Here is a 144179-nt window from a genome sequence, read left to right as displayed (position 1 = left end):
GTTGGCTGTTTGAAGTGAACTCTTAATATACCTCTGCCTAACTGATTTTAGTTTGAAATCTACTTTGTCACCTATTAGTATAAGGATAACTGCCTGATTTCTGGTTCTGTTTGCTGGCTGGAATTATTTTTCCGTTGTTTCTCCCCAAGACTATGTTTGTCTTTACCAGTAAAGAACACTTCTTAGAGGCAAAAGCCAGTTAGATCTCAGTTTTAAATATTATATATTAGTGTGTCTTTCTTTTGTACTTGTTATTATTTTTCTGACACATATAATGATACTAAAGAATCATTATCTAATATCAAAACCTTTTCCATTTTCAGTTATTCTAAATTCTTATTTGTATATTTGCTTATTTTTCTTTTAAAGTTTAAGTTTTGATTCCCTTACAAAAATACAGATAATCCTGTAATTATTTTGAATGTAGATACTACTTACTTTGAAATATGCATACTTTTGAATTTTAAGTTATTTGCTCATGTATATCAGACTGGCATGTATGTTTAAACATATTATTGCTATAAAAGTGTGATAGTCACCTTGGCCAGAACCTGTCATTGCCTCATTTTGCTTTGCTTCCTCTTTTATGGTTTTTCTTTCCTTATTTCTTAATTTCCTCCCACCTTCCCTTGTCTGTTGGTTTATCTCATTCTTTTGGTCTCTCTCTCTCATCCTCCATCTCCCTTCTTTTCCATCTCTTTCTCTCCCTTTCCTTCTCTTTCCCCGGCTCACTAACTCTCTTTCTTTCTCTTCATTTTTTTTTAAGCAAGCTGTAAATTATAGAAACAATTACTCAATTTCACCTGATATCTTTACTTTGGAGAATTATATTCTTGCTTCTCTATTTTTGGCAGATTTTTAATTATTTGCTTAAATGGTAGCTGTATTACCTGCCAGTCAATTTAAGCTATGATTGACATTATTTTTGAAAAATTAGTAGGCTTGGAATTTTAAATTTAGCTTTACTCTTTTTTTCTTTTGTAACTGAATGTGTCAAGCAGTTTTTTTTTTTGTCAAGCAGTTTTTATTCTTTTATTTTGTTCTTATTCATACTTCTTTTATACAGCCCCATTCTATCCCACTATCCCCTTTAAGTATTCCACTTTTTTCTTTCAAATATTTCCACTTCAACTTTCATGTTCCATAAGTCCTATTTGTTCTTGACTCTTTTCTCTGTCCTCACTGTTCCTTAAGATCTGTGCCTTCCTGTAGCCCCATATACCTCTCTCTCTCTCTCTCTCTCTCTCACACACACACACACACACACACACACCTACACACACCTCACATTTACATGCATGTATAAATTTGAATCCAGAGGATCTGCATATGAACAGAAACTTCTTGTTTTTTTCTTTTAATTTTCTTGCTTATTTCACTTAACAAACTATTTCAGTTGCAACCCTTTTGTTATAAATATGATTTTTATTTTCCTTATGGGTAGATAAAATTTCATGTGTTTGCAACCCTTTATTTATTATATGACACTTTATTTGCTCACTTCTTAATAAACAGAAATGATTCTCTTTCTTATCAATTGTGAAAAGTATCACAACAAAGATGACTGTACAGGTTTCTCTGTGGTATGTTGACAAAGGTTTCCTGGTATTTACCCTGCAGTAATGTAGGTAGGCAGATGGTGGTTTGTTCTCTAGTTGTTTGGTGAATCTCTGCCCTGACTTCCACACTTGATGGGAATTTCTTAAGCTCCCCTCTGCTTAGCATAATACAGAATGTGTCTTCTTTTTATTCTGACTTTTGCTCAGCATACCAGATAGATGTATCTTCAAGTCTGCCATCTCACTCAGATTATTCTTATGTCTTTTGACTTGAAAATTAAATCAAGATTCAGAGATATTTTTTACAGGTATGTATTTGCTATTCGTGTCATTTTGTTATTATAATTTTAGTTACTCTGAACCTTAATTTATTTAACTTTTTTTCTAGTGTATTATTTTATTTTTCTGGTTACCTCATGGGTGAAATTCATCGTTCTCTCCAGTATGCAAAGTTCCTTCAAGTACTTACTGCAGTAGTTGGATAATAGTCAAGAATTCCTTCTTAAATTATGAAGGATCGATTATGAATCATAAAAGCTATGGTAAAGAGGTCTGGCTAGGCTGTGGAGACCTACAAAGATTTCCTAGTGAGATCTGAGCTTGTTTTACCCAGCAGAGCTGCCTTAGAGGATTGCTTGACCATGTGCATGGTTTCTAGGTGACTGGAAGGGTCTACATTTGGCTGAGGTAGAGGGAGGTCTTTTGCTCTACCCCTTGGCATTCCTATAAATAGCCCTTTAGAAGAGACAGAAGGGGCATGTGGATAATGATCCAGGCATCTGTTGGCTTAGGATCCAGGCCCTCCCGATGCTATCCTGTGTTTCTATCTGCTTTTCTCCTCTTTATCTTTCTATCTATATCTCTTATCCCTCTCTCCTCAAGAGTACCCTGGGGTAAAATGTGGGAGCTGGTCTCCCAGTTGGTGTCCCACAGTAGGCGACTGTTGCCATTCAGAGCTTGAAATGCATGATTCCACGCTGCCCTGACTTTTAGACTCTCTGTTGAGCTGGTTGCTCTTTCTCTAGAGTGTGCTTCCACTGGTGACTTGGTGTTTGTGTCTTGTAGCTTTCAGCATTGTTTATTTGTTTTCTATACTCAGAATTTTAGTTACACTAGGATGTAAGGAGATTCTTTTCTCTTCCTGTCTGTAAGGCCTTCTACATACCTTCTGTATCTTAGTGGCTTTCTCCTTAGTTACATTTGTGAGATTTTTCTGTTACTATTTTATTTATACATTTCTATTCCTTTAAAGCTTACACTTCTTGTAGCTCCTATATGCCTATGATGTATAGATTTGATCTTTCAATTGTGTCCCGTTAGTCTCTTATAGCCTGTTCATACTCTAAAAATAATTTATCTTTATTGTCGAAATTATTGATTCTCAACCTTCCTAATGCTGTTTCCATTTAATACAGCTCCTCCTGTTGTGGTGATCACGAACTATAAAATTATTTTTGTTCTCCACTTCACAACTGTAATTTTCCCAAAGTCATCCATCATAATGTTAATATCTGTGTTTTCCAATGGTCTTTAGCAAGCCCTGTGAAAGGGTCCTTTGATGCCAAATGGATTCATGACCCACAGGTTGATAGCTATTAGTTTAAATGCTCCAATTCATCTATCTTGTCATCTGAATCTTCTATTTTATATTTAACTTGACTCGTTACATTGATGAAGTTTTTCCATTGAGTATTTATTTGACTTATTCAGCCTTTAATATTTTAAAAAACTGACTTTTTTGAAATATTTCTGTTATTTCTTCAGTATTAACAATTATTAAAGTAGAACTAAGTTGTTACAGAGCTGAGATGTGGTTGCAGCTCTTTGGACTGAGTACATATCTCAGCAGCTAAGGCTTTGTCTCATGTGCTTAGCCCATTGAGTATAAACTCTAGTACCACTCTAAGTAGAATTGTAGCTACTGAAGCAAGAGGAACTGATCAGAAGGAATGCTGTGAAAATATAATAATAGTCATCAAGAAACTATAGCCCCTCAACCCTAATAACTTGGGAAGGATAAAGAAACCAGGATAGTAGAGTGACTCAGAATACTACTAAAGACAAGAAGGGAAAGAAAGCCAGGTGTTCAAGGCAATAGATTACTATTATAGTATGTGGCTGAGCAGTTTCCTCCAACTTGAAATAGTCCCTTCATAGGGGAGGGGCCATAAGTCCCATTACTGAAAACAATGGACACTTGTAAGATTATTGAAAGTCCCTCCCAAGTCCCATTTATAGATGGAATAACTGACTACTGGGTGTGGATATGCTGATGATCCAAGCTGCTGAGAGGAGATCTCTCAATGATTGAGCTGCCTGCAATTTGAGCAGAACTCTATGGTTGTAGCTCTCATGAGCTGTCATCCATGTTGTGGTGGGCTTCTCAGTGATGCAGCTGCCCTGAAGTCATTCCCATCTCTGTAAATAATTTCTTTAATATTCCAAATAAAACTTATAGGTTCATCAAGTTGGACTTTGGTGCAGTCATTACTTAGGCCTGTCATGGCTTCCCATTCGTGTGTCATGGGCTAAGTAGATATGTGTGTATTGTGTCTTTCTAGTAAATGTCTGTCACACAACAAAATGATAGAGAAAAATATTGGATGAGAGCAAAGTAAATCTCAAGATGGAGTGTTGGGGTATTGTTAGGGTAAACTGAGTACAAACATTATTAAAGCTATGGCAAATTATAATTTGAAAATAAAGAGCTAACAAGATTGTCCAAAGAGGAAGACAGGATGAAGGGAAAGTGAATGGGTGGCAAACAAGAGAAATGATTAGGGCTGAATTAGAATAAGTACAGAAACTATAGAACAAACGCAAAGAATGCAGTAGAACTAGAAGAAAATAAATGAGCAACACTTATGTACCAGGAACGATTTTAAAAGAAGAACAGTTAAGATGAAATAAAATATAAAAATATTCCCTTGTTAACTGGGATGCATGTTGATTCCCTCCACTTCCTGAATTGTCTTCTAGGGCCCAAACTGCTAGTAGGAGAGTCCTTGCTTGTGTTCCTAGTTAAAACATGTTAGACCACATTGGTCCCTTTGGAGTGCTCCTGTAGAATTTAAACAGTTTCCCTTTCTGGTTGGGTTTTGGAGCCAGACACACTCATTGGGTTTTCTACTTTCACTGTAATGTGCTGTCCTAGAATAAGCCCCACTCACTAGCTGCTGTCTTCCTTCCATCACTTATACCATAACATAATTATGGTAAAGAGCACAGTGCACTCCACGGTGGACACAGCCCTACTTTTTTATTCTCATATTTCATAGCTTGCTCAAACATTTTGCTAAATTTAAGGTAAAATTTAATACAACTTTTCCTCCAAATTTATTTGAACAGTCAGTATATAAGTGTAGAGCTGCTCCTGTATTTATAGACAATGACTCAAAATAACTGTTTAGAATGTTTAACATGGTGCTATACACTCAAGTGTGTGTAACTTTTAATAATAGTTGTTAATCTTACATATTTTGTGTAAATGTTGCTGAAGTGCCCATCCATGGACAGGTTCACATGATGAAGAGAGAGTGCTCAGATTTCCTCCTGCTCAAATATTAGTTCAAAAATCTGGTACTGTTTTCTCATTCTGCATTTCCCTTCAATTAGCTAAAATCCCAGGAATGGTCTTCCGTCATCCAAGCTCTTAATTCAAATGGTAAAGTCACCTTCAAAATAATTCTGGAGCCATCTTCCTCTCATCAGCCTGAGGCTTATTGTGACAATGTTTCAGCTCTGCCTTTGACTTCTAAATTGGCGATCTTGTCTAAAAGAACATTATCTGTCTTTCTGTATATGAATTGGAGTCCAATTATTAAGATTTCAGGTACTGTGCTAAAGGCTGCCTCAGTGGCTATTGTGTGAGACAAGGAAGGTTTATCTTAGAAGTGGGTTTTGTGGTTAAAGACTGATTGTTGGCATGTAATAGTGTTGAGTTGTTCTGACCATAGACACCCATGAGGAAGATTTGTGCTTGATTCTGACCATATTTCTCATATCCCAACTGTAGAAAACTTTACTGTGATGAAGTGCATTGAAAGTATAAAGGATTACTTGTCACTCATGTGAAATCTATTAGAGACTAAAAAAAAAAAGAGTTTCTAATTATCTGACAGTACCCTCTGCAGTGCATGGAATGTTCATGTTCATAAGTTCTACTGTACTATGCCTTTACTATTTAGGCACAGTCAAGTATGTAAAATGGAAAGCCATGGCTGTATGCCTCATGGGGAGTTAAATTTATCTACAAAAATAAATTACATATAAGGCAAAATTGAAATCTTTAGACAGTGCCATAGTTTAGATCTTGAATATCCACTCAAAGACCCAAGTAAAAAAGTTTGATCCATAGCTTAACACCATAGATGGCAGTGGAGTCAGTGGGAAGGGGGGCTAGGGAGCCATCTTTGAGTCTTCGAGGGTGCATCCTTTTGAGGGTTTTGTACAGTCTCAGAACACTCCTCGTTACTCTGTGCTCCTTGACTATGATCTAAACTGCTTCTCTCATTATATACTTCTATCATGGTGTGATAGCTAACCTTGTTGGTCAGCTTGACATCATCTGGATTTAACTAAAATCCAAGCAGCTGGGCACATCTGTGAGGGATTTTTCTTGGTTGGAATATTTGATGTGGAATACTTACATTAAATCCAGACCATTTTGGGTGAGAAGGCCTTGGGCCCAACTTCTAGTGGCAGTCCAGAAAAAAGAACATCGGAAAGGGAAGCCTTTGTTCCTGACCTCCTTGCCCTCAGTCTCCTTGGCAAGTTCATCTATCCTGTTCTTGAAGTATTACTTCACTGGTGTTAGAACCTACTTCTTTGGGATTCCAGTGTAGCTCTCTAGAACTTCCCTAGGTCTTCAGCACCAGATTGGGACTGCTGAGTTATCCTCAATCTCTTGGACTGAACAACTACCAAATCCTTGACCTTTCTTTATAAGACAACCATTATTACACTGCAGACCATAGACTGCAAGGCACACTAATAAATCACCTTTTAATATATATGCTCACATAATTATATTATATTATATTTTAGTTCTGTTCCTTTAGAGAATCCTGATTAATATACATGATATGCTGCTTCTCCACAGTCTCAAGACTCTGCAATTAATCACGGACTGAGTCCTTCAAGCCTTGAGACAAAACAAATCTTTTTTTTTTTTTAAATATAAGTTATCTGTCATGGATATTTCATTATCCTAATGGACAATTAGCTAACACATAGAGGTCTGGGTGTTTAGAAGTCAAAGCCAAGAATGAAAGAACACACATAGTAGATGAGAAGAAAACTTAAGGGATATGTCATGCTAAATTAATGTATATTTTGTACTGAAGCCCATTACTTCCCTTTTCCATGTGTTGCCCTTAGAAACATCTTTCTCGTGTGTGACTCATGAGAGGATTTTTTCATGTGTGAGTGATGCACTCTGTGGATACCTATGCTGTCTATGGCCAGGTACATGAAGCCCCTTTGCACTCAACTGTGTGCTTCCCACCTCTCAGCAGGTTTGTACTGTTCATGTTCTTGCCTAATCTTTTTTAATGTGGTTTATCTCTTCTCCTATTTTTATAGCATTCTTTCAACACTAGGTGTTTATTCTTGATCAGCATAGCAGAGTAAAGAGAACATCGTTTACATATCTGATGTACTTGTCAAAGTTCAGTCTCCTAAAAATAAAATAAAAATAATCAATTACCCTGGTATGATTCTAGGTTCAAAAGATCAGCAATATATAAAATCTCCTTTTTATAGGTTTCCAGAACATTCCAAAGCTTACTTCTTGTGATGAATCATTCCGTTGTGAATAGCTTACTTCTCTACTAGGGTGGTCAGACAGTTTACATCTCTCACACCTTCAAACAAACATGGCAATCCTCCTTCATTCTCAGATTCTTATTCTGCCATCCACAGTTCTTTGATCTTCCCTTACTTTTAATTCTAAGTGGTTATATGTTCTAAGCAACATCAGACACTTTAAAGTTGTCATACCTGAAGGACACTTACATGTTTTAATTTTATTTGTCAATCTCTTATGTTATATTTAATGTCAAAAGACCTCTTTGTTTTATTTCAATTATTTTGATCAGAGTTTCTAAACTTCTGTGATGGTTGGGTTTTGAAATATGCAGCGTCACCTGACAGACTCAATGAGTTATTTTTTATATTAGATTGACTTATGGACACATATCTGATAAATTATCTTGATTATGTTATTTAAGACAAAAGACCCACCCACTGTGGAGGTACCATTCTCTAGGCAGGGAAGCTTGAAATGTACGGGAGGAGAAAATGAACGGAGTGCAAGCGTTCATTCTTTCATCTCTCTTATATGGACACGTTATGGCCAGATGTGTTGAACCCTAGTTATTGTGACTTCCTGGCAATGGATGACTGTAATATAATCTATATCTTTCTTCCCCTGAGTTACCTTTGTCACGGTATTTTATCATCTTAACAGAAATGAAGCTAATTCTCCTTTTTGGGCTCTTAATTATTAAATTTTGTCAAAAGTATCAAACCTGTGTCTTCCTTACCATCTGTCCTCTATTATTATCTATCCTATATGATTAGATGATTTTATTATGGTTAATGACCAAAACAGGAGACTCCAGAGTTTTATCTAGGTCATATTGAATCTTTGAATCCCATGGGCTCTACTTACTACAGGCAGCTCTGATTCCCACCTATCCTTGAATGGTAGCTGGACTCCTCACCTTTATGTGCACAGTTCCTTACACGAGTTTCATTTCTCTCCAAACTTTCTTCCTCTTAAGTCCTTATGCTTCATCAAGTGTTAGAACCATGAGCTGATTTCTATAATTAGTAAGTAAATAAATGCACATTATATTACAAAAACAGAAAACAAAGAAAAAACAAATGTGTCATTCTTTACCAGAGCTATATAGACTCCACTTGGTTATCTTTCCTTTCAATTTATTCATTTCTCATCCTTCAATTGTTTCCCTGTCCTTACCACAACACAACAAAAAGGAAGAATTGTTCTGGTCTTTCAATTAATTAAAATTATTTTAAAATAATATGAAACCATAAAATATAAACAAGGACATCTGTACTCCTACATTTATTGCAATACTTTTCACAATAATGAAGAGACCGAGTCATGGTGATGTTAACTCTAAAATGGTTTTCAAATTTGATTATTTCTATCTCTTGATAACTGAACTTTATACATGTTCTCCTAAGTTTTCTTTCTCCCTTTTTCTAAATATTCTAAGTTCAAAAACAAAAAAAAAATTATTGTATCATAGAAGGAAGAAAGTCAAAGCTTATCATTCCCTTGATTAAAACCCTTCTATTTTTTCTATGTCACTTGATATTAAATCAAATTTCTTCTCCATAGTCTTCATGCCCTTTTATTATTAAGGGCATATATAATTGAAACTAACTTTTCTGTCTTGTGCTGGGAATGAACAAGTGACTTAATTATGCCAAACAAATTTTATAACTGAGCTGTGCTTCCAATCTCCAGTAAGTCCTGTCAATAACACTTTCATACTTTCTTGAACTTGAACACACATTTCTAGCTTTTATAATTTTACCATTTATATTAGCTACTATTTTTCTTGATGTGACAAAACACTATGACCAAGGAAACTTATAAAAAGAATGATATATTCCAGTTTATGGTTTTTGAGATCCATGATGTCAGAGTGGAAGCATGATGTCTGAAACAGGGAGCAGAGAGCTCACATCTTTGAACTGTAAGCATAAAGCAGAGGGAATGGACTGGGAATGTCATCTCACCTTTTAAACTTTGAAGCCCACCCCCAATGACATACATCCTCCAGCAAAGCTGTACGTCCTGAACCTTCCAATAGCTCTACCCACTGGGGACCAAGTATTCAAACAACTGAGACCATGGGGGCATTTTATTGAAATCACTATATTCTACATCTTCAATATGTATTGAACATTTTCTTTTAGGTTTTGGCAAAGCTCAAGTTATTGCTCTTCAGTAGGCATTTTAATATTCTTCCTGAATAACAGTACTCCAGTTCCTTTCTTATATTGTTTATTTTCTTTCTTAGAATTGTTTTGTTCTCATTTTATTTTTTACTTGCTTATTTTCCCTTATCATTCCTCTGATTTATACTTCGAGGGAAGGAAATCTCACTTGTCCTATTTATTGCTGAAGGCTCTTGGTAGGTCATGATACATTAATATGTGTTTGTTAAAATAAGAAATGAACAGAAACATAAGTAGACCAAGATGTCATTTTGTCTCAAGTCTGCACAGCCATTCATAGCTGTATTAGTACTTTGAAAATCTAAAACTAATCTATGTAGTTTACATATGGTTGAAGATTTTAAGTTTTTAAAATATTTTTCCCAAAACATTTTAACAAATCAAATGGTAGAATAGCCTTCTGATATCTGCTTTTTAATCATAAAAATTATACTTCAATAGTATAAGCATATTTTAATTTTCTATATTTGTTTATATATAGGTCTTATATAAGTGATACAAATACACACACATTAATGAAGAGACAGACAAGCATCCCTGTTTGTCCTGGTGACATTATTTAGGAATAGTTTTATAGGATGCTTCCAAGACAAATTTTCTTAGAAGATTAGGCCTTGCATGCCTTTGGGATAGAGATATACTTTGATACCCAAATGGATAAATATGAAAATATTTTACTTAATAATTTGATTCATTTATTAGATGGCTTGATTGCTGAGACTAACTTATCTTAAATGCTGATTTGCATGAAATATAATCTATGTTTCACTAACACATGAGAATAAGAGAACCTGAAAAGTCCATTATATATATATATATATATATATATATATATATATATATATATATATATATATATATATATAAATTTGGATATCTATGTATAGCTGAAGTTATCCTGGTCCTGCCTGGCTCACAGTCAGGACAAATCTCTCTCACCTGCTAGTCCCTCACTGGCTCAGACCCATAAAAACACACAAGGATTAATTAATTAAAATTGCTTGGCTATTAGCTCAGGTTTACTACTTACTAGCTCTTACACTTAAACTCAGCCCATTTTTGTTAATCTATATATCATCATGTGTGCCATTACATGCTGCTGCCCTTCTTCTTCCCAGAATTCTCCTTGTCTGCTTTATCTTGCCTATACTTCCTGCCTGCCTACGGGCCAATCAGTGTTTTATTAAATCAGTGTACAAAAACATTATCCCACAGCATCTATGTATGTATGTATGAAGGTATCTATGTATGTGTGTATCTATCTATCATCTGTCTGTCTATCTATGTCTGTCCATCTGTCTGTCTGTTTATTTACCTATCTGTCTACAGATAAAAATATAGGCATACAATTTCCTTATAGAATATCTGTCTAGAGTCATCTAGAATTCAAGAAAAACTAATAAAATTTCTACACATAGTGATAGTAACAAACAGGCTAAATTCTAGTAAGTTCTACTATTGCTTAATATTATGTAAAGAAATGTAGTCTCTTAATCCTGAGATCAAAAAATGGATACTTTCAAGATATATTTAAATTTTCTTCAGCTAAAAAAGAAAAAAATATGAAATATGCAAGTAAATGGATAGAACTGGAAAACATTATACTGAAAACAGAAGACAAATGCTACAAATTTTCTCTTATGCAGAACTTAGCTTTGAATTTTCAGATTTTTGTGTTTAACTTGGAGTACATATGGAGAGATCAGGGAGCTAGGAAGAGGCCATGGAGTGAACAGTGAAGAGGGCTTATAAGAATTGAGACTAGAAGAACTCCTGTGACATGAAAGTAGAGGAGGTATATTGGAAGTAGAAAGATGTTTTTCTTTTCTTTTTTTTTTTTGTTTTTTTGAGACAGGGTTTCTCTGTGTAGCTTTGCACCTTTCCTGGGACTCACTTGGTAGCCCAGGCTGGCCTTGAACTCACAGAGATCCACCTGGCTCTGCCTCCCGAGTGCGGGGATTAAAGGTGTGCGCCACCACCGCCCAGTGAAAGATGTTTTTCTTTCTACTACTTTTTTATTTTTTTTAAAGAATTTTTTATTCATTTTACACACCAATTACAGATCCCCCTCTTCCTTCCTCCTGCCCCTCCAGCCTCCTCCATGCCCCCCCAGCAATCCCCCCCCCCCCGCTGAAAGACATTTATGGATTTCTCAACATCCTTAGTCGTAAGTGAAATGAAAATCAAAACAAATCTGAGATACCATCTTACACCTGTCAGAATGGTTAAGATCAAAAACACTGAACACAGCTTATGTTGGAGAGGATGTGGAGCAAGGGGAGCACTCCAACACTGTTGGTGAGAATGCAAACTTGTACAGCCACTTTGGAAATCAGTATGGCGGTTTCTCAGAAATTTGGGAATCAATCTTCCTCAAGGCCCATCTATACCACTCTTGGACATATACCCAAGGAATGCTCAAGCATACCACAAGGACACATGCTCAACTATGTTCATAGTAGCATTATTTGTAATAATCAGAACCTGGAAACAACCTAGATGCCCCTCAACCAAAGAACGGATTAAAAAAATGTGGTACATATACACAATGGAGTACTACTTGGCAGTAAAAAACAATGACATCAAGTAATTTGCAGACAAATGGATGGAACTAGAAGATATCAAACTGAGTGAGTAACTCAGATTCAGAAGGACAAACATGGTATGTACTTGCTCATAAGTGGATACTAGATAAAGCAAAGGATAATCAGACTACAACCCACAGCTCCAGAGAAGCTAGCTAACAAGGAGGACCTTAACAGAGATACATGGATTGCCCTGGGAGAGAGTAAAATGGGGATGGGATGGAATGAAGGGTAGGGGATGGGGGATGAGAATATAAGGGAATGAAATGGTTGAGCTGGAACAGGGATGGAGTGGGAGAACAATAAAAGAGATGTTAGAGGGAAACTTCATGGGGATAGGGAGACTTAATAGAATAGGGAGAACCTGGGTGCTAGGGAAGTTCCCCGGAATCCACAAGGATGGCCCCTGCTTAGACTACTAGCAATAGTGGAGAGGGTGCCTGAACTAGCTTACCACAGTAATCAGATTGGTGAATACCTTGTCATCATAGAGCTTTTCTCCAGTAACTGATGGAAGCAGATGCAGTGATCCACAGCCAAACACCAGGCCGAGTTTCAGGAGTCCAATCAAAGAGAGAGAAGAGGGATTCTATGAGGAAGGGGAATCAAGATCATGATGGGGAAACCTACAATGACAAGAAAACCAAACTAGTGGAACTCATGAATTTAGAACAACACCTGTGGAGCCTCCACAGGACTGTACTAAGCCCTCAGCATAAGTGAGTCAGTTGTGTGAATTGATCTGCTTAAGGGGATCCCTGGCAGTAGGATCAGGATCCATCTGGTGCACGAGCTGGCTTTTTGGAGCCCACTACCTATTGTGGGATACCTTGCACAGCCTTGAGGCAGTGGGAGGGGTTTGGACCTACCTCTACTGAATGTACCAGGCTCTGCTGACTCCCCATGGGAGGCCGTACTTTCTTGTAGGAGGAAGTAGAAAGTTTTAAGTGAGGATGCAGAGGGAGGAATGAGGGTTGGTGCGGGGGACAGGGTTAATGAAATTAAGATGTTTGAGAAGCCATATGGGTTTCTGCTTCATCTGTTAGTTGAAAATACAATAAAAACAGTTTGAAGTGTAATTCCCTGCATGGGTGAATAATGCTACTTCCTGAAGTCATAGGTTATTAAATAAAAATTCCAGTTGTTATTCAGGAGACTTTAGAATCTCCACCAAAAATACAGGCTGTTGCCATTGCTTTGGGTTTCACACTAGAATAGATGATTGAACCCCATTGCTTAAGACAATATATACCTTGGTTGCAGGACATACAAAAATCAAGTTGGAACTAAGCTGGAAGCAGCCTTCCTGCTAGCTAGCTTTCATAGTGAGGAAAGTGTGTTTGTTGCTGGGGGAAAAAGCCATGGATAGTTCTATCTTGCTGTGAGCTCTGCAAGCTCTAAAGTTAACCTGTGACATAAGATGTACCCCCTGGCACAATAGTGGTTTGACTGTTGGGGAACTAACAAACTGCTTTCTGATTGGATTGAGGCCCACTCCACAGGAGAAATTCATGCCTGGTTCAGTACACTTGGACAAAAACGCTCATAACTGGGAAATCCATAGGTCCTAAGGGGACACTACTGCTGTTTTTAATAAACTGACATGTTGTCCAATGCCTTTGAAAGTATTTATATCTATACCACTAGATTAGTGTTGCTCTTAGACATTTTAGAAAAGTTTATCTTTAGCTTCCACTAGTGGGCCTGGGTTGTGTTCAATTGAGTTGTTGGCCAAGGGGATCCCGTGGAAATCCCCAAATAATATAGGCTAACACTAAGACAATGTATTGCTCTCTGCTTACTGACAATGAGGCAACTTTGCAGAAGAAAATACCCTGGTGTCTACATGGAGCCTTCATCCCAATGTTCTAGTGTCTTTGTGTGGGAAGATAGTCTACAGGCTAACAAAGGAGAAATGTAATCAGTAGCCCAGCCACAAAATCTTTGACCTACAATCTGCCCTCCCTATAAGATATGCTAAAGCAATGGTTGGGCAGAACTTGTGGGAGTTGCCAATCAATGTTTGATTTAACTTAAGGCCCACTTCACAAGACAGACCCATAACATAATGCATGGATGACCAAGAACCAGAGAGACTTAGGGTAAAACCAAACACTACTGGTCAAAAAAAAAAAAAAACCCAAAACAAAAAACAAACAAACAACAACAACAAAACATTGAAGTGACTCCTAATGCTGTTCCGCCATACTAGTAGATCAGTAGCTTATTCAGTCATCATCAGAGACTATCCCATCTGTTCCTACAGATGCAGAGATCCACAGCTAGACATTATTGAGAGAGAGAGAGAGAGAGAGAGAGAGAGAGAGAGAGAGAGAGAGAGAGAGAAGAGTCAGTCCTTGGAACATACAGCTCTAAATGGGATGTCTCCATCAAATTTTTCCTCTAGTAACCCTGCCTAATATGTGGCAAAAAGAGTGTAAGAGCCAGAGGGGATGGAGGACACTGGGAGAATAAGCCCCTATAAATCAATTCAACAAGGCTGATGTGAACTCACAGAGACTGAAGCAGAAAGCAGGGGTCTTACATGTGTCTGTATCAGGTCCTCTACATATATATTATAGCTTTCAGCTTAGTGTTTTTGTGGGACTCCTGACTGTGATAATGAATGGTTGTGTGCTCTCTGGGGCTCTTTTCCTTCTGTTGGATTGCCTTGCCTAGCCTGGATGTGATGGTTTTGTTTTATCTTATTATTTTTTTTATGTTGTCATGGTTGGTTGTTATCTCTTAGAAGCCTGTTCTTTTCTAATGCGGGACATAAAGGGAGTGGATGTGGAGGGCAAGGGAGGGGAGGAGTAGAGGGAGGGGAACTGTAATCAGGATATTAGAAAATAATCTATTTTCAATGAAAAGAAAAGCTTCTCTTTGCAGTGGGTAATGGTTAACACAGACTCATAACTGGTGAAAGTACTTAATGAGACATCTATATCAACCCATCCAAAGCTAAGAAGACACCACCAAAGAGCGAGTGAAAAGAATGTAAAAGCTGGGTCAGGAAAGTGTTCCATGAAAAGCTGTCCTCTGCCTAAGACAGGGTTGCTGTACCCATGAACTCACAGCAGCAGTTACTACCAGCAAAAGACCTGCATAACATTTGCTTAACAACATTCTGTATTAAAATACAGGTTAGAATCCTAAATCACCACCCTTCCCTGAGTAGTCACAGGCAATTAATTGTTGCTGATGAAAAAGGGGTCATATTGGTATTACCACCAACTCTCTATTTTAGTAAGAACACAAGTTACATGCTATATACTAGATCTTTAATTTTTAAACAAACTTTTATATTGTATGTCAGTTTGCTTTGTCTTATATGTACTATGCTTCAATTTTGTTGTACAGCATAATCACCTGTCAGCTCTTAAAGATTCACTGTTTTGAATCTCCACTTCTTATGATTCTAGGATGAGACTAATGCATTTCTTCCTCTGTCCTCTAAAGATTATTCTGACATATAGTCATGTTTGAGGATGATTGATCTCAAATATATGACAGTTGGAAAAGTACTATTTTATAAAATCTTCATTTCAGTTATTAGGTCATGCTCTTTTTAAGTATCATTTTTTATGCCAATCTCAAAATAATTGAAAGTCTATTTGGAATAAATTAGGGCATGTGATAGTCACAGAATCTATAATCTACAGCTCTAAGTAACAGTGGTCATACTATTATCACACTCAATGTCCAGGTGCTTATCTACAAATTTCAATTTTAGAAGTCATATTCGATTTTCTGATAAGACATCTACTCTTATAGGAGAATATGCAAGCTTGCTTGCACCCAGAGTTAATAATTTTTTTGAGGTTCTGTTTTATATAGATTGGATGAATCACAAGATGGGCCTGTCATCCTCACTATAAAAGGCAGGTAGGATTACACAATAATCTGGAAAGGGACCAAGCAACTGCTGAAGTGGGTATCAGTTAACTGGTCAATAAAGCCCCAGAGGCAGAAACACATCAATGACTTCTAACAAAATCAACAGAAACAGAGGTGATGCACAGTACACATCTATTTAAAAAAAAGAAAAGAAAACAGACTAAGACATAAATTTCCACTAACTTAATTAAAACAGTAAATAATGATCTGCTTCCTTGAAATGTGATTTGACTTTTGTAACAGGCTTGAACTAAATGTTTTTTTTTCTATCATCAGTGTATATAAAACAGAGGTAGTAGGAAAATGTGTATCTTCAACAATAACAAAACCCTAACATCAGAAAACAAAACCCAGTGTCTTCTAATTGTTTAATTAAAATTTAAATTTCTTTTTATTGTGTGAGGGGCAGTGCGAGTACATGAGAGCATGCTTAGAGGTCAGAGGGGAACTTTTGGGAGTAAGTTCTTTTCTTTCACTATGTGAGTCCCAAGGAAAATTCAGGTCACCAGGCTCAGTGGCAGGTACCTTTATTGGCTGGTGCATCTCACTGGTTCCAGAGTAGTTTCTACAGCTATTTATTGCTCTATAAGAGCATTTCAGTTGACTGTTCCTCAACACAAAGCATTGACTGCCAGAAAGGCCGACCTGATCATTCCTTTTGGATGACAGATTTCGTTGAAGGAGCGATGGTTGGTTCACCACTGGTGCTGTGGCCAAAGGAGCTACATAAGATCCATTTGGTAGGTTTGAGCATCTCGTGCAAGGAATAATTGCAGCATGGTCAGGAGCCCCCATGTTTTTTTTATGTATGTCCAATGCTACATTCTTCATTTTGCCAACTTAGATGTTGATAAAATGTACAGAAAATTCCATCTGGTATCAGAACTCCAAGCTGACATCCTCTCTCAGGCACTGTCTAGCCAGTATGGTCTCCAAGCTTCAGCTCAGTGTTCCTCTTTCATTCTGAAACGGCACAGTTGTTGAGCACATCACCTTTCTGTTTTAGAAAAGCACATAGAACATTTGAATGTAAATTCTAGGAATTTGATAGGAAGATTGTGCCAATCAAATCTTAGTAACCATGCTCAAGGTTTTGGTTAGGAGAATGAATTTTGAGTTATGGTGAATCCAATTTTAGTCTTTATATTTACTTGCATGTTTTTCTTTTGGGCTGGGTTGGTGGAATTTTCATTGACATTGGTGTAAATATAAGGTATTAATGGGACTTTTCTCATCTAACAGCCTTGAGAATTTGATTTAAGCACAAATACAACTTACAAACAAACTGCTCTTGGCTCGTCATACACACACGGAAAAGGAGCTTTCTTTTTCTCTTTTCCTCCATTCACCTTTTCTTCAAACTTAAGTTACTTAAGACAATGGTGCATTGTTACACCCAAAACAAAGTTAAATACTGAAATGTTGAGTAGTATGGTTTCTTTTGTTATGTTTAAACCAATAAAGGCTATTTTGAACAACAATAAATAAAGCACCAGGGTATGTAGCTGATTCTGCCTATATAGGAAGAGTTCCTTAAAGACTCTGGGGCCAATAATCTTGGAAATAAAAATAAAAACAAGCCGGGCGGTGGTGGCGCACGCCTTTAATCCCAGCACTCGGGAGGCAGAGCCAGGCGGATCTCTGTGAGTTCGAGGCCAGCCTGGGCTACCAAGTGAGTCCCAGGAAAGGCGCAAAGCTACACAGAGAAACCCTGTCTCGAAAAACCAAAAAAAAATAAATAAATAAATAAATAAATAAAAACACAGCACTGAGTGGGACAAAGGGACCCACATGCACGTCTATTTCAGTCTTCCCAGGGCTCTGAGGAGAAAACATGGGCCTGTTGAGGCACTGGGCAGATGGGCACTATTGCGGTGAACAAATGTATGGTGTGGTAGGGAGAGAGAAAGAGAGATAGAAATGGTTCATTTCCTGTGGACAGAGGCTTATCTGAAGAGGCAAAAGTAGTGAGGAGTGGTCTGAGGTAGGTGGCTTCATTGCCACCCAGAGCCATGGTGGTGTCTGGGCCTGGGCTGTTGCTGGGGCCCATGTCTGGGTTTATGGCCCACACACAGCTGTAGTCTGTGTTGATGTCCATGGTTCCTGATACCACTGAAGGCAAGAGAATACAACTACACAGAGTTGGCTCCACCCCACACTGGCTGCAACACTAGGGAAAACTAGTCCTGCCCCTGAGTGGCTGGAGCACTCAGGGGAGAAGGTTCTATTCCTCACCTGGGAAGCACAATAGAGCTGACCCTGTTCACAGGGGCTGGGTGAGCTGGCCCTGACGGCATGAGAATAGGAGAGCAGGTCGCTCCCCTCTAGTCTACCATGTCGTGGCATGCAGGAGGGAAAGATGTCCTCTTCCCCTGTCTCCTTGACACCTGCAGCAAGTGGGGGACATCACCCAATCCCTCACCAGCTGCAGCACTCTAGAGAATGGGCTCTGTGCCTCCCTTGGGCAGCACAGTAGAGTTGACATGTAGACAGGGACACTGGTGAGCCAGCCCTGATGACGTGAGAAGGGCATAGCTGTTACCATTTTTCTCATCTCTGGTGTGTATGGAGGGGCAAGGGAAAGATGCCCTGCCCCCAGCCCCTACCACGCTAGTGACAAAGTTGACCCTCCCCTTTACTAGCTGCAACACTTGGGAAAGTGGACCCTGCACCTCATCTGGGCAGAATAGCAGAGCTGATCCTATTGACATGGGCACAGGTAAGCTGTCCCTCAGAATGTGAATGTGGGAGATCTGGCCTCACCCTTCATCTGCCATATGACAGCATGTATGGGAGAGAGATGACCTCCCCTCCCATCCCTCTATGACTGAGACAGGTGGAAAAGCTGGCCCTGAGGTCCTAAGAGCAGGGGAGCTGCTCCTGCTCCGCACCAGATGCAGCACTCAGGAGAACAGGCACTGCACCTTGCCTTGGCAGCACAGCATAATAGAGTTGACCCAGCTGGCAGAGATGTGAGTAAGCCAGCCTCGAAATTGTGAGCATGGAAGAGCTGTTCCCACTACTTGTCCATCATTCGGGAATGTGGGCAGGGGAGAGATACCCCCCTTCCACCTGTGGCAAGTAGGAGAGCTGGCCCTGAGGTCATAAGAGCAGAAGAGCTGTCTGTGCTCCTCATCAATTGCAGCACTCTGGATAGTAGCCCGTGCACCTGGCCTGGGCAATACAGGAGAGTTGACTTTTGTAGCTAGAGTTTTTCTGGTCCTGCCTGGCCCATGGTTAGGACAAATCTCTCTCACCCGCCAGTCCCACAGCTGCTTAGACCCAAACAAGTAACAAGACTTATATTGCTTACAAACTGTATGGCTGTGGCAGGCTTCTTGCTAACTGTTCTTATATCTTTTTTTATCTTTTTTATTTTATAATTTAATTTAATTTTACATATCAGCCACGGATTCCCTTGTTCTCTCCCCTCCCGTCCTCCCCCGCCTTCCCCTCACCCCACCCCCCATTCCCATCTCCTCCAGGGTAAAGACTCCCCTGAGGATTGAGTTCAACCTGGTAGATTCAGTCCAGGCAGGTCCAGTCCCGTCCTCCCAGGCTGAGCCAAGTGTCCCTGTATAAGCCCCAGGTTTCAAACAGCCAACTTATGCACTGAGTACAGGACCCAGTCCCACTGCCTGGATGCCTCCCAAACAGATCAAGCTAATCAACTGTCTCACTTATCCAGAGGGCCTGATCAAGTTGGGGGCCCCGCAGCTACTGGTTCATAGTTCATGTGTTTCCATTCGTTTGGCTATTTGTCCCTGTGCTTTATCCAACCTTGGTCTCAACAATTCTCGCTTATACAAACCCTCCTTTTTCTCGCCAATTGGACTCCTGGAGCCCCACCTGGGGCCTGGCTGTGGATCTCTGCATCTGGTTCCCTTAGTCATTGGATGGAGTTTTGAAGACCACATGAAAATAGGAAGAAGCAAAGTGCTAGAGAGGCCCACAGAAATCCACAAAGATACTCCCACAATAGACTACTGGCAATGGTTGAGAGACAGCCCGAACTGACCTACTCTGGTGATAGGATGGCCAAACACCCTAATTTGCCGTGCTGGAAACCCCATCCAATAACTGTTCTTATATCTTAAATTAACCCATTTCTATTAATCTGTAAGTTGCCACGTGGCTTGTGGCTTACCGGTATCTTAACATCTGCTTCTCATCGTGGCAGCTGGCAACGTCTCTCTGCCTCAGCCTTCTACTTCCCAGAATTCTCCTCTCTCTTTGTCCCACCTATACTTCCTGCCTGGCTACTGGCCAATCAGTGTTTTTTTTTTACCCAATCAGAGCAACACATTTAACATACAGAACATCCCACAGCAGACTTTGCAGGTGTAGGTGTGGGAGAACCTACCCCAAGGACATGTAAACAGAACTGGCTCTGCCCCTTGCTCATCACTGCAAGGGGTGAACAAGCCCAGGCATTGCTGGAGACTGGAGAGAGCTGGCAGGCTGACCAACCCTGCAACTACCCAGGCCTTAAACCAGGGTTATGAGTTGGCCCACCTCAATATGCAACCTATCTATGAGCTGCTGGAGCACATGAAGGGGCCAGTCCTGCAGACCCAAAGCTGCAGGATATCCATGACATAGGGTAATGACAGGATATCCAAGCAGAGTCCCCGTGAAAGCCCAGTATCAACCAGTATCAATAGTGAAGCAGAAACCAGAGGCCTTGTACCAAACCAATGACTCTTTGCAATAAACACTTGCAAGTAAAGATATACATATAAAAGGGTTTATTGTGTGACTCACTGTTAAACTACAGCTTCCATGATGAAGTTTTTTTTTCTCTTAAATTTTATTTTATTTTACTTTGTGGGGTAGGTTGCAACAACAAAGGGCAGATATGAAGGGACTGAAAATAAATGGGATCAAGATGCATGATGTGAAAGACATAACGAATAAATAAAAAGAAAGTTAAAAAAGTCAAAACACACATATTACAATCCTTCTTAGGACAGTACATATCAGAAATAAAATACTAAAAATGATTACATCGAAAGGCAAAAAGAAAAAGAAAATAAAAAGTCAATGAAATGATTCCTAATGCTATTCTGCTAAACTCATAGACCAGTGCTTTATCCAGTCCTCACCAGAGAGGGTTTCTCTGGCAGCAGGTCAGAGAGGGTGCAGACACACACAGCAAGACACTGTGCAGAGAGAGTATAAATTGGAGGTCTTCATTGTGTCCTCTCCTCAGAGATTGGGGAATGATCCCCAAGGAAGAAGGGAAGAAAGGACTTTAGGAATCAGGGGGCTCCAGGACACAAGGAAGTACTGTTCACCGAATCAACAAAGCAGAGCTCATATGGGCTCACAGAGACTGAAGCAGCAAGCACAGGGCCTGCATGGGTCTGCACCAGGTCCTCTGTGTATATGTTACAGCTATTAGCTTGGTATTTTTTATTTATTTATTTATTTATTTATTTATTTATTTATCTATTTATTTATTTAATGAATTGCCTGCTGCTTTCCAATGCTTTTCAGCAACTGATATGTTATGCTCTTTCAAAATTTCAAACTTTAAAGTATAGAGTTTTCATAACTTCATCACAAAGGGAAGCTGGAGGAACTGTTCATATTTTAATAGAAACCATCAAAGGTGTGATTTTGATATTTCCCAACAGCTTAAAAAGTTGAGTTATAAGAACTGTTTTATATTATATGCCATAAGCAGCAAAAAATAAAAAAAGTGTTGCAAAGGCAATGAAAGGTAAGTGGAGGTGTTGTCAGTTTTAATTTCCACCAGAATACCTAAAATTACAAAACACAGAAATAAATGAGTAATTACATAATTAACCTTCTTCCCAGAGTGTAGAAGCCCATAAGAATGCAGAGATGGAGGAGAGAGAGAGAGAGAGAGAGAGAGAGAGAGAGAGAGAGAGAGAGAGAGAATCAACAGTGACATGTACTTATTTAAGGCAATTGAAGAGATAAGAGGAATAGCCATTGGTCAGAGTCTAATGGGCCCATTTTCTCAGATGTTTAGCTTTATATTTTTGTGAAACTCCTAAAGTAGGAGTGAATGTGTCTGCAACTCTTTTGTCTGTTCTTGGAACTCTTTTTCTCCAATTGGATAGCCTTGCCCAGCCTTGATATGAGGGCCTTTGCCTTGTCTTATTTTTATCATGTTTTGTCCTGTTTGGCCTCTGTCTCTCAGAGGCCTGCTCTTTTCTAAAGAAAAAATGGAGTGAGGGAGCATGGCTCTGGGAGAGAGGGAAGACGGGGGGAGGGAACTGTGAGGGGTTGAGGGAGCAGAAACTGTGGTCAGGATTACCATGTGAGAGAAGAATCTATTTTCAATTGTGTGAGAGAAGAATCTACTTTCAAACAAACAAACAAATAGATATCACTTATCTATTGAGGAGTATAAGTTAATCTATTATACAAGATAATATAATGATGAAAAGGAAAAAAAAACTAGGAAACCTGCTAGCAAAGATAATTAAGAAGTTGCATAGTGCATTACAATTTTATACTGTGTATTCTTCTGTAATAATCATGTTGAGTTATTGTATGTGTTGAAATTTGACTGCCTCTCCCCTGTAAGAGTAGACTGGCCTTCAGCAGGGATGAAGGCTTCATTTGCAACTCTGGTTCTGCTATTTAATGGTGGTATTGCTTGGGCAGAGCTTCTCCTCTTTCTGCACCTCAGTCAAGACTTAAGTGACTGTCTACTATCCTTACTTCATGTCTTCATTCCTGAAAACAAATAACATGCTTGAAGAGGTAAGGCTGTTTATACTCATGTCATGTATAGTGATGTGTGCTACTAATTAGAAGCTTTCCAGTTTCTAGAACTCAGTTTCCCAATTTGATTTTTCTTGACAGGACTAGTTAGCCAATATGTTTTGACTTTGGGCCACATCACCTTTCTCATAAGGAGCAGCTCTGTTGCAGTGTCGGGGAAGCAGCTGTAGAAAGATGTAGGTAACGAATGTGGCTGTGTTCCAGTAAAATGTTATTTACAAAACTCAAGCAGCAGGACAGATACTGCCCTCTTTTCTGCAGGGACATGACCAGAGCAGAGGATACAAGATTGCGGAAGAGTTTTCAGAAGTGAATTTTAGATGAGGGACTCAGGGTGGAAATTTACTGGTCAGACAGACTTTGGGCACTGTTGCCTATTTTTTGTTGCCTGAAATTTGTGAAATTATTTGTTAGAATTGGGAAGGCAAAATGGTGAACTGTTGGTTATATATTCTGATATGAAACTGCCCAACTATACAAAAGAAACATTTGTTATTTTTCTTAATCAAGTTAAAATATAAATACTTTAGAATTTCCATTTAATTTTATATTCTTTTGATAATATCAATCAGTTAAACAATTACTTTTTCTTGAATATAAAATATGTTTTTTCAAGAACTTGCCTTTGCCCTTTGTTTCAGGGATTTTTATTTGTATGCTCTTTTCAGTATTTAGTGAATCTGTAGGGATTACAAAGAAGAAACCCTTATATTACAGGCTTGTTCAAAGACTATTTAATAAAGCTTCAAGATTCTGATAATTATTTAAAATATATGTGATTATAGTACTTTAATGTTGTTTTGTTTTTACATTAAAATGTATTATGTTACTGGAAATTTGTATTCACGGAGACAAGTAAGAAAGATGCATACAAAATGATACAAATTATTTTAAGGAAGTCTTCGAGATAAGATGCTAATTACTATTGATAATCATTTTTGACAATTATTTTAAAATAATGTTTCATGAAATGAACACAGGCATTGAGAACTTGGTGAATATCACATTATAATTTTAAATAAACCAAATTTTATGGCATGAGATTTTTCATAGCAAATTTTGCTATTAAAGCATTCTTCTAGAACAATCCTTAAGTGGAAGTATATTTAAGTTTTTATAATATGCCCTCATTTTCCACATCTAACAGTAATTTTACAGTAAATTTATGGCTAGAAGAAGGTTTTGTTTCACTAGCATTATTCTAGTTATCTAAGAAAATATGTTTTTACACTAAAGGAATTTTTCTGATTATCACATTAATTACCTCCAATATAATTCAGATCATTATATATACAATGATAGAAAAATTTCTAATCTATACATTTAAAATTTTAATTCTTACAAAATGCCATTAAATATTACTTTTCAGAGCACTGGGACTTTAGTAATATAAATTATGTTGAAGTTATTACTTAGTATTTGGCCTGCTTTCACTGGCATTAAACTTCATTAACTTTCCTATTACATTCATTTTGTATTTGTTATGATGGGTATTTGCATAATATCTGTCAACATGAATTTGTAATGAATGACACATCAATACATTGTCCAATATTCCTCTGGTTATACATAGTTAAAATCTTGTGTGAGAAAGTGAAGGTATAGAAATTGACAGTCAACAAGTAATCACTTACTAAAGGACTTTTTCTTTATAATTTCATATCTATATATAAATTACCATATTACTTCAGTGATTATATGGTGAAATGGTTCTGCGTTATTGTTACTTTAAGGATTATTCATATTATTATGGTGTATGTTCACCATAATTTATTACTTAACTGTACATACTACATTTAACAAGGCATTTAACTCAATGCAGAAGTGACATACACATCCATAACATTTCTGAAGGGTGATTTGAAAAATGAGCATTTGTGTCTCAGCAGAATCAAATTTGGATAATAAATTTGATAAGGCTCAATTGAAACTAGATTCTCTCTTATTAATGCTACATCTTGAACAGTACTGAAACCAGGGCTGTACTTTGACAAAGGCATCAATATCTGTGCTGCTATGAGTGATAGCTCAATATCATACGTTACATAAAGGAGGGTATTCCCAAATGTCTGGCTAGAGCTTTCCTTCTTTCCTGTCTTTACATAACTGATTTTGTCCACTTTCCTTTCTCTTTTGGTACTTGTATTAAAAGGAGGAAATGCTAAGAAATATCTTCTTTAAAGCCAGGTGGAACCCAACTGTCCTTCTCTTTCTTGTGTTTTTCCAACCCTCCAGAATGTCTGCCCCAGGCCTCTCTCCCCTATTTCAGTGCTCCACTCTGTATGGGCTCTTCTGATTGCTGCTGCATGGACACATCTATGAAATTCTGCAACAGGTTTATCTGCATTTGGTTATAATATTACATTTTCTGACAGTTTTGGCATAAAACAGTCTCTAAATCGTTATTTACTGAATAAATTGAAATATTTTCAGAATGAATGGACTCTTGCAAAGGTCACACAATTCCAAAAGAAATGAACAAAATCAGTACTGTGTATATGCCCCTCATACTGTCCCTAATCATACATCATGAAACTCACAACTTTCTTCTGTTTCTGTGTTGTTTTTGATCTTCTTAGACAATACTGAACTCTCAGTGTGCTTTGCTCCGCAGGACTCGACCTTATTACTGTCTACTGTGTTTTGTCCCTGTTTCTCTGAAAGTGTTAGATTTATCTATTCCCAACTGTTTGAATTTCTTTTATATTTCATTTTCTTCCTCTGTATTTTTTTTCTGAACAAGTCTTACATGTTCTCATCATTAAATCTTCCACCCCTAGAATAATAACCATGAGTGATATTCATTAACTCTTTTGTGGTTCAAGTATATGAATTTGCATCTCTGTCTTCATCACCAGATTCAGCACTGTTTATGTTCTCTTTTTGTTTTCCTGTCACAAAAAGTGAAATACTACATTTGCATACTGGTGCACTGACAGGTAATTGCACTGGATTCAGGTTATAAGTGCAGGTTGCCATAATACTCTAGTAATACTAAATATTATCTTTTAGATTTCTAATCTTCTCCTGGACAATGTTCCAACTGTTTAAACATATTCATTTAGAGTTCTTTCAGATAGATGGAATTCAGCTTTGGAAAGATGTGCATCACGAGTGTTTCTATTACAGTTGCTGGCATCATCTGTCAGTGGCATCTATTCAGTTGCCCAAATGAGAAACACCAGAAGCTCCTTAGTTTTCTCATTTTTTTCAGACTATTGTCTTTAATTCCCAGTCTTTTTCCTACTTCGGAAAGACTCTTGGCATGAATCCTTTTTACTCCTTTTCCAAATACTTGTTGGTTCTTTCTTATTAACTAAACTGGTGTAATGGTTTTCTCCTTAAGTTTATTTTCAATGGTGCAAATTATTAATTTAGTGAAATATGAATTTAAATTAATTTGTAAGTGAAACCTTAATTGCTTCTCATTTACATACTTAATGTGCTCCCACTTTTAATGAATATGGGGAATTTCAGTCTCTCCTTTAAAATGTGTCACCTAAGTTTTTCCTTAAGATCACACCTGGCAAGCTTGGATTGTAGAACCCGAAGAATTCCAACACTGTTACATATGTTCAAAGTTCCATAAACCTGGGTTTCATGGCAGAGTAGGGATGTTATAGACTGAGGCACAAGTTATCTTGGCTTCTTGTGTCCTGTAGATAGATATTCATTGTAGTTTCTTTTGTGTCTAACATATTTTCCTTTCAGCTACCAGCTAAAAACTTTTAGAGCATTGGTCCCCAACCTGTGGGTTGCAACCCCTTTGGTAAACCTCTGTCTTTCAAAATATCATGATTCATAACAGTAGTAAAGTCATAGTTACAAAGTAGCAATGAAAGTAATCTTATGGTTTGAGGTTACCACAGCACAAGGAACTGTGTTAAAAGATCAAAGCATTAGAAAGATTGAGTTAACTTATCAGACTAATAGTTTTGAACAACTCAAACCAAGAGCATTATCAAATAAGACCTAGAACACAAGTTAGAGTTTTCCCCTCTTTGTTTAAACTGATATAGCTCTTTCTCTATCGTGTATGTTATCAATACCTAGATTTATTACTTTCTTTTGTTCTGTAACCATAAAAGCATCCATCAAACTGCTTCTATAATGAAACATGTTATTCAGGACAACTTGAATCCATGTTCTCAGGCCATGGTCACTCATTTCTTATTCAGAATAAACCTTATTCTATTTCCAATGTGAGCTGTGTTTCGCACAGGTGAAATAAACAAGCCATTCTTTCTGGTTCCTCTGGGCTTCTGTTCATGTTGTTCATTCCGTCTAAAATTTTATTTCCCTCTTTTCAACCCAGTGGAGTTCAGCTATCCTTCAAGGCATAGTTCAAATTACATCTTCTCTCTCAGGTCTTTCTGGTACGATCTAAATACTTTCCTATTGTGGGAAGAACCCATTAGTCTTTCTTTTGGACTCAAGAACTCTCTTTGCACTCATCCTCTCTATAGAACTTATTACAGAATATTTCATTTGGTTTTTTGCACCCAAGGCATGGCTTTGTGTTCCCTTGACATTTAAAAAAGTTTTCTATAATCAGCTTTCTGTTGTAATCCTGAATATGAATTTAAAAGGTCAGCATAAGGAATGGAACAAAAATGGTTGACTTTTCTTTTACATATTACAAATAAAAATGCATAAGATCTTTTCGTTTTCATGTTTTGCTTCATTATGCCATGGTTACCAAGTTTCACAGACATGAGAATATTATCATAGTAAAATATTTGTACTTAGAAGGAAAAATATGCAAGCTGTTATATAACTTTGTTCCTACTCTTGGTATATATGGCCACTTGTTAATAATAATTGATATTGTGAAATCTAACTGATCAGGATCTTTAGCCCTGTTTAATACATACAAATCAAATAATTTCATTATCATTATTAAATCTATAGCCATCTAGACATTTATAATGCTTCAAAATTTATGTTGAAAGATGTACATGTGTCAGTTTACACAAATAATTGTCAGCAAGATTATTTTCTTTACACTTAGCATTTTTACTAATCATTATTGTGTTACAAAGTACCCTCATGAGAGCAAAATTGATGTAGTTTAAGGAATAAGAGCTTGGATGTAAAAATGGACTCATCATTCATGTTCAATTTTTACTTCTTACTTCAATATATGTTTATATTTAATCTTTTCAACTATATATTCACTATTGCAAATCTGCTTTGAGCATTAAATGAGTTATCCATATAGCTATGTATGGTAGCACAGCCCCATACCCCAGCATTTGAGATGCTCAGGCGAAGTATTAGGAAGTTAAGGCTAATCTGGTCTACATAGAGTTTCAGGCCAGCTTATGGTTCAGAAGAAGAAAACGCATATCAGAAACACAGTAGTGCTGATGCCATGCACACCCACTCTCATGTTGGAGATCAGCATCGCTATTACTCAAATCACCTTGTGAGCAGAGTTGTTTTTTTTTTTTTTCTCTACTCTTTCTGAAGTGGTTTTCATTATCCCGGATGTCATCATGAATCCTTTAGTGCCATAGATTACTGAAGGACTTCTTCAATGTTGGATTGAATCATGTCTAATGTGTCAGAAAGGAAGCTACAAGATGAATGTGTGAGAAGCCCTATCTCACACATGGTTGATTTCTGTGTGCCATCTTTGAATCATGGGTATAGTCTCAGTGACAAAACTGCCAGGCTTTTGAGTCACATTCCCAGTATGCCTCATTTTTGACAAGAGATTGAACCTTGGAATGACATCTAATTTACTTTTTTCAAGCTCTGTAGAATTTAGTGACTACTGTTTACCTCTAATCATCTGTATTGTGTTTTCTTTAAAAGAAGGTCCATATTCTTAAAACACAGGAGCAAAACACTACCATAGATCATTGTATCTAACTTCATGTTTTAAAGAAAAAAAATATGTGAAGTGACTGTTCTATTTTACTCAAAGTCATAATCTGTAGACGAATTTCTAAATGGTCTTATTAAATAAAACACACAGAGCCAAATATAGGGGTGAAAGCCTTAGAGAGATCGGGGAATAGGAAAAGCCACCAGCCAACCTTACCTCACCAACTCTGCAGCTTCCAAATGCAAGTTACTTCCTGTCTACCCACATCTATATGCCTTGCTGTTCTACCATCTCATCTCATCTTTGCTCTCTCTGTTCAGCTACATCACTTCATCTTCCTGCACATATTCTGTCACTTCCTGTCTGTCTGCACAGACCTCCAGGCCTCCATTAATAACTAGTTTTGCAATTTAAGGCTGTGCCACCACATCTGGCTCTGTTTCCAGTGTGGCCTTGAACACACAGAGATCCTGCCTGCCAAGTGATAGGACTAAGGGTGTGTGCTACTGTTGCCCGACATCTTTGTTTATTTATAATGGCTGGCTATTTCCTCTGATCTCCAGGAAAGCTTTATTTATTAAAGAACAAATAAAATATCACCACAATAATCTTTTGAAACTTTCCATAGAGTATATTTATTCTACAAATAACAGATACCACTATGATGTTTTCATATATATACATAATGAAGTAGTTATTTTCTTTAAGTTCGAAAGCTGGTAAAGTAGAATGTACTTATGGTTCTTGAAATTTATGTTAATTACTTACTGATGTAAAAGCAGACTATACAGACTAGCATACTCAAATGAAAGAAAACAGTTTTCACACTTAGGTAGCTAAAATTATCATGGTAAGAAATAAGATATGACTAGGAGAATGAGTTGAGATGGCAGCTAGGAAATAAATCAGCAGAGAAAACTGGGGAACTGATATACATTATTCCGTAGACTGGATATGGATGCTCACACCTATAGTCTCAGCCACACTGAGGCTGAGACAGGAGTATCACAAATTCAAAAACAGCTGAATTACACACTGAGGCTCTGTCTAGACACACACATGCACACACACATATGCACACATATATAAATATGCATATATATATTATATATAGATATATATAATCTAATAGATTAACTCATATTTAGTTTTTTTTTGTTTCTGTATTACAGACACCAATTAAGTAGATAGTTATTTCTGTAAGTTAAGTGATAAATTATGGTGAATTTACGAATATCACTGGGGAACTTAAAGGATTGAATTCTGAATATATTCGAGGTAAAGTAACTATTATTGCTAACATTCTATAAAGTGGAGAACGAGGAATAGGAATGACCAGAGATGAGCCCAGAGTTCAATATAGGAGCAATGTAAAGAGTAGGTTGTGTTTTATTGGTAAGCGGAAGATTAAATAGCTGAAGAGGTCACTGTGGAAATAGAGGCAGGAAAAGTGTAAGGACCAGAGGGGATGGAGGACAAGGAAATAAGGCCTTCTAAACACAGCTGGACCAATGGCCACAAGAATTCAGAGACTGTGTGTGGCAAAACGCATAGGGCTTGAACACAATGGCAACATGAACCAAACTAAATGGCATCCTGGAGGTTTTTTTCTCATGATGCTGAGTCACAGATTTTCTTTTCCTTACAAGTTCTTTGGGTGTGTATCATGGCTGCCTGTTTTGTGTTTTTATGGAATTCCTGTATGTATGTGTATGTACACATGTGTGCATCTGTGTCTAAATATATCTGTGTTGCTTTTTCTTTAGCCCTTTTCTTTGTGTTTGTTTGTTTTGTCCTATTATGACTTGTTTTTATTTTATTTTATTTTATTTTATTTTATTTTATTTTATTTTATAATTCTTATTATTCGTTGGATGCCTACTTGTTTTCTAATGAGAAACAGAGATGGTGTGGATATATATTGGAAAGGAGGTGTAGAGGAACTAGGGGTAAAGGGAGCAGAAATGGTAACTAGGGTATATTGTATGAAAAAAATCTATTTTCCATGAAAGGAAAATAAAATTTAAAACAGTAACAACCACACATAAGAGAATACATGTGATGTGTTTCTTTGGGGATCTGAGTTACCTTACTCAGTTTGGCTATTTTCTAGCTCCATTCACTTATCTTCAAGTATCATAATTTTATTTTTCTTAACAACTGAATAGTATTGCATTGTGTAAATGTGTAAATGTTTCATATTTTCATGATTCAACAGTTAAGGATATCTAGGCTGTCTCCAATTTCAGCCTACTGTAAATAGAATACAACAGCACTGCTATAAGACCTGGGACCCACAATAGAGACCTGCCTGCAAGATATCCTGGTGCACAGCCATTTGGTGTGCTATTCCCTGTGAAGGCTGCCATTCTTATTCTCAGATTTCATCAGTGCCTAACTGTCAGCCCTAAAGACATACATGCAGGTAACTTTATACATATTGAAAAGGTTATAATTTGGAATGAATATATACATATATACATGTACATATATGTATGCAATGAAATTTAGTGCAAAAAGAAGCCATGAATTTGTAAGTGATTGGGATGGAGTATATGGGAAAGTTTGAAGGGAATAAAGAAAGGAAAAATTGTTCTTATTAATTTATAATCTCAAAAATAAAAACTAAAATAAGATTTACTGATGCAATATTGATACAAATATTACAGAAGTAACAAACCACTTTTTGCTTGGATTTAAGGCCCACTTCATGAGATAGAACTGATGCATGACCCTGTTAAAGAGGCCCAGAACCTGAAATTAGATAGGTCATAGGACTAGTATTAGTATTATTATTCTGCTAAAGAGACATAGCAATAAAATGATTCTTAATGGTGTACTGCTATATCCATAGATCAGAGCATCACGCAACCCTCAGTGGTGTATGATGATAAGGAAATAGTATCTTACAGACACAACAGGACTGATACTCAGATGAAATCACAGAGACTGTGATAGCACACTGAAGACCTATGTAGGGTCAAACCAGACAACATTCTAGCGCTGAGAAGGGAAAGAGGACACAAAGCCCCACTCCTAACCAGTAAGTTATTTGCAATTGATATCTGCTGAGAAAGGAAAAAAATCAGTTTTCTCCAATAAAGTATTACTGGGTATAGCAGCCACACTGCAGGGCAGGCCAACACAGAAAGGACTTCTTGTTTTGTTGCTGCATTGCTTTGATTTTGTACACACACACACACACAGACACACACACACATTATGTTTTTTTTTTGGATATTTATTGCTTTATGGCTTTTCCTTTTTTTGTTTGTTATTTGTGCTTTGGTTTTCATGTTTTGATTTTTTTCTTGGTTATTTTTTTTCTGATTATTTTTCTAAGAGAAATAACATGAAATTTTGTGGACTGGAAGAAGGTAGGAAGGTTCTGGTAGAAATTGAGGAAGGAAAAGTATATGACCAAATATATATAAAATATTTTTCAACAAAAAATACTCTAATGAGAGACAGTTTTATTGTTATGAAAAATAATATTATTTTGCAAACATTAATGAAATAATCTAATGATAATTAAATAACTGCTCTTCATATGCAAGCCAAATATTAATATATATATATATATATATATAATAAAATGACAACTATTTTTGAAAGCAAATCATTTAGTTTATTACAGATCTCACTGCCTTCTATCTATTACTCATTTCTCCACCAATTTATTTATAAAATAAAACTGTGCAACTGGACTTATTGTATCAATTTTGTGACTCATAGTTCTAAACTAATTCTACTGCTAGAACTTGCAAGAAGTATTCATACACAGGGGTTTAGAAAATATTGATGATATTTACACTTATAATGAAATGCACTGAAGATACGTATGAGAAATTTTCAGTTTTAGCTCTGCAACATCTATGAGATTTGATATATTCATTAAAATCCCTCATAATCATCATCTGTTTACATGTCTGACTCCTGCCTACTCTGAATCTGACCCATGGTTGGCTTTTATGTAAATGTTCTTTGCTATATACTGTTTTAAGAATTTAGGATGCTTTTATTGAAATTGCTTAGTAAGTCTTTCTATAATCAATTCTTTTTATCACTGATATAACATCTTTGAAAAATATTACTGTTGCTTCTTATTTAAATTTTATGTTTTAGATCTTATGAATATTATCATACAAGACCATATTTGATCATTTAAGAATATTGGTGAATTTTAAATTTTTAAAAGAGTGCTACCATTTGGTTTACAAAGGTCCATTTTGAGTTTGGTTTCTGTATACCATGGAGGCAAAAATGTATGGTGTCCTCATAAATAAGAAATTACTATGTAGTTTTGCGGGTAATAGGAGTAATGGTATCAGCCTGTGTTGTTTTAGAGATCTTTGGTATCTCTGTGATCAATAATTCATAGGGAGTTATCATGCCTTTTACTGTGATTTTCATTTGATTATCCTGGTATTCTGATAGTAACGTTGCCCACCCATGCAGGATAATTTTGCCTGAAATTTTCTATAAAGCTTTTATAATGCATTTTCATACATTCTTAATTTTGACTAATGCATTCACTACCCTATCCTCTCTCTCTGCTGGCTGGCTTTCATGGTGCTGGAAAAGTGATATGCAAGCTGCTGGAGAGAAAAGACATCAATGTTTCTGCTCAATGCTGGATTCTAAATGTTGTAATACCAACTTGCCAGGCAAGATATGCCCATAGATGCAATAGTGAGAAAACTGTGATGGGGTAACTAATTACTTTCTGATTAGATTTCAGGCCTGCTCCACAGGAGAGCATTTCATGCCCAGTAATGTAATGCTGGCCTAAAGTCCATGGCTGGGGAGAATATAGGCCCTAGGATAGATCCTGCTATTGCTATTTTGTGAAATGGTCATGTTGTCAAATAGCCTTCTAAATATTTATGCTTATACCCATAGACCTGGAATACTCTTGATTTTGGACAGAGAAGCTTCATTGCAGGGGCCTTATCCAACAGAGAGATGAACTGTTTGAAGTGCTGAGAATCAGAAATTAAATTCGCAGCCTGTCAGCATTTTTCCCATCCAAGTTCAAGGAATACAATGGAAGACAAAGCAGAGAGAATGCAAGAACAGAAGATGAGGAAGATGACTTCGAAATGCTCTCAGGTGGGTGGACTATCGCTATTGCAATCATGAGCTGTGGTTACCTGCATAAGACCAGTACAAGTTCAAACCAGTCAAAATTCTAATATAAACATGGAAGATAATCTCCAGTCCACCTCTTATTTGAAAACACTCAAGAATGGCAACAGATTCAAGCCATAGGAAAAAAATTTCAACTCAATGAAGAATGACCACAGTAAAAATCAAAAGAGCAAGACATAAGAGATACCGTCAGAGATGTGAAGAGAAAAGAATCCTTAAGTCTGCTCTTGAGAATGTAAATTCTTAGAGGAATGCACTATAGTATAGTGTTTGGATGATCTGAAGAAAATCAAAACAAAATAGAAGAATATCATGTAGTAATTTCAATATCAAATCCATATTCAAAGGGAGAGAAATAAGTCCATCAAAGAAATACATGCATTCTTGTGTCCATTGTAACACTATTCTCAGTCACTAACATAGGAAAATTAAGGCAGTCATTGATGAGAGAATGGATAAAATGAAGGCAGTGAAAGATTATTTGTCCACCAAAAGAAACCCTGTCATTTCTAGCAACCTGGGAAAGATCTTAGAGGACAGGGTTAAGTAAGCCAGGTACAGAAAAGCATGTACCATGTATTAGAGCAGCGGAGACTAAGGTGGTCTCACCAGTGGAAATAAAGGTTGGGAGACAGGTTCAGAGACAGCTGTGCAACTACTTAGAAAACCTGAGCTTTAATGCTGTAGAGCATCGTACATGGGCAAATCCATAACAAATTATTATGTATTTTATAAAAAACTAAAAGACAGAAACTTAGTTTCCCAACCCAAAGAAATGATAAATGTACAAGGGAAAGAAAATACCAAGTTACCTGATTTAATAATGAAATAGTATATGTTTATAATAAATGAGTACACTTTATGTCATAAATACATAAAATTACTAATCATCAATTAAATGAAAATAAAAGATAATGCTACTGTAAAAACCAATTTAGAGCATGTACAAAGGAGCCAGAGTACACAAAAGGTAAAAACTGGACATAATAAAATTTGCTTTCATTTTATCATGTAGTGCACTAGCCCTTGTTATAAGCATTTTAACTGTATCCACCAAGAAATTCTTGTAACAATCCTAGAAGATGGGAAAGAGTCTGATCATTACCAGACTTTGTTCTCCAGATGAGGTAACTACATCAGAAGAGCCTATAATTTTTTTAAGGGGCAAACAACCACAACTCACAACTGGGGATTGGACTATAGAGATTGTGTCTTAAAAAAAAATAAGTTATTTATTTATTTTACATCCCTACTGTATTTTCCCCTCCCTCCTCTCCTCCCAGTTCTTCTCTTTCCAAAGCCCCCTCTGTCACCATTCACCAATCCACTCCTCCTCTGTTTCTATTTAGGAAAGGGCAGGTCTCCCATGAGTATCAACAGAACATGGCATATCAAGTTGCAGTAAGACTAATACACTCCCCATGTATTAAAATTGGGCAAGGTGACCCAGTATGAGGCATAGGATCCCAAAAGCCAGTAAGAGTCTGAGACAGCCCCTGTTCCCACTGTTAGAAGTCCCGCAATTGGACTAAGCTACACAACTGTAACACACATACAGAGTGCCTAGGTCAGTCCCATGCAGGCTGCCTGGTGTCTGTTTAGTCTCTGTGAGCCCCTGTAAGCGCTGGTTAGTTGATTGTGTGAGTTTTTGTGTGGTGTCCTTGACCCCTCTGGCTCCTACAACCCTTTCTCCCCCTCTTCTGCAGGATTCCCCGACTCTGCATCTGTTTGCATCTGTTATTGGATAAAGCCTCTGATGACAATTGGGCAAGATACCACTATGATCACAGGAGATGGCCAGTTTAGGCTACATATCCACTATTGCTAAGCATCTTATCTGGGATCATCCTTGCAGATTCTTGAGAGATTCCCTTGCACTAGGTTTTAATCTGAGCCCAAATGACCCCCCTTCCAGTAGTCTCTTTCAGTTACCCCCCACCCTGCACAGACACAATCTGATCTTCTCCTCACCTGCCCACAGCCCACTCATGAAATCTCTTCTATTCCCCTTCTCAGGGAGATCTGGGTGCTCCTCCTTGAACCCTCATTGTTATCTAGTATCTCTGTTTCTGTGGATGGAACATAGTTATCCTTCACTTTACACCCAATATCTCATGAGTGAGTACACACCATATTTGTTTTTCTCAGTCTGGGTCACCTCACTCAGGATGATTTTTTTTTCTAGTTCCATCCATTTGCCTTCAAATTTCATTATGTCATTGTTTTAACACCTGAGTAATATTCCATTGTGTAAATGTACCACATTTACTTTATCCAATTCTCAGTTGAGGGACATCTAGGTTGTTTTCAGGTTCTGGTTATTATGAATAAAGTTGCCATGAGCATAGATGAGCACAGAGTCTGCAAGACATCAGTCCTTCTGGATTTTACAGTCTCTGCTGTGCAGCTATCTGGATATGATTCTAATAAGTCTGCCTTTGTACATTACATGGCCTTTTCCCCTTGCAGCTTTTATATTCTTTCTTTGTTCTCTATGTTTAGTGCTTTGATTATTATGTGGCAAGGAGATTTTCTTTTCTGGTCTAATCTATTTGGTGTTCTGTAAGGTTCTAGTACCTATAATAAGCATCTTCTTTAGGTTGGGAAAATTTTCTGCTATGACTTTATTAAATATATTCTCTGCATTTTTGAGATGGGTTTCTTCTCTTTATTCTATTCCTATTATTCTTAGATTTGGTCTTTTCATAGTTTCCAAGGTTTCCTGGATTTTTGTGTTAGGAATTTTTTAGATTTAACCTTTTGTTTGACTGTTGAATCTGTTTCCTCTACTGTGTCTTCAATGCCTGAGATTCTGTCTTCCATCTCTTATACTGTGTTGGTGATGCTTGCATCTGTATTTCCTATTCACTTACCCAGATTTTCCATTTCCAGGGTTTCTTCTGTTTGTGCTTTATTGCTTTTATTTCCATTTTCTGGTCTTGAACAGTTTTCCTTCATCTGTTTCTCCCCCTGCACCCCTTGGCTTTCTTTCCAGGTTTTTTGTTTGTTTTTTCCTCAATTTTTTTAAGGGATTTTTTTCATATTCTCTTTAAGGACCTCCTTCATCTTTATAAAGTCATTTTAAGGTCATTTTCTCATGCTTCAACTGTGTTGGAATACACAGGTCTTTGCTGTTGTAGCATAGCTGGGCCCTCATCATGCCATATTACCTTTTCTGTTATTGATTGGGTTCTTATACTGACATTTATGCATCTGGATTTGGGATGATTATGGGTCTAGGTATTGATTCCTGCATTTGTCTTTGTTGGGTAGGTGTTTTCTTCCTTGGTTTTTCTTTCCTCTCTGGTCTTCTGGCCTGGAGTCCCTAGATCTGGTCTGACCTCTGGTAAAGTGGAAGTCATCTTCCAAAGTTGTCGATCAGGATATGGAATATGGAGCCTGGGGAAGGAGGTGCTGTCTGGATTGTTAGGGAAGTCTAGAGGGGTTTTGTGGCCCATAGATAGTGTCTTACCTAGGGTTCCTAGGACCAAACTGGCCTTCTGTTAAGACTGCGGGGGCTGTGGGCCCTAGTACTGAGCCCAGGGGAGAGGAGACAGTCTTGGGTTATTGGATGTGTTTTAAGGAGTATAGCTAGCAGTGGGTGATGTTCTGTCTGAGGTTCCTAGACCTTGGCATCTGGTAAAATCAAAGACTTCTTCCAAAGTAGTAGGCAGGGATATGGAGCCCAGGGTTGGGAGTACACACCGTGTTTGTTTTTCTCAGTCTGGGTCACCTCACTCAGGATGATTTTTTTTCTAGTTCCATCCATTTGCCTTCAAATTTCATTATGTCATTGTTTTAACACCTGAGTAATATTCCATTGTGTAAATGTACCACATTTACTTTATCCAATTCTCAGTTGAGGGACATCTAGGTTGTTTCCAGGTTCTGGTTATTATGAATAAAGTTGCCATAAGCATAGATGAGCACATCTATGCTTATGGCAACTTTATCTGAGGTTGTTTTGCATGCTTAAAGAGGTTTAGTGGGTGGTGGGTGGTATCTTCCCTGCTGTTTATAGTACCACTCTGGTCTTCAGGAAAGCTGCCAGGCTGTGGCCCTTGGGAAGGGGTACGTTTTGGGGTTGCTGGGTGGGCTTTAAGGAGTGTTAGCAGACACTGGGAGGTATCTTACCTGGGGTCTCTACACCAGGCCTGGCCTCTGGTAAAACAGAAATCTTCTTCCAAAGCTGTAGACCAGGATATGGGTATGTGTGGGGATGCAGTCTGAGGTTGTTAGGCAGACTTAAAGGTGTTTGGTGGGTGGTGGGAAATGTCTTACCTGGGATTCTTAGGACCAGTCTTGCCTCTCGTAAGACTGATTGGGCTGTGGGCCCTAGTATGGAGCTCAGGGGAGGGGTATAGTATTGGGTTATTATGCATGTTTTAAGGAGTGTTAGCTGGCAGTGGGTGATATTCTACCTAGGGTTCCTAGATTCTGCCTGGCATCTGGTAAAGCCAATGACTTCTTCCAAAGTAGTAGGCAGGGATATAGAGCCCAGAGGTGGGGATGCAGTCTGGGGTCCCTAGATTCAACCTGGCCTCTGGAGTGACTAGGACCAGACTGGCCTCCCAAAAGGCTGCCATAACTCAGGGCCCTAGTATTGAGATTGTGTCTTAATACTACACAGCTTCTAGATAAAACAGCTTTAACACATAATAAATACCTATAATATGTTTTTAAAAGACACAGCATAGTTCTTTTTACATCTCTATAGACATACATTTTACTCTGGGTACCAAACACAGGGCCTTATGCATGCCAAGCACATGTGCTGCTACTGGAATAGATTCTATAGTTTCTATTTAATACGATTACTTTAAATATAGAGCTTTAAAATAATATACCCATTTATTTATATTTTACAAAGGACTTTATTTAGAGAGTTTATAGCTATACATTTTGGCTCAAAGTTATACTACTTTTCAAAATTTTATTCTAAGAAAGATTGTTTAGTGAAAACTTTCACATTTCCAAAGAAGAATGGGAAGAGGCTTCTAAGCAAATCTCATTTCCAGGAATGCCCTGTTCATGAGCATCACGCACAGTCCTCACCTGATTATCTTTTAGCAATCCTGCTGAATTGTTTCACAATACTTTTACTTAATCCCTAATGAGTCTGACATAATAGCCTGCAAAGTGTTGCAGTTTTCTATAGCTCTTTTACTTAATGAGGTATCATGGGCTTACTAAGTGAATGCATCAATAAAACAAGGTCTATTTCACTATGTGTTGGTAGAGAAATGGTTCATCTTCCTTACTGCTGAATTTAGGGAATATGTTTTACATATCATAACTTCTATCAATGAGAGAAGTATAGTGTCAGCTGACATGATCTATGATTCAAGTATAACAAAGTAGATGCATCCATCTTTTGAAGTCTATTTTGCTGAAAGAATCATAAACACTTGTATTTCTGCTTCTATTAGATTTAAGTGGGAAAAAACAAAGGGGCCCCATTGTTCTTTTTCTGATTTAATTCAGTGTGGCTGAGAAACTCTCTGGCAGCTGCGCTGTTCTTGCAGTTTTAGTACACAGACTGCTCTTGATTTATTAGCTTTCAGATAGGAGCTCTGCTGTGCTGCTGCGATCTTTGGCTTACACAGCACCTGTGTAGACCTCCATGATACATTTTATTTATTATTTATTCAGCATTAAAGGATAAATAGGAGACAAACTGGTTCAGAGGTCACCTGAACTTTTGACTTCTGAAGTCTCTGAAAACATGCATTCTGATTTACTTAAAATGAGGGCAGTCCAATCAGCTAAAATGTTATGGAAAATGGCATGGCATGTGTAAAGGACCTAAATGAAGAGACATTTACTTAGGATACTGCATTGCTGTTCATTTTAGTCGTAGTCTTAAGGAGGTTCTCTGTCCGTAGGCACACTGAGCTGGCGTCATCAATCCCCAGGAAGAACATCCAGAGAAAGGGCTTCTGCCAGGTTGAACTTGACCATTTGTTATCATTAGAGAGCTGTTTGTAAAAAACAGAATTTTCTTCTTAGCTGACAAGGCACAAATCTCAAGAACTAAATAACCCAGGACCAGAAAAGAATCTTGGCCTCATCCATCATTGGGTGGGTGCGAGGGGGGAAGCAATGCTTCTGTTCTCCTTAACAGCACAAGGGAGTTACGCATTACACTTCCAACATTTTCTGCACACCTGTGATGGGAGACAGGTGCTTTGAAAAGTCAGTGAATCTGGAAGTTACTATTCATAATCTTTTTTTTTTTCTATTTTAAAGGTGAGATCATCATTGGAGCTGCTGTGAAAAATGTTATATTTGAAGAAATGAACCTTTTTGTATTCCTAAAAGTCTGTTAAATAATTTGAAGTTTTATATTTTTGTCTAATTTCTGTACAGATGTCAGTGGTGATGCACAGATAATCTCACTGTATAAGTATTCTAGTATCTGTTTGACCACCTCTCCCAACTTGAGTGTTATTATGCCTCTTGTTCCTTCAGCTCTATGCCCTCAACTCCAGCTTTAGGCTGCTTCCTGGTTGTGAAAAACAGAGGTTCTTTCATAGCCCCAATTTTTTTTTTTGCCTTGCTTCCTGACTTCATCTACTTTCTGTGCTCAAACATTTATCCTTGGTTCTCTCTGCCTGTGCCACTAGCCTAGTGCATGACCCTGTCTCTTGCTACCTGGTTATTTTTGTATGGTTTTGTAGCATATTTCTGATTTTGCCTTTGCTTCTGGGGAACTCTTCCCCTATAAAGCCGCCAAAGGCATCATTTTACATACGAAAGCCACAATGAATCACTTCTGTGGTTAGAACTATTTTCCCATTCCAGGTACAGGTCATTCTCAGCTCCTGTCAGCCTCTTTAAGTGTCTGTCTGACTTGGCATCAGCTTATACCTTATCCTAGGCTGTCCTTCCTAAGAACTGTTCCATGCTGATTGTTATTAGAACATATGATGGATTATAAAACTATAAACAGCTGGGAGTAAGGTTCTCTAAGCATCAACATTAAGAGGAAGTCCATACTGCAGACATCAGAGGAAACAACTCCTTACTTCATTTTCAGACCTGGGTAGAGATTTATCATGTGATACCACGTGACATGAGGGTGTCGAGTTATTGTAAATGTTAATGAAGTCCATATGAAAGGTTCAAAGATAATTTCCCCACCTTCTACAAACAGATATTTCTAAATTTAAAACAAATCTTGATGGGAAAGTAGGTTAGGTCCATGTTCTCAAATGATCCTCTTTGTGCCAATTTCTGACTTTTGAATTCAGGAAAGGAAAATGAATTCTCATGTAAAGCAAAAAAAAAGCAGCACTATTAGACTGGAAGCCATTGGAGGGTTAAGATGCATTAAGAGGAGCACTGTGTAGGAAACATTGTACTTACATAGATGTTTCAGAACGGACTGGAGAACATCTTGCCGAACATCTCTTGAATTCTGCTAAAATGTCACGTCTCCTGATACATCTTCACATATGTCACTTCTGCACTTTGGAGGCCTGCGCATCACAAGCTGAAAGCACATTTTGTACTATTTTTAAGATTCAAGTGTCAGACTGTCACCTTGGCTCACAGTAGCTGTGGTAACATGGGCGACTGGGTTAGTTACTTTTCTCAACGCTGTGACAAATGTCTCGCAGAGGCAACTGTGTGTTTATTTTGGCTCACAATTTACAGGGGTCAGTGCATTATTGAAATGGCATGATGTGAGGCTAAGGAGCTTACATTGTGGTGTGTTCACATTGTGTATCACATTTAGTGTTGAAATCCTTGTCATTTTTCCCTAATGACTTAAATCACCCACCTAGGCCTTATGACTTAGGTTCTATATTCTCTCAAATGACCATGACTATCTGGGAAGCAAGGGTTCAAACACATGAGCCTGTGGGACTCATTTTAACATTACATATCTCACTTGGTTCTGCTTCACTTTCTTTGTAAAACAGACGTTGGGATCTTGTGTGTCTCTTCATTGGTAATAAATGCAAATTGGTTTAGATGTTGGCTAGTTTTATGTCAACTTGACACAGCTATAGTTTTACATGAGGAAGGAGCCTAAACTGAGAAAATGTCTCTATAAGACTGCGCTGTAGGTAAGACTGTAGAGTCTTTTAATTATCTTAATTAGCAATTGATTGGGGAGGGTGGGAGGGTCCACCCCACTGTAGGTGGTACCACTCTGGGTTGATGATCCTGTGTTCTATAAGGAAGCAGGCTGACCAAGCCATGAGGAGCAAGCCAGCAAGCAGCACCCCTCTACAGCCTCTGCATCAGCTCCTGCCTCCAGGTCCTAATTGATTTAGATTATAAACTGTTACTTGTAAGTGTGAGTGAAATACACTCCTTCTTCTACAGGTTGTTTTGGGCATGGTGTTTCATCACAGCAATAGTCACCCTACTTAAAACAATTTATATATGTGAAAAACTTAAAGAGGTGTCTGGTATGCTGCAGTCTCTAGATAAATTTTATTTTCATAGCTTTGGAATACCTGTGTTTTTGTGCATCATTTAACTATGTGCATTTTCTAGGTTCCTTTCATCTATGAGATTATGAACATCTTGGAAAGGATTTTGATAATTACTTCTATAAGTCATTATCAGTTGGTCCATGTGGAGTGAATGTATATCTGTTATCATTGCCTCTCTTCAACAAAATTGCTTAGTAATCACCATCTAGAAGTAATTAAGAATGTGCCTTTTTCTAAAAGGAAAGTCTTGGTGTCAGCTGACTGCTGTAGACAATGACAGCCTTCCTCAAATTAGACACCAATGTCACCTATTAGTAGCATGACTAAGGTAAAAACTAGTGTTTCTTAGGTGAGTGAATATTAGGATATCCTCGTAGAAAAATGCAGTTAGGTTTTCAGCTCCACTTTGTTTCTTAGTACTTCATTCATTCTCCTTCTCGTCTTCATCTTTATCTTTCTTTTCTACTTCTTCCTCCATTTCTTCTTGTCTTTCTAGATTTCCTCTCACCTTGGACTTCTGCTAGAGAAACCACAGAACAGTGGAGAATTTTGGAAAGTGCTTGCCTACCTCCATTCTGGATAGGATGCTGCATTGGAGCTGGCGTGTTAGGCAGTATATGTGCTTTAATGACTTACAGGCTCCCTGGCTTTGGTTATAGGGTGCCTCTATGTTCATTTGCTTAAAACACTGACAGCAATGCACTTAGTAATTTCATTGAACACTGTAGGAGTTATAGATATAATGCCATAAAAATAATAACCTAGAGTATGCAAAGTTCTTCCTAGCGAAACGTTGCACCTTACAGTCAATTTTTCTGTACTGCTGTTGTCAAAAGAATGTGTAGCAGCCTGATTAAAAACCTACATTAGGTACACTGAAGAGAGATAGATAAGCTTGGGCAAGTCACCTAGATAAAATTCTTCAAGGACAGACAGAAATGTGTGCCTTGCTGCTGGGGTTTAGGACAACACCTCCTCCAATAGCATCCCAATCCTGAGAAATAGTTTTTCTCTCTGACTAACAGAACTTGGAACTGAGCTACAACTATATACAGCTTGACTCAATTTTCAGGTGTAGAATTTGTTCTCAAGGAGTGGAAAAGACGGATTGGATCGCACTGTCATGTTCTCCTAGAGGAGACATAGGCAGGTGATGTAAAGCCAGAACATGTGGACAAACAGTGTGGAAAGGACCATGCATCACGGACTGCTTGCCTGGGCAGATGGAAATATCAAGGGCATAATCTCTGGGAAGGAGAGACTGCTGCCCTGGGTCCATACATATCATTCATCCTTGTGGCCATATTGAGAACACAGGGCACATCTATTTTCTGAAATTGGTAACTAGTCCTGCTCCTGCCTTGGCAGGACCTGGAGAAGCTACTCAATAAGTTGGAATTATCTAAATACTCCTAAACTCATTTCCCCAATCCAATTGTAGATAGAAGAGATTTGAAGAGACTAATGCGCGCGCCGCGCGCACATACACACACACACACACACACACACACACACACACACACACACCCTAATAAATAGGGTAAGAAGTTGAACTCCCTCAGTGATGTATGCACGTTTCCAGGAAATGGTGTAGCACAACATAGCAGTAGTGATTAAATGCCCCAGTGGTAATGCAAAGCAGAGATGCAGCCTGCTCCCTGGGGACTTGTTGCAGCAAAACCACCTAATCAAATCTTCTAACAAGGCTCTTGCTGTGGAGTACAGTCAGTTGGCAGGCCTGTTAGGTCCACTTTCCTTTTTCACAGACATCGTTATCTGTCATCCCCTTATTCCTTTTAATTGCTCTGAGCAAGGATTTTGTTATCCACTTAGCAATGGGGACCAAACTCATCAATACTCAATTTAAGCCGAACTCTCATAAAGACGGCAGTGAAATCTCTGCTGCTTTTCTGAATATCATGATGGCTGTACTTCTGCAAGCAGGCCTTCCTCTTCATGTCTCTACGGCTCTTCTGGTCCACTGTGTTTCTAGCCAGCTACACTCAAATCTGGAGAGACATTTTGCTTTTGTTTTATTGTTTAAATAAAATTGCTGCCCCTTTATTTTTGTATGACTTCCAGATAATTTGGATCCACTGAATCATGATACTATGAAAATATGTGCATGGCGTTGCTCAAAACATGCTGACTCAGCTCCAATTTTATGTGACAGTAACCCTTATCATGCACTTATGAAAAATTAGAATTAGAAAAGTAATAGATTTTAATAAATGTATTTAGAATAATTTAATGATAAAATAATAAAATAGAAACAAAATAAATTAGTTTAAATGCAAACCATGCTAGTTTTTCATTTTGATATCTACCATGAGAGCTTCTTACATGTATGTGCTATTAGTAATCTCATATTTAAAGCCAATAAACAAATAACTCCTGAGTTTAGTGGCATGTATGTGCAATCCTAGACAGAGGATTATTGTAAGGTCAGCTACTTGTTGAGATCTAAACTATCCAGAGCCACATACGAAGATTCTGTCTTAATTCCCTGCCATCCAGAAAAGAATTTCATAGGTTGATTTCTGTGATAATGTATAAATTCTCAACATTTAAAATCATTATTTCTACAAAATGGCAGAAAATAAAAACAAAATTTCCAAAAGATTTTATTATTTTTAAAATATACTTTATTATAAAATAACTTGCAAATAAATAAAGACATCACACAGGCAAACTAACCAGACCCAAAGTATGTACAACTTAATGAACTTACATATAGTTAGAACTGTAATTAGAAACAGAAGCTGTGAAGCTTCAGATTACATTCTAAATTTCATTGTCAAATATGCTTTATACAATTATCCACCACCAAAAGAAAACAAAACAAAAATTTATGACCAAATTTGAACTAGAAAAACAATTAATCTTATATCTTCTTTCATAACATGTGTCCATTGCCTGAATTCAGTGCTTTCTCATCCATTTATATTTAACTTTATATTTTTTGTACATTCATACATATATTATTGGTTCTGCATGTATGAAAAGAGAATGAATGGACTTAGAATGCAAATATTAAGCAGCTTGAGGCATGTCACACAATCTCAGAAAGAAATATTTTGTGTATGTGAAATAAAGACATCAAATACTATTTGATTTCATGATTATATTCTATGCTAAATTATCATGTTATTTCTCAAAGTTTAATAAATCACATTTGCACTTGAACTAATCATTAACTAAATTGATAAAGTACAGCACAAATGTTAAAAAAAAGGCTGAATCATAAATATGCAGTATGGTAAACCTGTTTGTAGCTGATAAAATTTTCAATACATTTCCTCCTTTCTCTCATTTTCACCACAGGGTGCAGAAGAGTGGTGTGAAAGAAAATGAAATTTCCTACAAATTCCCAGTGAGTTTCACCTATGAAACAGATTCATTGACTATTTGCTTATGCTTGTATGAAGGGACAATCTAGGCCCTTCAGAAAGAGAAACTGGGGGCAGAAAGAGAAAAACTATATACAGATGACAGCAGGATGGTTTTTTAAGGAAATCACACAAGAAACCTGGTGAAACCTCAGGTTTGGTCATGGCTTATAAAATAATCACTCAGAGGCTTAATATTATTTACAAACTGTATGGCCTATGGCAGGCTTCTTGCTAGCTAGCTCTTACAGTTTAACTCAACTCATAACTATTAATCTATGTATCACCACATGTTCCGTGGCTTTACCTGTGTCCCATTACATGTTGTTCTTTGAACAGTGGGTTGGTGTCTCCTTCCACTCTCCTTTCTCCTCTCTCTCTCTTGGATTTTCCCACTTGGCTCCATCCTGCCTTGCCATAGGCCAGTGCAGCTTTATTTATCAACCAATCAAAGCAATACATATTCACAGCATACAGAAAGACATCCCACAGCAAATGTGGCTAAAACTGTGAATATATTTTATAACTTTATCAGTGAAGACTCAGTGTGTTATACCTAAAACTTTTAGTTCCTGACAGTACATAGTATTAGGGAATCTTGTGAAGCATCATAACACCAATAAAAACTCCTACTAATTGAACAACAATGAAGATACAAAGTTAACACAGGACACCTATTCTCTGGTGATGGGTCTTGGGAGAAATGACATATTCCTACAATGAATAGAACCATGATACTAGAAGTGGCAAATCTGAGTGTTGAATTTTAGCTTATCTCTCAAATAAAATATTCATATTTGTGATTTTTAGTGACTCTTGGTATAGCCATGTAACCATTCAATTTTCCTAAAGAATATATTCTCTAAGATAGAGAAATATTGATAATATTTTTAAACATGAGCTTTATTTGATTCTTCAGGTTTAAAATGGATTATCTAAAGCACTCACAGCAGTTGTGTGAAAAAAATGTTAACTCTCCCTAGGTAAATTTCTATTGATTGTTAATGCTCAGAATTGACTATCAGAATTACTCTGCTGCTTGCAAATTTAATAATATGCAAATATTGTCAATTTGTGTTAATGTTGCCATCTCTCTACTTGGCCCCAGTAGTCCGAGACTGTTGTGAGCCTAAAGCTACAATAATGGCTTATTTTAATACAGTTTATACAATATGAAATATGTATTCTGTTACAGGACTAACTAAATAAATGTAAAAATGGCTCATAGGTAGGATTTGATGCAGCATGAAAATATGTATTCCAGTGTAGGACAAATTAAATAAATGCAAAATCTTTGCTTTCATACATGTTTATGAGTAAGATGAATACCATTCCAATCAATTTGTTTAGCTATGTTTCTAAATCAGATAAGAAGGTAGATTTAGAGACCCCAGAATGTATTCCCTTTTACAATTAAACATCTTGATGTGAATATTTTCCTTGAAAATCACTTCTGCACAGATCAGGAGGTTTCAAACCCTCCTTCACTGCACAGTCTCAGAATGATAGTTCAACTTCCCTTTGATCTCTCTATCACTGAGACTGAAAATAACAGGGAAGCTCTCACAAAGGTGAGCATAATAAGCAGAACTCCTGAATTTGAGTTGGGAAAGGCGGGCTAGTGTGTGGTGGATGCAGCGCTCACATGAAGTTATGAAAAAGACTGGGGGAAGAAACAAACACTTTGAAACACCACTTTCTGTGGTAATAATTCCTTTCTCTGAAACCTCCTGTTTGGCCCAGCAATGTTGATGCCTCAGGGTTTGTGGAAACTCTCACTTACACTAACGATTTATTAAAGCCTTTGAAGCTAAACTTCAGCTTTTGTCAGCTAAAGGTTATTATTTCTTCAAAGAAAATATTAGAACACATGTTAATGCAAATTTACACCCATCCTATTTAAATGCAAGAACAAAGAACGAGGACAGTACTCCTGAATTTAGAGTTGCTGCAGCTGAGAGGATGGCATGTCTGGGAAGTGCTGTTTGTTCATTTATCCATTTACCCAGGAATTCAAATGTTTCCTGGGGTTCTCAGACTTTGGTAATATTGCTCTTAATTGTTTTGCGTTGGGGCGTGTAGAGAAGAGATATGTCATTTCTCAACTTAATGATCTAATTTTGGAAGGAAATAAGCACAAATCCATTCAGAGAGTGCAAAAACAAAAACAATGAATGAAATGAAAAATGAACAGAACAGCAATGTGTTAAGGGAAAGATACTCAGTAAACACTTAGTCAGACACAGTGCCTGTGAGATAATGTTGTCAGCACTCAGGGCATGTCATCAGTTACTAACATTGCTGCCCTGTGGAACTTATGTTCCAGGGAGGGAGGCAACACAAAATAAACTCATGAACAGATTATACTGCTATACCATGTTAAAAAGATGACAAACCATTTTTGAAAAACAATGTTGGGATGAGGGCACTGTAAATGCAGCATGAAGGGGACAGCAGGGTATCTTCAGGTGACAGATTTACTACAGGTACTTGCATTGGCAGAGGATAAAGGAGGACTGACACTAGGCAGGTTTTTGACATGTACAAAAAAGAGACAGGGCTTTCTAGAATAGAAATAACAAGGAACATTATAAATAAGAATCATTCTAACTTTTCCCTTGGAGCTTTAATAAAGCAGAGATTGTCAAATAAATTGTTTAAAGTTCACTTACTTGTAACAGGGCTCATGACTTATAAATGAGGTTTAAAGTAGGGGAGTGTTTAGTTTAATTTAACTAATGTCTTAGGCTTTGCACAGAACATCTTCACTTGGGAGGGAGTATCTTATCTTTCCAGGAAACCATCACTACTGTACCTGTTTGTGTGTGTTGCTGCTGATGTTCATTAAGATACCAGGGTAAAGCAGGAGGCATAGATCAATACAACTGACCGTTGAATACCATTCTCAGATGTGTGTCCATGCATCTATACATGATCTTAAGACAAAGGAAAATGAAGCTACTTTTGACCTATAGTCTTGATATTTGCTGTGAATTATTCTTCATTGAGTAACCATTATGTTGTCAAATAAAGACAGCTGTTTGGGTAAGTGAATGGGCCACAAATATAACTATTGGTACATTTGGTAGGAAACTCTTGCCCTTAGTCTATTGTCCAACATCATTCTAATATCAACATCAATTTAATATAAAACTGTCAAAGTCCAAAATTCTCTTGATTCATTTATTCCCTCAAAAATATTATTGAAGGTATGTTTTATATGAGGAAATATTGGGCAATTTAACACTGAATAAAACAGAGAATGCTGCTATCACCGTGCTTGGCAAATTAGAGGAAGTGAAAGATCTCACAGGGTTTTAAAACCTAAGTGTCAGTAGTAAGGAAAAAGTCATGAGATGAGATTGAGAACAATGGCAGTACCTGTTGACTGGATCTATTCTTGAGTCAAGTATCATTACACTACTTGTATATGTTCTATATAATTCAACCTTAAACATAACCTGATACAGAAAGTATGATCCACATTTTGGATCAAGGCACAAAGTACCTAAGGTAGCACAGGCTGTGATCATTAGGGCCAGAATAGGCATTTAAGCAAGTAGCATTCATAATAAGCTCCTTAGCTAATGGCCTCTAACTCTCATAACTTATGAGTGGGTTATGTCCCAACAAACCCCAAATAAATGAAAAACCCCACGATGTGAATATGCATTCCATCTCGCTAACCTACAAGTAGTACAGCTTGGCCCACTGCATTGTGAATCAACAGTGCCTCCCTTTGTGCTTGCCAGGCTGGCTGACGGCTTTGGCTTTCTGCCACCATCCATCATTAAGGAAGAGTCTCATACCACTTATGGTTAGCCCAAGCAAAGATCAAAAATTTAGACTCAGAATATGGTTGCTTCTGAATGTGTACCAACTTTGCAACATCTTAAGTCAACAAATGAGAAATCAAGCCATCCCCAGTTACTGACCATCTGTTTGCCTTTCACCGTGAGTACATACTTGAGCCAAGAGCTGACTAAAGTTGAGGTCAGCAAAGTCTACTCCAGCCAACTATCCTTGTAAACAAAGTATTTAGGGAATACAGCCAAACACAATCATTCATATATTGTACATTATATATTACAGGTTGGGATATGCTTTGGCATTAGGATGTAATTGTGAGATATTTAGACAAACACCGTATGTCCCACAATTTATAAATATTTGCCAATGTTTTTTTGTATGGGGAAAAATACTGTACTTAAGTAAGGGTCCAACTTATTTAATATACAGATTAAGCATATTGTCCCAGGTAGAAAAATAAGTCTGAGCAAGCACAGATGTGCAGAAAATCAGCTGTCAGCTCTGAAATTTACAGACACACATACATACACACACACACACACACACACACACACACACACACACACACACACACGGTGATATTTTGTTCCCCAATATATTGTGCACCCTAATAAACTTATCTGGGGTCAGAGAACAGAACAGCCACCAGACAGACATAGAGGCCAGAAAATGGTGGCACACACGCCTTTAATCTTAGAATTCAGGAGGCAGAGATCCCATCTGGATATCTGTGAGTTCAAAGCCACACTGGAAACAGCCAGACATGGTGACATATGCCTTTAATCCCAGGAAGTGATGGCAGGAAGCAGAAAGGTGTATAAGGCAAGGCGTGAGGACCAGGAACTAGAGCCTGGTTAAGCTTTTAGGTTTTTGAGCAGCAGTTCAGCTGAGATCCATTTGGATGAGGACTCAGAAGCTTCCATTCTGAGGAAACAGGATCAGCTGAGGTATTGGCAAGGTGAGGTGGCTGTGGCCTGTTCTGTTTTCTCTGATCATTCAGCGTTCATCCCAATACCTGGCACTGGGTTTATTTTTATTAATAAGACCCTTTAAGATTCATGTTGCACACACACACACACACACACACACACACACACACACACACACACATGCTGCTAGACTGACACAAAGCAAATGATGTTGGCATTGTGGAAAAAATGATGTCCAAAAGTCAGTTGCCAGATCATTAAGTGGTGGAAAGGTATGCAAACCTGTCCACAAGTTGGAAGGGATGGCAGTGGAATTTTTTCTACAAGGCATGATGTGATATGACTCAGTGTCTGGACCCTACTATGTACTTTCTTTATCCTCTTCATGGCTGAAGACCTTATTCCTGATGCATTGGAAATGCTTGTTGTTAGTGTTCCTGTTTTTTATTGTTGTAAGTGAAAAAATGCCTTGCCCTAAGCAGAGCCTCATTCCTGTGTCCGGCTGCAACCATGCTGCAGAATATGTTGCACCTTTCTCAATGATCCATGAGCCTTAGGTGTGAGAATTGTATTGTAGATGCATTTCTTGGGACTGGAGCCACAACTATGTATTTTGAATGGTTGTGGTTTCTTGTACTCAGTACCCCTACTTAAAATTCAAAAAGGTGCTCATGACCATGGTCAGTCTCAGAGTGAACTCTCCAGGTTGTTAGCTCAAGCTTTAGATGCCACTGCACTGAAGTTCATCTCGCTGCATTCGTCTCTTGCATAAGTAACTGTCCCCAGGCCATTCACTAATAAGTTTCCTCAGATTTATCTCTGTAACAGTGTCTGCTATGCTTGCCAATGACTAGGCAGTGTTTAACATGCCTATGAACAACTGCTGCAGGTAAAGAATCTAGAATTACAAAAGATGAACAGAAAAATATAGTTCGCATAAAACAGGATGCTGGATAGATCAAATAATGTACTAAGATCCTGAGAACATGAGTTTATTTTGGGTTTTTCTTCAGCTGAAGTTGTAGGTAAATTGGAGATAAAATGTGGGTAAGAAAGAGAAGTTCCCAGGAAAACTATCCAACTCAAGTTAAGTAGCTGTGAATTGATGAGAGTTATCCTATTTCTTAAGAATTTACCTCTATTGCTGATTAACAGCTAGATTATCACTGTTAATGTTATTGAAACTTTCACGAGGAAAGTAAATGTTTATTATCTGTGACATATAATCCCTTATGAATATTTAAATTGGGTAATTCTAAATATCTGCAATAGGTATTTAGTAAAAATTGTGATGAAGATCACCTCATGGCTTTAGGATGACCCCATTGCTCTGCCAGTTGGCAGAGCTTCAAAGTACCTAGGTTTCCTCCTTCCAGCTCCAGGACGATGACAACCTCCATGAATACTGTTATACAGACAAAGTAAACCAGGTCACTTAGCAATACATGAGGAGGGTTACTAGGAAATACACTTTCTCACTGGGTGCTGCTTACTCATCAGCCCTATAGTATGGGATAAAGAGCTGATATTTGTCTGTCATCAAATCATCTCGACTTCATCCATGTTGAATCTGACTTCTTGTTATACATTCAAGTAGAATTGTAAGAAGGCTATTGGATACATTGAGCATTAATTCAAGGATAATATCTACATGAATATATGATATTTAAAGTCCCTGAGATGACTTCATTCCTAGGGGTTGGGCATAAGTTAAAGAGAGTATAGATATCAGATTAGTTCTGGGCATACTGTTATACCCTCTCTTCCCTTTTTCCAATCCATGGCCTCTTTTTAAATTAATTGTTGTCACATACACAGACACACACATACACACACATATACACACATAGTGTATATATAATATACACACATATGTGTGTACACTTATGTCTCTCTCTCTCTCTCTCTCTCTCTCTCTCTCTCTCTCTCTCTCTCTCTCTCTCTCTCTCTCTCTCTGTGTGTGTGTGTGTGTGTGTGTTTGTATTCCTAAATGTATAAGTTTAATCTGCTTGGTCTGTATAGTGTTATACATATGTATTTTATAAGTGCTTACTGTTAGGTATTAGATAATCAATTGGTGTGCTTTTTCTTGGGAAATACTTTCTTCTACAATTAGTATTCCTTAATTGCTGTAATTCTTTGGGTGGGGTTAAGGCTGCATGGGTTTCCTCTGTTGTCATTAGCATGTCTGTTGTTGCCCATGCTCTACTAATGTTTAGACTGTCATATTAGTAGGAATTTATGGGTTTAGCGTCTGTCATTTTTAGGATACATAGTTTTGGATGAATACCCTATTCCAATGGCTCCTACAGCCTTTCCACCATCTCTTTCTCAATGATCCATGAGCCTTAGAAGTGGGAGTTGTATTGTAGATGCATTTTTGGGACAGGATCCACAATTATGCATTTCGATTGGTTGTGGTTTTGTGTAATGGCCTCCATTAGCTGCAAAGAGACCTTTGTGTGAGTTTAAGGGTGAGTATTTATAATGCAGTTAGGGATTATGCTGATTTAGTCTATTGGTGTTGTAGGTTCTTCTCCAAGACCAAGGACTTCATTAGCCCTGTGCAGTTGGCTAGATTTCTGATACCAGGTATAATTTCCCTCTTTTAAGCAGGATTTTATTTCAATTAGAGAGCTATTAGTTACTACCACATTATGAGTGCCACTACTGCATGCTCAGTTTTATCATGCTGTGCTGTATATTATTGTGGTTCATAGGCATCATAGCTAGCTACGTCTTTTGGTTGTTTCCCTCCTTTGGAAGTTTTGGTGCCTTCTGGTATCATGAAATCTAATACTCAGGAAGAAGGCTTTCAAGTCAGTTCTGGCTCAAGGGCTCTGGGCCCTGTTTCTGAAGTGCATGGGGTCTTCAGCAATAGAGATTTACTTTCTACCTCTGGGGGTCAAAGAAAGGCAAAAACAATAAACTGTGATACTTTAGCAGTCCCTTAGTTAAAACTGAGGAACAACTTAAAAGAAGGTCTCTAATGTCTAGTGTTGAAGTTTTTGTTAGATGGTCTTTGACTCTTAGAGGAAGCATTGTCAGCCTAGAGGGGAAAATTTTATTTAGTGTGTGTATGTGTGTGTGTGTGTGTGTGTGTGCACAGTTATACCACAATTTGTGTACATTATAGGTATATTATGTGTATTTTAGGAAGATAGTTAATAGTGTGATTCTTTATGACTTTTCAGACATCCGTATTATTACTTTTATGTATTGATATCCCCTTTTCTGCACTATTCAGGGCCCTTCCCCCATTTTCACATTTACCTAATCAGATCATTTTATAATTTCCATCAATCTTATGCTCCCATTTCTTTCTTGAATTCTGTCTTCAAGTCCTGGATTGCCTTTATAATTTCTATCAGCCTTGTAGTTGTGTTTTCTTGGATGTCACTCATTTATTCTCATTAAGTTATTTCTCCTTAATTTCATTGAGCTGTTTCTTCGTGTCTTCTTTAAACTCCTTGAATTCTTCTATGAAGTTTATGATTGTTATTTTAAACTCTGTGTCCTCAGATCCACCTAGATAATTCTCTTGGACAACCATTTCTACAGGACTGATAGGTTTTGGAGAAAAGAGACTAGATTGATCTTTCATATTGTTAGTATTTTTGTGAAAAGATCAGGGAATATAGACTTTTTTTTGTTACTCCTATGTCTTGTATGGACAGAGCAGGTTCGAGCAGAAGAAAGTATGTGAGAGTAGGTTGAACCTAGAGGTTAGAAATGACTTAGGTGGAATGAATTCAGGTGGACAGAAGAGACTGAACTGATATGAAGGATGCCTGTACGGTTCCAAACCTGTAGTTTAGAGGTGGATCTGGTTTGGTAGGGAGATTGTATGGGTGTGAGAGGGGCCTGTCATTCAGGGACAGGCATGGTGGGTCATTTCAGAAGCCTGGATATTGGTTGCACTGCAAGAAGTAGAGGAAAGACTAGGCAGGAGCTCTGGATGTCAGACCCTGACTAGATCCGGCAGCTGGGAAGGGTATGTGGAAGTTAGGGTCAAGAAGTCACCAGAGAAAGTTGTACCAGATCTGGTTGGGTGGAGAAGCTGGATATGGTCCCTATTGGTGATTATAGATTGAGTAGATAGAGCAGAACAGCAAAGAAAACTGAGATGTAAGAAAGTAAGGATAAGGTATAGACTAGAATTGTTTCCTAAAGATAAACAATTCATTTTGGGATCAAGGCACAAAAAATCTCAATCGCTGCTAGTAAGTAGAATCAACTGAATGAAGAGAGTTGAGTATTGGGCCTGCAGTGTGATTGTAATAAGAATAGTTTTATGAGGTAGGTAGTCACATCTCACTCAAGGTATGTTTTAGAGAGAGGGGCAGAAATGAGATAGAGACAACAAATGTAAAAATTCTATTTGATAGTTGAAGATAAATAACACCAGCTTTGCCTTTTACAAGAAGGAATAGAGTCAAAATTCATAGCAAAACACCCAATAATATACCTAAGTATTACTATAGTCAACTAATTATTAAAATATCATTGATGGATTATTTTAGTAGCATCTAGACAACTGGATATAAAAAAGAGCAAAAATAAATACTTGGAGGAATCTACATTAATATTCATTTTTATCTCTCTATCCTCGAGAATTTAATCTTGTGGTCAGTTGAATTGAGAAGCTCCTAGGAGATTCCTCAAGAGTGACACTGGCTATGTCTGTGAAAGTGTTTCCAGAGTAATGAGGTGAAAACCTGTTGGATTTGGTTTGCACTATCCAATGGGCTGAAGCCCAGCATAGTTAAAAGGGTTTGAGCCAGAATGACCACGTTAGTGCGAGCATGTGCTCCCCACACCCCCCTCTTGTCCCTTTTCCACTCTGGCAATATTAGTTGCTGTGTTCCACCGTGTTCTTCAGCAACAATGGACTCAAACTTCTGAAAACATGAGCAGAAATAAGAAATAAATCTTTCCTCCCTTAAACCATCCCTGACAGGTTCTTTGTCACAGGGACAAAAAGTCTGCCTAACATAATCTCCTATTTCTATTGATTTTTGCATCATCTGTGACCTTTTTTAAGGATTTGTGGTTGTGTTTGTTTGGGAACATTTCTTGAACATGATAGATCTTGTATCAGTCTTCCTTAAATCATCCAAACCTGAATAAAGAGAAATTGAATACTAAAATTCTTTGAAAGGAATCTTTATTTATGTACTTTATAGCAAGAGAGAAAAACATACACACACATGCACTCAAGCTCATATGTGTGTGTGGGGGTGGGTGGGTGTGTATATATGTATAGGTTTAGGGTTCATATTTTGTAAAATATGGCATGTTCTTGTATGATTATTTTTCTTCCCCATTCAATTACATATAGTCTTAACTCAGGGAAACAAAAAACAAATCAATTATCTCTTCTTTTAAAATGCCCAGAATAGCTATAGCTGTGATTGAAATTGCTTGACCCAGAGAAATGGAAAAGAGACCAGAAAACATCTGGAAACAGAAAAATACTGATTTCCTTTAGTTGGAAATATTGCTTTAACAACTAGCAATTTGACTGTGTGTGTGAACATGCATGTGTGCGTGTGTGTGTGCGTGTGCGTGCGTGTGTGTGTGTGTGTGTGTGTGTGTGTGTGTGTGTGTGTATGTGTGTGTGATGAGATGCACTTTCCTGGGAGGGCAGTTTGGATGATACAGACCTTCATGACTGTCTCTTTGTGTAAATTTCTATCCTTTAAACAAAAATGGTGATTTTCATCTTAAAGGAAGGTTTAGCTATCTACAGTAGTATGCAGTTACCTTGTGAGCACTGAAGGAATTACCGGCAGCATAAGAGAGAAAAACATATGACATTAATTGTCTAATGAAAGTGGAGCAAATAAAAATGACAACAGGAAGCTGTAGATGGGACGGTGTAGTTGATAGGAAATGGACTTTCTCAGATGCCTGTAGGCAATTTTCTTGCTAGAAATTCTTTGTTGGTCTCTCCCTTTTTACCACATTTTCTCCTTCCCTACTGAAGTAATTCCTATAATTTATTTTAAATTAGAAATAGAAATGGCTGTCATCAGTGGACTGCTTCTAAAAGGTCTGCCTGAAATTAAATAATTATATTATGGAAAGGACAAGAAAGATACAAAACTAACAGCAAAAGAGACATTTTTACTTCTGCTCCGTTTCATTACAAGTCATGTAGACAACGGAAATGGAGTAGAGAAAAGGATATTTAGGAATGAATAACCTCAGTACTTGAGAACTGAATTTTGTGCAGGAGGAAAGTGTTCTGTGATTGAAAGTGTGCCTGGCACTTTTTCTTTGATGGTCTGTGGCAGTGTGAGCTCTCGGGTAAAAATTATTGCAAGGGAATTTTGGTTCATTAGCACTCAGTCTAGATGAAGTGTCAATATGATGATTACTGGAGATTTTTCTGAAATGGGGCTTATTTGAACTAGATGAAGAAGGAATTACAACAAATTGAAAGTGGCATGGATTTTCTGTTGTAAATCCTTGTGCTTTTCGATTGTTACGGTTGGAGGATGCTACTCAGATGACATCTCCTTATCACCCTTCATTCTTTCCTTCACTTGCGAGCTCTTTGTGACCCCTTCTCTGCATTCTGAGTGACTGCAATACACATTTTCCTTCCTTGCTTCATTTCTTTTTTCAATACTGTTACAAGTGCTTACAGATGGAATTGTTTATGGTGTGCAGTGGATATTGTGTTTAGATTTCCAGAGAAGCATTACACTCTCTATTGAGTACGCCATCTGTCCTTTTGGCATTGTATTTTTAAAACCTGGATAATAATAAAAAAAAAATCTTCTGAACAAGGGTTTTCCCCCATTTGGGTGACTTCCAGCACCAAGAACAGTGGGGACCAGGCTCAAAATGGCTGTGTAATTCAAAGGTGCAAAATTGAATCAGGACTTAGATTTTAAAATAAACTTATTCAGATTTTCTAATTGAAAACACATTCAGAAAGCATGGCTATGAATGGGAGGTAACAGCAAGTGTTCTGTTCAAAATCCTCACTCACATGACAGCATTCTGAAGAAAATGGAATTTGTAACTGCAGATTTTCTGAAATAAAATCACATCCAAACAGCGGGAGCTCTCAACAGAAGGTACCTGATAACTATTTTCTAAAATTAAACCTCATTTAAACTACATTCATTCTAAATGAAAAATGCACTGGAGTTGTTTTCTACATTAAAGTCAAATTCAAATCATTGTTATTCTGAGAGGTAAGGAGCTTGAATAAGTTCTGCCACGTAATGAAGATTAGTGTTTACTTCCTATTAAGATTGCAGACTAATTTGGGGGAAAATGTTTTCTTCTTGGCACTTGTTTCAAAAACACGGTGATGTGACTGAAAAGTTTCATTATTTGGGGAAAAATTACTTATCTGGAAGATTTGGTGCTTTTATCACATTTTAATCTAGTAAAAGAATAAACTATATGTGACATGTTATTGATCAACCTGTTTCTCAGAGAGAGAAACAACTTTGGGAAGTCACTGTCTTGTTCTTGGTCAGAGAGCTCATAATATAGAAATCAACATTGAATGCACACTTTTCTCTGTGGGGAAAAATCAAGATCATTTTGAGAAGACAAGAGTCTCTAGTATTTGGCTGTCTCAGACCATTTTCTGTTGTTGTAACAGAAGGCTACAGGCTGCAAAGGTTGATATCAATAAACTCTGTAGGTGTTTGTATATTTATATAGGCCATTGTTGGAAAGCATAGGAAAGCTAAGAGCTTTATGCTTCACAAAGAATGACAGAAGAGCAAACAAGACCAGGAGAGATGTGGAGACAGGTCACTCAGTCACTCCTTTAGGGATGGCAGTAATATGTCCATGAGGGCAGGTACCTCAGACATAAGCACCTTCAGAAAGTCCCACCTTTTGGATTAGAACAGTGGCATAATGGTTGATTTTCCATGTGTATGTTCCATTCTCAGCAAATGACCCTTAGCATAACAATAGCAATTTAATTTAATATGTGTTCTCCAATGGGACCTATAAATTGTAAAGTTCTGCCTCTGGCTCCTGAAAACCCATGTGCTTCAGACATGACACATAAATATAATCATTTCATCTCCAAACCTCAAAAGCCTTAATTTATTCCAAGCCTGCTCAAAAGCCTAATGTGCAAATTCTCATTTAAATCAAGGAATAATTTTACCCTGAGGCAGATTTCCTCCAGCTGTGATTCTGTGCAATCAAAACAACTTGTATATTACCAAAACAATTGGTAGGAAAAGCATAAGACAGACATTACAATATGTTAAAGACAGAAATAGGGCTTGGTGAGACGCCTCAGCAAGTAAAGGTACTTGCCACCAAGACTGATGATTGAGTTCTGTCTTCAGCACTCAAATGGTGGAAGGAGAAAGCTGGCACTGGAAAGTTATCCTCTGACCTCCACATGGACACACCAACATATATATGAACACTATATATAAACACCTCACACAAAAGAAATGAAAGCAGAGAAGTATATGGTTCCAAATAATTCCCAAACACAAGACATAAATCTTAAGACATAAGAAAACCTTCCTTGACATCATAGCCTACGTTTTGGATACTTTTATGTGGGGTGAGCAATTCAGGGCCCATAGGAGGACCCTCCTACAGCTTTCCTGTGCTCATGGCAGATGGCAGCTCTCAGGGCTAGAGGGCAGGCTTCCAGCTCTCCTAGGCTGAATTGCAGCTGGGAGCTCCACAGTTCTTGGGTCACAGGGACAGCCCCATTCTGATTGCCCTAGCTAGGACTCTTTGCTCATGCTCCAACTATACCATCTTGTGCTAGTAGGACTTCTCTGATGTTCCTCCATCTCTGTGACAAGTGTCTGACAGATTCTACTTTTAGTACATAGCATCCTTTGGGTTCCAGACAGGAGACAAGATGCTTACATAGGTCTTGCAGTCTGAGTACGTGTAAATTTGGAACCTCGTACACAGGATGAAGACTCATTGATTGCACACTCTAGAGAACTTGAGCTGTATCTGGGGCATCTAAGGAACAATTTAACAAAATATGAGGGATAGAAAATAGAGTTGACTCCAGGATTTGAGTCCCTTAAGGTGACCAGCCCTGAACCCATGTCCTGGAATTAGGCTGTTCCACTAGATTTCTATGTGACATGAGAAGTGTAGTCTCAGAGATCAGTAAGTGCCCTATAGTTATTCTCCTGTGATACTATTGAACAGCACTCTATACCTTTTATCTGTATTAATCTGTTTGGCAACAGTGGCTCATTATTTTTTCTTAATTTATTTTTTATTGCTATAATGAAATATCTAATTAAAAGCAATTTAAAAGAGAAAGGGTTTATTTTGGATTGCAGTTCAAGGGTACAGTACATTAGGACTGAGAAGTCAAGATAATTGGGCAGCTGTTCCCCTCGTATCCACAATCAGAAGCAGAAGACCATGGATGCAAACAGGCTGCAAAGCTCACGTTCTTAACTTATAGTCCTGTTTGTGGTTGAGCTCTTCACAGTCACTTGTTCCCTGAAGTTTCATATGTTGTTAGTTTCTCTATGTCCTCTGCACAAAGAGATGTCTCTGATGAGGACTGAGAGCTGCAATAATTTGTGTGTAAAGACATATGTCTTTAGGATGCAGTTTGACATTTACAAAAATAATAGTAGTTGATCCATAACTGGGGCCTATGAGCTCCTGAGCTATGAGGTTTTGACCAGATTTATACTGTCAAGCATGTAGTTCTTCCTGTGGAACAGATCTTAAATCTAATCAGAAAGTCGTTGGCTACTTTCATAGCATTCATGCTACTATTGAAACCATTGGTATATTTTGCCAGGCCAGTCATTACTGTAGCTCATAGGATTAACAACAGTTTTAGAGGGTAAATTCATGATCATCATTGATGTGAGCATGGCAGCAGGCAGGTAGGCATGGTACTGAAGCAGTAGCTGAGAACTTACAGGTTGAAACAATAACCATGAGTAACGAGAAAGCTAATTGAGAATGATATGGCTTTTGAAACATTAAAGCCAATCCCCAGTGACACAGGTCCACCAAAAAGGCCATACCTGTTAACCCTTTTCAAACAGTTCCATCATATATATATGCCAGTAAAATTAATGAGAGAACTCCAGCTTAGTTTAAATATGTATTACTTTAAAGAATGTTTTGACTTAGTTATAATCTTAGGATATGACTATACCTGATGAACAACACAGCTTAGGCATCTTTTATTATATAATAAGTGAACATTTTTGCCAAAGTTGGACAATGTATTGAGATACTCTTTGGATCTTACTACCAGCATTTATATGTGTGTCTTGAATTTACTAAGAGGGATTAAGTATATTATTTGACACCCATTATCACTTTCTGCAGAGAGAGTGAAGCTCAAGGTATATGGAATGTCTAATGACGTATTTTTAAGTTTGCGATCCATATAGCTATATAAGACTTTAGGAAGAAATTTGAAAGAGCATAATACATGCATTCCCTTATTTATTTAATTTATAACTAAATTAAATTTGGCTTTTTGTCCTATGGTTGATAACATATGTATCGCTATGTTGAAACTGAATTTTTTCAGGAAGAATGGAGACTTACGTTGTTGTTGGATTGTATTTTCAGCTGGTATGAACTTAATAAGGAAGTTACAAGGAATTCGTCCAAAGTTAATTCTCCTCTGTGACTGCTATACTTTAGAGGATTCTTGCACCATTTTTTATTGTTCCTTAGCTTTGATTCTGTGGATTAATTATTCTTTGACACCGAAGGGAAGGTCACAATGTGTTTGGGCATAAACCAAACTCCCCAGTAAAAGTGCAAGTCAGAAGAAGGAAGCCCAAAGTTGTTTCTGGTTCTACCATGTTATCTTAGTTCTATTGTCTCAGAACTCCATGGACTTTCCCCTCTTGATTCTTTTATTCAATGTAAGTTTGAGAGTCATTCATGTCAAATGTGTATATTTGTTAAGTTTGTGTATTTATTGCTGAATGGCATTAAGTTATTCTAATGCCAGGAATGGTTTATTCTCTTTTCCTTAAAGAAGATATTGGTATCCTATCAGTCATTGACTATTTTATATAAATTTGTTCGGTGTTACCTTTTTGCACAGGTTCTCCCCTCCACACCTCCTTTATCCTCCCGTCTCTCTCATTCTTTCCCTCTCATCCTGACTTACGCTCCTGCTTTTCCACTCTGCTTTTACCTCAACTTTCTCTCCTCTCATTTTACCTTCTCTCTCTCTCTTCTTCCTCATTTTCTCAGGTTTCTACTCCTGTTGAGCACATGTATAGGAGGAAGGTTTATCAATCATAATTGTTCCGTGCAATTGTTCTGTTCTTTTTCATTCACCATGGCTTTGGGTGCATTTATTTCATCTTTTGTATTTCCTTCACCTGCTCTTTGTAATGGCTTACTTAGCTTGATGTGGCTTTCTGATTGTTCAGTGTAAGCCTCTTCCACATGATTTCAGTCATTTTAATATGTTTAGATGTGTTTAATGGTACAAAATATGGTATGGGTCCATGTGGACCCAGGAAGATACACTCTGCACCTGTCTTTAGTAGTTTGTAGTTATCTCTGTCAGTTGCCCAGCCAGTCAATAATGCTGTTTACAAATATGAGAGCAGTAAAATTCACTGATAGAGACTATAGGTCCATATTTTCCCTTTTATTTATGGCAATATTTGCTTCATGCCTATTGAAGGTCTCATTAGTCATTGCACAATTAAGGATCCTGAAGTCTTCCTGATGAAGAAAGTTTTATCATTACAAAACAGACATACTTTTTCTGTCAGCCTTCTGTCTTGAAGTTTATTTGTAAAATAATAACAATGCTATTCCACCAAATTTCTGCTTAATGCTTTTTCCTTCAATTTGTAGGTTGGAGAGACCCTGCTGTGTAGCCAGTTTGCCAATTTTAATTTTAACTTTTGTGCTTGACTATTTTCCCTCCATGCAGTCCTTGCTGCAATCCAGTTAACAGAGCTTTCATTAATCTTGTTACATATGTTGCACACAGTCTCACTCACCCACAGTTTATGCCATATTTATATAGTTTTCTACAAATGTAAATGTTTGATATTTTGTTAGCAGTTTTGCTTAATGTGTTCCACTTTTTCAGGCAGGGTGAATTTAGCCTGAGTCTCTGGTTTCTTACTGGCTTCTAGATACTCTGTTAGTGAGCAAAGGCCATCACAAAGCTCAGACCACCTCCTGTCTTAGACTCATGGCATTTCCCTTCCTTATACACAAGCCTTGATTCTCATTGTGGTATATATTTGCTATGCATATATTTTATTTACGAAGCACATATTTTGCCCAGTGTTTGTGTGTTTCATAAAGGAGTAAAAATCTGATTACTGATATTTCATTTGGCTAGATGTGAAAACTTTCTTTTCTCTTGAGATATATTTCATCTGTATCTAAGATTCCAGGTAGCTAGAATTCTGTTGATTGTATTTTCCTTCCAATACTTTAAAGTTATTCCATTTCTTTCTGGGTCATTGCTTCTAGATTAAACTATGTTGTCTTGTCATTGTCCCATTTTGTATCATTTTCCTTTCTTTTTGCAGTTCAGTTTTTCACCTTTAATTTTAGTATTTAACTAGGATTCCTAGGACTGATGTTGTACTCCAGTCCTCGTGTCCTTCACTTAATGAATCTTATGTTTACTATATTACTAATACCTTACTGTGCATTTTCTTCTTCAGATATTATAGTTTTCACTTCCAAGACTCCACTGTGGTCCTTTCTACAAAGCTCCTCAATCACTTGTGAAATCCACCTCTGAACATATAGATCTCTTCCAATGATTTTAAGATGTATACCATGAATATATCAAAATTCTATTGATGATTGTACTCTTTGAGTTATATTTATTTGTAGTGTTTGAAGTTTACCTAAGGATCTGCTTCTCTGATTTTCTTTCATTTTTTTGGGCAGCATAAGAATCAGGTGAAAGACATGGCCAACTGATCCAACAAGATAATTCAATACTGAACAGTTTTAGAGTCTGGTATAATTATCATGCTATTTGTTTAGGGACACAGAGTTTAAGAAGACCTTTTCTTTGTTTTCAACTTCTTTTGTTACTAAAGTCTTATAATTTCATTAGCATTGGAAGTTTAATTGAGTAGTAATTTATTTGCAGCTTTACTCAGATATTGACCATTTCTACTTCTAAAGTTGAAGGAAAGAATGGCTCACATGGTTAGAACTCATAAATGCCAAATAATGACTCTTTGGAAGAAGGTTTGTTCTTTATTTAGGAAACTAAGAAGAGATGGGAACATAAAGCTAAGGGATTCCAGGGTGCTGAGGCTTTTGGGATCACACGACCAAGACCCTTCCTGACCATAGCTTTATGGCATCACATGCCAATCCTGTGAAATGACTAGCTAGACATTATAAAAGGGCCTGTGCATGCTCAGTGAAACTCCCTGTGCAATGAGACTTCATGTATATTTAAACATCATGTACAGTCCATTTGCTCATGAAGGTTCCCTGGTTTTACCGTGTCTAAAACATTTTTATTTTGTTTAATATCCTGCCCCCAGCTTCAACTGCCATGTCTCAGTGTAACAGCTGCTTTGACTACTCCCCTCTACTGAGAGAGATGTTGTCTAGTTTTAACTTACTTATTGAAGAATCATCCTCTAAACTCCTTGCATGGATTTATCACAACGTGACAGTTTAGTGTTTCTAGTAATTTCTTTTAGCAGGAGTAAGTCTTTTCATATATGTACTTCTGAACGAGGGGAGGACCATTGTGTGACTTCTTGACTTCACGCTCCATTGCTTATATTTTACTCTCAGCTACTTCCATAGTTTCTGTGCCATGGATTGGTTTTTGTTTTTGTTTTTGTGTTTTTTCCCATTTCTCTCTTCTCATTGAGATCTTCAATCCATTTGTTAACACATCTACAGTTTCCAAGTTTATATTCCCAAATTGGTAATTTCTTCTTATAATACTAAATACAAGATGCTGCACCAAAGAACCAACTGAATAAGAAGGCCAGCCACTGGCAGGCCTATTTGTTTGACTATGTTCATTATGACTGTGCTAACTAGCGGGGTTCTCTAAGCAAGTATGTATAAAATTTTGCATGTTTTGGCTAATTTCCAATCATTTTACCTTCTAGTATGCTAATTATATAAAAATTTATAAATTTTTGAAATGATAATGCACACATTTCAGCTGCTGTAGACTGTGAATGATTCTAAATTATCAAAGAACTTATAATTGATAAAAAAGGATACTTGAAGTTTGGAGCTTTACTTACTATACAGATACTGTACAGATAAAATGTAGTGGCCACAAAAGTCTTGGAAATTAAAATAGTGTATATAATAAAGCAATTCCAGTTATAGGTTATGATATCCTTTTTTGTTTGGGTGCTGTTCAGTAGCTCTCTGAATATAAACTTACTCTTCTAAGATGAAAATTGATATGTAAACAGAAAATATACTTTTAGCAGTTGGGGAAAATCTTCCAAAATATTTTAACAAAATACAATGCTGATTAGCTATTTTATAGAAAATTTTAACAGGTAAAAAACAGGAAGATAACGTTTTCACAATCTCAAGTTCTCACAAAGGACAACATAAACATAGAATGCCATTCTACCATTAGGTTTGCTTGTTATTAACCATAAAACAAGCCATCTTCTGCAACCGAAATTTCACAGCTGGGTTACAGAATGCCAATTCTGCTAGAATAATGAATGATTGACGTGAAAAACAAAAACTCTTTTTTTCACCACACATCAGAAAGCTAATGTATGAATAACTCCTCTGACATTGTCAGCAGGATGTGAGTATTCTATCTTCTGGCTATAGAGGTTCATAAAGTTATTTATTAAAATTTCGTATAGCAATATCAAATAACATGGCTGACTAAAAATGGTAGTACATAAACCATTATGAAAAAGTGTACATCTTACATTCAAAGGTTTCAGTTTTTAGCATAGATAGGGTACTTTATGATAGAAAGTATCTTTTTTTCCAGAGTATGTAATAGAAAAGTGCTAACAAATAGATTATTTTATTTATGCCTTCTTTTATTTTTTATTTTATAATTTAATTTTACATATCAGCCACATATATCCTTCCTCCTGCCCCCTCCCCCACCCTCACCCCAACCCACCCCCATTCCCATCTCCTCCATGGCAAGGACTCCCCTGGGGATTCAGCTCAGCCTGGTAGATTCAGTTGAGGGAGGGGTATGGGGGTAGGACATGAAGGAGAAACTGAGGTCAGGATGTAATATATGAGAGAAAAATAATAAAAAAAATCATCTCATCAGCAGGGGAAATGTTATAGCAAGAAATTACCTAGATATTTGCATTTTCTTTTGTTTTAGGCCCATAAAAGCATCGTTTTTGTACTTGAAAATGGTGTCAATTGGCACACATAGGGAAAATTTATTAATCTAAACCAGTAAAACATATTAGGAGTATTTGTTTATTATTAGATTAGTTGATTTAGAAATTCACTTTCATCTCGTTAGATTAGAAGACAGGAAATGCATATGAAAGTCATTTGGGGAAACAAAAAAGAATTACGAACAAGCTAGACATGGTGCATTTGTGAGGCTTAGGTAGGACAATGAGTTTAAGACCTGTATGGACTATATAGTCAAAGCCTGGCTCAAAAGCAAGCAAGCTAGTCTCTAAAGCAACTAAAGAACAAATGTAGTAATTTATATAAATGACATTACTAAGAAGTATTATCTTAAGAAGAATATGAGTGGGGGAGCCACATGTATTCCAAAGGAATTCTAAACAGGTGCTGAGCAGTTGTTCTTCCTGAGGTCTTGAGTTTGGTTTCTTGTACCAGTATCAGGCATGTCAAAAGAGCCTGTAACTCCACCTCAAGGGAATTCATTGCCCCACATTGGGCCTCTTCAGGCATCCACACCCATTACGTTTTTTTTTTTTTTAAAAAAAAACAAACATGAATACACAATCATAAACATTCATACTTTTGTACAGCTGTGAAATTAAAAACTAGCCCATATATTCATCAGTGAATAGAAAAAAAAGAAAGCAATTCATTGGCAGGTATTTGGAAAGCTGAACAAGCTCTTTCTGAGCTACATCTGCTGGATGCAACTCAAGCATGTGTACACACAACAGAACACCACTCAGGCCTCACAAGCCTCTCCTCTGAGCCAAATGCTTAATGAGTGAGCTTGTTACTAATGTAGTCTTCTCAGCCTCATTTTGGTTCAACTTTGTGTGGTGATATGCAAGATCCAGCTTTTGCCCACTCAAAAGACCTGATTGCTCAAGCCTAAAAAAATTTTAGAGCCACTTGATGTAGATGTAATTTTAAACAGTCTTATTAAATAAGAAACACAGAGCCAAATAAAGAGTTAAAAGCCCAAGAGGTCAGAGCACTAGCGAATAGCCTTTAGCTTACCAGCTGCTGTCGTCCTTCCCCTGAGAAAGAGAGACCTACTTCCTGTGTGTCTGTATTTTTATTGACTTTCTGTTCTGCCTTCTCATTAGTTCTAAAGCCAACCATATGACTTCTTCGTCACTGCCTGTATATACAGACCTCTAGGTCTCTGTGGTTGTTATTTGAATTAAAGGCGTGTGTCACCAAGCTGCCTGTGTCCTTGAACACACAGACTTTGCCTGCCATGTGATCAGATTAAGGGTGTGTGCTACCACTGCCAGACTTCTGCTAAATGGCTTGCTATTAGCTCTGACCCCCCAGGCAACTTTATTTATTAACATACAAATAAAATCACATTTCAGCACAAATAAAATATCACCATAACTTGACGTCACTGTGGTCATTCAAAATCAAACATACAAATACTATAACACCAACAACAGGAAGCATTCCACCTTGGGCTCGCCCTGCTCTCTAGGTGGCTATCCCACACTTCCAGAGTTATCACTGGTTCCTTATGGCTCTATTGTATATCTTTTCCTGTGAAGATTGACTTGCTTGAGACATCTTTTCCTAGCTATGAACCAACCCTCTCAATGTAATCTTTGGTGATTCTTTAGAGGAGCTTATTCTCTTCTGTCTTCCTCAGTATCTTTTGATTGGTCAGGATTTTGTCCTTGGTGTCCTTCCTATTCTCATTGTGCAAATGCTGTGTGTGAATTGCAACACTCTGCTGCATTTGTGTGACATGCAGCATTTTCCAGAGCTTTGAAACCTATTCAAGTTTTTTTTTTTTTTCCTGGGCAACGCCACTGGTTTATCCTTTATAGACACAGTGTCAATGCTGAAAAACATTGAACTTGGAGCTGGAGAGACAGATCAGCAGTGTAGAGTCCTTCTTTCTCTTGCAAAGGACCAGAGCTTAAGTCCTAGCTCACACTACCTGTTTCTCCAGCTTCAAGGAATCTGACACTTTCTGGCCTCCTTGGGCACCTGCTTTCATGTACACAAATTCACACACACAGACATATTCACTTAATTAAAAATTAAAATAAATCTTAAAAATAAAACCTGAGCTTATGTCTAGTGTGCATGCTTTTTCCTTAATTATCATTCAGAGGGCTTCCTTGCCTACAGTCCACTCTTGGAGCCCCATTGTGTGGGTATAGTTGGCAGACCAACTTGTACAATCTTCCTGGATGTGCACAGAACACTTCACCATATGTTTTATCCTTGTAGTTTATCACCTATACCCCTTTCCTCTACCTGTAGCACAGGACTAGATGTATGTGTTTAGTATCTCTAAGACAGTAATGGTAACATATGGGTGATTCTGTAACCTGTTTCAAGATAGCCCTAGAAGCTGGATCAGTTTGGAACACAGGCTCACAGAGCAATGTCAAAATGCCAGTGAAAATGTCCTCAGCTCCCTCCTATAGTGTAGATTCTACCTACAAGCCTTTAGTGTTATTTAGCAAATCTTTTCATGGTGTAGTTAGGGTATGGACATCACCCAGGCCATGTAAATCATTATGGCATGTTCCAAAGCTGGAATTAGATATAATGACAACATCCTAGACCTCAAATGCCCACAGAAGTCAGTCTCCTGTCTTACCCCTCTGATTTCTGCCTGTGATCATACCACAACTCTGATAAATACTCTTGTCCTGCATCCTTGGAATGAGTTTCTCCTATTCACAAGGTTTTGATCTATCCTTGACACTATCTCATGAGCTCTCTTGATCCCTTGTGTGGTTAGGGTAGACCCTTGATAGATTTCAAGTGGCCTATAATGGTTTATGAGAGGTTGAGAGTTTAATTACCTGCCATTATATACTATAATTTTACAATATTTTATATGCCTCTTTCCCCTTGCTCCTTTTGTTCTTCCTTCCCTATCTTCTTCCATCTTTTCCCCTCCCTTCCTCGCTCCTTCTCTTCTTCCCTCTGTTCCTCTCCTCCTCCCTCCTCCCTCCTTCCCTCTCTTCCTTCCTTTCTTTCCTTCTACCCATGAGTAAATTTAATCTCCAGGAAGGTGTTTAAGACTGACTATGTTAGCTTCCTGTTTGTCTCCTTTATGAACCTTAAGAAGAGGTATTTGACTTTGCAGTCTATTGAAATGTTCTGAAGTAGTCTTTCCACCTGATAATGCTTTTATATTTCACATAAATATTTCTGATTTCAGAAGCCTACTTACTCTTTTATGTTTAAGATTGTTACTGTTTCTCTAGAATACAACAGGAGTGAAGCCAGAATAACACAACATCATAAACAGTTGACAATTGCCCTAACACATACTGTGCTGAACACCTCACCTCCCATCTCCTCTACCACTAGAAGAGTACACTCTCTGAAACATGAGTGCTTCCAGAACATGTTACTTTATATAAATATTTCTAGTCCATTCCCACACCCTTTATGACACACTGCAATTTCTACAGCCATATGATAACCCATTTTCTCCTAAACCATGTAGTGATATACCCATTCTTTCAAATATATTCTGAATCCAATTCAGTGAATATTGCAGAATGCTCTGCCATCACAGAGGTGTGACTATATTTTTATTAAAATGACTTCAACCTATCTATATAATTTACAGATTTAGTAAATGAACATTGGTTGTAGTATAGTTGAGTGTCTCTTGTAAAATTAAAACCTTATGATCAAAGAAATAACATCCAAATTTTTCTGGCCTTTTGCAATATTTACATCTTTACATTTCTATACTTTGTGACCATACTGTTTACTTTCTGAACTGAATAGCTCATTTTAATAATGTGCTCATATTTTGGTTCAGTGTAAGAGTTTAATAAACTAAAGAATGTGTTATGATCAGATTAGGGTTATATATCACTGCAAATATTTGTCATGTCTTTGTATTAGGGCATTCTACATCCTCTCTAATAGCAATTACAAAAAGTTCAATATACTGTTTACAAGCATTGCTACCATAATATGTTATACACCATTAAATATTATTCTTCATATCCAAATATCTTATATCTATCCTCTCTTCATTCTCCCCAGTTTCTCAGACTTTAGCAACTACAACTCAGTCCTATAGCATTCGGGATCAACTTTGTACCTTCCACATGTGTGAGACAGAATATGTACTGCTTGTCTTCCAATTTTTTCAATGTTGCAAAAGGCAAGATTTTCCATTTAATGTCTCACTAATGTTACAGTGTGAGTATGTGTGTTTGTGAGTGTGTGTGTGTGCATTGTAATAAACACACTGATAAAGATGTTGCTTTGATAAAGATTTCATTTCTTCTGGGTTTATTATGTACTCACAGTGAAATTGATAAGCATAGTAATTTTTATTTCTGGAGAAACATCTATACTGTTTTCCATAATAACTCCACTAATTTACATTCTCGCTAATATTACTCTGAATTTCCTTTCTGCCACAACCTTCAGGCAATTGCAGTTTTCTATTTGCATTTACTGATGATTAGTCATTTTGGACATATTTCATATACCTTTTGGCCATTTATATATATCCTTGAGAAATGTTTATTAAATTATCATAACTCAAATTATTATCACTTTTTATTGCTGACTTCCTGAATTTATTATGGCTTGCAGATCATTTATGGTCAGATAAATAGTTTTCAAATACTACTCTTCTCCTGCAGGCTGATTCCTACCAATTGCTTCAGTGTTGCGTGGGAGCTGTCAATTTTATGGAGGGACACTTATGATTTTCTCTTTAGTCCCTGTATTCTTGGGATCGTGTCAAAAACTCTTTGCCAGGAACTTTATTCCAATGCACTTCTATAAGCCTGGTGCTGTCATAGTTTTGAGTCTGACATTTAAATCACTTGGGTGGATCTTCATGTACATCAAAAGACAGAGATTTTTCTTCTGTAGATAGAGATCCAGTTTCTCCAGAAGAATTTATTGAAATATATTTTCTTCTTTTGAAACTTTCTTTTATTGAAAATAGTTTTTTTTCATATAGTGTATTTGATTAAAATTCTCCTCCCTTACTCCTCCCAATTCTTCACATTCAGATCCAGGATCCACACCCTTTCTGTTTCTCATAAGAAAGCAAGCAGGCATCTGTGGAATTATCACAAAATAAAAATGATAAAACAAAAGCAAACAAATAAATATAGGACAAAACAACCAAATAAGAAAAAGACCCAAAGAAAAAACACAAGAAATGCATAAAGGCTCAGCAACACAATGTTCGTACATACAGGAATTTCATAAACACACAAATCTAGAAGTTATAATATATACAAAGGACCTGTAAGGCTAGATAGATATATAGATGATAGATAGATAGATAGATAGATAGATAGATAGATAGATAGATAGATAGATACTCAAAAATGGCCAGGGCTTAACATTATGAGACAAGGACCCTCCAGATTTGTCATTGAGTTGGTTGGCCATCACTGCTTTGATAATTTGGGGTATTGCTGTTCCTAGGACAGCATCTTATGCAGCTCAGGATAGTTTCTAACTAGCTTTGTAGTAAGGTTGACTTTGATGCTCATGTCTCTACCTCTTGAGTATTGGGATTATGAAGATGAGTCACTAAATCTGTCTTATTTGGGATCTTTCATATTCTCTAAGAATGATATTGGTATGCATTTCTTTAAATAATGTCAGTCTGTTGTGAAATGAATTGCATTAAATCTATATGTTTCTTTGAGCTTTATTTTTTTGATTGGATAGTATGAACATTTTTATTCCATTTTTGAGATTACAATATGATTATAAAATTTCTCCCTTCTCTTTTCTTCCTCCAAACCCTGCAATATATTCCTCCTTGGTCTCTAAGTTCATGACCTCTTTCATCATTAATTATTTTTGCATGTATACATATATTTCTAATTATAATCTGCTCAGTCTGTATAATGTTAGTTGTATGCACATGTTAAGGGGGGACCATTTGTGCTTGGATAACTACTTGGTTTGCTCTTCCTAAGGAAAACTATTTTAAGACCTTCTCAACAAGAGGGAAATCATGCCCAGTTCTGAAAACTTAATCACTTATTCATGGCTAGTGAAGTTACGGATCTTGTAAGGGAACCTACACCATTCCAAACCACACTGGAAATATTGGTCATTATACCCACAGGTAAGTGTAGTCTTCACCTTTCATCAAGGAAACCTCTCTTTGCAACTGCTAGAGAGTATTGAGTTTTTAAAATATTAATTCTTCCAGTCCTTGAGGATAAGATATTGTACCATTTTGTGTGTATTCTCTTGGATTTCTTTGTCCATACTTTACAGGTTTAGTTGTAGAAATTAGAGAATGTCTAAGAAACCTTTATAGCTTTTTATTTTGGGGACTATTTTGTGTGGGATATCTTTATTTCTTTTTATTTTTTTTTCTTAGCACTTCTGTAGTATATAAATAAGCAATTAATTTTTAATATTTATTTCTATTTTGAAAATTTACAGATTTGAAAATCACTATTAGTTGTTTGTGTGTGTGTCTTGGTAATTCCAGCTTTTTGAAAGAAGTTTGAAAGTGTGATTTGTCTCTCAATACTTTCCAGTGGTTAGAGTACAGTTGTTAGTTTGTCTCACAATTTGATAAAATTCAACACTGAAATCAGTAAAATTTGGGTTTTCTTTGTTGGAAAATTTTGTATACTGTTGAATCAGATGAATTTACTCTTTTATTTGCTTAAATTTTCTTTGCCCATGTGATTTCAAATTTTCTATACTATGTATTTTCAGAAATTGTCAATTTTCATTGTTTTATAATATTTGGCATATAGTAGTTCTTAATAGTTTGAGCTATATAGCTGATTATAAATTTCCCCACTGATTCTTAGTATTTTTTGTATTTCCAGTTATACTATCTCCTTGTTGATCAAAGTATTCATTTGAGTTTTTTTTCCTTTTGATTGAGCTAAGTGGCTAAAGTTGTCTAGTTTGTTTTTCTTTCACTCTTCTTTTCTGTGATAATTTTTAATGTTTTTAGTATCTATTTGGTTTATATCTCCTCTTATCTTTGTTCTTTCTTGTATTAGTTAATATCACTCCCAATTTTATAGTTCCTAGAATTTCATCATTAAGTTTTTAATCTGAAATTTCTTTATTTTACAGTGAATTTTTCTTTATTGTCGACCCACTACCAAAACTAATAGTTCCTTCATCTTATTAAAAGAAACCAGATTGTTCTCCATTTTTGAAACCGTCATGTATTGTTTAGTCTTGATTCACTAACTTTTTATGTAAGCTAGCAGAAAGGGATAATTATCATATTCACACCCTCTTTGGAAAAGTAATTGAATTGTGGGTCTGCATATGAATTAAAGTTGGTCTACAAAGTTAGAGATTTGAATAGTAGCTCTAGAAAGTAATACAAGGTGTTTGGAGCTATTGAGAGAGAAACAGAAGCTGATCAAGAGGAAAGACATCCTTAGAATGGATTGGAGACTCTGGAAGGTGCAATGAGGAGAAAGAAAAGTAACTTCAAGTCCCAAATTGTCAGTTGTACAACCAATTTGTCACACTACACTGATGTTTGTTTTGGCTCTAAACTTAAAGTCATATGAGTGAAATTTCTTTTTACAAACATTTTTTTTTGTTTGGTTTTTCAAGACAGGGTTTCTCTGCGTAGCTTTGTGTCTTTCCTGGAACTCACTCTGTAGCCCAGGCTGGCCTCGAACTCACAGAGATCTGCCTGCCTCTGCCTCCCGAGTGCTGGGATTAAAGGCATGTGCCACCACCTCCCGGCCCTGAACTTTCTTTTTAAGACTGCTCCTGATGTATCATACAGGCTGTGTTGTTGATTCAATATTTTTTAATTTTTTCATTATTCAATAGCCATTGATTTATTTTCAGGAAACAATTTCCAAGTTTCTTGGATTTATTTCTAATCTTATTTTATTGTAATCTTGGAAAACAAAGGCTTTAATTTCATGCCTTTTCTATACCCTAAAATGTGTCCTCTATCCTGGAGAACATTCTGTGCTCTGATAAGATTACAATATTTTCAATTATTGCTGAATGTTTTATAAAAGTCACAGATACATTTGTGTCATTTAGTATAGCATAACTCAGATGTTTATTTCATGATTGCTTCTGGTCGATTAATGAAAGTAGGGTGTGAATTCCCAATGATTGTTGGTCTAGAGGATATGCATGTTTTAAATCTATTACTGGTTGTTTTGTATCATTGGGTGTTTTAATTTTTTTCATTATCTTTCCTTTTTTAATGATTTTATCCTTATGTAGTGATAGTTTCTCTTTTTAAAGCATAAGACTCACAGTCCATTTTATTGGAGGTAAGTGGTACCTGCTCACTTTGCCTCCCACTATCATGGCAACTGTTGTTCATTTAAACAAATTCGGTCTATATACATCTTCTAGGTAAAATTAGTTTCTAATGTGCAGCAAATAGTTGGATCTGGTATTTTAAAGTCTTCTAGGTATTTCATTTTTTTTTTAATTCTGAATTTTATTCTGCTTACACTCAAGTTTTGTTTTGGTTAGTAATATCCCTTTTTTAAATTTTTGGTTGTTTTATGTTTAACTTTTTCCTCCTCTTTTTTTTCCATTTATTTACCTTTGTTGTTTTGTGACTTCGTGTCTTTTTCTGGTGTGATTTTCTTATCTTTCCCATTTGAATTGCTGCTGTGCCAATGAACTTGAAATGCTTGTTGCAGGATTCTGTCAGCACTGCAGACACTGCCCATGTCGTGGTGCCCAGTAACTTGGCATGGAAGTTTACTTCTCATTCACTCTAAAGCACATATATGTTTACTATAATTGTATTTTATGTTTTTTTTTTCTTGTAGAGTTCTCAGCATTTTAACTCAGTTGCTCTTCGCCTATGAAGTTATTGTTAAGAACTGTGTTTAGTCCAGGGGATGTCCCATTAGATGTGACTTGACATGGTTGGTATTCAATACTGCAAACTTGGTTAGATTAATAAGGGCTAGGAGATTAGAGAAGAGTTCCTCTAAGTGCATCTGTGAAGATATTTCTAGAGAGGATTAATGAGGCATGTTGTATTATCCCATAGAATAGAATCTGGATATATTTATAGGGAGAAAAGGAGCCCTTGGTGCAGAAATTGTCCTCTGTTTTATGGCTGTGATGACAAAAGCTACTTCCTCTTGCACCTGTCCTACATGATGGACTTATTGCAGCATGGACCACTATAAATACACATTTAAGCTGCTCGTCTTCAGATATGTTGAAGTAGCAACAAAAAGCTGAATAACATACAAAATTAGAATAAGAAAAATGATGTCATTGCAACGACAACATGACCAGGTGGTTCCTAACCTTTAGAACTGGCGATATGCTGTAAGCTGAACACAGTGGGTATGTGTAGTAGGAGCTCAGAAGACCTGAATACCGATAGGAATGTGGACCATTCTTTAGTGTTACTGTATGGTCCTTCTTTATTTCCTTCTAAGTTCTAGAAAGAATCCATGACTTACCTTTACATACATCTTGTATATCATTAAGTTTTCTTATATTATCATTTTGAACAACTCCTTGATTTCCCTGTATCTGTGACCCATTGTTTTATTGTTCTCTAACACATTTTAAGACCATGTATTGGTGTTTATGACTCTGGTGGATCCTTTACAAATTTTATGACGGTTTTCTGGTAAAGGAATTTATTCTAGTGATGTGCCCTATGGCTGCATCAGCTATGTGGACTCTTGGTCCAGATGGGGTTTTAGTGTGTCAGTATAGCTGCTCAGCTGCTATCAGTATTTCCAGTGTCTCTTCCCAGGCTGCAGGAGTCATGGCTTGTGTTGCCAATTGAAATGCAGTTCTTCTTTGCAGGTGGGTGCCCTGGCAACACTTAGCATGATGAGCAACACAGCTGCAGAGGTATGGCCCTCATCAGTCTTTGTGAGTTATGTGGGGCTACCATACAGTACTGAGTAATTGATAGGGTTACCTACCTGTCAGTATCTGAAAGTCACACCAGGCCCTGGCCATACCAGTGAGCCCAAATGGAGCCAGTTGGCTGCCCCTGAGACAGTAAAATTTGGGCAGATCTGGCTGACTGCTTTCCCAAGACCTCTGCATGCCAAGCCCATGACCTTACTCTGGGCTTGGGGCCAATGTGAATTGTAGGCTTTCCTGCAACAAATGATTCAGGTGTCTAGGGTGTTTGTTGAGACTGCTTAAAACCTCTGTCTTACCATTAACTTGCCAAGTAAGACCTTTTGAGTTCAATGTTAATCCTGGGAGTTCTGCTTTCGTTTGCAACATGTGCCTCTGCTCTATGTATCTGGCTGGTATTCTGCTCCAAACACCCTGGTGATTCAGATCCTCTTTTCTCCTTGTTTTGGGGCCTTTTGGTAAATAGAAGTACCAAAATCCTCTACCCATCATCCTGCTAGTTTTCTGAAACACTAAGTTGTGTTAGTGTGTGCCTGAAAATTTCAAACTGCAACTAAGTTCTAGTGAAGAACTCTTTCTTATGATACAGTATGCCTTTATCAAAGGTCCTTGCAGACAAAGCTGTTGAATGGTCAAGTTTTTTTCAAACACAACAAACTTGACTGTGGCATCTTTGGGAGCAGCCAAGTTCATGAATTATATTGTAATTACATTATAGCAGTGTAGACTTGACATACGTTGTAAAATAATTTGTTTTCACATATCATAGCACTTTGTTTCAGAAAACTTTTTGTGATGTTTGTTCCTAGGAATATATTAATATATGGATTTGTAAATGTTCTAGATACAGAGAGCAGTGAGCTAAATTTTATGCATTTTTAAATTTAACATAAATAATACTCACCCATTTTAGAAACTACTGAAGGTATATGCAAAGTTCCAAAAACTAACTATGATTCTATCCTGATGCAACGCCCAGTATGAAAGTCTGTATTTCCAGTTCCCCATTTCATTATTAAACACCCTTTTATTTTTTTATTAAAGCTATAGTAATACCAGATATAATGTAATCAGATTCAGAAAACATTGCTTTAAATATTATGTGACATCAGTAAATGTTTTTATAAAAGCTTTTTAATGCCTATTTAGGCTATAGCATCAACTAAACTACTCTAAGCACCCTCAGGTCATGAGTATAATAGCTTCAAGTTTTACTGATGACTTTCTAATTATTTCTTGCCTTTGAAGTGGTATAAATGCTCTATCATTCTATATTGGTTACAAATATTAATGTGTTTTTAAAACATCTCCCTTTCCAGTTCCCCAGTCATATGGTTATATGCATGTCTGTATTGCTTTTCATTTAATTTACCTGCAAATAATTAGGGGAACTACTGTTCATGGTGTAAAACATCAAAACCTTTATATTCACTAACTAATATGAAATTTGTTCATTTCAGAAATATATGCAAGACATAATTCCACACTGAAAGATTCTCCAGACGGTAAAAGAACTGCTTGATTTAGATGCACAACCAGTGCTCTGTGTAGTCTGCAGTCTGAGCTTGCTTTGTGCTAGAGCAGCCAAGTCAGAGCCTTGAAAGATATGAAGAGAGTCTTCAAGGACAGACAGAAAGTGCCAGACACGGCTGCTCAGTGTGTTCACTCTAACATATATTATCGGTTTGGAGAGATATGAGGGTAGTACTAATGATAAATTTGTATATAATGCATTTTTTGTTTCAAAAATGCATATTTTTTCCTCAGGAGGTCTTTTTAATTGAAATGAAATTTTCTGTTTGAGATTCTTAGTCCTCACCTGTCATGGCTCCATCTCCATGTTTGACCCTGGACCTCTGTTACTTGATCATTCAGCCAGCCAGTATATCTTATTACTCTCTAATTCTCTTTGTGTTATACCTTGTCTATAGCATTCTGATCCAAAAGGTTAAATATGATTTAATATATTGTATATCAATTGTTTAGAATGAATGGATGTGTTATGAAAATTGCACACTGGTACAGAACACTTTTTGTTCATGCTTGGTGTCCATTAGCTCTGCTGTTCTCTTCCCCTTTCCATAATTTCTCTTCATCAAAGACCCTTTCCTACTTATGTGTTTTACCTTTAAATATATATTTGAGAAAATACAGATGTTCATTGCTTATATCTTTCAATATGATGATGTTAAGTTTCATCCATTTTTTCTTTCAAATGGTATAATTTTGTTGTTTTTTGTTAAAAAATTTGCCCTTCCCCTGATTATGGGCATGTAGGCTTATTCCATTGCATGCTTATTGTAAAGAAAGCAGCAGTGAACAAAGAAGTGGTATTTCTATTGTGTACTTACTTTTATTCCTTTGGGTACACATCTTTAAGGGCACAGGACACCATGCCATAGTTCTAGCTCATGTAAATTTTAGTCATAATAGCATTGATGGGAGGCCTTACCTTGTTGGAAGAGAGAATGGGGGAGGGTGAGGGGGAAGGCTGGGAGGCTGGAGGAGGGAAGAGAGGAGGATCTGTGGTTGGTATGTACAAAGAGTAAAAAAATTATTAATTACTAAAAAAAGTTTAAAAAAGAAATACAAAAAATTGAATTCATCTTGGTCCTCACTTTGTTTGATATTTGTATATTTTATCTGATAAACTTTTTTTTTTTTTGAGACAGTGTTTCTCTGTGTAGCTTTGCGCCTTTCCTGGAACTCACTTGGTAGCCCAGGCTGGCCTCGAACTCACAGAGATCCGCCTAGCTGCCTCCTGAGTGCTGGGATTAAAGGTGTGCGCCACCACTGCCCGGCTTATCTGATATACTTTTGATTTATTTTATTTTATTTTTTTTTGGTTTTTGTTTCTTTAATGCTGAATCATTCTGGTTTGCCTCATGATTAGTTATTTCTCTAATGCTTAAAAAAACAAACTTGGTGTGTAAGCCAATCTCCATTTTTTTCTAATGTTCATCTTTGATTTCTCATCTTTCTTTTTTTCAAAAAGCTTTTAAAATTTAAATTTTGTTTTTACCAGTCAAGACTTTGAGAATGTTGTATATTGTGTTTAGATTATATTCATCCCCTCCATCAGCCCTTCCCTGATCTACCCTGTTTCTTTCCCACCCAACTTGGTATACCTTATTTGTTGCTGCACCAATCAGGTCTACTTGTGCTGCCATATATCTTGGGATATGAAGCCTTCCATGAAAGCACAGTCGATTTACCAAGGACTACATTTTTACATAAAGTAGACTCTCCCTCTCCCAGTAGCTATCAATCATCAATAGCTCCTCGGCAATTAGTGGGATATTTTTGTCCATCTCACCTCTCCATACTAGGAATTGGTCTGTGCTCGACTTGCACAGGCTTTATTGCCTGAAACATGTTGCTATAATTGCAGTGAGTTTATATGTGCACCTGTTTTGCTTTGCTGTGAGTACACTGTTTCTTTATAGTCACCCTCCACATCTTTGGCTCTAGCAGTCTTTCCTTCCACTAGTTTGTAATGATCCTGAGGCTTGGAGGAGGTCACATGATATAGTTGTTCTATTTAGAGTCAAGCATTCCACAGTCAGTTTATTCTCTGCACATTGATAATTTCTGGGTCTCTGTGTTAATTGCCATTTACTGTAAATAAAAGCTTCTCTGATGAGAGTTGAGTGGTACATTGATCTAAGGCTATAATAACAAGTCATTAGAAATAATTCTTTACTATGTCAGTTTCTCAGAATAATTGTACTATGTTCTTTGCTTGGTTCTTTGACCTGTCTAGTTACATGTTCTTGACCTAACAATGGTGTCTGGTGTGTGTTTCATCTCTTGGAGCAGTAGTTATTTTAAAGCAAACAATGATTGGTTACTCCTATGACATTTGTACCAGTATTGCACAAGTAGGCATTTATTTCCAGTATTAATTATTGTAGCTTATATAATTCATAGATGGGTAAGACTCTTGTTAACTTTCTAGTTGGCAGGCATAGTATCTTCCGCCACTGTGAAAGCTAGCCAGTAAAGATGAGACTTACATGTCACTATAAGCTGCTTATCCTCATTTTAATAACTTAAATATGTGGTATCTTCAGCAGTAGGGTCTTAGTATAAAGTTCTGGAGGATAACAGATAAATTTGTCAATAGACTATAATATTTGAGGCATCTATGAGACCTCACTAGCCAATGAATGTTAAAAATGTAACCTGTTCCTGCCAGTAATCCTTTTATAAATGAGTTAGCTATAGAGTTACTCCATTTTAACTCATATGTATGTGTCTGTGTGTATGTAACATTCTAGAATTAGGTATAATAGGTGTCCATATCACTTTTTTGAAAGATTTTAGTGTTATTTATCTCTGCCAATGTCTCCTCCTCTATGCTGTGCTCCCATCACACATGCCAATTTAACCAAACACAATAGTGTAAATTTTTTTCATCTGTCTTATCTCAGACTTCAAACTGTATTCAATTATGTATAAATATAGTTTCCATGTAATTTAAATGTCAAACCATGGCAATTTGAAAATAAAAATTCTTCTAATAAGCCTAGTCATTAATTATACCTGGTAAACAGATAATAAAATGAGACTCACTCAGTGTGTTGGCTAGTTTCCTTTTATCAACTTGGTACAAGTTGGGGTCATCTGAGAGGCAGGAATCTCAGCTGAGAAAATACTTTTATATCATCAATCAATAGGCAAGCCTGTGGGACTTTTCTTCACTACTTATTGATGTCAGAGAAGCCCAATGTGAGGCGTGCTACCCCTAAGCAGGTGGTCCTGGGTGCTATATTAAAGCAAACTGAGGAGACAGCACCCTTCCATGGTTTTGTTTCCGTTCCTGCCTTGAGTCCCTACCCTGACTTCCCTTCAGGGTGGACTACAACTGGAAGCTAGAATAAACCATTTCCTTCAAAAGTTCTTTTGGTTCATGGTGGTTTATCCCAGCAATAGAAACCTAAGACACCCAGAAAAAATAGTCATACGGGCATAATACCTCATACTCATAGTCACCCCCAGGAAGCAGATTTTATGATTCTACAATGCATGTGCCCATTGCATTTCATTGTTTGTGTACGGATGTTTTGTCTTTGGTGGTGCAAGTATTGTTTATTTCCCTTGATGCCCTGAAAGAACCTGATTAGGGCCTCAGTGTCTCAAATGTAAGGAACTACTACAGCTTCCTGACCCTTCTTTCTCCTGATGGATCATGCTTACATTGCTACATTGTTTGCAAACAATGATTGGTTACTCCTATGACATTTGTACCAGTATTGCACAAGTAGGCATTTATTTCCAGTATTAATTATTGTAGCTTATATAATTCATAGATGGGTAAGACTCTTGTTAACTTTCTAGTTGGCAGGCATAGTATCTTCCGCCACTGTGAAAGCTAGCCAGTAAAGATGAGACTTACATGTCACTATAAGCTGCTTATCCTCATTTTAATAACTTAAGTATGTGGTATTGAGAAAGGAAGAGTAAAAAATTCCAGAAATTTCTTTATTTTCTTTTTTAATTTATTTATTTTAATTTTTTTTTCCATTTTACACATCAATCCCAGTTTCCCTTCCTCACCTTCTCCTACCTCATGCTCCATTCACTACTCAGAGAATATAAGGCCTCCCTTGTGGAGTCAACAAAGTCTGGCCTACTAAGTTGAGACAGGGCAAAGCCCTTCCCCACTGTGTCAAGGCAGAGCAAGGTATCCCACCCTAGGGAATGTGTTCCAAAAAGCCATTTCATGCACCCTGGATGAGTCCTGGTCCCACTGCCAGGGGTTCCCCAAAGAGATCTAGCCACATAACTGTCACCAACATTCAGAGGGTCTAGTTCAGTCCCATGCATGTTCCCCCAGGTGATAGGCCAGAATCCATGAGCTACCACCAGCTTGGGTCCGCTGTCTCTGTGGTTTTCCCCTGAGGGAAATGATCTTTACCTCACTTGCTCCTGTGATCCCTCCTCCCTCTCTTAAACTGAAGTCTAAGAGCTCAGCCCAGTGCTTGGCTGTGGATCACTGCATCTGCATCCATCAGTTACTGGATGTAGGTTCTATGATGGCAATAAGGGTACTCACTATTCTGATTATAGAGGAAGGTAAGTTCAGGCATCCTCTCCATTATTGCTAGGAGTTTAGCTGGTGTCATCCTTATGGAATCTTGGGGATTTCCCTTGCACCAGTTTTTTCCCTAACCCCCTAATGGTTCCCTGTACCAAGATTTCTCTTTCATTGCTTTCCCTCTCCATCTCTCCTTCCACTTGGCCATCTCAGTCCCTCCTGTTTGCATCCCCCATCTTTTCTTTTCTAACCCCCCAACCAGTTTACCCAGCAGATCTTAACTGTACACAGTATGTACTCACTCTTAAGTGGATATTAGATGCAAAGCAAATAACCAGGTTATAATCCACAAACCCAGAGAAGTTAGGTAAAAAGAATGACCCTAAGAAAGACAGGTGGAGGGTTTCAGAAATTTCTTAAACTGACTACATTAACTGACTACACTAAATTTCAAATTTTTACAATTTTATTGATTAAAGTTATTTAAAACTTAGAATATATAATATCAAGAAAGGACTTACAATCTCAGAAGAAAACCCTGAACATTTTTATCATGTGCAGCTCCTAGAATATAATGTATACGTATGCCTGCATGTACATATGAATACATGTAAACAAATGTACATGTGGGTACACTATACATATATAAAGGAAAATCAGAAAGGTTAATAAATATTAGTAAATAATGAAGGACTGAATACAAGTAATTGATACCTGAATAGTGAAGAAGATATAAAGCTATATGTGTTTTGGGTTTACTTGTGTCATAGTTTTATTCATTTCTGCTGTAGTGGATAAGTGTATAAAATATATTTCACTGTGAAAGTGTGAAGTCCAATATAAAGTTCAACAGCTTCTAAATGGCTGTTCTAACTGTACAGAAGTTTACTGAGACATATTCTATACATTTGGTCTGGTAAATTTTGTTTTTGTGTTCTTTGTCTTTTGTTTTGTTTTGTTTTTATTCCCCCCTCAAGTTCTTTATAAGAAAGTTTTAATAGAGTAAAAAAATAAAAACATCTAGCATTGTTATATTTGCCCTTTGGATTTGGTAAATTCTATTTATTTGCATTATCATTTTCTGCAGTGTGTGTTTCAGGTCTGACTGCTGCTTAAGCATTCATAATTGTATGATTTTATTGACATCATTTCTGAATTTTCCTGGAATTTTCCTGATGATTTCAGCTAAAATTCATTTCCCTATTTTATCGGAATTTTTGTATGACATGCTGCAATAATTCTTAGATCCGGACTGCTGGTTGTAATAGATTTTATTGTCATTATGCTAGACTAATCAATGACTGTGCAGTAAATAAAAATCACAAGAAATTAAAGTAACATAAAATTCATTAACTGGAAAGTGGAAGAACCATGTTGTCTCACTATGCTTGCTTACTTTCTTCAGAATAAGATACATAATAGAGCTGCACACTTTGAATACCCAAGGGTACTGGATCAGCCAGGTCTTCATCACAATGATTAAATGCCTACATAGGTCTATAGGGTAGTTGAGCTCTTACTTCTGCATATTCAAACCACAAGTAGTATAGCAGAGGCTCAACAAGTGCCCCTCACTGGGCTGCATCACTGAGGCCTGCAAATGTCTGCAGTTCCATCTAAAACCAGGAACAATACAGAACACCCTTCTCATGAGAACTAAAGAAGCTGCATAAAAATTATCTGTTGAAGGGTGCCCTAATCTCCACAGCCCTTATCTGATCTCTCCAAATAAAGTACCCATACCTACCAACAGTGCAATGTGAGGAACTACATGAAGTGTAGGCAGACAATCAAATCATAGCAGACACAAGACATAACTGTATCCAAAAAATGAACTCTCTGTTATTAATATTCCAATCATACTTCATTCAGAAACTGTACATGACAGTGCAAACTGTGAATCAGTAGGAAACATTGCTAGTAAAGCAAATGGATTCCATCAAAAACGGATATTTAATGATGCCTAAAGCCATAGTATTCCAAAATGAAGACAAACACATTTTGGCATAACTTTTTCTAAGCATCATGAACTCTAGTGCTTGGGTTATGTGTTTGGCAGGAAAGGCCCAGTAATAGGATTCTAACAACAAAACCGAGAGAACCAAATCTAATTTTAGAAATAGAATTCCATTTGCCTATTGGTTTATGTGCAGATGAATTTATATGTTGTGAGAAAATCAATGACACATTTAGAAGCTGCATTTCAACTGAAAGAAAGAAGGTCATAACCTGGGAGGCAAGATTTATAGTAACAAAGTACCAAGCTTAATCTTCGTTTTTCCCTTTGGCTTAGTGGATGAGAATATTTAAATGTGCTGCAAATACCATTTCTTGGTAGGGCTACTGCATCTGATTCCTCATGCTTCCATGGACAAGTAAATCATGAAATTTAATGCTTCACTTGATGCAAATCAGCATATCAGCACATTATTTTACTTTCCAAGCCCTAGAATTAAAAGAGTGAAATTAATTTCCTAAAGGGAATTTGTCAACCATCTTTAGCTATATGAATTTAGCTGGTCTCCTGTTTGGAGGTTCTCTTTTCTCCTTCTGTTTACTGCTACTTTGATCAATCAATGTGGCTGTGACTTCCTACAGCTATCTTTTCAAAATTTCACACATGCTTCATACACAGCAGCAGAGTTACAAAGTAACTAGGCAATAATTAAAACTTTCCATGGACCTATCTATTCTATTTCCCCTTCCCAAGGAGATCCATTTCTTCCCTATCCCCCTTATACCTTACTCTATACCTGATCACTATGGGTATACAGATTGTATCTTGCTCAGTGAGAACCTAAGAATTAGCATTCACATTTAATAGAATTATATACCATATTTGTCTTTTGGGATCTGGGTTACTTCACTGAGGATGATTTATTTTTATTGTTCCATCCAATTACCTGTCAATGTCATTCTCTCTCTCTTTTTTAATAGCTGAATAGTATTCCACTGCATAAATCTGCTTTTTCTTTGGCTTTTTTTCTGTATGCATGTTCATTTTGTCTGATATTGATTACTTTTTTTAAAAAAATCTTATTTTATCTTATTATTGTGTTTCAGATACCATTTTTTTTCAATTGGAGACAAAGAAAGAGAGTGAATTTGGGTAGGGACCAGTGGGGAGGATCTGGAAGAGGAAACTCATAATCTCAATATATTATATGAAAAACTCTATTGTAAAAGAATTAGAAAAAAATAGTCATGAATAACTTTAGAATGACCTATTAAAATATATTTGAAGAATTGTTTTCTTCTCACAGAAACATATTAAAATAAAAAAAACAGAAATTGGTATGTGCTATAATAAAAGTAAATGCTATTTCACAATTTAACTCTTATAGAGCATGCTAATTACAGATAATAACATACTCGTCAAGACAATTTAAGTTGCTATAAAATAATGTATGGTAGTGTTTAAAATCATTCTGTTTAAGCTCTAGAATTTTGAACATTGTTTTCTTAAACACTGAGGTTAAACTGACACAACATAAAATTAACTGCTTTGAAATATACTAGTGGTAGTTTTATATCCCTTATTTTGGACAAATGTCAACTCTGCCTAGTTCCAACATTTATATCACTTCTCAACAAAAACCTCAGACCCACTAAACAGTGATTCTTCATTTTTTTCTCTCCATCCCATTATGACAATCAGTTTTCTATATTTGCATTTATCTCCTCTGTATAGTACACATAACTTGAACCTGAGTTGGAGGCCTTTGGGTCTGGCATCACTTAGTATGTTTTGTCTATTTATCCATGTTACATATCAATTGGCAATCAATTGTTTTATGGGCAAATACTTTTACATTTTATGAGTATGACATACTTTCCAAACCATAGCCTTTCAATAGGTGTTCCCCATTTTCAGCCCAGGCAACAAGTGTTGTTAGCACACATGTGGATATAGGTAAGTTATTGCCCTAGAATTAATGAATTGTAAATAATTTAAAGACTATGTGTCTGAGTTCTTGCATTCATGGAGAAGAGTCACTGGGAAAGGGAGGCAGATGTTGTACAAATAATACTTATTTTCCTTTTGCCCCACAAATAAAAAAGCAAACAGAATAGTGTAACTTAGTAAGTGCTTTTTGATGCCATGAACTTGAATTTTTGCTGTTGTAAATATTTTTTACATGCTGGCTTACTTACTTTATATATTATTGAGAATGTCAGTGTGTAGGATTACTTAGAATGGATTGAAATGACGGAAATATTAAAATAATGATTTGAATTAAACATAAAATAAACATCCATAAGCATGATTTGTAAATGTAGATACGTAACTGTAACGTAGACATGGAACACTTTTGACTGTTAAATTCTTTTTTGACATCATCAATTATAGTAAACAAATAGTAAATGATAGAGACAATTTCTTCTTTGCCTAGTTCATCTTTCTTATATAGACTTTATCTTAGTTCCTGCTTTATTTCTGTGAATAGACACCACAATTTAGGCAACTTATTAAAGAAAGCCCCAATAACTGGGGGCTTGATTACAGTTTCAGAGGGTTCATCCATAGTCATCAAAGTGGGGGTCATTGCAGCAGGCAGGTGGGTATGGCAGTGGAACAGTAGCTGAGAGCATGCATCTGATCTGCAAGATGGAGATAGAAAGAGATGGAGATGTGACTGGTGTTGGCTTTTGAAAGCTCAAAGTCCATTACCAGTGGCACATCTCCTCAAATAAGAACACACTTCCTAATCCTTACACATTCCACTAACTGGGAACCCAACATTCCAATATATTAGCCTGTGGGACCCACTCTTATTCAAACCATCACAGGCTTAGATTTCATTGTAGCTGGCATGTAATATATATATATATAATATATATATATATATATATATATATATATATATATATATATATATAATTTAAAATATATATATAATTTAAAAGGAGTTATGTATGACAGCTCCTTCAATTGGAAACATGTTATCTCATTAGAAGGTGATAGTTTAACTTAGAAGTTACAAGTGCTGATGAGATTTCTCTATATTTATTTCAGAACAAAATATAGGCTGTGGTGTAGCTTACTGTTGGCTGAGCATGCATAAGGACCTTATTTGCTATCCAGCACCATAAAATAAATAACCAAATTAAAAATAAATAAAATAAGGTTTATAAATATATGATAATAGCCTAAACTTTATTTTATTTTATATTGATGTCATTGTGCAAACATTGGAGTACCTCAAATGCTGTTCAGTCTGTTTTGTAGTGTGTGTGTGTTTGTGTTTGTGTGTGTGTGTGTGTGTGTGTGTGTGCTCGCGCGCGTGCAGAGGCCTTAATGCACTTGACAAAGTGAGTCCCTATGTAACTTGAAGAGCTCGATAGGATTATATATTTGATTTATATTTGGTATATTGAGAGTAGTTTCTGTCCCATGATAGCTGAAAAGAAAGCAGGACCAATACTCAGTCTTTGTGTTGTTGTTCTTTATATCACCAAATAAAATAGCAGGTTCTTTTGGCATCAGGCTTTATTTAATTTTTATCTTGCTGTTGCACAACATTTTGCAGAACAATTACTCTTTGAAAGTACAGAGCATGGGCTTTATTTGTGGAAGGTTAGAAAAGCCCTAGAAAGGCCATGAAAGAGTGAAGTGGGTGGACTACCTTACACTTATTCTTGTAATGCAGTATTCATCCCTGTTTCCAATTCAAATGCCAACTTTCAGGACATCCCATTTCGAGGGGTTGATATAGAGGTCCTCAAAAGCTAGTGCTTTGAAGGGAAGCACAAAGCCTCTAAACAGCAGAGCTCTGATGCATGACGCTGTAATCAAGAAGCAATTCTTGATACACATTTCCTGTGAGATTCTTTTATATTTTACGGTTCCCTCAGGAGGGGACAAGAGATGTTTCTTACAGAGAAAATGCCACAGCAAGTGGAGAAAATGTGTAGTACATGGTTTATAATTGCTAATATGATTCAGGTGCCTGCCCCAAATGAATTTGCCAAATAAAACTAGTTTTGTGCAGCACATGGTTTGAGTGCTGTCAGATTAGCTTGTGACAATGTACATTTATGGCAATTTTTGACTGGTAACGAATTTTATGAGAAAGATCTGTTCACCGTATTGATAATTTTAATATTTCTTATCTTAAAATTCACTGATAGACATTTTTCATTTTTGTATTAGGCTATGTGATGAAATGATCATATGATCTACTCTATTAATTCAGTTGTTCTAATTAGGGTATAGGCAGATCTTCCTGAGAAGTTATGAAAATCCCAACCCAAAATGTCTATTTTTCTGTACATCTTCAGAATCTTAACATGAACTGAGAAATATATTCAAAAGGCTGTTTTTAAGGCTTTGGTTTCTGAATGTGTTTTATATAAAATTTGTCCCTCATCAGGATTTAATGTCCAGAAGAGTAGTTTTTAGTCCTTTATCCACTTCTACTCATGGCCTAGAACCAAGCTGGCACATTTATTTTTCCCTTTCTTTGGCTTGTCAAACTTGTCAAGTAAAATGATTGATATATATGATATATTATATGCCATCAAAATATATAATATTTTGATAAATTTTTTCATTTATCATGTTTTGGTAGCAATATTCCCTCTTTATAAAATGTGATTCCCTCAGCATAAGAACAATAAAGGTCCTCCCATAGCTAAATTGAAGTTTATAACATTACTGTGAACGGTAGCTTCTCTATTCTGTAATAGCACACTAGAACATGTCCCTGCTATTTCACTGTTTAGTTGCGATGTTGTACTCCTGAACCAGTGTCTCCCTGTCTCCCACTGAAGCCTCTTGTTCAGCCTCTGGTAGTATCACTGTATCCTCCACTTCCTAAGATCAACAATTTTAGGTTTTGTATAGACGCAAACTCATGCTGTTTTTCTGTTCCTGGCTTGTTTCACTCCACATGATGTACTCCAGTATGGATTCCCACCCAGAGTGCACTGGGAGACCCCATCTCTATGGCCTCACCAACACTGTGATCCTCTCTCTTTTTGATCATGATTATCCTAACAGGTATGTTGTGTCCTTTGGTTTTAGTTTGCATTTCTCGTTGAGAAACCCTTCAACACTCTAGTGACTACGTTCACTATGTTCAGCACTCTCAGCACACTTACTGGGCTTTAAGAGACTTGTCATCCTTGTTCCACATCTAGTATCCTGTTATGAGTGAGTACATACCATGTTTGTCTTTCTGAGTCTGGGATACTTCACTCAGGATGATTTTTTCTAGATCCATCCATTTGTCTGCAAACCTCATGATGTCATTGTTTTTCTCTGCTGAGTAGTATTCCATTGTGTATATGTACCACATTTTGTTTATCCATTCTTCAGTTGAAGGGCATCTAGGTTGTTTCCATGTTCTGGCTATTACAAACAACGCTGATATGAACATAGCTGAACAAGTGCTCTTGTGGTGTGGTTGAGCATTCCTTGGGTATATGCCCAAGAGTGGTATAGCTGGATCTTGGGGGAGATGGATTCCCAATTTTCTAAGAAATCGCCATATTGATTTCCAAAGTGGTTGAGACTTGTCATCATTTGCATTGCCTGTTAAGACCCATTGTTTTTTTGTTTTAAATTGGGTTCTTAAGATTTTACTATTGGTTTGTTTAAGTTCCTTGTATATTTCGGCATTAGCTCTTTGTCAGATGAATGGTTTGCTTGTATCTCTTCTAATCTGGAGATTGTCTTTGCAATATATTGATTTTTTCTTTGCTTTTCAGGAACAGTGGGTCTGTTGTCTAATACAATCCCATGTGTCCAAACTTTTGCTTTTCTTCCATGGGCTATTAGGAAAATGATGAAAAATAATTTATTGTAATTAACTTCTTCAAGAGAAATTTCCCTATACTTTATTGTACAATCATTTGATTTCACATCTTACATGTAAATCTTGAATTATTTGATGTTTTTTGCTATTTTAGCTGTGCACATTTATGGGGTACACATGAATGCATGTTGTAATTATTATTTAAAAAGTAATTGATGTTTGTATCTCCAGAAAATGACCTTCTGCTTAGGTTGTGAGTTTTTCTCTTTCTAGAAACACCAATAGGCTGTGAGCTGCTGCTGCTGCTGCTGCTGCACTGTGATGAAGGACCCTAGGACTTGTTAAGTTGATACATGCTTTAGTACCTGTTATCAAGTCTCTCATGTCCCTCCACAGCCCCTAACATTCACTGTTCTATGAGCAGGGGAATTATGCTCAGAATACACAGTATTTGGTTTTCTGAGTCTGACATATTTCCCTTAACATCCATCCAATTGTGTCTATTCTTTTTTAATTTAATTTCTCATTTTTTGCATATTTAATAAAACCTATGTATAATACAATTTGATCAAATCTACTTCTCTTTTATCCCCCTCTGCTTTCTCTATTATCCTCTCCACCACTTTTTTCTCCCAACTTCATGTGTTCCTTTTTTAAAACAAACAAGCAAGCAAACAAACAAACAAACAACCCATTGATTCCACCTAGTGCTGTTTGTATGTGACTGGAAGTAGGAGAATCTATTGAAAAAGTGTATCTCCTCAGAGGCCCCACCTCTGAAGAAAACTGACTTTCATTTCTCAGTATCCATCAGTTGCCAACGTCTTTTCAGGTAGGCTGGAGAATCTGTAAACGATCCATTCCCCTTCCTTCCATGCTGGGATTTTGGCTGACTTGATGTTGTGCAGCTCTTGTGCATGCAGACACAGCTGCTGTAAGTTCATGGGAGCACTGTCATGTTGAAGCAACTACCAGTCACCTGCAGAAGTCCACTCCTGCTGTCTCTTACAATCTTTTTACTTCCTTTTCTGAAATGATCCCTGAGTCCTGAGGATATACATGGGGATGGACAAGTATCTCCATCCTAGAATATGTGGTCCCTTGGGAATGTGCCTACTAGTAGAGTAGCTAGATTTTGATCATATGTAGATATATTTCCAGCTTCATGAGGAACCTCCAGAATTATTTTCATAGTGGCTGTACCAGTTGGCACTTATACCAGCAGTGAGTGTTTCCCATTGTGCCATACACATCAGAAATTGTTGTAATTTTTTAAGCATAGCCATTTTGACGCAGGTAACATAGAATCTAAAAGTAGTTAATGGGCGTTTACATGATGACTAAAGATGTTGAACAATTTAAAACTATGCCTCAGCAATTTGTACTTCATCCTTTGAGAACGATCTAGTGTCATAGTCCACTTTTTAATTGGATTGTTTGTTTTCTTGATGCTTAGGTTTTTAGTTCTCGGTGCAACTTAGATATCGCCCTTGTTAGATGTATAGGTGGTAATATTTTTCCCATCATGTAGACAATCACTTCACTCAAATGATGACATCATTTGTGTCCTTTGCTATAAAAAAAAAGCTTATTAGTTTCATGAGGCCCGTTTGTCATTTTTTTTTGTCATAATTCTTGTACTACCAGAGCTCTGTTCAGAAAGCAAATTCCTGTAGCTCTTGGTTGTTGAATATTCTCTAGTCTTCTCTATCAGATTCATGGGATCAGCTCTTACATTGAGGATTTTGATCCAGTAATTTTCATAGCTGTATAACATTCAATTCTTTACATATTGTAAATTTGGCTTATGCATTCATCAACTGAGTGTCTAGGGTAATTCCGTTTCTTAACTATCTTGAGTAATAAATCAGCAAACATGCAGGTACAGTAGTCTCTTGGTGTGCTGATCTAATTTCATTTAAAGATATACACAAAAGTAAGTTGACTATATATCTTGAGATAGATCTAAGTCTATCTTTTAAAATATTTATAGGTTCTTCTTCATAATGTTGGTAATAATGTCCATCAATGGATGATATGTAAGAGTTCATTTCTTCATATTCATTGTGGCATTTCTTATTTTCTGTCTTTTTAATTTTCATTTATATTTTTATCATGAATGAATTCAAACATTTGTCAGATTCATTTTTTTTCTGCCTCCATTGATATATCCATGTGGCTTCCAGCTTTCATTTTGTTGATATGATATATTGGCTGATTTATAAATTCCACTTAGTGGTTTCTTATGGTGCTTTTAGTTCTCTCTCTAATGTGGTCTAGATCTGAGTCCTTCGTGATGTATTAGTTATTTTTCTCACTGATGTGAAAAAAAGTGCTTTACATGGAAGTATTTATTTTGTCTCATGTGTGAGGGTAGAGTTTACTATGATGGAGAACGCTTAGCAGCAATACAGCTCCAACTGTAAGGGTAGACATGTGAGGTGGCTGCTCACACTGTGTTTATAGTCAGAAAGCAGAGGACTCTAAATTCTGGTGCTCAGTTTCCTTTCTTTTTTTCCTTCAGGACCCCTGTGTGTGGGATGATGTGGCCACACTCAGGGTTGAGCTTACCTCCTCAGTTAATTCCTTCTGACAGACTTTCCTAGAGGTGTGTGTTTGAGGTGAGTCTAAAATCCAGTCAAATTAAGAACATGTTTAATCATTGCAGATGTCCATCTGAAAGAGTCAGGGCTGCGAGATTGCTCTAACTTCTGGAGTACATACAGTTTTCAAAGTACACAGTGCACAGGCTACAGGCAGCTTCATCAGCTGGGATTGTGCTGTCATTGACTAAAGTTTTCTGCAGTAGATCAGTTTGTGAGCATCAGGCTCCCATCCTACCCTCTATCCTAGGGAAAGTGAGGGATCAGATCTCAGTTCAATGTTCTGCATGCTCATTCATGTCCACCTGGCAGATGGGAATGACACCGGTTCCTTCAATGTTTTTACATTTCATATTTGTATAATGAGTTCCCTGAATCACTATAGCTTCTTAATAACTCCCAAGTACTCTTGTGTAGTTACTTTTTGTATTTGATAAAGTGATGGTTTTATGAGGGACAGGATGGGTTCCATTCCAGCACTTTGCTGACATGATTCCGGGGTTGCATAAAACATGCTTCTCTGAACCAATGATATCAGTCCAGAATTTAGAAGGTACCACTGATTTGATATAGGTTATGATGAGGTTCAAGCAAAGTAGGACAAAATGTATCATAGATGTCTGATAGAAAAAACAAAAGCAACAAATAAGTAAACAAATGGCTTGAAAACAGGCAGGAATCTCACTTGTATCTAAGGTACTATCGACAATAAATAGCTGCCAGGGGAGGAAGATTCAATTTTACTTTTCTTTTTTTTTTTTTTTTAAATTTTTATTTTGCAATACAATTAAGTTCTACATACAGGCACAGATTCCCTTGTTCTCCCCCCTCCCGCCCCCCTCACCTTCCCCCCAGCCCGCCCCCCATTACAATCTCCTCCAGGGCAAAGCCTTCCCCACAGAGTGAGATCAACCTGGTGGACTCAGTCCAGGTAGGTTCAGTCCCCTCCTCCCAGGCCTAGCCAAGGGACCCTGCATAGGCCCCAGGTTTCAAACAGCCGACTCATGCAATGAGCACAGGACCCGGTGCCACTGCCTGGATGCCTCCCAAACAGATCAAGCCAATCAACTGTCTCACCCACTCAGAGGGCCTGATCCAGTTGGTGACCCCTCAGCCATTGGTTCATATTTCATTTTCTTTTCTTTTTTCTTTTCTTTTCTTTCTTTCTTTTTTTTTTTTTTTTTTTTTTTTTTACTTTTGGTATTGTATTTTGATTAAAACATTTATCCTTTTCATTTTTTTCTTTTCAAATCCTCATATATACTCCTTTTCCATGTCCCTACGTGTCTTACACAAAAAATCCACAGGTAAATGAGTAAAACCGGGAACAGGAGAGGTGGCCCTCCCCAGCCAAGAGCACACCAAGTGTAAGTTCTTTTTAAAAATGAATCCCTTCCCTTCGTAGGATGATTCCAGTTGAAGTTTTCACATCTAGAAATATTTGGGTAAATACAAATTGAGCTAGAATTATTAAAATTCAAAGTTAGGTGGTTTGGAAAGGGGGGGATCTGAGGGGAGTTGAGGGAGGGTGTGTGAATATGATAATATGATCAAAACACTACAGTATAAAAATTCTTAAATTAGTAACAAAATGTCACAGGAATTTAAAACTTAGAAAGTTATTCTGTGATAATTTATATTACTTAACCACCTACTCAAAGTATATTTACAAAATTTGTCTTGTTTTGCCTTTATTTTTTTGCAATATACAATAAGGTTCTCATTGGAAAGGAAAGGGTAAAAGTCTAATACCATGATAAAACACATGTTAATTACTAGGTAAAGAAAATCCTATATATCTGTTTTGTAATACTTGTATCTTAAATATAATTTGTGATTTATAAAATTTATGTTCAAATGTGTTTAGACAATAGCTTAGCAATGAATATTTTCAGAAAATGTTCATAGCTCTTCTTTCCTCTGAGTTCCTGACTGAAGAAGTCACCCAAGTACTTGAAAAGTAACTGAAAAGAATGACCTTGGAGTTTGAGAATAGCATTTTTTTTCTGACATCTTCTTCGAAAAAAGTATTGAAAGTTGTCAGTTTTAAATTTAAATTTATTCTTAGGTTGATGTGAGTTTTGTTTATACATCTTGTACAGTGGTCTGGATTATATACTGTGGTTATAATGTGTGGCATTCTAAACTTTTATTGTGATTTGTATAGTTACAATATATAGGGATGTGATGGATAATATGAGAAAAAATTAACTACTATGTAAGACATACTTTTATGCTCAAGTTGTTAATTCAGTTAATTCAGTGAGAATTAAGAACAGTGGTTCTCAACTTGTGGGTCACAGCCAACACATGTGTTATATAACAGATACCCTGCATATAAGATATTAGCATTATGATTCAACAGTAGAAAATTAGAGTTATGATGTAGCATTGAGATAATTTTATGGTTGAGGGTCATCACAAAATGAGGAACTGCATTAAAAGGTCACAGCATTAGGAAGGTTAAGAACCACTGATTAGGACATTTAACAAGCTATATAGATAGTGAATGAAAGTAGCACAAATTAAAACCTTGTATATGCAGCACAGGTTCATTAGCCTTGTTCCTCTTCCCCTGGATCTGAGTGTTACATGAAGAGAATAATGATCTAAATTAGGGTGTTCATGACAAAAATAACAGCCTAAGTGGCCTGTGTATACACAGGATTATATTTCCTCTTTAAACATATACTAAATTGAGTAATATTTAAAACTCTTCATATATAGTAAGAGAGCTTAAAAGAAGGCATTGACAGATCATAACACATTCATTTCCATTAGCAATGAACCCAAGAGGAAGTAGACGGTTTATTGTAGAAGGTATGGAAGACTTCCTGTCCTGAATCATATTTTCTTGTGATTGTTAAAACAGAATGTGCATTTTCTCTTACACCAAAAGAACTCCAACATAAATAGGATTTTACAGAGCAGAATATTTAGATTCTGATATCCAATGTGCACTTGCTTGGTATGTTAATTTCAGTATAAAAACACTCATAATTTTAATCTGCAGAATGCAGTCTCCTTTGCCCAGTGAAAAAAAAAGAAGAGACTATCATCAGCAGAAATGTCAGAGATATGAATGTGGCTTTTTGAAACCTCTGCAGTTGCTGACCTCCTTCTAATTGGTACTCTGTGAAGCTAAGGGGAAAATATTTATGGCCTAAATAGTAGAAAAGAACTTTTTCCAACATAATATTTTCACTGATTGTTTGGAAATTTCACATTATACACCCTCATCACACTGTCTTCCCAGTCCTCCCAGGTCTGCTCCCCCCATGTGTCCTCCTCCACACACAAAAGAAGAAGGAGGAGGAGGAGGAGGGGGATGGGAGTGTGACGGAGAGGAGAAGAAAGAAGAAGAATAGAAGAAGAAAGAACAAGTCCAATTTTGTTGCCCATATACTCACTAGAGCATCCTCAAACTCCCAGTGATCAAACCCTTAAAGAAAACTGAGTCCTTCTCCACTGTACCCCCACCAGAATCCATCATTTGTGGAGAGCTACACTTCAGCATCCTTATCACAATTTTTAATAGTTCTCTTCCATGGTTTCTTGCCATGGGGGTGTTGTGGGGTAAGGGTTGTCACAGAAGCCTTCTATGTTCCTCTTTCTCAAGTGTGAGTCTGCAGTCACTGATATCACTACAAAAGTAGCTTCCTAGCACAATTATGGTGTTTGGCCATCCCATCACCAGAGTAGGTCAGTTCGGGCTGTCTCTCGACCATTGCCAGCAGTCTGTTGTGGGGGTATCTTTGTGGATTTCTGTGGGCCTCTCTAGCACTTTGCTTCTTCCCATTCTCATGTGGTCTTCATTTACCATGGTCTCCTATTCCTTGTTCTCCCTCTCTGTTGTTGATCCAGCTGGGATTTCCCGCTCACCCAAGCTCTCTTTCCCTCCACCCTCGCCCTTCACTACCCCTACTCATGTCCAGGCTGTTTATGTAGATCTCATTCCATTTCTCTGTCATTGGGCAATCCCTGTGTCTTTCTTGGGGTCCTGTTTTCCAGGTAGCCTCCCTGGTGATGTGAGTAGCAGTCCAGTCATCCTTGTTCCACATCTAGTATCCTGCTATGAGTGAGTACGTACCATGTTTGTCTTTCTGAGTCCATTGTGTATATGTACCACATTTTGTTTATCCATTCTTCAGTTGAAGGGCATCTAGGTTGTTTCCATGTTCTGGCTATTACAAACAATGCTGAGGGATCTGGATGCAGAGATCCATTACTAGGCCCCGGGTGGATCTCTGGGAGTCCAATTAGTGAGAATGAGGAGGGTTTATATGAGCGAGAATTATTGAGACCAAGGTTGGATAAAGCACAGGGACAAATAGCCAAAGGAATGGAAACACATGAACTATGAACCAATGGCTGAGGGGTCACCAACTGGATCAGGCCCTCTGAGTGGGTGAGACAGTTGATTGGCCTGATCTGTTTGGGAGGCATCCAGGCAGTGGGACTGGGTCCTGTGCTCATTGCATGAGTTGGCTGTTTGAAACCTGGGGCCTATGCAGGGTCCCTTGGCTCGGCCTGGGAGGAGGGGACTGGACCTACCTGGACTGAGTCCACCAGGTTGATCTCAGTCTGTGGGGAAGGCTTTGCCCTGGAGGAGATTGTAATGGGGGGCGGGCTGGGGGGAAGGTGAGGGGGGTGGGAGGGGGGAGAACAAGGGAATCTGTGGCTGATATGTAGAACTGAATTGTATTGCAAAATAAAAATTTAAAAAAAATAATAAAATAAAAAATAATAAAGAAAAAGAAATCAGGGAAGGAATTAAAATGTACTTCTTTCTCCTATATATAAAAAAAAATGTAGCTTCCTTACCTTTTACAGTCAGTGGGAGCATGCATGGGTCATGGACTTCCACATTGTATTTGGCAACATCCCAGACCACAGACATCATATGGTCTCCAGACTTAGCATGTGCATGGACTTCAGCATGGTCTCCAGTTGAAGTACAGACCATGGACATAAACAAGGCCCTTTATTGCAACACAGGCCATAGATACCACCCTAGCTTTTGGCAGCAGCACAGGCCAAGGATATCACTATGGCTAGAGACAACACAGACCAGGGTCCCCAGAGGAAGCCCAGGCTATGGACACTAACTTGACATTATGTGGCTGCACAGACAACTCAAATCAACATGACCCCCAGTGGCAGCATGGCCTATGAATATCAACATGGCTGCAGGCAGTGACAGACCAGAGACATCTGCATGGACTTCGGTGGTAACCTGAATAATGGACATCAACAGGCCTCAGGTGGAAGTACAGACCACTCACATCTATAAAACCTAAAGCACAATCAATTAAATCCAAATTTGCATACCTAATTTGCTATGTAAGATAATAAAATATGAATGAAGTGTGATGAAAAACAATTGTACATTGACTTTGTACAGTACTTACTATCCAGCACAGTGTTGTGTAGTTCACACTGTATTCTTTGACATGATTGCTTAGACAGGCATGCTATCCCCCTTTACATATGTCCATGAGCTTCTCGCCTTTATAAGTCAGTCTAAAATTTCCTTAGGAAATACACTTGTCTCTATCTTTTGAATTTTAAATCAGTAAGCCACTTCCTAGGTTTATTCTAAAATTCCAGTGTTACTGTTCACCTAGAATTTCCAAATTTTTTTTTTGCCATTAACCTTTTGTTTATTTGTTTTTCATGTGTCTCTTTCATTAAGAATACAAATCTCACTGGTCTCACCACACTCTAGTAGAAAGCCAAATGTCCAAGAGTATGTGTGTATCAGATTGTGTATGGTGGGAGAGCAGGAGAAGAAAAAAAAAAAGAGAAGAGGAGGGGGAGGAGGAGGAGAAAAAGGGGGAGGGGGAGGAAGAGGAAAAGGGGGAGGGGGGAAGAGGAAAAGGGGGAGGTGGAGGAAGAGGAAAAGGGGGAGGGGGAGGAAGAGGAAAAGGGGGAGGTGGAGGAAGAGGAAAAAGGGGAGGGGGAGGAAGAGGAAAAGGGGGAGGGGGAGGAAGAGGAAAAGGGGGAGGGGGAGGAAGAGGAAAAGGGGGAGATGGAGGAAGAGAAAAAGGGGGAGGGGGAAAAGGAAAAGGGGGAGGGGGAGGAAAAGGAAAAGGGGGAGGGGGAGGAAGAGGAAAAGGGGGAGATGGAGGAGAAAAGAAGAGGAAGAGGACAAGGAAGGGAAGAAGACGTGGACACAGATGGGAGGGTAAGGAAAAGAGTATGGATCAGGGATAAACAGCCAAAACACAGAACATTCTCAAATAACTAATGCAAAATTGCAAAAAATAATACAGTCCAATCTCTTACCTATATATTTGTAATACATATTTGCTAAATAAGTTCATTTTGATAATTTACTTATGAAATATTTTAGATAAATGCATCTTCAAACCTTTCCAGCCATAGGGACAAACTAAATAAATACTGTAGTGTAAAGGGACAATTTTAAAAGGATATTTTCTGTCTACTATCTTTGAAATCAGTCTGGCATTTTTGAATGGTTCTAAGAGAAATTGATACTCATATGTGATTCCTAATCACAAAAAAACAGAGGGAAAAATAAAACCAGTCAGACTTTCAATTTTTGTTTCTAAAAAAAAAAATGGTTGATTTAATTTATTAATGTGCACATTCCTGTTTCCACTACATTATGTTTATCTCCCCATGCTTATCTGTACTAAAGATACTAGAGGAAACTAAAATTTCCAACAAAATGTAGCAAACAAGAAGGAATTACACTTATGTGAGATGTTCCCTTATCACTGTTCATTTCTGAAGTTCAGTAATCTTAATTAAAATCATCCTCCAAACTAGAGTCATGATGCTTTTGGGAAATAGATTTTCCCTCAAGACACATATCTTTACCATCTTTGATATACAAATATGTAACTCAAACCCTTTCTAGTCTTCAGAAAGGGTGAAAGCATATTGTATTCCAAATAGCATTAAGGTACATACTCGATAAGAAAAAAATAATGAGTGCATTGATTTGGTAAAATATTTGATTGTCCAACCTTCCCGTAAAGTTGTAAAAGATTCCTTAAGTACTTTCTTCTTGTTGTTTCCTTAGAAGAATCGCTGCCAATCATCAGACCAGTGTCCTATTTATCTAAGCTTAATTGATGGTTTTAAGTTTCAGAGCCTCTGAACTACGTGTCAACGTTCTATGAAATGTGAGGACAGTGCAAGTGCCAGGTGAGAGCGGAGCTAAGGGAAATAGCTTTACTATGTTGCTGCACTGACAGGTACCTGTCAAATCAAACATAATTTGTCTGAAATTTTTTTTAATTATTTGAAATGGTTTAGTTAAAAGTTCATAGTTGAACAGATACTTTTGGGTAAGAATAAAAATACAGAACAAAAGCCCAGAGATTACCATTTTTTTTTCTTTCAGACTTTGGTAGAATGATTGGGTTCCTCATTTATTTTAAATTATTTCTTTTATTTTTGAGACTATCATGAAATAACACCATTTCCTAACTTCTTTGTCCTATATAACCCCCCTTGCTCTTTTTTTATTATGAAATTTTTATTCATTTTGCATACCAATCACAGATCCCCCTCTTCTTTCTTCCCACTCCTCCAGCCTCCCCACCTCAAACCCCCCCCCCATTCCTTCCTTCCTTCCTACATGAAGGTAAGGTCTCCCATGGGGAGTCAGCAGAACCTGGTGCATTCAGTAGAGGCAGGTCCAAGCCCCTCCCCCTGCCTCAAGGCTGTGTGAGTTGTCCCACCTTGGGAAGTGGGCTCCAAAAATTTAGTTCACACACCAGGGATGGATCCTGATCCTACTGCCAGGGAACCCCTTACTCTTTTTCAAAATCATGGCTCCCTTTATAATTAATTTTTGTAACGTGAGTGCATGCGCGCGCACACACACACCCAGAGAGAAGGAGAGGGAGAGGGAGAGAGGAGAGAGAGAGAGAGAGAGAGAGAGAGAGAGAGAGAGAGAGAGAGAGAGAGAGAGAGAGAGAGAGAGATTCCTAAATATGTAAGCACAGCCTGCTCAGTCTGCATGACATTATTTATAGGTATGTTTTCAGGGATGACAATTTGCAACTGGATAAGCAATCTGCACACTCTCTCTTGGGGGAAGACGACTTCTCCCATTCTCAGCATTATTTAGTTGCCTGTAGTACTTAGCATAGGGCTGAGGCTCACTCAGAATCTTCCTTCTACATTAGTATGTCTATTATTTTTGACCTTGTTTAGCTTATTCTTAGGCAGTTATATTGGTGAGATAGTATTGGTATTGTTTCTGACATTCCTAGGAGACAAAATCTTAGAGTAAAGTCACTCTAATTATAATTTTTTTGCCTTCCTTTCCACAATGATCCCTGAGCCTTATGTGCAGGATTGTACTGTAGACACATACTTTAATATTGGGCTCCATAACTCTGTAAATTGATTGATTGCCATATTCTGCAATAGTTTCTACCTATTGCAAGAGAAATTTCTTTGGTATGACCTGAGGTTACACTTATCTATAAGTATAGCAACATATATTTAGAATGTTAGGGATTATACTGGTTTAATAGAGTAGTGAGTATTGGTTCTCTGCCAAGTACATGACTTCGGCAATTCTGGTAGTCAGATGGGATTCCAGGGGAAAATGGCTAAGTAGTATCCAAAAAAATGTTCATCATTCCTAGCAGTTAGGGAAATGCAATTCAAAACAACTTTGAGATTTCATTTTATCCCAATAAGAATGGCAAAGATCAGCAACAACAAATGTTTGAAAGGTTATGAGGAAAGGGGTACTGTCATTCACTGTTGAGAGTGATTGCAACCTGGTCCAGCCACTCTGAAAATCCACTGTGGAGATTTCTCACAAAGTTAAAATAAGTCTATCATATGTCCCAGTTATACCATTCTTGGCATATGTCCATGCCCAAAGGCATAAACATCCTACTCCACAGACACTTAGTCATTATCATTGCTGTACTATTCACAAAATGTAGGAAATTAAAATAACCCAGTGTCCTGCCATTGATGAAAGGATAAAGAAAATGTTGTTCGTCTACACAATGGAACACTATTCAGTTGTAAAGAAAAATGAAATAAAAAATTGCAGGTAAATGAATAGAAGTAGAAAAGATCATATTGAGGAAGGGATCAGACTCAGAAAGACAAACATTAAATGTTCTCTTTCATTGGAGCCCTAGAGCTCCAAATCTTCAGAGTGCATATCCTAGAGTAACTGCAGAAACCAGGAAAGCAAAAAGGGACCAATGTGGAGTAGGGGATTATGGAGCAGTATAAAAAGAAATAGCAGGTAGAAGTCACCTGAAAAGGGAAATGGGAACATTGAGCGTGATTTGAATTAGTGAGGAAAAGGAAGATAAATACAGAAGGAAGAGGGTAAAACAACAGAAAGAATCTTTGAAAAAAATCATAGAGAACCATACTAGTAACTACCTAAAAATGTATATAGTATACATAAGCCAGAAAATTCATATATGATTTAAAAAAATCTCTCATCTAGGCTGATAATGATCCCTCTAAGGACCAAACACCATCTAGCAAAATCTCTGACAGCAGACATGAGGCATTCTCTTTTGAATTGTCAGTGTTTTCCAAGAGTCTCCCAAAATACATGGCCTATTGGTATTGCTGTTGGTGGTACCTCAGAGGTAGAAGGTAAGTCTCTATTGCTGAAGACAGGAAGAATTTCAGATACAGGACCCAGAAACCCCTGACCTGGAACTAACCTAAAAGCCTCCCCTATAAAGACTAGCTTTCAGAGTACCAAAAGGTGCCATGCCAATTTCCAAAGGAGAGAAACAATCAACAGCAGCACCTAGTTATGACTCCTATAGAGTACAACAACGATCAGCGGCACATGATAACCCTGAGATTATAGTAGTGGCATTCATACCTTGGCATTTATCAACGATTCTCTAATTGGCCTTAAGACCCATTCAACAAGGGGGAAAACATACCTGCCTCTTTACAGCGTAAGAAGTAAAACTGCTTAACTACTGGGCCCCTAGGAAACTAGGCTATGATGATCTTATAGTTTAAACCACAATGAATGGAATCAAAATAGTAATCACATTTTTGTATAATTTTAAACACAGGTATTTGTGATTTGAATTGTAGCAGTCAAAGAGATAAATGTAGCTGTAGATATAATTTTTTTTTTTTACTGAAAAGAACTTTCAGCTTTTAAATAGCACTTCCTATATTTTGTGTTTGTTTGAGACAAGATTTCACTCTAGAGTTCAGGGTGAGGTAGAAGTCGCTGTATAGCCCAGGCTGCGTCTAGGTCAGTGTGCTCATGTTGTCTCATCTGCTGTCTACTGAGTATCTCCTAAGTGTTTTTTTAACTGAAAGAATCATGACTAGTTTTGCATTGGTTGTTAGCCTTCTTGAAGGGCATACGATACAATTGTGATGAAATAATGTAGATTAGTTTGCCAAAATTTCATAAGAAATATATTTAACTTTCTCTTCCCATTTTGACAATGTAGAATGTCAGAGTTGATAAATACCCAGTTTAAAATTATGATATCTTATGAAACAATACAAATTTTAATTTATTCTCCAAAACACAGGCTTTAAAATCATAATGTGATTCTCTGGAGCACTAAAAATACATAATAAAGAATACAGAAATATTGGTTAGTTTGGACTCCTTATTTGAACAGGGAAATGACTTGAATGTCTCAGGGAAGATGTTAATCTTGGACTGGATGATTCAGAAAGTCATGCAGGGTTCCAGTGTCATAGTTGTGTGTCATGTGGCAGCATTATAACAACAGCATTGCTTATTAAGATGGTTAAGTGCTTTGTAATTAACACAGTATTACATTTGTTCACCATCTAGTAATAAAGGTAAAAAAGTGAGCTCCTGTGGTTATTAACTTGACTTCAGAGGATTCCTGTACATTTTGAAAGGCATTTACAAACTGTTTGGAGAAATGAGGAAGGGTTTAAAGGGTAGGATGGATATGCTTATGAGATAAGTGAACAGCATCCATGACTCCCAAAGAAAAACAGGAAACAATTGAGACTGGGAATAAACTTTTTTTTTTTTTTTTGCAAATAAGAACCACACACAGGTGCTTCATAGAAAAACATCATGTGCTTGCATGATTAGATACTTAGATAAATAAGACTTTTCTCAAAAAAATATCCAATCAAAAGTTTCAAGACTGAGTGATTATTGTCCTTCAAGGTTTACAAACTAAATCTACCCCTTCTTCATTGACAATGTCATCATTTTCTTTTGAAACTCACAATTCGAAGGTGAGTTGGTATAAAAATTCTTTATTTCAAAAAATATTTTTTCTGACACTGCCTGTGATTTAAAAAAAAAAAAACCCTTGCTTTAGTCTTCTGATTGGAACCTGCTCACTCTAAGAGTACTTGTGTAATTTGGCACCTTCTGCTGAAGTTTCATTTTAATGATCCACTCAGTACTTAGTTCTCTGGGAACAGGTCTGTGTATGAAAAGGCATTTTTTTTTTTTATTCGCCAGAATTTCCAAAGATGCTACATTTACTTTATTTCAATAAACAATTTCAAATTACAAGTGTAATATCTTTTAAGGTATTGTTCTTTTGATTCATGCAAATTCTAAGCACATTGTATTTACTTACTTAACATGTATCAATCTTTTTACTTATCTATCTATCCATCTGACTATCTATGATCTATCTATTTATGATATGTACTGCAAATGTTTGTGTCTGAATGTTTGAGTGTGACAGGGCTGAAGTCAGAGTACAACCTCAGATGCCAATCTTCCCCTTTCATCTTCTTTGAGAGAGGGTTTCTTGCCCTTCTCCTCATAAAGGCCAGATTAGCTGGCCTGTGAGGTTGGAGGATTCTCCTTTCTGTCTCCCATTACATCATTGCTGTGCTGGAATCAGAGATGCACTGCACAGTGTGACATCTGCTTCTACACCAGTTCTGGGGACCCGAACTCTAGGCCTTACAACTGTCCAGAATGCACTTTATCCCCAGCCCTTGCCTTCCATTTTATAACACTAAAATAATTATTCTGAAGCATCTTAGAGTGATGATGTCATAAGGGACTTTAGCTGTCTCCCTAAATCAGTTTTGTCTCATGGTTCATGCACCCTTTCATTTAGCAAGCAACTGCTATGCCCCTCTGCTTATAATTCTATTCCTGCTCTTCTACCTTCCCTGAGTTTATCGTATCTCTAAGTCTTTTTTCTTCCACTGAAACATGTTTCAATTTTATAAAAAAATGTATGTCTGAAAAATAACCATTGCCTCATTAATTTTACTTTCAACTCTTAGTAGCCTGTCAATTTTAGCCATTATTTTTCCTTTGCTCTTTGTGCATGAAATCTCCAAATTAACCATGACGTGAACAATTTAGAGATTTTGGACATTTCTTTGTATTTATCATATTTTGATGGTATTTTAAATATATTTACATTAAGTTATCAGACAACATGGGTTGAATCTTAATTGAACATGTTTAACCTGAAAGTAGACAGTGTATAATCTTAATTAATTTTAAACTAAATTTTAAAAAGAAAATAAATAGGAATAACGGACAGAGTGTTGTTTCTAAAGCACAATAGAATTTTATTTATGAATGGGAAATATATTGAAAAATATATTGAAATATATTGAAAAATATATTGAAACATAAGCCACTTAATGACAAGTGGCTTAAACAAAGATTTTCATGGTGGTCAGTCACCTGCCTAAAAGCATAAGTATAGAATCTGTAATTTAAATGATTTTCAAAATCTCTTCCTCTCCAATGTCTCACCTTTTGTAGCATTGCCATAATATAAGTACTAGAAATAGCTAGTTCATCTTTCTCCTAGACCTTACATTAAAATATACAACTTACATTGGAGAGTGGGTTATAATGCCCATTGTAATGTGGATGAGGACATTTACTGATGAATAGGTGCATTAACACAGTCAGCAAATAGATAGTATTAGATTAGCATTATTATGTATACCAAAGGTGTACAAGAGTTTTACTAACTTATAAGGAATTTATTTGTGTTTGATAATGTTCATGATAATGAGAAACTTAAATATTTTTACATAGCTCAAAATTATGTACAAAGGAACAAATTCGAAGAGAAATACACAGGAACTTACCAAATGCAGTCATTATTAAAAATATCACAGCTAGCCTTGACAACCTTAAAATGTACTGGTACATAATGGGGTCTTCCATTATCTCTAGCTTCACTGATCACCATACAGGTGAAGTTATTGCCTTTTCACTTTTATTAATAAACCTAGTAGTACATAAAGAGCCTTCTGGCCCTTTCTAAACAAATAGAAAATAAAATAGTTTTACTATCCCCAGGGTTATAGACTAACCTTGAAGAAATAATATGTTTACAACACAATGTTTATCTTGAGAACTTTTCAAATTGGATTCTATTTTTCATATTTTTATATTTTATAACCAGAAATGAAATATTACTTGAAATCCTGTTCTATTCCATGACAAAAATTAATCTTTTAAAAATATTTGAGGCAATTCCAAGAGTGGATAAAGCATGAGTTTCTTCAAGTTGGGAAAAATCAAGAGTAGGAAATATAAAAATAAGTGTTGGGTTCTCAAAGAAAGGTATTTTATTATTATGTAATGACATTTCAAAGTAATGAAATACTTAAATTTTCAAACGACCTTCAATATTATAAAAGATCAAAGTGTCAGTTATATGTCAGACCTAATAATTTGTCTTAGGAAGCCAAAGAAAAATAATGCACATTTACTGTACTGCAGTGAAGATGGGCGATTGCCAGTGGCCCAAAACCCTCAACTTTGGCAAATCTTTGGCAAATGGTATTCTTTATTTGTCATGAACTGGATCATTGCCTTCGTGAATACTATTCCAATTTCCTTTGATTATAAGACCAGCCAGAAAACTAGCAACTGTGATTTCAAAAGCAGTGATTCTCCTCCTGTTCCTGCTTTGTGCCTCATAACTGCATTATGAGAGGAGGCTAGAGTTAACAGAATAGCCACTCATCATGCACATTACATAGGCTTCATAGAAGCTGTAAGGAAGAAACCAAATGATGGAAATGCAAAATAAGGACTGTGAAGGAAAAGGGTTGGCAGCAGATCTACTGAGAGTGAGGATAGTGGACCATTGTTTGGATCACAAGATATGATGGGATTAAAAGGAAGGTCATGACAGTGAAATAGTTTTCCAAGTGAAAAGTTTCATGCTTGTTACAGAGAGTAAGAAACTGAGAGACAAAGCACCCCTGCAAAGTCCTCAAAAATAATAATTATCATTTCTTGCAATTAACATTGAGCTCTGTGCTTGACAAAGGAAGGGCACTGTCTTTTTTGTTGTTGTTGACTGCCTTAACTTATTAAACTTCATATGCAGAGGGAAAACATTCTACTATATTGTTCATTCTAAATGTATCTATTGCATATTTTCTTTATTAAGAATGTCTTGTTTATCTAGAAAGGTGACATAAAACTAAGGGAATTCTTGAAACAGTTAAGAATTTTATCTTAACTGAAAAGAACAAGCCTATGTTTTATAGATATGACATAATGGAGGCAGATAAATTAGCCTGGAAATGTATAAACTATAAAATACCTACAGAATATGGGATTTAAAATGTTTTAAAAATTTAGACTTTCTGGACAGTGAGACACATCTGCTCCTGGCAGCACCGATTTACTTCAGAGAGAAGGATGGGCATCAAAGACACTCTGTATGGAGTTTATCTTCTTCTTGGAAAAATAGCCGTTTGGGCAAGAAACTGTTCTTGCTTGGACTGCTTGATTGACTGGACATGCAGGACCCATAGGAAGGTGACTACCACTGAACTTTGCTTGGCAAAATGGTCCTTCAGGTTTCTGCTTCACAGAGGAAACTGCCAGACATTCTACAGGACACAGAGAGAAGTGACTGAGAGACTCTAGTCCTGTGGGCTGAAGACAGATGCCCCAACTTTACAGAGGAACTTTGGATGACTGTCCAGGCTGCCAGCTGTCTGTGTCTACTCTCGCAAGTCTCCCAAAAGTTGCTTGTGCCCTTCTCCTGTTTCTCAGGTAATAATATATCCTTCTGAGGTCTTTGATGTAGTTGAAGATTAGATAGTTATAATTTCCTTAGTTATGATAAAAGATGGGTTAGATATAAAACTTTAGACTCACAAATATAGGATAGATAGGATATCTTCTTTAATTTTGCCAAATACAAATAGACTAGATATTATAAATAGACTAGATATTAGAATTGTAATTTTTGCTTAATAACTTTTGTAATTATATTATGTGAAAGTTAAAGACATCCTTTTTGAAAAAAAAAAAAGGAGAAGTGCTGTGGATGATTGATTGAAAAATAAAGCTGATTGACCAGTAGCCAAGCAGGAAGTATAGGCAGGACAAGGAGAGAGGAGAATTCTGGGAGGTAGAAGGCTGAGGCAGAGAGATGCTGCCAGCTGCCATGATGAGAAGCAGATGTTAAGATACCAGTAAGCCACGAGCCATGTGACAACTTATAGATTAATAGAAATGGGTTAATTTATGATATAAGAACAGTTAGCAAGAAGCCTGCCACGTCCATACATTTTATAAGTAATATAAGTCTCTGTGTGTTTACTTGGTTGGGTCTGAGTGGCTGCATGACTGGCAGGTGAGAGAGATTTGTCCTAACTGTGGGCCAGGCAGGACCAGAAAAACTCTAGCTACAATTTACTATTATAAATAAGTAGCTATTTAAAAGCATGTATACACAATGGGAAGAAGGGCAGTGTACATTCAGTTCATGAGTTCTGCAACAATTGCTCCCTTTTTATATTTTCTTTTTGTCTTCTTTGTTTTGTTTGAGGTGGAACTTTCCTTTTTAATCCAGGCAGTCCTAGAAACTGAGATTTGCCTTCCTCAGACTCCTGTTTGCTAGAATTATAATTGTACACTACCATGTCCCTCTAAAAGTATGAGTAGGATATTCTAAACACATTTTCCTCTTTCCTATATAAAGGTGCTTGGATTCTGTGTGCAGCGGCAAGCACATTCACTCATGAACTATTACTCCGTAGCTTCTGGACATTTCTGGGTTCTGGAAACTGCTTTGAGGGTATTCTTACTGGTCTCAGACTTACATTTAACCATGAAGAATAGGGAGGAAGGGCTGCATCTGGAAATGCTCACGCTCACATGTTAACTATGGGATTTTTTCTACATAAAGAAAACAATATACATTCTCATCTCTATGTGTGAACTCTCGATATCAGAGCTCAATGCTTTTAAGATTTGTTTGGAGGATACATTGATTTCCATTTCCCAGTTTCTATACTTTCCTGAAAGCTACTACCTTCTGAACTGAAGAAGGATATAACTCATTGAAATAGCAATTTACCAAATGTTCAGTTATTCTATTTGCTTATCAATATTTCTTTTAGGATGGCCTTAAGCAAGGCAATGTCTCATTTTCTAGTCCTAAGGGACAGCAGGCAATTTATGCATAGTAACTATCTGTTACATTTTCCTAACACATTCCCTTTGCTTATAAATAATAATTGTGTTTTAGATGTGAAAATGTTTACCAGGAGATTAACAATTTGTAAAAGCCCTGACATGGCTGATGCAAAATAATATAATTCAATTTTAGAAGCTATAATTTCAGGTGATACAATTTACACTGTTCCTCTTAGTCAAGGTAGGATAAAGCAGTTCTCCTGTCAAGGATGATTGGATAATATGATACATTACCTGATTACAAAATGATGCTGGGGAAACAACCCATTTCTCTGTATTAATCTGACTTGTTTAGTGGCCTTTCTGCCTCTGAATTCTGATGAGATGCTCTGCACCAACTTAATTCTTTTTTATGTGCTTTGGACTCTTTTATTTATTTATTTATTTATTTATTTTTTGTTAGCACAGTTTTCACTGAACTGCTTAAATAATGATAGTTTTGCAGAGTTCTGTATAGTTTTTCAGCTGCCTTGAATTTTAATTCGGAATACTTTCCTTTGTGGAGCATGTGGGTTGCAACAAGAGTTTGAAAAACATGTAACATAGTAGATTTCAGTGATAGGTTATAACGCTTTAACAAAGATAAAAAAATGATTCTGATTTCCTAAAGTATCTCTTATATGGTTCAAATTGTTTTGTTGATTTTATTTTAATTATTAATGCCTTGTAAAGAGTTATTATAGGCCGGGCGGTGGTGGCGCACGCCTTTAATCCCAGCACTCGGGAGGCAGAGCCAGGCGGATCTCTGTGAGTTCGAGGCCAGCCTGGACTACCAAGTGAGTCCCAGGAAAGGCGCAAAGCTACACAGAGAAACCCTGTCTCGAAAAACCAAAAAAAAAAAAAAAAAAAAAAAGAGTTATTATAAAGGGAGATGAAATCACTTATTCAACTTTACACATCAAGTAAACACATTAAAATATCATACAAATGTTTGTTCTGGAATTTTTAAATGTTATCAATTTATAAAGTAGAAGTCATTTGTCCATTATTAACTACCAATATTTTTATATGTTTGATAGAATCTTTCGAATCTCTTATGAATAATATATTCTGTTTTATAAGATTTTATTATAAACGCAACATAGACTTTTGCCCCAGTAGACCTTGCTACCAACTTTCTCAAAACAGAGATGTGGAGACTGAGTCTACTACACATTTATAAAGCTACTGTTTTTTGCTATATCAACAAAGAAATTAATAGGAAGAGAATAAGTTCAAAGACTATTTTCTCTGTCTTTAGAATATAAACATCTTAATTCTCTGGGTTTCATGACTAATAAGTTATACTAACTTAGTACTTTAACAGAGTGTTTTGTTGTTTAAGATAGAAATGGTATAGTGGATGCCAGGATTTGCTTGTTGATTTACTAAACTTTCCATTTTTCTGCTTTCTTCTGCATGGAAATTTAATTCTCTAGCTTGCCTTCAATCTCTGTTAGATAGAGATTTCAAGTTCTATATTATATATTGTGTGTTCTGAGACTCTTTATATCTATCGTCTATCTATTATCTGTCTATCTATCTATCTATCATCTATCTATCTATCTATCTCTTATCTTTTAACATCTACCTACCTGTGATCTATCTAGCTTTCTATCATCTCTATTTATCAGTAATCTATCATCTATCTATCTTTCTATTCATTTCTATATATCCCATTCCCGTTTGATAATTCCCAGCTTATTTCACAGTGTTTTCTGGTATATATCCATGTTAATTTGAAGTCAGTTATCTAAAAGTATACTAAAATTATTTATATTTGCATGTCACATTTTAAAATTCTGATAAAAAATATTTGTGAAATACCAGAGATTTTGTTGCATGTATTTACATTTTCAACTCATTTTAGGAGTTTATTTTTTTATTTTTTATTTCTTCCTTAACACATTAATTGCTCAGAAATGAGCAAATGTCTATGGTGTTTGGGTGGACTATTTATTCTCTGGATGTATTTTAGGTTTATTTGATGTATGATGTCATTTAATTTTGATTTCTGTTTGGTTTTGTACAGATGATATGTCTATTGGAAATGTGGTGTACTAATGTTACCTTTTATTATTGAGTTGATGTTAATCTGAGTCTTTAATTTCAGTATTTTAGTTTTTTCAAATTGGGTGCACTGGAGTGTGGTGTATGGATGTTTAAGACTATAATGCTAGCATTCAAAATACATGTAAATAAGTAAATCACTCATCTTGCTTCAAATCTACTACATTCCTTTGTAGTAGATGGAGACAATTAAAAAACCCACAACTGGTCAAAATGCAAACAAGACAGATCATAGCATGTCTAGACATGGTGGATACATCCCTGACACAACTCCTGCACCCGAGACTCGGGAAATATTACAGAAGATAGCGTCAGAAAGACTGTAGGAGCTGGAGGACCAGAAAGATCTCTGTGAGATTATGTCTCCTAGAAATGACAGAGAAGCCTAAAGAGATCTGAACAATGTCAATATCAATAGACATGTTACCACAGAAGGAGGAAATCTTGTGAGGCGCCAGCCTTAGACAAGAACTGCAGGAAACTAACAACTGCTGAGAAAGAGAAAAGTAGTTTCCCCACGGATGAAGCTCTAAATTGGTTATCCAATTCCAAGAAGCCATCCCTGAAATCATTTTCATATAAGCAAATTAAATGGTTATAGTAGGTTGTATATATATGCATTTACATATGCATTTAGACATAATGTTGTATTAAGATTAAAGAAAAAAGGCCATGAATTCCAGATGTAGTGAGCAGAATGTAAGGATTGTATCAAAATGGCAGGACAAAGATAACAGAAAGGGTAATTTCTATAATTATATTTCAATTAAAAAACAAAATAAATTTAAAATACCAGTATTTAAACACATTGTCTTTTCTATTTCCATGAAAAGTCACTCTGAACATAGCAACTTATAGAAGAAAAAAGTTTCCGGGGCTTACAGTTTCAGAGGATTAGAATCCATCGCCATTATGCAGGGGAGTATGGCTGTATGCTGGCAAGTGTGGTGTTAGATTAGTAGCTGAGACCTCACATCTCTATCTGTAAGCATGAGGAAGAGAAAGCTAACTGAGAATGATGTGAGAATGATGGGACATTTTGGAAAGTCCACCTCTAGTCAGACACCTCCTCCCACAAGCCAACACCCAGGAACCCTTTCTAAGCAGTTCTACCAAACGGGAAGCAAGTATTCTAATATATGATCTTATGGGCCATTCTTATTCACTCCACCAAACACACCAATATAATAGCACCTGCCCCAACTTTTTAAAGTAGTTTTTCATACCTAAGCAGTTTAATGACAATTTGGTTTTAACCCAGGCTCTTTAATGACAATTATGTCTTGCTCTATAGCTCAGGCTACCTTCCAATCTAAGATCCTAATAACTTCTAGTGATAACAGTTACTAGGATTCACCACCGTGCTTGGCTTCCTCAGACATTCTGTTAGTCATTACTGACCTTAGTATATTGCTTGCTTTTGTTCAAAATTCCTCTAAGAGTAGCTCAGAGGTTGAAATACTACTTTCACTTTTTGTGACAACTGGTCACAAAGCCAGAGGCTACTCACGTGTGATCAAACACTACCTAGGAATGCACAGATAGAACTGGAACCTCCAGTCTAACCCTGAACTAAGCACAGCAAATCTTACCAGCCTATGCTTCCTCTTGCTCTCTAATGAAATTCTGGCTTCTAGAAGATTTTTGCCTGTCTTTCACAGATTGCATTTCCTGTGAATGTTTGCTCTCTTCACTTGTTCTGCACTAGAATTTGCAGTTGGTTGTAATAGGAAAACCCACACAATGTTCAGCTTTGGAGACTTTCTATACAAACTAATTTAAATATCTGATTAAATTAGCCAAAGGATATTTTTAGTCTAAATAGTCACAATGGTGAAAATTTGCTACTCTTCTAGCCTATAAAATAGAACACATAATACTAAATTATGGTGAAATATTTTTATAGTCAATGTATTTGTAATAGGGGTTCACTCCAAACTAACAACTTGTGTTTTTTCATTGCAACTACCAACAAGTCTCTAATTACTGTTATATATTGCAATCAAGAACTACACACACATACACACACACACACACACACACACACACACACACACACATAGTATGTACAAATCTCATTTGTAATATGGATTATAATTTTCAAATATCTACTCCTATGTCAATGTCAGATAAATTTTCTGTATCTATTGCTACCTAGCTACTTTTCCAGATTCTGTGAATTGTCATTGAGCATAAGTTATATGTTAGCATCTCGTCTCTTGAAAAGGTCAGAGAAAAGAACACTTGATGATACATCTCTTCCTTCTTCAAGTTGGACTGCTTTGGAAAAGGAAGCAGGGTTCCATAGGGATGAATAAAAAAACAGATTCCCATGAGGAAATTTATGTATCATTGTGCATAACCATGACCTCATTCATCCACATACCATAGAAACATATAATAAATATTTTCTGAATCCTCTGTGCTCATAATTTTTGTGAATTTTCTAGGCTTTTATTGATTTATTAATGAAAATAATCCACACACACACACACACACACACACACACACAACACAACAAACATCGTGAAATTACTGGTGTCCAGGAGTTTACCAGGGGGACAGGTAACTACATTCTCTCAGCTACTTGGTATTATATGATAATGGTGTGGGTGGGGTCAGTGTCTGTTCTCTAGGACAGCTATAGCAATGCTTTTTTGTTGGGACCGCCAGCTCACAGATAATGACATGGAGACTTATTCTCAATTATGAAAGCTTGGCCATAGCTTAGGCTTGTCCCACCAGCTCTTGTAACTTAAATTAACCTGCTTCTATTAATCTACATTTTACCATGTAGCTTTTTGTCTTTCTTTCATTCTGTGGGTCCGACTCCTTCCATGACTCGTTGGCATCTATCTGGTGTAATTCGTGCACCTAGAATTCCTCCTTTTTATTTCTTTCCCCAGAAATCTTACCTATCTCTCCTGCCATTCAGCTCTTTATTAAACTAGTCACAGTGACACATCTTCACACAATGCAAACAAATGTTCTGCAACAGACAATGAACAGTTACTCTAGAATAATACCTGCTTGCTATCTGAAGGATAGTGTTTCAGGTTTTTTTTATCCCCTTTCAATGTGAAAAAAAAGACATTTATAAACACAGTGACACATGAAACAGGATATTTTATCTCTGTTTCCAACTCTAATGCCAGAGGCAGAACAAACATGGATCTGGAAAGATGATTCAAAAAAAGCCCAGAACATAGCTTCTTTTCAAGTTTTCTTATACCATTGCCTTTTATTGGATACATTTCCAACATTTAGTTTCAGAACAGGGAGTAGTATTTAGAAATTGTTCTGAGGTATTATTTTCTGCATGACAATGTATCAGTGATGAAATCATATTTCAGCACATTGTGATGCAATATTTAAAACTCCAGACAGGCTTTTTACTCCTATTAAAACATGATTATGAAGAAAAGAAATCTAGAAATCATTTGGATCATATATATCTTCATCTAGATATTACATAGTTTTCTTTTTACAAAACATCTTTTCAAAATTGAGTCTACATAGAAAGGGTAAACTTATATGTTTATCTTACAATATTTTGTTTCTAAATATGTTCTAGAGACCTAGGAAGATGGATGATAGAAGCCACATTCTTCAGCAAGTAGTCACACTGTGCTAAGAATTGGGTGAACTGATAAGTTTGTGTTCCCAGAGACTGTATTTGGGTTCCATAATTCCCATGGATGATTTGTCAAGAAACTGGTTCAACTGATGAAACTGGACAAAGGGCAACAGTTTCTATTACAGTGGTTAATGGCAGCCTTCAGCTGGTGATCATCCATGATTGTGTACACCAAGTAGTGTTTTTTCTCCTTATTGTTGTCTTTCATCCTTAAGAATGCTCTATTCTTTTCCATGTATATTTAAGGACCAAAAACTATGGAATATTTCCAAGTGTGCTTTCTGTTTAGCTACTCAAAGACAGATTGTTTTGGTCTGGTCCCAACAACTAGCACCTGATAATATCATTCTTTCCTCTCACTGGTGCCACAGAGCCAGGCTCAAGGCATCTTATTTTGTCTGCTATTTGGCCTTTACAAGGAAGCCAGGTAGAGAGTTTTTTTTTTTTTTAAAGGGTTCTTACTTTTGGTGTCCTTTTTTGCTTTAAATAAATAAAAAATTATCCTTGTGGCCCTATTGAGGGTATATGGAGTTGGTGGATTTCATGGCCCCCAAAAATTCCTGACATGCTCAGGTCACAGGCTGAGCCTACCAATCTCAGCCCGGAATCTCTGTGAAAACAAAATTGATGTCTCACTTCATTGACTTTCAGGTGTTCTCCTTACAACATTTTCAGGAGCCCTCCCAACAGGATAAGTGTATAAGGACAGTGTGTTGTAGCCACTTAAATATTAGCAGGAGTCACTAAATCAATAAACTGCCCTCAACCAACATTATTTATTATATATTCGATTTTCTCACAGTTTATATTGTCAAAACCTACAGTTGCTTTGTTTTGGTAGAAAGGTTTTTTTTATTTAACAATAGCAGCCTTATTTCCTTTCACAAATATTCATCCCAAATTTCAACCTAGGGGACAGGTAGCTAAATAATGGCAGATCTGACATGAGCATTATCATATGAGGCAACATGTTGGGTAAAGCCTGTTCAAACTTAGTCAAATATCCATGCCTATTGATGTCATGGGTCATAGAGGAGAACCTAGTACTACCACTTCTTAAACAAGCATAAATTCTAACTTTATTCTAAATAATTATCTGTATACACAGAGATAAATGCAGCTCTCACCACTTAAACATAGAAGCTTTTCTGTGCAGCAGAAGAGATCATTACAAAAGTACAAAGCTAGTCAAAATTACAACTGACAATGGTGGGATTCTCAGTCCATTTGCTGCATCTGAATCACAACCCCCATACCTATGGCTAGGGAATGTCAAAGAAGATAGGGCAAGAGATTATAAGAGACAGAGGACCAAGAGGTCTGCTGAAAGATTGTATCTTCCATAGATGACAGGGGAAAATACATCTGTAAAATGGCAACAATATTGCATCTTAAACAAGACTAGAAAAAATGATAACACAGTTAACTCGCCGGTGTGGAAAGGAGAAATTGCACAAAGTCTCACCCGTAGATGAAGAGATACAGGCAATTAAAAACTGCCTAAGGAAGGAGAATTAGTCTTCCCCAGGAATGAGATCCCTAAATGGTCATCCAATACCAACTGGTCAGCTCTAAAATATATACACACATATAAACATGTCTAAGCAACACAACAGTTCTCACATATATATTTATTTGTGTAATATATACATATATATATATATATATATATATATATATATATATATATATATAAAATAAAAGGCTATATATTTAAAAGGGAGTGTAGGGCATTGGAAGGATCGGAGGGGCAAGAGGAAGGGGAAAATGAAATAATTGTATTTTAATTACATAAAAAAATACTCATCTGCTGTGGTCTTCTCTCATGGAAATATTTTTTCAGTGTCCCTAAAGTTAGTCTTAGTCATGCCATTTCACATCTATATTTCTTACTTTTCCCCTGTTGAGCCCTTGTTGGAAGATCTGCTGATTTTTGTGTTCTTCCTCCCTGGTAATTTTCTTATACTTATGATGAAAGTCTGAGCTTGAATTTCTTCACAGCACATAATCTCTGTAATTGCTTTTATGTAGGACACTGTTTTCACAGTGCTCCTTGAGTTGATAATTATATTTTCTTAGCTTTTCACATTTCTTCAAAACTGCAAAGGCAACACCACAGTCTTTGTACTTATTTTTTCATTAACATCATGTAAGTGGTAAAGATCCTTCACAAGCCGGTATTTCCCATTTTACCTGGCTCTAATCTCTTTTACTAAGGATGAGACTCCTAGGACTAGTGATGCCATATTGGAATACAGAATATTACTGTCTTGTTCATCATGAGCAATGGGGTGACTGTGACTGGTGTTTATTCTAATTCTAGGATCCCATCTGAAGTGTGTCTGTTTCATAAGATTACTTAAGGATTTTATTAGATTGGCTTCCTCCAAAGAAGAACCCCAAATGCTTTACCAGGGAAATAATACCAAGAAACAACTTTAGCAGTATCTCTACACATTGTAAGTGAGCAACAAGTTCCTTAGTATATAAAATATTATTCAAGCATAGACAATTACCTGTGAAAGTCCCCACTTTGTTTTGAGTGAATTATAGTCTAAAGATGTTTTCCACAATTACATGAATTTTAATCATTGCATATGTGGTCTGTCTGTCTATCTTTCCCTCATTTTCTCTTTTCTCATTTAAAAAATAAAGTCAACACAATGTTTCTGAATTTGGACATTGCAATCTTCATCTTACCAGTATATCTCTATCTGTCTTGTATTTTCTTCATAGCTGTTAGATCTGAAAAGACAGCCAGTCCTTCTTATATTGGTCATCATCAACCAGAGTCTAGATGCTTGTGTTTTCAAGGATTTACTTGAATGTTGACTTGATATTTTTAGTATTTTTACTTACTGGAATGATGGATCTTCAAAAATTTGATGAGCTTCCAGTCATAGAATGTATTATTTTACTCATACATCTACTTCCTTGATGGTAGCTGCTGAGGCTTCTTCATCTCTGTCTCCCAGAGCTGTGGAGTGGCCCTATTTTCTTCTTTCCTAGTTTGAAATGATGCTCCAAAGATGTTTTTTGTGTTATAGATTTAGAAATTGATAGGTTTTCAGAACCGCTTAATTCTTTTTAATGAAAGACAGAAGTATTTAATAGCTATATGTTTTTTTAAAAAAACAAAATATCTCAAATTATTTTTGACAACATATGATTTACTTTTTTATTTGTGTATTGGTGTCACTAGGTCTTCCAAACTTGTTTCCTAATAATATTATTTTATTTTCTGTGTAAATTCAATACAATAGATTCAAAGCTTTGCTATATTGTATAAGTATACAATTACTAAAGAACATCATCTAAGTTTGTTGGTTCGTGTCATTTTAAATTTTCTTTGAGATATAAATGTTTCTATCATCATAACCAAGCAAAGGTGATGCTGGTTAGAATAGATCTCATGGACAGGGCCACTCTCAGCACCCGGCTGTGGTCGTTAGCCTGGGAGAGGGACTTTACTACTACTTAGTGTTAGGTTTTTACCAGCCTCCAGTTGAGTTTCCAGACAAGGCCCCATGCCTCCTGTCCTGCCCTTCTGGGGAATAAAGGCCTGCTCCATGCTGTGTCAAAGGCTAAGGTAGTACTGGTGAAGAGAACTTCACCCTGCACACCTACACTTGTTAACTCAGTGAATTTAACGGCCTTGTTGTTTGACTCTGCAGGAGGATAGCTATTTATTTATGGGAAGCAGGCTGTGGGCAGTGTGTGAAACCTGAAAAGGAAGCAGCCAACAGGCTGGCTTGGCATCTCCTGCAGACAAACAGCAGGCTACACACACACACACACACACACACACACCAGATGGGCTGGGCAGAGGCACACAGGACTAATGCATGACTCTCTCAGCTAAGTGTAAATCAGGGGTTCCATGCTTCCTGAGGGCTCCAGGTCCCTTGCTGCAGTTACCTCTCCCACAGCATATAAGTCCTGTTTAGGAACAACACCCACACAAACAACAGGCAGCACACTATGGCAGCCTGGTCAATATGGGACTCTCCCCATCCCATTCCAGCCAACTGGTTCTTTGGTTTAGTGTCTCAAATAACATCAGCAAGAGGCAGCAGCAGGGCAGCTACATTCTGCTCACCTGGCAGGCCCTAGATGAACAAATCCTAAGAAAACATAACCAGTATTTGGCCTGTCCCTGCCAGGCTGCCAGGCTCCCATAAAGAATCAGGCCACAAGAGCCTCCCACAGTTCCTGATTTGTGCCCATCTGGGATGGCAGGGGCAGGTACATTGTTTAGATTTCAAAGCCAGGAATTTCCAAATCTCTCTCTCTCTCTCTCTCCACTCAGGTAAAGCACTAAGGATAACCACAGGGGCTGCTGGCCTGTCCAGACACCACCAGTCTCACTGTATAAGAAAGCCTATGATCCCTAAGTGAGATGAACCCCCTCAGGGGGTCTTACTAAGACAGTACCCAAACTCAGTGGATTTGGTAGTTGTGTTGGCAGCAAAGGCTTAGAGCTCTGGGGTTCAAATACCTCCATGAGCCACTCATTTTCTCCCCAGGCTGATGGACTCTGCAACAGCTCTAGCCATGGACTCTGTTAGGAGCCACAAAGTGTCCTCCTTCCTGGACAGTTTGGGGATATGTCAAGACCATCCAGCTTCCTTCCATGTTTGGCACTGACTGTCCCTAGGTAACAGTCCCTTTCTCTGTCTGGCCTCAAGCCAGCACACAGGGATGAGCTCGGGCCTTTATGGTTGGAGCCCCCCCTAAGTCCTGCCTGGTGGAGTCCTGCAATGGGCAAGGTACTCTTTCCTTTAAAGCTAAAGGCAACAAATAAGGAACTAGCGATGGAGAAGAGGTGAATATTGAGTTTAACAGCATTCTTAAATGTCTCAGGTCAAATCTTTATTGTAACATTGACTTGTCTCTTTTTAAAAAATCTTGTTGAATGGGCAAAGATTAGAGGGTTAGAGAAGGTATAAAAATGAGTGGAAAGAATTAATGAATGGCGTATGAATGTGTGAGAATGTCACAGTGAAATGCATTGATTTATACAAACACTTCAAACTAATTTGAAAACATCAGCTGACTATGAACCAGTGGGTTTATTTTGTACATTTAGTTTCATTCCATTGATCTACATGTCTGCCTGTATGTCAGAACCACACACCTAATTACTTTTTCCTTTTTTTTTTTTTCCAGCCAAGTCTTGAAATTGAGAGTTATCACTCCCAGTTTGTTCTTCATTCTAGTAAATTGCCAATCCATGCTAGGAGTACTGTCAACTAACAATATTAAATCTTCAGTTCTATGAGCATGCGATTGGGAAATTTTATCTAGATTCTCTCAAAATTCTTTCAATAATAGTTTCTGAGTTTCAGAAGATGAATATTTTTATTTTGTTAAGTTTATTCCTAATGACTTCATTCTTTTGGCTGTGATTGTCAATTACTTTCTTAATTGTATATTTGGCTTTTTCATGTGAATGTAAGAAACTGCAATTGCTTTTTACATACATCTTACAGCTCACAAACTTTGTAACCTCTTCTATTAGTGATAATCGACTCCTCTTCCTGATTGTTAAAATAATATACCTCTGATTAATTATATGACAGAAGACGATGCCTATAAATAAAGGTAGTTTACACCTTCATAGAGAAGGGAACTCTGTAATTTGTGACAAAATGTATGGGACTAGGGGACATCATTCTAAATGAATTAACTTGGCTTAATCTGAAACAGGAAATAAATTCTGATTGATTTTACTAAGATGTAGAATCACAAAACATTGACTTAGAAAAAGCATAGAGCAGTAAGGTGTTTTAATAGAGGCTATGGACAGAAGCATAGGGTACATAAGATGAGATGTGATTAGTTAGCTTGGAGAAACAAGCTTCAGTGATCAACTGAACTGTGTGGTGAATAACAGCTAGCAATGATGTATGCACATGCCAAAGTGTTAAATTAATTAGTGCTTAATTTTCTTCTGACATAAACTGGTAAAATAATGGACATGTTTATTAACATGCTTTAGTGTTTCTGCATTTTTATATATAAGCCATATAGTTGCATTGCCCTGCTAAGCTATGCATAACTAGTACCTGTATATTCAAAATAAATAAATTCAAACAGTGAAACAAGAGCACAACATATTTAAATAGGCATAGTTTTACTTCTTGATTTTCAAATGATACTCTTGGCTTCTTTGGCTTAGTAGCACTGGCTAGAACATCCACTATTACATGCATGTAAGGTATAACATGCATGTGAAGACCAAAGGCATTCCTTCTTTGTTCTTCAGCTTAGGGAAAGAATCACTATTTTGACATTAAGTACAATGTTACCTGTGTGCTTTTTTTTTCTAAAACAAATTTTATCTAGATGTTTTAGATGATATTTTATATAAACATTCATGGTAGTTTGGACAGTACATGTGCATAGAAGCATTAACAAAGTATAAGAATTTTTCTAACTCCCTTCTTTGATGTACTACTGAAGTTTGAAAGCCATTATATAACTTAATGATGTCTTCATGTGATATTCTGAACAGGAAAAGTTTAGTGTGAGGGTTGATGATTTACATAAGCATGCTTTAAACAAATATTCACAAGTTGACCCTAGCTGTCAGGAAACGAAATCGATCTGAAGATCAACAACCTTTTAGAAAAGGATCTCTGCCTCCATGGGACTGGACTGGGCCCTCTGCACAAGGAAGATAGTTGTGTAGCTGGGTCTGCTTGTGGAGCCCCCTGGCAATAGGATCAGGATCTATCCTTGGTGCAGGAGCTGGCTTTTTGGAGCCCATTACCTATGGTGGGACACCTGGCACAGCCTTGATGCAGGGAGAAGGGCTTGGACCTGCCTTAATTGAATGTACCAGACTTTGCTGAATCCACATAGGAGGCCTTATCTTTTTGGAGGAAGGAATAGGGGGTGAGTTGGCGGGGGTGGGGGTGGGGGGGAATGGCTGGGAGGCGTCAGGAGGAGGGAAGAGAGGGGGATCTGTGGTTGGTAGGTAAAATGAATAAAAACTTTCTTAATAAAGATAAAAAGAGAGATGGGGGAACAAAAAAAGAAAAGGATCTCTGCTCCTTGGAGGAATACCATTTCAATGATGTCATGCCAAAGGACGGGTCACCTGACTCATTGGCAAAATCAGTGTTAGAAGCCAGGTTGCAATGGTGTTCCAGTTTGTAAAGTCAAGCCCAGGTTGATGGAAGGGGAAGAAGGACAAAGAAATTAATTTTATGCTTTTCCACACAACAAGGAATTTTGTGCCTAGCAGGTCATATGTGTCACCATCAGGGAATCTCTCCTCCTGAGAGCCATCTAGAATCATCCAAAATTATCCCAGACGAGTGCTTTCCTCCACACTCGTCCAGCCGCAGACACAGGCTGTGAGTGACACTTGTTCCTTCCCCCAGCAAACATTAAAATGTTCTGGGGTGTTAAAAGCACAAATTAAAAAAAAAGGACAACAAAATTCTTCATTTTATTGTAAACTTATCTTGAGGATTATTATTAAATGGTAATAATTTCAAAAGCAATGGACTAGTTTGTTTGATGGGAGGAATTTCAAAACAAGGTAACTTTTAGACTGTGGCATGGATATTGCTTAGGTCTTTAGTGAGAAAGCATACCAAGTAGGGCAGAGAAAGAAAAAGAAAATGCAGTTTGCTGAGGAAAAGACTGTAAGTGAGCTTAAAGTCTCAGAAATGTAAGTGTGGAGAAAGCAGCTATAATAGAGGTTAGTGTCATTGAAAAGAAGGGTCTTTTCTGTGCAAAAACACTAGGAAAGTTGCTCTGAGTGCCATACCCTACCCATCAGAGGCTCTAGCTTTTGCAAGTGCCAACTCACTTGAAACAAGAGAATTTGAACTGAGAATGTCATGGAACATACTCTCTTCCTAGAAAGATTTTTTTTTCAGGTTCAACTGTCAAAATATATAGCCATTAGAGCTCTATGAGAAGAGGACCAGGCAGGACTACAATCTTAAGCTGACAATTTAAATTGGCAGCACCATCCACACGGTGCTGATTTTTCAGGAATACAACCTCCAGGATTTATGGAGTCATGGAGAATCGTATCAGGGTCTAGAAAGCCACTGAAGTATCAGACGGTATAATAGGGATATGTTGTCTACAGGGAGGCCCTGAGAGGCTGTTGCTGAAGATGTGATGGTCTACGTTTCAATGAAGACTATTGGATTTTGGAGAGGCTAGGGTTGTAGATGGCCATAAACAACAACAAAAACAAAGTCAGAGGTGATGTAGGCAAAGTTAGGCTACATGTACTATAGCAACAAAATTGTGGGGGTGGGATATTCACAACTGTTTAGAATAAACAACACCAAGAGTATCCACAAACAGCACAGAGATGCACGAGTTGGTGTTTTCTGTAATTAATTCCAATCTTTCTCTGGCCTGTTATTTTCTTGCTTTAATCTCCTTTTTGGAATGGGAATGATTATCTGTGTCATGTGTGGTGGTATTTTATTTGTGTTGAAATGTGGTGATGTTTTATTTGTGCTTTAATCTGGAGATCAGAGGAAAAAGCCAGCCATTATAAGTAAACAAAGAAGTCGGGCAAAGTTAGCACACACCTTTAATCCTACCACTTGGCAGGCAGGGATCTGTCTGGATCTAGGTGAGTTCAAGGCCACACTGGGAACAGAGCTGGGCATGGTGGCACACACCTTAAATTCCACCACTAGTTAACCAGGGAGGTCTGGAGGTCTGTACAGACAGACAGGAAGTGACAGAGCTGAGCAGGAAGAGGAAGAGATATAGCTGGACAGAGAGAGCAAATCAGATGGCAGAACAGCAAGGCATGGGTAGATAGTAAGTAAATTGCATTTGGAAGCTGTGGAGTTGGTGAGGTGAGGTTGTTCCTATGCCTCTGATCTCTCTCAGGCTTTAACCCATATATCTGGTTCCATGTTTTTTATTTAATAAGACCATTTAGAAATTCATTTACATTCATGGTATATTTGAAGCATGTAGCTTGTATTCTTTTATTTTACAGGGGCTCACAATTAAGAGATTATTAGAGTCTCAGGCAAGATTGTGGAAGGGACCTATTTGGAACTGTTAAACGTTTGGGCCTTTAGAGATGAACTAAACATGTTATGAATTATGAGATGAACATGAGTCTTTATGGGTCAAGAATGGATACTGTGGTTTAATATTGTGTTTTAGCATCAAATCAAAAAAGGCTATACTTTTGATGACTAATTTTAATCATCAATTTAACAAGATTGATAATTACCTGAGAAATTATTCTCTCAGTATTTCTGAGAGGGTACATCCAGAGACCTTTGTCTAAGGTGAGAAGAACTATCCTTATTGTAGGTGGTAACATTCCATGTTCTGTTGTCCTGGATTGAGAAAATATGTAAAGTTGGGTGGTGTAGTAGTGTTCACTTCACTCTTATTTTCTTACTGTAGATTTGTTATAACCAGCAGTCCATTCTTATGCTGTTGTTCCTTCCCTGACATAATATATAACCTCAAAATGAATTATGAGTCAAAATATATCACTCTTCCTTAAATTGCTTTTATCAAGCATTTTGTCACACCACCAAGGAAAGTAATTAATGCAGCATCTCTATATAGGCTAAAAAATAAAATGGTACCTCCTGCACTTAATAATCGTCATAGTAAAGTTAGACTCATCCACAGACATTGAGGTTAGAGTAAAATATATAGACATTTTCCCATTTCAAGAAAAAAAATCCTTTAGCTGGCATCACCAGTTGGAAATATGAATGTTTTATGCTTGTAAAGGACATTCTCCAAAGCATAATCCATAAGGGAGGAAGACGAGAGTATGGTTCTTGGTCCAAATATCCATGATTATTTCTTCTTACTGGACTTTAATGACTTTATCAAGCATATTTATTTCAGTTACTCTATAATCTCAGGACCATTTAAGATTGTATTATTAGAGTAATTTCCACCAGAGAGTAAATCTGTATGAAATAGAACTTTGATTCTCTTGATCTCTGATCTGCAATCATAGCATAACTTACCTGCTGTTTTAATTAAAAAACAATATTTTGACCATACATTCGAACAGTATAACCATATTTCTCCAATCCACTCTCATCCTGTGGCTGGGATTCTGAGTACCATTGTGATTGATCTCTTGGTTTATGAGCTTGAGTTTTTTTCTATTTTCAGAAGACAGAGGTAAGTGTTCAGAGTTAGAATATATTGCATTTTTTTCAACTAAAATTTACCAATCTCTTCAAACCAATGAATTGAACAATGTTTTTAACATTAAGATTTCATGCCTAGAAAACATAAGTAATGAAGCCTTATTCCTTACTACACATTACATCATTCTTGATATGTTTTATTCACTCTCTTGGTCTCCTTAATGTCCCATAAGCAGCTTGGAGGATATGGCCCTTGAAGATCTTGGCAATTGTCTGTCTGGAGTATATTCTACAGGTGTCCACAGGGTATCTTCTTACTTCTTTGTAAGTTTTTCTAAATTTTACCTTCTTGTTATAGTTTATGCTAATTATCTATTTTTTACATTGAAACAATTTCTACTTCATTCTTTATTTTTTATTTATTTAAAAAAGTTTTCTTTTTCATTTTACATACCAATACCAGTTTCCTCTCCCTCCCCTTCTCCTGCCCCCCACCTCCCCCAATCCCACTCCCCATCCACTCCTTAGAGAGGGCAAGGCCTTCCATGGAGAGTCAACAAAGTCTGGCATACTGTTGAGGGAGGACTCAGCCCTTACCCCTTGTGTCAAGGCTGAGCAAGGTATCCCACCCAAGGGTAAGTGTTCCAAAAAGCCAGTTCATGCACCTGGGATGAGTACTGGTCCCACTGCCAGGGACTCCCCAAACATATCTAGCTACATAACTACCACCCACATTCAGAGGGATTTATCAGTGCACTAACTACCCAGTCTGTGTTATATGTGTTTATCTCTATGACAAAGGAAATCTAGTAAGAAAAAATAATTATTGTTCTTACCCAAGCCAAGAAAACTTATTGAAACACAATAAGCTCACAGTACACCTTTCTTGATTGCCCAGTAATAGATCATTAACTTTACTTCATTCATCTATATCATCTTGAACAGTGACCAATCTATATAGTCTTCAATAAGATATTTTAGTCAATATTAAGAACATTTGTTAATTCTTGTGTTATATTTACTAAACTTTACTAATACTATTATTCTTGTTTATAATTTAGTAAATGAATTGTTACTGATTCTTGTGTTCTTGTTTTGTACTTTAAGAATATACTTTAAGATAATTTCTATACTCAAGTACATGGTAGAAATGATCACAAAATTCAGCTTCAGAAGACACAGCAAGAGGGACATAGTTCAAGACTAATTCAATGAAACATTGAGAGTATTTGCTCCAAATATCTGTTTTCCCACCTTCTAACTCTTTCTTATGATCATGTCACATACCCTTGTTCTTTCCCATTGTCTTCATTGGGAATGCACATTCTCAGGCATTGTCTATGTCAAATGGCCATCAGTGGTATCAGTAAGTCAGACATAGACTGAAAGAGATAGAATCTATTTTCATCAATAGAATGATGAACTGCTTACTGTGTTGCTGTGGCTGATTCTAAAATGATGGTAATGAGTAAACACTGTGAATCCTAAGCTCATTATTTACCAGTTTTTCAATCAAGAGGGCTCTAAACTTTATTTTATTCTTTTGTCGATTTAAGCACAGGATACCTCACTTTGAGCAAAATATGGGCTATTGTTTGATGAAAATTCTCCTATTTTGTTATGTGATTCCTTTCAGAAGTTGTTTTTTTTTTTCTTTTCTTTGTTTAAGGCTCCTTTGCAACTACAGGTAGAAAAATACATGCAACAGCATTTCATATTTATGGGTTGTTTATTTTAAAAACAAAATACATCTCAATCTCATAATAAAGATTCATGACAAAGTAATTGAAAGCTACCCATATGTATTCTAGAAGAAAAAATATGTACATTAAATAAAAATGGAAGAACTTTACACTTATGACTTTATGAAGAAATATAATGTTCATTTATTGATATTTACAGGGGAATAATAAAAAAATTAAGTTCAGCAATTTGGATGTTTTACAGAGCAGTGACAGCTGCCAAAATCGCTGGTTTTTTTTTAATGTTAAACAAAATGTTTAATTTGGATGCTATGAACCTAGGAAATATAAATATTATTTACAGAAATAAGGGACTGGCATCACTATTTTTTTGTATCTGGTACAGAATTGTAAGTTGTTCGCTTTCTGGGTTGAAGCAACAATGATTTAGTGCTTTGCAAACTTTGCTTTTTATGCAGAACATGTACCTTCAGAGTCAACTATGTTTGCAGAGGCCATTTCTGGCTTAAGCTTTTCTTGTTGGGTGGAATTCTATTCTGACTACATGTAAGCAGTGCTATGAGATGTTCTGGAGAATATAAGAATCACATTACCATTTCACGCATAGTGGCAAGAATGTCAAAGTTTCATAAACCTTTTCTGTCTGAAAAGGTATCTAGAAGCAGAAAGGGGGATTTTAAATATCATACTTAAGATATTTGCCCTTTCATATATAATAGTTACTCATGATTATTGATAAATGTACACACCACAAATGGAAAGAAATAAAATTATTTTCAAAGACAGGAAAGTAGCATATTGTAAGACTGGAAATGCTTTATAAAGTCTATTTTTCACGAGCAATATGTATACAGGTGAAATGTGAAGCTTATGTCTTGATGATTCAGGTGAAAATTTACTCCTCCTTCACACTAATATGCCTAACAAAAGAATCCAATCTTCTTTGACCAGGTGGCTCTCACAGTTCTTCCAGTTTTATATGTAGATGCCGCCTTTGCCCAGCTGCGCTACCTGCTCCCTTTGCTTGGCACTGATGTGTGGTATGTGTAATTTGTAACAGAGGTTTTTAGTTTTATTTGCAGACTCTATGTAGATACAAAAAGTGTGGTGAATAGGTTGAGTACTTCATATTTAATATTATTAAGATATGTGAGCTCACAAATTAAATATGGTGTTTTGAATGTCCCCCTAAACTGAATAGACTGTGCTAATAATCTGCTTCATCCAATGCTTGCAATTCTTAAGCAAGTTTTATAGTTCTTTTTCCATTTTAGTGAAATACATATTTAATAAGCAAATTTCTCTTATATTGACACTTTTAAACACAAGGATTTGGTAGTTGTAAAGAATGAGACTGAAGTCGGTACACATACTTCATCTAGAGCGCACCGAGGGAATTTTATTGAAGAAGAACAAACAGGATTATAAACTATTCTAGGGAACAGTTATCAAAACTAACAGCCATAATAGAGAAGTACTTTCTTATTTTAAACATAGTGTATTGGGTTGTTCTGGTGGTAATAAACATTAAGCATGGAAAACTGAAATGTTTTGACTGTTATGTCTAACATTTATGAGTTAAAAGATGTATTTTCCCACACAGAGTAAGTGGACCATCATTAAGGAATGGAAGCCACGACAGAATTAAAAGCTCATATTTTTCATGGACTATAGCTTTGATATCCATGGTCATTATCTTACCTCTGCTAATTTATCAAAGTCTTGGAATCTGGAAGAGGAATGCAAGAGGATTCATACTTAAGCTTTAAAGATATTTCAATTTAACAACACATACAGGGTGCCTGTGATGCTTCTGTCCTCTTGTGCTACTGTAATTCAGAAACTGAAATCATTAGCATGAATATAGAATTACATTTACATATAATATAGTCACATGTGTTTGATAGTATTTAATATACAACAAAAATAATAGTGTATTTTCTTTGTATATATCAATTTCAAACATTTTCTAATTTTGTATTAGATTACTTTTTTCATTAAATGTATAAATTTTCTCTGTCTTTCATCAAATTTTTTATTATGCATATCTATGGCATGTGCTAATGGAATATGTTAACTGTGTAACTCTTCTCATGCTTTTCTGTGGGTATGTGGATAACTTTGAAAGCTTTAGCATCATTTAGTGTCATAATGTTAAACACATGCTGCTGATGCTGAAATTTGATTTGAAAGACAACAATATTTCAATTATTTTGCTAAAGAAAATTGTTTGGTTTTGAAGAATAATGGAGGGACTGGAGGAATTGAGGAACATGTTGAAACATAACGCAATAGGCATTTTAAGTGACTCCACACTTTGGATGGTATCAATTACTTTCTGCCAGGATGACCCAAATACCTGAAAGAAGCAACCCTGAAAAAGAAAGGAGATATTTTGTCTCATAATTTCAGAGTCAGTTCACCTAGTCTTGTGGTCAAAAATTTTCCTGTGTTCCACTCTATCCCTCAGCTGCTTGGTCCCAAGTAAATACACAGAGGCTTATATTATTTACAAACTATATGACCTATGTGTCAGGCTTCTTGTTATCTAGCTTTCATGACTTAATTCAATTCATTTCTATTAATCTATATGTTGCCATGTGGCTGTGGCATTACCAGTCTGCTGGTATCTTGTTGCTCCTTGGGCGACGGGCTGGTGTCTCTATGACTCTGCCCTTCTTCTCTCTGTGTCTCTACTTGGATTTCCTGTCTGGCTGTAAGCTTTCTTGGCATAGACCAAAACAGCTTTATTTATCAACCAATAAGAGCAACACATATTCACAGAGTATGGAAAGACATCCCACAGCACTTCCTCTTTTCTGTCTAATAAAAAAAGATTTTTAACTTTAACATAGTAAAATTTCATATAATATAATAGTTATCAAGCAAGAATTACAATAACAATATCTAGTCTTTTTGTACTTGGCAAAATTAAAGAAAATATTCTATCATCTATTCTGTATTTGTGAGTCTAAAGTTTCATATCTAATTTATCTTTTATCATGACTAAGGAAAACTGTAATTATAACTATCTAGTCTTCAACTCCATCAAAGATTTGAGAAGGAATGTAATACCTAAGCAAACAGCAAGTATATTGTTAGCAATTTCCAAAGTTCTAGAAATGACAAAGACATATGACTGCCTAGACAGTCACCCAAAGTTTCTCAGCACCATTGGGGTGCCCATTTTCAGCCTATGGGCCTAGAGTCTCTGGCAGACATTTTAGTGAAGCAGGAAATTTGAAGGATTATCTCACCTATTGGCAAACTTTATCAGTCACTCCTCCCTGTGTCCTGCAGAATGTCTGGCAGTGTCTTCTGTGAAGCAGGAACCTGAAGGATCATTTTGACCTGTTTAGGCCAAGTTTAGTGGTCATTTTTCCATGAGTCCTACATGTTCAGTCTATACAACATACTGTCAAGCAGTCTAGGCAAGAGCAGTTTCTTGCCCAAATGGCCAGTTTTGGCAAGAAGATACACTCCATATGCATTTTCTTCAATGCCCATCATCTTCTCTGTAGTGGAATGAAGCTGCCAGGAACAGATATATCTCAATGTCCAGAAAAGTCTAAGTTCTTAAAACATTTTAAAAGTCATATTCTGTAGGTCTTTGAAGTGTTTGAAGATTACCTACCTAATTGAAATATATCTATGTATACCTAGAAACTTAACTAACATAAGTTTGATTATCATAGATGACTAATTATTAATCTGTATTTCGCAACTACACACTAAAATTTCAAATGAGCTACACAAATATAATAACCCAAACAAGAGTAGAAATATATGCAGCATAACAAAATCAACTTTAAATTTGCATCAATAAACCAAAATCCATAGCAATATGAAACATTTCAAACGAGTTGTTGTTCTTTAAAATGAGATTCAATAATCTACCCTTTAATCCCATCATATTTATATCCCATTTTCTTCTTAAGAAAGAGATTGTATTTCTAATCAACCCCCCTTTAAATAAAAATAAACATTTATAAACAATATTTGGGGATTTTGGTGTAGCTTTTCATAACACTTCCTGCTGGTTGGGGGTGCTGGCAATCTTATGGTGATCCTGAGAAAATCAAAAATTATAGTTAAATCTTGGCTGTAGTAGTCTGTGAGGCTGTATCGACCTTTCAGGGGGTCTTGGTTGATCAAACCATATTAGCCTGGAAGCAATCCACAAGTTCTCATCTTCTGTAGAATCAAAAGCAGGACCTCTTTTCCAAAGCAATGTATCATTAGACACAAATTTTGAAGTCAATGCATCTTTAAAATATACATAGTGGTTTAAATGAGTAGCTCCTATAATCAAATGTCTCTCTGTAGTTAAAAAACCCCAAAATTGTATAATAATGTGCAGTATCCAGATTCTTTGTGCAGTTTCCATCCTTACATGGCTTAACTTTTATTATATTATTATTGTCTCTTTAAAGACTTTATTTTTAAAACTATTTATTTCTTTATATAACTGTCTATATTTGTTTTTCTCTTTCTTCTAAGCCTACAGATATTTTTACAACACTGTAAACAGTTTAAGGTTTTATTCCATCTCAATCTGCCTTATTATGAGTCTATAATCCTTTTCTGGCCAGCAGAGATTTGAACTGTTAAGCTGCATGGTGACTTTGGCTGTTGACTCCATTAACCCTCAGATTCCCAACATGGTGAAGGTACATTTACCACCAGCTCTGGGATCCATGCTGAACACCAAGTCTGGGAAGCAGTGGTTCTATGCTTCCATCCATCAACATGTAGCTAAGAAACTTTTTTTTTTGTCTGTACTAGCAAAAGCTAAATCCACCATGCAATGCCCTGTATGGCTTGGAGATAACTCTGTGTGCTGTGGCAAGAATCCACCATACTCTAGCTCAAGCCGGTGTCTCTGTATCATGACTTGCCTGAGAGACGCACCTAGCAAGCTGTTTTTAGCTTTATATTAGAATATTTTTTTAAAATTTTTCTCAGGCTTAAGGTGGAAATTCTTGCAACCACATGTGGGCACCAAAATGTAGTCAGAAGTTTTTCTGGTCCCACCTGGCCCAGAGATCCAGTGTTTCTCTGATTCTCCCTGGTTCTGCCAAGGCCTGTGGTCCAGCAGCCACTTCTAAAATAATCACATAGAGGCTTATATTAATTACAAACTGTATGATTATGGCCTATAGCTCAAGCTTCTTGCTAGCTGGCTCTTATAACTTAATTCAACCCATTTCTATTAATCTATATGTTGCCACGTGGCCATGGCATTACCGGTCTGTGAGAATCTTGCTCCTTCAGCTGCAGGCTGTCATCTCTCCTGCTTTTGCCCTTCTTCTGTATCTCTTCTTAGATTTCCCATAGGCCAAAACAGCTTTATTTATTATCCAATGGGAGCCACATATATTTACAACATACAGAAAGATACCCACAGCATTGTACAGCAGTCACTTAGAGCAGTTGAGGAAACAGAGGAGGGGATAGAGACAGTCACCAGACTCTCTCCTCTCCCTCCTATTCAACTGAAGGCCCCAGCCTATGAAGTGCTGCCACCTGTATTCAGGGCAAGCATTCTCTCTCCAGTTGGTTCTCTCTGAGAATTCATTCACAGATCCAGAGAGGTGCCTCATTAATTATATGTATAATCTTAATCCAATCAGCTTGACAATCATTGATCATCATGCATTCCAAGCTCTATAAGTTATACAATAAGTAGATTTTTATCATTTGAAAGTGTGAAACATCAATGTGAATATCATGTATTAGATTAGCTCAGAAAAGTTATATAGTGATACTAAATTTTAAAAAGTAGTATAATGCTGTGGGATGGTCTGTATGTCAAATGTGTTACTGATTGGTCAATAAATAAATCACTGATTGGCCAGTGGCCAGGCAGGAAGTATAGGCGGGACTAACAGAGAGGAGAATTGAGAGAACAGGAAGCTGGGTGAGAGAGACACTGCCAGTCGCCATGATGACAAGCAGCATGTGAAGATGCTAGTAAGCCACGAGCCATGTGGCAAGGTATAGACTTACAGAAATGGATTAATTTAAGCTGTAAGGACAGTTAGCAAGAAGCCTGCCAAGGCCATACAGTTTGTAACCAATATAAGTCTCTGTGTTTACTTGGTCGGGTTTGAGCGGCTGTGGGACTGGCAGGTGAGAGAGATTTGTCCTGTGGGCCAGGCAGGAAAACTCTAGCTACAGTATAAAGAGCCAGTTGTATTTTTCACAAGTGATAATTAACAGAACATTCTATATAAGTAGTTGTTCTTATGTGATTAATTCTACACACACACACACACACACACACACACACACACACACACACACATATATATCTGCAACCTGTGCAATATCTATCTATCATCTATCTATCTATCTATCTATCTATCTATCTATCTATCTATCTATCTATCTATCTATCTATCTATCTAACTGTCTGTCTGTCTGTCCATCTGTCCATCTGTCTGTCTGTCTATCTCTATCATCTATCAGCCTGCTTACATACCTATTATCAACATGGATATTCATAGCCACATTGAAGGTCATTGTATCAATTGGTCTTTCTTAAGCATAAATTCCTTTCTCTGGATCCAATATAAATGATATAAAGAAGATTAGTTTTATTAATTTATATGTAGTTTTTATATACTGTCAAATTAAATACATTTAAGTAATTTGAATGGGCACAGAGGAAAAATTGTAAGAACTAAGATATTGATGTGCATGGCAGATACCCTTGAGGAGCGTTATAGTTTTATTGGAAAATTTTTTTGTAATTTGTAGGTTGCTTGGAAAGAATCATAACTATTACAGTTTGAAAAATATCTTGTTCAGGGTACTGCACATGCTTATATGTTGTTTGAATTTACCTGAGCTAAGAGTGCATAGTGATAAATATTACTGTACTTTTTGTAAAAGACTTCCTTTTTACAATTTTTACTTTTTGAAATTAAAACAATTACATCATTTTCTCATTTCCCCACTCTAACCCTTTTCATAGACTCCTCTTTGTGCTCTCTCTCTCTCTCTCTCTCTCTCTCTCTCTCTCTGTTTTATATTCTTAATTATATAAATACAACCTCAATTCATATAATGTCACTTGTACGTATGTGATTGGAGGGTTGATCATTTGGTATCTGATAAAGAACTGAGGGCTCTTCCTGTGTAAGAGCATCACCAAACTCTTGGTATCCTTAGTTGACTATATTTCTTTGTCTAGTGTTGAGGTCCCATGAGATTTCTCCCTTCCATGTTAGCATGTCCTTTGGTGTCTATATTTTTCAGATCTTATTTAGGTATCCATATTAATGAGAATTAATGGTTATGGCTTCTATGATATTTCTAGGAGATTAAATATTACACTTAACTTCCTGATCTTCTGGTTCTTATAACCTGTCCCCCCCTTAGCTATGATTTTGATTTAGGTAGATATTTTGTTACAGATGTACAGATTAAGGTGGAATACACTGCTGTGGGATGTTCTGTATGGCAAATGTGTTGCTCTGATTGGTTAGTAAATAAAACACTGATTGGCCAGTAGTCAGGCAGGAGGATGTATAGGTGGGACAAAGAGGAGAAGAATTATGGGAAGTGGAAGGCTGGGTCAGAGACACTGCCAGCCACCGCCATGACAAACAGCATGTGAAGACGCCTGTAAGCCATGAGCCACATGGCAAGGTATAGATTTATAGAAATGGATTAATTAAGATATAAGAACAGTTAGCAAGAAGCCTGGTACGGCCATACAGTTTGTAAGCAATATAAGTCTCTGTGTTTACTTGGTTGGGTCTGAGGGGCTGTGGGACTGGCGGGTTAGAGAGATTTCTCCTGACTGTGGGTCAGGCAGGAAAACTCTAGCTACAATACACAATTGCTTGTTCTCTGCATTTTGATCTTTATTAGAGACTTAGCTTCTTCTTCAATGGACGTAGCATGCCTGTGATCACAAATGCCAGCCCTTCCAAACAATTTTTAGCTCCCTTGGGTAATTTTTTGGAGCCCAGAACTGTGGGGCCTTCTTAATTTAAGTACCTTCAGTAAGCTTGATGACTATTGTACTGCTTTTGGGAATCTTCTGGACTTTCAGATTCTGTTTTAGTTGGAGAATTTTTTATTTTCTCAGGAGGCCCCCCCTCCCATTTCTCTCCTTTCAGTTCAATGGCATTTTTTAAATCTTCTTAAGGCTACTGGCTTTGTTTCTTTTACTCTCACATGTGCCAACTTGGAACTGGTCTTTGGAAAGGAACACACTTCCCTCTGGTGAGCCGATGACAAGTAGGTGACATGTTCTACAAGCTTCTGACCATACCTATTCTATTTGTACTTTATGATACTGAGGAAATGGAAACACAAGGCTTTAACACACTGCACACAACAAAGATAGCAAGATGAGATAAATTTACTCCTCCTGAAAAAAACGACTCCCACTCTAACTGGGAACCTACATTCACCATAACCCATACCCATGTAAATGTATTAGTCTGCTTATGAGAAGAAAGCCTTCATAGTCTCAACACCATTTGAAGGTCAATGCCATTAGAACAGCAATTACATTTCAACAAGGTGGTTCAAGGAAAAAATCTTCAAAACATACCAAAACTCCATGATTCAATTTTTATGACTCAACTTACCCATTCCTTCAATTTTCTCAGGACTTTTTTTTGTTGTTATTGTTGTTTGTTTGTGTTGTTTTGTTTTGTTTTTGCTTATCCAGATCAGGCATGTTTAGTAGATAACCAAAAACCATTTAAATGAATATGGCTATTTATAACTACTAATTTATTAACTTACTTGAAAAAAAATCACACATTTCTTAAATATTCATGAACTACCCAAGTGTAATCAAGACAAATACCATAAATATTCTGACTTCTTTTGTTGAGAAACCTGATACCCAAGTAGAGAAGTGAGAAATCTGGGAAAGGATATTCTGGCTTTTGATTTTTCATGCCTGTGAATATTTTAACATAAATCCACACAAGTATATGGAAATGTATTGGTATGCTTTGGTAACTGCTGGTATTTTGCCTTGACATTTAATTTTCTTTAATAGTGTCTTGAGTGAGAGCCTTTCTTCTTCCCAAAATCAGATTCTAATTAGGTTACTGCTGTTTCAGGGTTGGGTACAGGCAGGAACGTCCCTTAAAAGTGTGGAACTTGGCATGTGGATAATGGTGCAGTTCAGTATTCTGTGGTGTGGTTTGAAATTACAGGTGGACTTCTAAGTCTGAGTATCCATACTCCTGCAAATGTGTAAGGAAATGCTGCTGTGATTCTCTGTTTTGTCAACAAAATGCAGTTGCAGTATCCAGTACTGGTACTGGACATGCAGAATACCAGCAATTTAAATACAACTTTAAAGCTGTTAATCAAATTTGATCAGAAATGCTGTATCACATGGAACATTAATGCTTCAATGAGCTTAGTACTCAGGGATTATCACAAACTTTTTAAGTGAAGATTAACAATCTGGAATTTCTTAAGAAATTTGGGGAAAATGGTAAGAAAGCTAAACCATGTTCCTTGGAGCAGTACTTTGGATCCTATCTGCAGTATGAAGAAAGAGTGGATACCAAGTGCTTAGGTGGAAGGACTTCTATTTATCTACCTTACACTGCTCAGAAAACTATAACTTAACCCCTAAGACTTGGAAACTTCAGCTACCAAAATGTAAGCTTTGGGGCTCCACAACGACAAACACACAATGGAAGGAGGAACAGGGTTAGTGTTAGGCGAGGACTCTGTCTGCGGGTTGCAGATTGTACGTCTCTTTGTATCCTAGCAAAGTGGTTACACGGTGTGGAGAGAGACCTATGAGCTGTCTGTATGGGATGGGACATACCTCATGTATCACCCTGAGGTGAGAATCGATATGGGTGAGCCCACTATGCTGCCCTGCTATGGGCAACACACCCAATAGAATGGTCTGGAATGCTGATGTACAGCTTTTTTGGCTCACCTAACCCAGTGACCTCCAAAAAGCTGTACATCAGCATTCCATGAGAGGTTACCAACCTCAGGGTGATAATGCCTATTTTATTTTTAAATTGATGCCAATTTTTACCTTTGGTTTAGGATGTTATAGAGTGATAGAGATAGTTTTACCAGGCTCCCATATAGATGGGCCATATTTAGTATTTAATGGTTTTTGTCTTGTGTCCTGTAATGACTCTGGCAGCAGTTCTTAATTCTTTTGTGTCACGGAAAGTTTCAGTTGTCAACTGGACACAGCCAGAACCATCAGACAGAGCCCTCATTGAAAGATTCCTCAAATAAGATATACCCGGGGCCATGTTTTTTATAAGATTTTCTTGATTGAAAACTGATAATGATAATAGGCATTATCTCCAACCAGTCAAGAATCATAATCTTTGAGGCATTTATTCAGGGCCTTGTAACAGTAAAGAACAGAAATAAAGCACTTGGAAAAGCTTGCTACTCTTTGAGAAGTCACAGTGTTATTGTTGTCAATTATATTTTTCAAGATCTATTTAAATTGTTCTAGAGTTTGAATAGGACAAATTTAAGGTATGGTCATTAAAAAATGAGATTTTACAAGTGATATAGGGGGTTAACATAGACACGTAATTCTATTTCATGAATTATCAAGCCAAAAATATACCTGAGTTTAAATCTGTGGCTGTGAGAGAGTGAGGTGCATTGACAGATCGAGCTGACATTCCTGGTTTTGTAAGCCATCTTGCATGTCAGAATGCCTAGTGAATGCATAAAAGCTTAAGTGGACTTGGGACCACAGAAGAAAATAATATATGGTTTTAGTACTTGCTGTCAGCGAGAGGCAGGTGCTCCATCTACCCATTGTTCATCACCTGGGAAATAAGGCTGAAGGCCCTTTATACCTGGACAGGTGTGCAAATGCTCCCAATAAGGGAGTCTCTTTTTAATTCACTCCACACATCTGGATGTTGTGGTGTCTTAAAGGTCAAGCCAATATTGGCCACATAGATTTAAAAAATCAGCATTGTTGGAGAAAGGAGTAGAGGACATGTTTGCCATTAGCAATGGTATAACACTGAACCAAAGTCTGCAAATAATGCAGAGCAAAGTTAACACATATTTATGAGAAGAAAAATATTCATCATACAAGAATAAGGAACATCATGTTAGAAAATGTGGATTTTCTTACATGTGAATCACTTTCTTTTACTAAAGGGAGCTGAAATAGCATTTTAAGAGCTAGGAGGTATATTACATTGACTAATCCTACCATTTTATTGCACTTAAAAGCAATTGCACAATCATTTGTAAATACATATTTCTAAAATAATACATGGGCACAGTAGGAAAGTTTGAAAATAAAAGGAAATGTAAGAGAAAAGACAAAAATAAATTTTATGTTTAGAACTATGTTTAGTAAGTGTATAATATTTTCTTATGCAAATTGGTTTCTTCATTTTAGGAATATTATTATTATAAATTCTATTATCACCAAAGTTCAAGCACTGATATTTTTGAGTTCTGACAGCATGCTGCTACCAAAAACCCTATGATGTAAATTGTTGTCAGAACATCTATTTTAGAGATGAAGATGTTGAGGACCAGTTTATATTTTATTCTAACATATCTGAATCCTAACTCATGACTAGTGTCAAAAACCAACAACCTGCTGGGGAGTCAGGGCCAGACTCTCACTCAGGAAACACCGTAGTATGGGATCTGAAGGGAGACTAGCCCACTGGAGCCAGTGGCTCTGTCAGGCTTTGTTCTTCTCCTCAGTTCCCTCTACCTGGTTAAAAACTGTTAGATGACATTACTAAATCTAGACCCCAAGGTCTAGTCCCATGTTTGGCCAATTCCTCCTCCAGAGGCTGACTACAAAGGTCCAGCTATTAAAATATTAAAAACCAGCAATACAATGCTCCCTTTGGCTCACCTAACGAACATGCCCAATTAAAATTCAGCACCTCCTCCTAACATGGGGTTTCCTCTATGTACCCCTGTAAGCTGCCCTTTTTCTATGTGTCACTTCTGTCTCATCTCTATCAAGAGGCAGTCCTTTGTCCCTCTGGGACAAATATCCCCGCCCCCTTTCCCTTGTTCTCTTCCCCATCTCCTTCGTCCTCTGTCTCCTGTCTTTGTCTCTTATCCCCTGTTCTCTGTCCCTCTGGGACAAATAAATCTGCTGCGTGCTGAGAACTTGATCTTGGGGTCCCGAGCCTATACTTTTCCTTTTAGCATCTTTGAAGCCCAGCTACCCATGAGTTGGCAGAGGTTTTGATGGGTGTGGACGTACCTGTATCCCAGGTTTGTGAGCAGAGATGGGGAGCTAAGGGAACAACGACAGAAGACTCAAGAGATGGACAAAGCTACCTCTTCCTGCTGCTCTTAGCAATAAATTAATGTTCTCTTTAGTGATTAAAGGATTTTCTCATCGTTAAAAGGGAAAGTATCTGTGTGGGCTTTTATCTACTAATATGTGCTTGTTTCCATGTGTATCATTTTCCTGTCCTGTGGTGGGTATGGTTTCATCTCAACTCAAAAGAATCAATAAATTACAACTTCAGGATTGTTTTTCAAAGCTTAGTGATTTGCAGTTTGAAGTCAGATCTCCTGAAGTGTATTGACCTATTGGAAAAAGACCACATTCTCAGAATCAGCAAGGTTTACAAATCAGTTGTTTTCCCCCCCGTCTTCCTGGAGAGTGCCTTATTGGCTGATCGTTTTAGAAGACATTGAATTCCATATCTTTGTCAATGGGTTGGGGTCCCATATGGCAGATAAACTAACCATGGAATATTGTTCCTAAATACTGATTATAGGGACATCAGAGTCAGCTTATCTATGATGTTTTATGTTATTGGTTATTTGTTTATATCAGCATTAGTTTTCACTAGTAGGAAAGAGTAAAGCTAGTATTGGGGTCTTCGATTGAGGGATGGTTAGTATTGGTTGTCAACCTGATTGGGACTAGAATCACGAAAGAAACATGCCTTTGCAGGCCTGGGAGTTTTCTTCCTGGAAGGATTGACAGAGTGGGAAAACTCCTCTTCTGGAGTGGAAACTCCTACAGCATTAGCCCTGAAACTAGAGTCCTGAGGAAAGTTTTGCTTGCCTAATCTCACTGCTTGAGGCTAGTTGTATCTGATCTCTTGTGCCTGTGGCAGCATTCTTTATTCACATTGGAACTTAGGTTGGGGTTTTTTTGGCCTTATTTTGTGGGCTGAAGACCACCCACTTTCTGAGCATCTTCCAAGCCTTCAGCAACAGACAGGGACTGCTGAGGTGTCCATCCCAAAGACGGGGCAGCGCCTGGATTCTCAGACTCTCTTGCACACGTAATGCCATTATATACTAAGCTAGTGCGTATCATCTGTAATATATATTCATCTATAGATTCTGTTCCTCTAGGGAACCCTGGATAGCTAATCATCTCTGATAGTCTCCATTGAAACAAACCAGTGTTTGGGGAAAGTTGCCCCATGTTTGGGCTGCACTTTAACATGTTCATGTTGAGCTTGAAGTAGAGGGAAAACAGTGCTAGAAACAAAGGGAAAGCAGGGCCCCCATGTACCAAAGGAGGCAGACAAAAGAGCGTCAGTTGACTGAAGCTGAAAGTGAAGTCAAGTAAGGAGAATTGAGCTATGACTCATGTTTCTATATGTAATAGATTATGTATGTAAATGGGATGATACAAGTACACCCCAAAATTCGAAATAATCTGTAGATATTCTGATCTCAAAGATGTGCAACACTCCTTACATGTGAACAACCCTTACAACTTCCTTTGAGAGTAGAAAAAAAGGAAAAAAAATAAATTCACACCAAAGAGAAATGGGAATTCCCCCCTCAGTCAGAGGCAATCCTCCCTCAGTCAGGTCTCCAGTGTTAACATCCTGATCTTAACATAAACCCTTGATAAGTGATGAAAATAGCTATTTGCCATTGTGGTCTTCCTCCATACTTACTACATTCATGCAGATCTGACCATGAGAAAGCAGCCAAATCCAAACTGAGGGCCCCTTTGAAAAATAGCTGGGAAATAGATGTGTATCTATCATTATTGTGTATCTATTGACTTTAAATCAAAGAGCCCTGTCCTTACGGGAGGAAACAAACTTAAAATGCCCAGGAAATAGACAAAAGTACAAACCCCAGAAGCTACTGCTTAATATATTAGCATGCCCTGGAAGGTATTCGAACAGTCACATGTCCTGGGGAGAGGAAGACAATCCCACTGACAAAGAGAAAGATAGTTGTGCAAGTTGTGCAGCGAAGTGAACTTTTCTGTGGTGCTTCTGCCTTTGTGTCCCCCATGCTTCTGACGGTAACCCTTCCCCGATACACATGTAGTAACCTCAATAAACTCACTCGTTCACTAAGCTAGAGTTGGGTGGAATTGTTTCATGAGTCTGTTATCAGTGTCTTCTCTGGAATGAGTGAACACTTGATGATGTCTACCCAGAAAAAAAAAAAGTCACACAATAGTCAACAAGACAATATACATCTGAGAAACTCCCCTGGAATAGAGAATGTAGTTGCTGCAGTAGCTAAATATAATGTATATTCGATGGGTTTCTAAAACTAAAAGAGGGTATTCGATAAAATATAAAGAAATGTAAGTATCTGTTAACTGTAAGTCATAAAAAGTGCTAATATTACATAATCAGTTGAAACAAATATCCTGATGTTGAAAGGTGTTAACAACAGAGAAGGCAGGTGAGGGGAATGTGGGGACTCAGCACGTATTTTGCAACTTTTATGTGAACATGACCTATTGGAAGGTAAGTTTATTCAAAACCCTGCTTATGATGAGCTAAACAACCTTGAAATCTGGATTTTACCCTTCAGCTGAAGCTCTGAATTTAAATGGTGTCAGGATATCTTCATAGCTGCTACAGAACTGAGTCAGAGCTGGAACAAGAGACAGAACCTAGGAAAGATTTCCAAGATATTACTCAAAAGTTTTAAAATTCACAAATATTTACACATATAATATGGCTGCACAATCTGCATTCATGAATTCTAGTACCCAAAGCTAAAAAAAATGGGAAAAAGTCCATCTGTACTAAACATCGACAGATGTTTATCATTGTATGATAGAATGTATAGAATGTATGTGTTACAACTACTAATGGAACCTGTATATACCATTTGATTCATATACTAGAAATGATTTAAAGCATAAAGCAATGTAAATCCCATGACATCTATATCAGGAACATGAGCATCCCTGAGTTTTATGAGAGGAATCTCTCTTGGATGCTGAGGAATATCTACACACAGTCACGAGTAACAATAAACATGGGTTTTTGGTACTGTTTTGTTTTTAAAGAAAATTATAATAAATAGTCTAAAATGTACTGTTTGTTCAGATCCATTTAAAATATTCAATACATGGCTAAGTTACTTAAAGCTATTTTGGGCAATAGTCATATTTGAATAATTACTCAATACAATAGTGGTGAGGGTGCCTGAACTGGCCTACTCTGGTAATCAGATTGGTGAATACCCTGTCATGATAGAGCCTTCATCCAGCTCTATCATGATGCAGATGCAGAGATCCACAACCAAGCACCAGGCTGAGCTTGGGGAGTCCAGTCAAAGAGATGGAAGAGAGATTATATGAACAAAGGGAGTCAAGATCATGATGGGAAAATCTACAGAAATAACTGAACCAAGCTCACAGAAACTCATGAATATTAGACAGACAGCTGTAGAATCTGCAAAGGACCAGATTAGACCTTCTGCATACCCAAGAGAGATGTGTAGCTGGATCTGTTTGAGGGGCTCCTGACAGTGTGATTAGGATCTATCCCTGGTGCATGGGCTGGCTTTCTGAATCGCATTACCTATGGTTGGACTCTTTGCTCACCCTTGATACAACAGGGAGGGGCTTAGTCCTGCCTTAACTGAATATACTAGGCTTAGCTGTGCCCCCATGGGACAACTTACCCTTTTGAAGGAGGGGGTAGATCATGCACCAGGGATGGATCCCGATCCCACTGCCTGGGGGACCCATAAACTGTTCAAGCTAAACAACTGTCTTGCCTATGTAGAGGGCCTAAAATTTCCAAAATAATTTATAATCAAATTATATGTTAATGTCTTATATATGTATCAGAAAAATGCCATTACATTTTTAGATGAAACATTTTAAATTGTATGTAATATTGTGATAGATATAAATCTTTCAATCTTTCTTAAACTGAAAACATAATAGGAAGTATCTTTATCATGTCAAACATTACTTAGAAGTGACTCAGATGTCTGTTGTTTTTATTCCTTTACTTGACATCCTGACCACAGGTTCTTCTCTTCCTCTCCTCTCAGTCCCTCCCACCATCTTTCATCTTTCCCCCCACCCCCATCCACTTCTCTGTTTCTATTTAGAAAAGGTCAGGCTTCCCATGGATATCAACAAAATATAGCATATCAAGTTGTAGTAATACTAAGCAACTTGCCTTGTATTAAGGCTGGTCAAGGTGACCCAGTATGAGGAATACAGTCTCAAAAGCCAACAAAAGAGTCAGAGACAACTCCCATTCCCACTGTTAGGAGTCCCACAAGAAGATCAAACTACACAACTGTCAGCACCATACAGGCTCTCCCATTGTTAGTTCAGGCTCTGTGAGCTCCTATGAGCCCAGGTTAGTTGATACTGTGTGTTTTCTTGTGATGTCCTTGAACCCTCCTATAATCCTTCTTCCCTCCCTTCAGGATGATTCCCTGAGTTTGGCTTAATATTTAACTGTGGTGCTCTGCATTCATTTCCACCAATTCTCTGATGACTATTGGGTTAGGAACCAACCTGTGAGCAGAGCAGAATATTGTTAGGCATAATTACATCAACGTTTTTTCCCAGTCAAGTTTGGTTCTATCCTAGGTCTCTGGGCCATCTGTCCTCTGGGTCTTGGAGCTCCAGGCAGTATCAGGGGTAGACACACTTTCATAGCATAGTCTCAGGCTGGAACAGTCATTGGTTGGCCACTCCGAACAATCTCTATGTCACCCATCACTGAGCACATCCCATAGGCAGGACAAGTCTGTAGGATCAAAGGTTATGTGACTAGATTTCTTCTCTAATCCCTTCACTGGTAGTCTTGCCTGGTCGCAGGAGATGACCAGTTCAGGCTACCTATTCCTTTTGCTAGAAGTCTTACCTGGCATTATCCTAGTAGATACCTGGGAGTTTCCCTTGTACCAAGTTTCTAATTGACCCCCAAGTGCCCCCTTTTTCTAGCCAGCTCTTGCAATATTCTCCCTCCCACCCCACCCGCATCTGATCCCTCATGTTCCCATCCCCACCTGCACCCATGAGTCTAGGAATGAAATCTCTTCTATTTCCTCTTCCCAGGGAGATCAAATTGTTCCCTTTGAGCCTTTCTTGTTACCTAGCTTCTCTCGACCTGTCGATTGTAGCATGGTTATGCTTTACTTTATAGCTAATATCCACTCATGAGTGAGAACATACCGTGTTTGTCTTTCTCAGTCTGTGTTACCCCACTCAGGATGATATTTCCTAGTTCCATACATTTGCCTGCACATTTCCTGATGTCATTGTTTTTAACAGCTGAGCAATAATCCCTTGTGTAAATATACCACATTTTTAAAATCCATTCTTTGGTTGGGGGCATCTAGGTTGTTTCCAAGTTCTGGCTATTACAAAGGAAGCTGCTATGAACATAGTTGAGCAAGTGTCCTTGTAGTCTGTTGGAGCATGCTTGTGGTATATGTCTTGGAGTGGTAAAGCTGAGTCTTAAGGTATCTTGATTCTCCATTTTCTGAGAACCCACCATATTGATTTCCAAAGTAGCTATTCAAGTTTGCACTCTCAACAGCAACACTCCAAGGGAAGAGTGCTCCCATTGCTCTACACCCTCTCCAGCCTGAGCTGTCATTGTGGTTTTGATCTTAGCCATTCTGACAGGTTTAAGATCAAATCTCAGTGTCATTTTAATTCACATTTCCCTGATGGCTAAGGATGTTAAACTTTTCTTTAAGTGATTCTCAGCCATTTGAGATTCCTCTTTTGAGAATTACCTGTTTAGATCTGTACCCCATTTTTAAATTGGATTATTTGAGTTTTTGATGTCTAGTTTCTTCAGTTCTTTATATATTTTGGATATAAAACCTCTGTTGGGTATGGGGTTGATGAAGATCTTTTCCCATTCTGTAGGCTGCTGTTTTGTCTTTTTGACAGTGTCCTTTGCCTTATAGAAGCTTTTCAGTTTATGAGGCCCCATTTATTATTGTCAATCTCAGTGCCTGCACAATTGGTGTTCTGTTCAGGAAGATACCAGTGCAT

This window comes from Peromyscus eremicus, chromosome 6, assembly GCF_949786415.1.
Source record: "Peromyscus eremicus chromosome 6, PerEre_H2_v1, whole genome shotgun sequence".
NCBI lineage: Eukaryota > Metazoa > Chordata > Mammalia > Rodentia > Cricetidae > Peromyscus > Peromyscus eremicus.
This window is presented reverse-complemented; position numbering follows the sequence as displayed.